The 121,896-nt window shown below is 46.3% G+C and overlaps 7 protein-coding genes and 1 long non-coding RNA gene across 17 annotated transcripts in view; 4 read left to right on the top strand and 4 right to left on the bottom strand.

The window, feature by feature from the left end:
• Positions 1-1,075: 1,075 nt before the first annotated feature.
• Positions 1,076-14,323, top strand: Vps4a (vacuolar protein sorting 4 homolog A). The gene is made up of 11 exons (XM_021170811.3): positions 1,076-1,330; positions 6,508-6,619; positions 6,712-6,859; positions 7,603-7,664; positions 7,765-7,884; positions 9,494-9,650; positions 10,771-10,919; positions 11,193-11,274; positions 11,485-11,704; positions 13,025-13,165; positions 13,611-14,323. The coding sequence occupies exons 1-11, from the start codon at positions 1,091-1,093 to the stop codon at positions 13,710-13,712; spliced, it is 1,533 nt and encodes a 510-aa protein (XP_021026470.1). The 5' UTR covers positions 1,076-1,090; the 3' UTR covers positions 13,713-14,323.
• Positions 14,324-14,837: 514 nt separating this feature from the next.
• Pdf (peptide deformylase, mitochondrial) lies at positions 14,838-17,421 on the bottom strand. The gene is made up of 2 exons (XM_021170815.3): positions 16,636-17,421; positions 14,838-15,832 (listed from the first exon to the last, which is right to left on the bottom strand). Exons 1-2 carry the CDS (start codon positions 17,273-17,275, stop codon positions 15,675-15,677), a joined length of 798 nt encoding a protein of 265 aa, XP_021026474.1. The 5' UTR covers positions 17,276-17,421; the 3' UTR covers positions 14,838-15,674.
• Positions 14,838-25,254, bottom strand: Cog8 (component of oligomeric golgi complex 8). Of its 2 annotated transcripts, none has more exons than XM_021170813.3 (6): positions 24,815-25,254; positions 22,394-22,601; positions 20,588-21,415; positions 18,734-18,902; positions 17,374-17,721; positions 14,838-15,832 (listed from the first exon to the last, which is right to left on the bottom strand). In XM_021170813.3, the coding sequence occupies exons 1-5, from the start codon at positions 25,207-25,209 to the stop codon at positions 17,399-17,401; spliced, it is 1,923 nt and encodes a 640-aa protein (XP_021026472.1). In that variant the 5' UTR covers positions 25,210-25,254; the 3' UTR covers positions 14,838-15,832; positions 17,374-17,398. The 2 variants fall into 2 exon arrangements, with proteins under 2 accessions (XP_021026472.1, XP_021026473.1); XM_021170814.3 differs by having other exon boundaries at positions 15,699-15,832; positions 17,397-17,721.
• Positions 19,470-27,190, top strand: Nip7 (nucleolar pre-rRNA processing protein NIP7). The gene is made up of 6 exons (XM_021170817.3): positions 19,470-19,502; positions 25,454-25,544; positions 25,650-25,736; positions 25,829-25,967; positions 26,440-26,580; positions 26,765-27,190. The coding sequence occupies exons 2-6, from the start codon at positions 25,489-25,491 to the stop codon at positions 26,882-26,884; spliced, it is 543 nt and encodes a 180-aa protein (XP_021026476.1). The 5' UTR covers positions 19,470-19,502; positions 25,454-25,488; the 3' UTR covers positions 26,885-27,190.
• A 1,765-nt stretch (positions 27,191-28,955) lies between these two features.
• Tmed6 (transmembrane p24 trafficking protein 6) lies at positions 28,956-33,278 on the bottom strand. 2 transcript variants are annotated; one of them, XM_085843605.1, is made up of 4 exons: positions 32,919-33,278; positions 31,608-31,734; positions 31,038-31,186; positions 28,956-29,284 (listed from the first exon to the last, which is right to left on the bottom strand). In XM_085843605.1, the coding sequence occupies exons 1-4, from the start codon at positions 33,129-33,131 to the stop codon at positions 29,054-29,056; spliced, it is 720 nt and encodes a 239-aa protein (XP_085699731.1). In that variant the 5' UTR covers positions 33,132-33,278; the 3' UTR covers positions 28,956-29,053. The 2 variants fall into 2 exon arrangements, with proteins under 2 accessions (XP_085699731.1, XP_085699732.1); XM_085843606.1 differs by having other exon boundaries at positions 31,608-31,728.
• Positions 33,279-35,211: 1,933 nt separating this feature from the next.
• Terf2 (telomeric repeat binding factor 2) lies at positions 35,212-60,415 on the bottom strand. Of its 7 annotated transcripts, XM_021169695.3 has the most exons (11): positions 60,016-60,415; positions 59,823-59,918; positions 58,724-58,854; positions 48,364-48,450; positions 46,411-46,557; positions 44,549-44,649; positions 42,064-42,181; positions 37,863-37,939; positions 37,694-37,779; positions 37,036-37,076; positions 35,212-35,737 (listed from the first exon to the last, which is right to left on the bottom strand). In XM_021169695.3, the coding sequence occupies exons 1-11, from the start codon at positions 60,392-60,394 to the stop codon at positions 35,579-35,581; spliced, it is 1,422 nt and encodes a 473-aa protein (XP_021025354.1). In that variant the 5' UTR covers positions 60,395-60,415; the 3' UTR covers positions 35,212-35,578. The 7 variants fall into 7 exon arrangements, with proteins under 7 accessions (XP_021025354.1, XP_021025348.1, XP_021025350.1 ...); XM_021169689.3 differs by lacking the exon at positions 37,863-37,939 and having other exon boundaries at positions 37,036-37,079; positions 41,795-42,184; XM_021169691.3 differs by lacking the exon at positions 37,863-37,939 and having other exon boundaries at positions 41,795-42,184.
• Positions 60,416-105,220: 44,805 nt separating this feature from the next.
• LOC110300698 (uncharacterized) lies at positions 105,221-108,449 on the top strand. The gene is made up of 3 exons (XR_002378600.3): positions 105,221-105,665; positions 107,195-107,375; positions 107,846-108,449. It is a non-coding gene; the product is annotated as an uncharacterized LOC110300698 (long non-coding RNA).
• Positions 108,450-114,843: 6,394 nt separating this feature from the next.
• Cyb5b (cytochrome b5 type B) overlaps positions 114,844-121,896 on the top strand; it is a 37,379-nt gene continuing 30,326 nt past the window's right edge. Inside the window, exon 1 of one of the 2 annotated variants that reach the window (XM_029480491.2) lies at positions 114,844-115,100. In XM_029480491.2, the coding sequence (XP_029336351.1) occupies positions 114,939-115,100 (162 nt within the window). In that variant the 5' untranslated portion in view covers positions 114,844-114,938. The remainder of the gene's footprint in view (positions 115,101-121,896) is intronic. The other variant, XM_021169543.3, reaches the window with a different exon arrangement.

Here is a 121,896-nt window from a genome sequence, read left to right as displayed (position 1 = left end):
GAAAAAAAGAAATATCTGGGCATGGTAACCCAAAACTTTAATCCCAGCAAAGGCAGGCAGATCTTTGGGTGGGCAGGAATGTGGCAATCAGAGGACAACTATAAGAAGTCGGCTCTCTTCTTCCACCCGGCAGGAACTGGGGATATTAGCTCATTTGTCTTGTGCACAAGTGCTTTTACCTGCTGAGCCATCTCGCTGGCCTAGAAAAGTTAACATTTAAAAACTAGCACAAACTTGGTGGTGGTACAAGCCTTTAATCTCAGCACTCAGACCACAGAGGCAGGTGGATCTCTGAGATCGAGGTCAGCCTGGTCGACAGCCTGAGTTCCAAGACAGCCAAGGCAACACAGTGAAAGCCTGTCTTGAAAAAAATAAAAATAAAAAAACATCACAAAACAGGCTTTAGAATCATTCTCTCATTAACAGTTACCTGGGATTGAACTCACAGTGTGGTATTCACTATGTATACACTAGCTCATTCATTGTCCCCTAAGACAGGCAAGGTAAATACTAATTAACATAACCTATTAAATAACAGGAAAACACAGCTGGAGTTTACTTTTTTTTTTTTTTTTTTTTTTGGTTTTTCGAGACAGGGTTTCTCTGTGTAGCCCTGGCTGTCCTGGCACTCACTTTGTAGACCAGGCTGGCCTCGAACTCAGAAATCCGCCTGCCTCTGCCTCCCGAGTGCTGGGATTAAAGGCGTGCGCCACCACGCCCGGCTTGGAGTTTACTTTTTATGGTTAGGTTAACTCAAGTGGGGTACAGATTCTACTTGTTCCCTTCGCCCCGCCCCTCACTCTCTCACAAGACACACCCTTGGTCGGCCTGGCCCACCTGAGCTCCCAACTCCGCCCAGAATCCCCATCTTTGTCCACGTCCAGCCCCGCCCCTCACTCAGGTTTCCAGCCCCGCCCCTCTCCCGGATCTACCAGGCCCCTCCCCCGTTGGCCCCACCCCTCACTCGTCGGCTCCGCCCCTCACTCCGGTTTTACCGGCCTTCGGGCTGGCCCTTCACCGGGATCCCACCAGACCCCGCCCCCGACAGGCCCCGCCCCTCTTCGATGAGCGATGCCTGCAGTTGCGGGCTATGGCCACAGGGCGGCAGCCGCGTGACTCGGGCTGGGCCGCTCTGGGCCGCGCTCCTCGTTCACCCTCGGACTCCGCTCCGACTGCTAGTGGCAGCTCTGCCCGCGCCGAGAGCCGACCTGCACGGCTCCTAAGCGGCGGACCCACCACCTCGGCTCCTTCGAGCCGGACCGAGGCCGCAAGCAGCACCGCGGGGTGTGGGGCGGACCCAGGATATGAAATGACAACGTCAACCCTCCAGGTACTTGGGTGCGGCGCGCCCGCGGAGGCCCAAGGCGGCAGGGCCTGCGGGCCGCGGAGCGGACGGGCGGTGGCCTCCTCGGAGCCCGGCCTGGCGGTCCCTGTCAGGCTGCCTCGTCCCACCCGCGCTGCAGCCTCTCCCGCGCTCGGAGCCTGAAGGACGTCTCCACTGAGCCCCGGCCCAAGCCGAACCGGCGGGCCGGAGCCCAGGACGCGCAGCCGGGGTTGAACTGCCGCCTTGCAGCGGCGCCGCCTCCCCGAGCGCGCCCGGGTCCCGCAGGTCGCTCCGGGAGCGGCGTTCACCCGCTCCTGCCAGGCGCCCTGGCAGCCCCCTGAGCTGCTTCCAACGAGCCCCGGGTTTCTCGGCCAGCCACCCTTCATTCATTCCCTACGTTCTGCAGGGTGATGCTGGGGTGGCGCCGCCCGGATGAAGGAAGGGCTCGTTCTAGAGCTGTCAGAAAGCATAAACACTGTCAGGCCTCAGGCTTGTGTTTAAATCCCAGCCCTGCCACTCACCAGTGTGTCTAGGTTTTGGATGTTGGAATGTTGAATTTCCTCATCGCTAAAAAGGGCAGTGCCCTTGTAGGGTGATTGTCAGACGACCTGAGACAATAATTCAGGGAAAGCAATTATAACATAGGTTCAGCATACCATGTACTCGGTAAGCCTTTGCTAATAAAGTAAGCGTTTGGGTGGAACCAAGTAAGACTTCATGAAGGAAGGGACTTTAGCCAGAGCATCAAAGAGTGAGTGGTATTCGCATACCTGGTGGTGGTGGTGGGGATGGCTGCTCCAAATTTACAGGAGTAAATTTCTGTTCTAGGCTTGAAATTAGATGGAATTCAGAGCTAGAACCTACCATTCACTGCAGAAACTGTTCTGTTTGTTCTAAGGGTTAAACCAACTTCGGCCTGATCCCACCTGCCTGGCCAGAGTTAGCACTACCCGTGAACCAAGAATATTATCCAACGTTTAGGAAACAGTTTTATGAAGAGCTAGCACTCGTGCTATAACGGTCACATATTTAAACTGTACCATCCAAGGCTTTTAGAGGTTGAATCATCACCAAAGAAACTCTATGCCTTTAACCACTGCTCCTCAGCCCTTCTGTCCCATGTAGCATACTCTGTGGCATCGTACGTTGTTGCGTTTGCGTGCATATGCATGTATGGTGTGCATGTGTCTGGGTATGACAGTGCCCGCATACGCATTCCCATGCCCTGTCTGTGTGGGGAGGTCCGAGGATAACATGCACGCATCGGTTCTCTTCTGGATGTTCAACTCAGGCTGTCAGACTCCGGTAGGAAGCGGATTTCTTTTTTCCTGGGATTTCCTTTATTTTTTGACGTTTCATACATGTCAACAATGATTCTGGGTCTTGTGTACTTCCAGCTCCTACCCCACACCCCTCAGGCACAGCCAGTACACCCCCTACTCCTATGTCCCCCCTCTCAGTAACCCGCTGTGCCCAGTTAGTGCTTCTTAAATTCTTTTTTTTTTTGGTTTTTCGAGACAGGGTTTCTCTGTGTAGCTCTAGCTATCCTGGAACTCACTTTGTAGACCAGGCTGGCCTCGAACTCAGAAATCCGCCTGCCTCTGCCTCTGCCTCCCAAGTGCTGGGATTAAAGGCGTGCGCCACCACGCCCGGCTGCTTCTTAAATTCTGATTGGTCTTAGTGAGCTCATCTTGTGCAGGTAAGCTGCATTTCACAGCATCCTCTGGCTCTTTCCTCCCCTCACCCTCCATCCTCTGGCTCTTTCCTCCCCTCTTCCAGTTTTTTTCTTGTACCTTGGGGACATAGGGTGATAACACTCTCAGTTAGGGCTGAGCCCTCCCTCAATAGACACTTACTCTCAGTTAGGAGTCTGCATTGACTGCTAATCATCTAACTAACTTACCATCACTGAGAGGAGCAACTTCTCTGGCCTAGATTATATCTGTGGAGATAAGTATAAATACTTAGAGGACAGATCAGCATTATGTCATCTAATAAAACAACAGTGTAGATTCTTCTCTAGGCCTGTGGTCCCTAAGCCATGGGCTTCTGACCAGCTTTACAGAGCCAGATCTGAATTCTTCCCTGTACAGCAGGCCTCAGATCCAAGCCAAATATAGTTGAGCGCCCCCATAACTTTTGTGCCACTGTTGGACCAATGGCAGATCAGTACTGTAACATGCATGGTTGGCTTCAGGGATACTGTTGATGTCTTTTCTCCCCTAGAGATTAGCACTATGACAGGCAGCAGGCAGCGGGTCAGTTTCTCCTTGCTTTCCTTTTGGTTTTGGTAGTGGTGGTGGTGGTGTTGTGGGGACAGGGTTTCTCTGTATAGTCCTGGCCATCCTGGCTAGCCAGGCTGGCCTCCAACTCAGAGATCCACCCTCCTCTGCCTCCTGAGTGTTGGGATTAAAGGCATGTGTCACCATCACCTGGCTGAAGTTTTTTTTTGAATGGAGTCATACAATGTGTAGTTCTGTCTGACTTGGCTTAACCTAATATCACTGTCATTTACATTGTTTAAATGACTTGGGGAAAGGGGCTTTCAGGCTTTCATGACATAATTTAAAATTCAGATTTTGATGCCTATAAATAAAGTTTTATTGGATAATATCCTAGCTCATGTCTGTAACTGCATTTGTGCTGCAGAGATTATAAGCTCACAAAAATCTAACATACTTGCTGATTGGGTTTTTACGGAAATTCTGTCAGGTCCCTGTGAGCACACGTTTGTCACACCTTTTCTTCATCTCAGCCTTTGCCATGGGTGTCACTAGAGATGTGGCAGGTCTGGCAGTTTAATTTGTCACTTTACCTCCTGTTACACAAAGCTGTTTCTCTCCTTTGAAACTAAGACCTCCTTAGCAAGTGAAAGACAGCATTGGTTGCCAGAAAAATGTAGTGCACCAGTAGGAGTTCTAATAGTGTTCAGCAGAGATGAGACAGGCCTGCGGTGCTCTGTGGGGGTAGAGGAACCTCAGGTATTGTTCTGAGCCTACACTTTGTTCTTTTATTTTTATGCATGTATTTTGCCTGTTTGTGTATATGCACCTTGCTGCATGCCTGATGCTCTCTGTGTCCAGAAGGAGGTGTCGGACACCCTAGAACTGGAGTCATAGACAGTTCTGAGCCACCATATAGGTCCTGGGAATCAAACAAGGGCTTCAAAAAGAGCAAGTGCAGCCAGGCTTGCTGGCATACGCCTTTGCACCTCTCTGGAGGCTGAGGCCAGCCTCATTTACATTTGGAGTTCCAGGACAATTAGAGCCACTGATTGAGACCCTGTCTCAAAACAAAACAAAAAAGAGCAGCAAGTACCATGAACTGCAGAGTCATCTTCCCAGATTCATATTTCTTTTATTTTGTTGGGGTTGTTTTGCCTGCCTATATGTCTGTGCACCAGGGTTTTTTGTTTTGGTTTTTGTTTTTTTGGGAATGGGGATGCTTTTTCGAGACAGGGGTTCTCTGTGTGGCCTTGGCTGTTGTGAAACTAGCTCCATAGACCAGGCTGGTGTCTGACCTGACTCTGCCACCCAAGTGCTAGTATTAAGGTATGTGTCATGTCACCACCAGGCTATCTATCTATCTGTTTTCTGTTCCTACTTATTTGCTAGGTGTCTGGGAAGAGTTGAAGGGGCATCTGATCCCCTAGCTGGGATTCAAACCAGATTTCTCTACAAGAGCAACAACTCTTGTAACTGCTGAACTATCTTTTTTTTTGCCTATTTTTTTACATTTTATAATCATTTATTTATGTGTGTTGAGGCCAGAGGACAACTTTCAGGAGCAGTAGGTTTTCCTTGAGTGTGGGACCTCCTCAGGAATTAGGTGTCTCCTTCCTCTGTGTGTTCTAGGAATTTAACTCGGAGCTCCAGGTTTGCAGTCAGTGACTTTACCACTGAGCCATCTCAGCAGCCCTCTGACCCTTCCCACTATACTCCATTTTAAAGGGGCAGACCTAGAGTTCAAAGAACTGAATTGTTAATTGTAGAGAAAAGAGGCCACACCAGGACAAGGTCTTGTCTCCGTGGTTTATAAAAACCCAGGGGGGGGGGGACGGATGGACAGATGGATGGACAGGCAGATGGACGGACAGACACAAGTACGCTCACCTGCAGGATGGGTCAGGTGGCCATGCTACATGTGTGTAAGCAGCAGGGATCAAAGCATGACAGTCGTCCACATTCTCACTTTTCCTGTCTCCTCATTGTAGTGAGTTCCTCTCATGTATCCTGCCTCCTCACCCAGACTGGCAGTCTTACAGAGCTGTCTGTGTGCCTTTCTTACAGATGAGATGGCTAACAAATGGCCTGGCCCTGCCAAGAGCTGGTCAGGAGGTTGTTGTCTGCAGTGGCTAGAGTGGGGTCTGCAGTGGGATCTGCCTGCCAGGCGGCTAGTGCCACACCAGATGGAAGAGAATTCTAGCCAGGCTTTGTGAATTTAAGAAGCTGCAGTTTTTTAAGCTGGCTTGTATGGGGCCTCCGGTTCAGCTCAGAGTGTGGACCTGCAGAGACTTTGGAGTCTCTCAAAGGCATCACTCAAGAGTTCTTAGAGAGCCAGCAGGCAGTTTCCTCCACGGGCACTTATGTTCCTGGAGCTACTGGTTTATAATGTGGTTGAGCCTCCCTTCCCAGATCTCAGCTTTAGGCAGTTCAAGAAAACTCTTCTCTTCTGCCCCTAGAGTGGCCTAGGCATAGAGAGGACTAGAGGTGTCTTTGAATCTTTCTGTTGGATTGAAACTATCAGGTCCATGAAGGGCTTTAACTGGCTACTTTTTTTTTGGGGGGGGGGGTGGGTAGGGACAGGGATTCTAGACCAAGTATGGTTTCTGGCTTTGCTGAGCAAGTCCATCTTTCCCTTGGAGCATTGAAATAGACTCAGACTTGTTCCGTGGGCCTGCTTTTGGAGCCCCAGCCCCAGACATTAATGTCAGTTTCCATTAACCAAGCTCCAGAACAGGATGGAGGAAGGGGTGGCCCCTGACAGCTGAGCTCCCTAAGAGGGCTGCTGTCTTTTCAAGCCCTTCTTGTTGGTGGCAGGAAAGTAGGGCAACGTAATGGCCTGCAACCAATAAACCCACAGGCCTGGCACTAACTCCCATCTTATCTCACCCTGCTGCTTGTGACTCCAAAAGCTTTTTGGATCCCTTGGGGAGCTTTGAGATATATGCCTTGCCTTTCCAGAAAGCCATCGATCTGGTGACAAAAGCCACAGAAGAGGATAAAGCCAAGAACTACGAGGAGGCACTCCGTCTCTATCAGCATGCTGTGGAGTATTTCCTCCACGCCATCAAATGTGAGTCACTCTTGGGGTCACCTGGCTGCAGTGCCCTGGAAGGGGAGGGCAGGCACATGAGGCTCAGGGAGGCCACTGGGTTTCTCCTGCAGATGAAGCACACAGTGACAAGGCTAAGGAGAGCATCCGAGCCAAGTGCATGCAGTACCTAGACAGAGCGGAGAAGCTGAAGGATTACTTACGGAACAAAGAGAAGCATGGCAAGAAGCCAGTCAGAGAGAACCAGAGTGAAGGCAAGGGGTGAGTGAGTGTGCTGGGGTGTGCATCAGGGGGCCAGAGTTCCCAGGCACATTCCTGTGTCACGGAAAGCTGCCTTGGATTTCTGTTGCACCCTTCTTATGGGGTATCTAGCTCCTCCAGGTAAAAACACCAGCAGCTGCTTTCAGTAAGCAGAAAACAGGGTCTGACTTCCCAGAATGAAGACAGATTGAGAAAGGGACAGGAAACGGGAAGCGGGAGGGTTTGAGGATGGGAAAGCGAAGGCTGGGCAGCAGCTGGCTGTTGGCATGAGAGCGTCCCCCTTTAACAGTTTTGTTTGTGTTGTTTTAAGACAAAGTTTGATTATTTAGTTTTACATTTATTAACTGTGACTTTATTTAATTTTAAACTTCATGTCTTTTTTGCCCTTTGAATTCTCTGGAGTGGCAACTCCACGTTGTTTGTTTTTGAGTTCATCTGAAAAATCTCTGACAATTATACTGGCTTGACTTGGTGTTAAGTTCAGCTGAAGCACATTGCCCTCATTAGCCCGTAGGAAAAAGCAGCTGTCAGTCTCCTTATTCCTTTAATGAAGAATTGAGAATAGGTTATGAATGTTTCCTCTGAGGGATTGTGGCACTCACATTTAGGTATCTTTTTGCTTGTCCCTCACCAGCAACACATGCACATGGATAAGTATGTGTGCTACTAGAGCTGGCTTCACTCACAGAGCCTCCTTGCTCCCCGAATGGAGGGCCAACTTGATCTTCTGTTTCCTTTCTTAGTAGTGACAGTGACAGCGAAGGGGATAATCCAGAGAAAAAGAAGTTACAAGAACAATTGATGGGTAAGAGGCCTGAGGCCATGCTGGTAGAAGGGGTGTGCCATGGGTTCTTTTTCTGGTCTACTTGTGCTCATTGGTCAGTTTGGGGTCCTCCTTTTTGCAGGTGCTGTTGTGATGGAGAAGCCGAACATACGGTGGAATGATGTAGCTGGACTGGAGGGGGCTAAAGAGGCTCTCAAAGAAGCTGTGATTTTGCCAATTAAATTCCCACACTTATTCACAGGTAAGAATGTAGCATAATGCATATCTTTGATTCCAACATTTAAAAGGCAGAGGCAGATGGACCTCAAGTTCAAGACCAGCCTGGTCTACAGAGTAAGCTCTACAATAGTCAGTGCTATCCAGAGAAACCCTGACTTAAAAAAAATAAAAGTAAGCTGGGCGTGGTGGCGCACGCCAGCACTCTGGAGGCAGAGGCCGGCAGATTTCCAGAGTGAGTTCCAGGACAGCCAGGGCTACACAGAGAAACCCTGTCTCGAAAAACCAAAAAAAAAAAAGTAAATAGAATGTAGTCACTAGCTTAGGTATAAAACTACCATCATGAGGAATCTAGCTTGGGGTTCTGCCCTCAGAACAGATGGTAGGTAGCCTTATGCCCTCAGGACACAGCTCGCAGAGGGTAGATTCTGGTCTTGCTGCCTGTTGTGTCTGCCCTGCTCACCACAGCCATCTACCATGTGACTTGTTGGTTTGTTTGTTTGTTTGCTTTTGCTGGGATGGAAAATTGGGACCTAGGCAAGCACTATAGCCCTGAATCTGACCCTGTTTTTGTGAGCTGGGAATACTTGAATGGCAGTTCTTCTACCATGTGTAAAGTCCTGGGTTTGGTTCTCAGCATCACAGAAATTGGATGTGGTGTATCGCACTGTCTGTCACTCAGCACTTAGGAGGCAGGATGATTGCACGACTGGGGCCATTCTTGGCTAAATTATGAGCCTGTAGGCCAGGGCTAGAGAGATGGCTCAGCGGTTAAGAGCACTGACTGCTCTTCTAGAGGTCCTGAGTTCAAATCCCAGCAACCACATGGTGGCTCACATCTATCTGTAATTAGCTGTAGGCCAGCCTGAGATGCTTAAGACTTGAACTTGGAGTAGACCATCTCAATGAGGAAGTAGAGTCAGGAACCAGAGCTGGCCAATTCCCTTGTCAAGGACATGGGGCCATTAGTAAGATGAGGTAACTTTGTTTTGAGATTTGTTTTTAAGTATATTGGTGTTTTGCCTGCATGGTATGTCTGTGTACCATATTTGTGCAGTTGCTGGAAGGCCAGAAGAGGGCTGGATCCCCTGAAACTAGAATTACAGTTATGATCTGCCTTGTGGGTGCTGGGATCAAACCCAGGTCTATTGGAAGAGTATTCAGTACTATTAACAAGCCATTTCTCCAACCCCACAACTTGATTGTGTATGTGTGGCATATTCATGCATAATTATATATGTGTTCCCATATGTGGGGATGCATGTATGTGTACATGTATATGGAGGTCAGAGGATGATGTTAGGTGTCTTTCGCAGTTGCTGTTTATCATATGACAGATGAGGGTTACGGGGGAGGCAGGGCCAATACTTAACCCCAGAACTCGATGATTCAGCTCGTCCAGCCAGCATACTCTAGGGATCCCCTAGCTCTGCTTTCCAAACCCTGGGCTTACAGGCAGGCCATCACTCTTGCATGGTATTCTCCTAGGTGCCGGGGAGCTGTACTTTAGTAGTCAAGCTTGTAGGACAAGCATTCTGCCTCCTGAGCAGGCAACTCCCTGCCTTCAACTTTCCTTTGTTCCTCTTTTGCCATCAGGAAACAGCTGAGTCCTGTTCATTCATTCTTTATTACAGGCAAACGCACTCCTTGGCGAGGTATACTCCTCTTTGGGCCCCCAGGCACAGGCAAGTCCTACCTGGCCAAAGCCGTGGCAACAGAAGCCAACAACTCCACCTTCTTCTCTGTGTCCTCCTCGGATCTGATGTCTAAGTGGTTGGGGGAAAGCGAGAAGTAAGTTGGCCATCAGCTATGCTACAGCAGCCTTGGCAGCTGCGTGTAGTTCAGCTTCCTGGCCCCTTGGAAATCACTTCCCAGAGGAGCTGCTGTGGGATGTCTGGAATAGTAGTCAGAACAAGCTCTCACTTCTTTTTTTTTTCGGTTTTTCGAGAAAGGGTTTCTCTGTGTAGCCCTGGCTGTCCTGGAACTCACTTTGTAGACCAGACTGGCCCCGAACTCAGAAATCCTCCTGCCTCTGCCTCTCCAGTGCTGGGATTAAAGGCGTGCGCCACCACGCCCTGCTCAAGCTCTTCTTGAGACGCTGTCCTGATACGCAGGGTTAGGGTTAGGAAAAGACGAGGCACCCCTGTAATCCTAGCACTCAGGATGCAGAGGCAGAAGGATTACAAGTTCAAGGTCAGCCTGCCCTGTGTAATTAGACCTTGTTTCAAAGCAAATTAAAAAAGGAGCTAGAGAGATGGCTCAGGGGTTCAAAGGACCCGGATTTAACTCTCAGCACCCACTACAGCCAGTTCACAATTGTCTGTAATTCCAACACAGACATACATACAGGCAGAACACCAATGTAAGTAAAATAAAAACAGGGAAATGAACCAATTGTAAATACGTATCATCTGTTTGTTTTCTATTTGGTTTTATGAGTCAGAATCTCATAAAACTGGTTACAATCTCCATCAGTAGCAGAGGCTGCCCTTGGACTTCTGATTGTCTTAGCACTACCTCCTCAGTGTTGGGGTAATACACATATGTCACATCTGTAGTCAGTTGTATATCCTCTTTGGGGGCATTTCACGGGGTTTAGCTTATTCCTCAAGATGACCTCCATTCTTTGATACGAATCTGAGGCTCAGAGAAAGGGAAAGGATTCTTCCCAAGCCCAGAGCTAATGAATGGGGCTCCCCTCTGATACCACAGCAAGTTCTTGATTCATTAGTGTTTGAGGACTTGTCTGCCCTGGTTTTCCTGTTGCTATTTTTTTTTTTTTTCGTTGTGTTTTGGTTTTGTTTTTTTTCCTTCCTGTGGGAGAGGCACCAGGTCTAACTAATGACTGTGTCTCAGGGTGGGCATGTTTGGATGGCGTGTCCCAGTCTTGACCCCTTTCTCACTCTCACAGGCTAGTCAAGAACCTGTTTGAGCTGGCCAGGCAGCATAAACCTTCCATCATCTTCATTGATGAGGTGGATTCCCTCTGTGGGTCACGGAATGAAAATGAGAGTGAAGCTGCCCGTAGGATCAAAACAGAGTTCTTGGTCCAGATGCAAGGTGTGTGCTTGTGCCTTGTCACTCTTTGGCTGTCTTCTACCTAAAGGCAACCCAGGACTCCATTATGGAGCTGCACTGGGTACAATGGAGGAGAGTCACTTCTGATGCCTCAGGCTGGCAGCAAACAGAGTGCTCTGAGGCCTTTGTTGTGTCACCTTCCCATCCCTCAGAACAAGTGGTGCTATAGGGAAGCCCCAAAACATGGTTTAGTTTTCCATGGGGCCTGGCTGCTCCTGCAGGCATCTTCAGTCACTTGTCTCCCATTCTTCACAGGAGTGGGGAATAATAATGATGGGACTCTTGTTCTTGGTGCCACAAACATCCCCTGGGTGTTGGATTCAGCCATCAGGAGGAGGTGAGTCTCCCCCAGAAGGAGTTATCTTTGTCTAGCTATGGTCAGTTTGTGACTAGCCATCTGCCTCTATTTCTTTAGATTCTTCCCAAGTCTGCATGTGGAGCAGAGCCCTGTGTAAAGCTGGGTCCTGGATCACTCATTTCAACATGCAGGCTGCCCTTGCCCTTCCTACCATCATCAGCTTTCATTTCATGTCATGCATCTTTCCAGGTTTGAAAAGCGAATTTATATCCCATTGCCAGAGGAAGCGGCCCGAGCCCAGATGTTTCGGTTACATCTGGGAAGCACACCTCACAACCTCACAGATGCTAACATTCACGAGCTGGCCCGCAAGACAGAAGGCTACTCAGGAGCAGATATCAGCATCATTGTGCGGGACTCCCTCATGCAGCCAGTCAGAAAAGTACAGTCAGCAACACACTTCAAGAAGGTAAGCGGCGGCAGTGGCTTAGGCAGTGTTGCCAGTGAGGTGTTGGTAGCCTCTTCAACAACTTTCTGGCTCCTCAAGGGACATTCTCTGTGAGAGAACCAAAGGTAGGTATTAAGTACCCTTTGCTCTAGAACTGGAGCAGTGCCATGCATCCTGCCTGCAGTTACTGCTGGAGTAAACTGCTCTTCAGCTATAGGAAACAGAAGATAGGCCGACAGCATCATGCGGGAGGGCAGGGTGCCTGACACAGTAAGTGGAAGAGGGACTTGCCCACTCATTCAGGCACATCTTTGCTGAGTGTCTGCTGTAGGTTGTGCTGTGTGCCAGCCCTGTCCTGGGTGTATGAAAGGCAGTAATGGAGACAACCAGTGAGAGAAATGCTAATTCCCCTTAAACAGTGAGTACCTGTCAGAGCAGAGTGGAGTCATCAGGAGTTTCACAAGTTTGGAGAGGTGAGCAGTTTGCTCTATTAGAAGACAAACCACACTGGAGTAACCTGAGCCAATTCCTGAGGATTCGGTTTGCTTAGGGTTTCCCCATTGCAGGAGACTTCAGTGAGAGGGACTTTTTTGCAGCAAGTACATTTATGGGATGAGTCTTGGTAGCATTATAGGGGAAGATGAAGCATTTGGGGCTACAGGAAGATCTGGAGGCCAGCAGCTGGAAGATCATACGGTCCATGCACCTCTGAAACCAGATCAACCCTCCTGGACCTTTCAGCCTTTGTTTATTGGTTGTTTTGTTGTTGTGTGTGTGCACGTGTACACAGAGGTCATAAGTTCTCTGCTACTATGTGGATCTGGGAGACCCAACTCAGGCCATCAGGCTTGGCTACAGTTGCCTTTACCTGCTAAGCCATCTCACTAGCCCATGTACATTTGTTTTTTTAAGGTGGTTCTATTAGTCCAGGACAATCTCAAACTCATCCTATAGTTGAAGATGACCTTGAACTCATATATCCTGTACTTCCTAAGTGCTGAGATTACAGGTGTTTGCCACCAGGTTTATTGTTTGACTTGTTTTAAATGCTGTGGGGGCAGGGAGGGCAGTTTATGAAGATGCCACCGTGTGTTTTGGAGGTAAGAGGACAACTTTGTGGTGTTGGCTCTCTTTTACAGATGGAACTCAGGTCACCAGGTTTGCATGCCAGGTGCCTTTAAGCACTGCCTGAGTCATCTTTCAGACCCTCAGACTATTTTAAAAGGCGCTTTTTCCTCCTCCAACTTTGATGACTAGAACCTCTGTACTCCCTTCAGCCATCCTTAGGTCCTGATGTACACATTACTAACAGCCAGCCTCACAGTCTCTGCTTGGTTTCAGGTGTGTGGCCCTTCTCGAACCAACCCTAGCGTTATGATTGATGATCTTCTGACCCCATGTTCTCCGGGAGATCCAGGGGCCATAGAGATGACTTGGATGGATGTCCCTGGTGATAAACTCTTAGAGCCTGTGGTTTGCATGGTGAGTTACCCATTGGAAGAAAACCAGAAAGTCCAAAACAAAAAGTACCTTCCTACTGTCCTGGCTCACAGCCCTTCCGGAGCCTTTGGGGTGGAAGGACCTTTTGAGGTCCTTGCTGAGGTCCTGAGGGTCTTTAAGAAGAAAAGCCAACACACTCATTCCAAGGCCTGGCTTTTTGGTCCAGAAGGAAACCAGTGAAAATCTTTTTCACATGGCTCTTACCTGAACAGTATAGACCTCTCCTAATTTTGTCAGCTGTCTGCACTGTGGGGTGAATTCAGTAACGGAACTAGTGCTGGGATGGGATGAGAGCTGCGGGGTGAAGGGTGAAGTAATCTTTCAGAAGGCAGGCAGGCAGGCCTCTTGTCAGTCTAGACAGCATGACAAATGGAGAGTGCTGAGGACCTGGGGTCAGCCTTTCTCAGCTACATGCTTGTCTCTGCAGTCGGACATGCTCCGGTCTTTGGCCACTACCCGGCCCACAGTGAATGCAGACGACCTCCTGAAAGTAAAGAAATTCTCTGAGGACTTTGGACAGGAGAGTTAAAGCTTCATGTGATAATGAAATTGAGAGTCTGACTGGAGAAAATTCATGGGACTTCCTACACCAGTGGTCAGGCAGGACCTGAAGTCGTGAAGACAATAGTATTTCCTCTACTGCCTGGCTGTCAACCTAGTAGGATGAAGAAGGGGCCTCCGCAGCTGCAGAGATGCTTCACCATGTAGGACACTTGACACTGGCTCTGCATACTTCACTACTGGATGCTCACACTCCTTGCCCTGATCTGTTTTGTCTAACTTTTGTTCCCCTAAATTAATGCCGCTTTGATTTCTGTCTTGTTTATAAAGAGAAAAGTCATCTGGAAATGTTAAGGAGTGGGAGCTGCTAGGCCCCTGCTCTCACTCCTTTCCTCTTAACTTTGGCTACTTGTGAGCTGACTGTGGTAAAGTAGGAAAAGCCATCCCACCCTCCTAAGCTTGCATCTGGAGCTTCAGGTCCTCCTTGCAGGAGCTGACAGCTTCTGTGAACACGATGCTGTTTCCATCAGGAGAGACGGCAGACAGGCAGGTCTTTATCGCTGCCTTCACCTGAGAACTGAGCCCAGCCTCTGCTGGTCCTGTCCTGGAGATGTCTAATAAACCCTTTTCCCTTATTGAGCTACTGGCATCGTCTCATTTTTGATTCTAGTATGAGTTGAGAGTAAAGCTTACTTCTGGTAAGGCCCTCTGGATTGCTCTCTGCTTTCCTTAGCAGGGCAGGAAGCAGCAGTGCTCGTAAGGCCTGCAGACCCTAAGGCTCAGGCAGACCCTGAACTTCTGATCCTCTTGCTTCCAGCTCCGAAAGGCTGGAATTGTAGGAATGGTAATGTTCCCATGAGATAACCTAGTATCTGCTACTGAATAGATGCCACCCAGTTTAGAAGGTCCCCAGATAAGGTAGCTCTGGAAATGCTGTGTGACACAGACTTCAGTCCTCCAATAGCTGGTATTATTCTGTATTTTACTTCTTGATGTTAGGAATCAAACCCAGGTCCCTCCACTTTAAGTACTGTTCTCCCAGAGCTATATATGCTCCAGCTGTAAGTTGCAAACGAAAGAACTGAATCTGTAGTCAAGATTATGTTGGCCTTTCACTGTCTGCTTTGCTCTGATTGAAAGTGGCTACCAGTAGAAGCTTTGTTCTTTAGATTTTATTTTAATTATGTTTCTGTGAAAGTTTATACACAAAACAATACCTGCAGAGGCCAGGAGGCGGCACTCAATTCCCGGGAGCTGGAGGTATAGATGTAGTGAGTTGTCTGATGTAAATGCTCAGAACTGAACTCTAGTGTTGTGAAAAAGAAAGCACTCTTTAACCTAACTGCCTAGCCATCACCCCAGATTTGAGCTTTTTTTTCTTTTAAGAGAATCTCACTATGTTCCTTTGATGGCTTTAAACATTAGCCTACGATTGCCAGCAGAGTGCTGGAATTAAAGGTGTGCCACCACACTCAGACTTTTAAGACCCTGCATTTTAAGACAACTTTCAAGTCCAGCAGTAGTGTGATGCACCTTCAGTCCCAACGCTCAGGAGTACAGAGGCAGGTATATCTCTTTAAGTTCGAGGCCAGCCTGGTCTACAGAGTGAGTTCCAGGACAGCCAAGGCTACACAGAGAAACCCTGTCTCAAAAAACAAATCTTTTGGATATCTGGATTACCTTATCAATCAAGCGTAGGCTGTGGGGGTAGAATGTGTCTCATTTGTACAGAGGATGTTTACCGCCTACTCCTCTCCATGGGAAATTGTCAGGAAATAGCCACTCCTTTAATGGTATATTTGTAGTCCTGCTGTAATCGTATTCTGTCAGATCTGATTTCAGGGCAAGCATTTCTATCATCTTCATCTCAGAGCAGCACACACAGCAGCCCACTGTTTACTGTCAGACTGGAACCAATTCCAGGCTGAGCACAGATGTGACCATCTTAGTCTGCATGCTGCATTTCCAGACCCTCAATCTAAGGCGAGTGTTAGTCATTCACCTCCATCCAGTGGAGATTGGTAAATGTCCCACTGTCCATTTTGTCGATGAACAAGCAGCCCTGCAAGTGATCCATCTCATGCTGGATGATTCGAGCTGTCCAACCACTTGCTGACCACACCACTGGCTCTCCTTTTGGGTCCAGTCCTGCAAAGGAAGTTACAGGCTCGATGAGGTGAGGCTTTGCTGAATTCATGCTCAACCTCCTGTCCCTACTTTCTGTCTCCTGCCTTGGCCATGCCTATTTATATCCTATCTACAGAGGCAACATCCAAGAGTGAATGTGAATAACAGCTCTTATCCCTCCTAGAAAGGATACTCCAACTTTGACCAGTGCCGACGTTTTACTCAGCGTGATTCCCAGCACTACTACAGGGCAAGGATAAGAAATCAAAACTTTTCAAGTGCTGTTTATCAAAGGTATTTCATGCCAGGCGTGGTGGTGCACACCTTTAATCCCAGCACTCGGGAGGCAGAGGCAGAGGCAGGCGGATTTCTGAGTTCGAGGCCAGCCTGGTCTACAAAGTGAGTTCCAGGACAGCCAAGGCTATACAGAGAAACTCTGTCTCAAACCCCCCCCCCAAAAAAAAAAGGTATTTCAGCTTGGCACTGTAGCAAATAACCATATTCCATAAAACAATGTGAGCTTAGGCATGGAATGGTTTGTTGCCCTAGTCTGGGTAAATCTGGGTCCCACTTTCTTACCCAAGCCCCACCACGATAAACTGGGAAAATCGTGTGTGCAATACAGACACACTTACATGGAAATCTATACACCTACCCATGAGAAAGGGGAAAGACAGGCTCCGTATCTAAGGAATCACCCTGCAACCCATCGATGCGGGCCTGCCCTGCCCTTCAGGAGTTCAGTCGGCTCCCGAGTGCCGCTGTGTCTGCACTGTCTCCAGCCAAGGAGAGCAAGACCACCCCGCTGCCCACGTCCCCAGCACCTGAGATCTGCACGGCTTGGAAGCGAGGCACACACGCCAGAAAGCCGGCGACACTCTCGCAGCCCTCGGGGAAGGTGACCAAGCGGCTGTCCAACACCCTCAGGCTGGGGTTCACCAGCACCCGAAGTGGGAAGGGTTCCATCTGACGCAGTTCGCGCAGGCGCGGTGAGAAGGCTCGGAGGAGCGTGTCCGGGAACTCGAGCGCCAGCACTTGCAGCGGCACCCCCAGCTGCGGCGCACTAAGGCCCACACAGCCGCGCCGTCGCATTACCTGCACCATCCGCCCCACCAGCCGCTGCAGCTCCGGCCCCGCTAGCTGCTCGGGTTCCACCGGGGCCGCCACGACGCGCAGCACCGGGTCCCCGACCTGGCACACGCGCGCGTACGGCGGCTGCGGCGCGCCCCATACAAGGCGCCTGAGGTACCGCCAGTAGGAGCGCGTGCGCGCCGGGCCCTCCAAGGCGGCCGAGGAGCTGCAGCTCTGCGCCGGGCTCCGCGGGACCCACGCCGGCCGCGGCAGCCTGCCCAGCAGCAACATGGCGCGGGGAGACGCCGCGGCCCTTCCTTCCTTCCTTCCGCTAGCGCCACAGACGCCGGGAAGCCGGGAAGCGTAGTTCCCCCGTAACTTCCGGACGCCCATCGTCCGGAACAGCAGGCGAGTGGCGACAGTCGTCGGTTTTATTAAGGCTGCAAGTACCACAGGGCCCGCGCTATCCTGGGCAAAGCAACTGCACACACCTTCCCGCTGCAGAAGCGCGTACCCTCAGGGCTGCTCCCCAGGCTGCGGGCAGGGGACACTGCCTATGGCTCCTCCCTCACTCGGTGGCTCGGCTGGCAGCGGCTCCCCCTCCACGGGCTCCTGAGGCAGCGGCTCCCCTGGTTCCCTCTTCTCTGTAACAGGCTCCGGGCTGCGCTGCTCCGCAGGGAGCTCTGGAGCTGGGGCCACGAGGTCCGGCCCCAGCTCCTGTTCATCTAAACAGAAAACTGTCTCTCTCTTAGGCAAAATAAAGGCGAGAGGTTCCTGGATGGCGCTGATGTTCACGTGTCCAAGGTTTCCGTGCTTGGAGAGCTGGGTGGGTGAAATGCCTGATCCAGATGGTAGGGAAAAAGAAATGAAAAAGAAAAAAAAAGTTATTAAATTCAATGCAGAGATCTCAGGGATGGTGTGGGGCAGGGGAGGGGACACTCAGAGTAAAGATTTGACACAATTACATATTCCAATACAAGAAGAACATCTTTTGGGGTTTTTTGTTTTTTTGAGACCTGGCTATGCTGGAACTCTATAGACCAGGCTGGTCTCTTATCTCACAGAGATTGTCCTGCCTCTGCCTCCCAAATGCTGGTACTAAAGTTGTGCCAGGCTAAGGGCATCTCTGTAATAGAGAAAGACAGTTATATTGGAGCCCCATTGTGAGGGTGGATGGAGCCTGAGTCAGGAGACACTCAGTAAACACTGGAGTCCAGGCACAGATCCCAGCTATTTGGGAGGCAGAGGCAGGAGGATCTCTGAGTTCAAGGCCAGTTGGGTATACCATGTTAGTTCCAGGGTAGTCAGGGCTATATACTGAGATCCTGTCTAGTGTCAAACCAAAAACAAGGGCTACAGACATGGCTCAGTGGTTAAGTGCTCTTCCAGAGGTCCTGAGTTCAATCCCCAGCAACCACACGGTGGCTCACAACCATCTGTAATGGGATCTGACACCCTCTTCTGACATACAAGCAGGTGTACATTCAGATAGAGCACTCACATACATAAAATCTTTAAAAAGACAAAATGAAAACAAAAATGATAAAAGCCAGGCCGTGGTGATGAACACCTTTAATCTCAGCACTCAGGAGATTTATTTACAGAGTTCCAGGACAGTCAGAGTTTCACAGAGGAACCCCTGAAGAAAAATCCCATATCAAAAAACCAAACAAACAAACAAAATTTTTTAAAAAAATCTTTCCTTTTATCCTAGCACTTGGTAAGCAGAGGCAGTCGGATTTCTGAGTTCAAGGCCAGTCTGGTCTACAAAGTGAGTTCCAGGACAAGTCAGAGCTACACAGAGAAACCCTATCTTGAAAAACAAAACAAAACAACTTTCCTTTTTCTTACCTAAAGTCTGGGCTATCTGAGCTGGTGGGAAAAGGACTTGAAGACAGCGGTTCAAATAAGGAACAAGGTCTTCCAGGAAGGCAGTGCAGAACTGGACAAAGATCTCATGCTCCCCACTGCTGAACACAGCCTCTTCTGCTCGATGGAATGCCAGGATTGTTTTGGTTACCTACAGGACAATGTCAAAATCAACCACAGAGGAAGTCTACTGCTGCTGACTATGTGGACAAGCACAAACTTGCAGCATAGAGAGAGTTCATTCACAACAGGGGTGGCAGGGGGCTCCTTTAAGCCCAGCCCTTAGAGGCAGAGACAGGCAGAGCTTTGTGAGCTCCAGGCCAACCTGGTCTACAGTCCAAGTTCCAGGACAACTGGGGATACAACCAAGACACACAAATCCTGTCTTGAAAAACCAAAAACAGGTAAGAAAAAAAAAGAAAAAGAAAATTAATTCCAAACAATGCGTTTCATTGCTATCTTGTTGAAATTCAGCACTGTGGTCAATAGACACAATTGTGTCATTTGACTGGTGGATTTATGACTCAATGCTTTGTGTTCTGGTAGATGGGGTATGATGAAATAATTCAGGAGAGATGCTCTCCTGCTGGCCTTGAGGGAGAAAAGCCATGTTGTGAGCTGCCTGTGGCAGATGGCCTCTAGGAGCTGAGGGCATCAGTTCTGCAATTTTCCAATGGCACAGAATGGCACCTGACAACTGGAATGAGCCTCTAAGGGAACAGATGACACCTTGAATACAGCTTGTGAGACCGTGAGCACAGAACCCAGACACTGTACCTGTATTCCTAGCTCATAGACAGTAGCTGATTTTATATATATATATGTGTGTGTGTGTGTATATACATATATATGTATATATGTGTGTGTATATATGTATATGCAAGGGATTTTAATCCAGCAACATGGCTATTCTGGCTGGAATACAAACATGCCCTCAGTCCACACCTTTAATCCCAAACATGAAGGTAAAGTTAGTTTATAGAAGGAAGCACTCATGTTTGAAAGTGATGTCTAATTGATTAGAGGCAGACGAAGTGACAAATCAGAGAAAGATTTGACAGAACAGGATATGCCAAACTCTCACAAGAACAAAGAAAGGCTACTTAAGAGAGAGCAGCAGCTCCAAGAGGGGAGGGGGGAAAGAGAGTGAAAGAGGGCAGTTTTACAGAGACAGACAGGTTTCAAAGCGAGAACAAGCTAGACAAAGGTGAAGACAGAACAAGACAGAGAACAAGGAGCCAGATTAGAACACATTGCCAAAGTTAGTATGGGGACAAGCAGAGCAATTCAGTTAGAAGCTGAGAGAAGCCAGTTTGAATCAGTCAATGTGAAGAGGAGTTTTGAGTAGAACAGCTGAGATGACCAGCCAGTCAGAGTTCAGAAAGAGCTAGAAAGGGTAAGCTTATTCAGCCGTAAGTCCAGAGGCTGAAAATATTCTAGATCTAGGTAAGAGTATACAGCTACTAGAAGCTTCCAGGACTAGGCCTAGGTTAGCAGATGTAGACAGTAAGCCTCAGAGAGGACAATTGCATCAGGCAAATAAAAGATACTTTTACAGATATATGGAAGTGTTCTAAGCTGCTGAATTCCTGGGAGTTTGGTATCAAGCAGTGGACTGTGCATGCTGAGTGGCTGCCACAGGTTCTCTATCATAGCTTCTTCTAGGATCTCCCCACAAAGGGTGATCTAGCATCAAAGGTGCTCTACCAGAAGAACCTTGAAGAGCACGGTAAACCTCTCAACATTGGCAGGCACCATGATTATGTGGACTGGTGCTGTACAACAGCTTGACTGGCTGTTACCAAGGGCAGCCCAAGATAGCAGAAAATTACTCACCTTGGTAAGGGCATTTTCCAAGGTCCCAGTCACATCCTGTGCTAGAGCCACAGGGCAACAGAGACGTAAATCATTGAAAGCAACCAAAATGTTGTTGAGGAAGCAGGCAAGAGGTGGGAAGTCTAAGAGCGCCATCGGTGGCTGCAGCGTCCCTGGTTGTGTGGCTGGTACTGTAGCAGGCATGTTACTGCTGCCCAGGATGGCTGCAGTTGAGAGGAGGGTGTATGAGGTCATCTCATCCTGGAATTTCTCCACTGCTTCCTCAACTGCTTTCTGGAAAGTGCTGATTGCCACCCTCTGGAAAACAGGAGCCAACTGGCCGCGGAAATCAGCCCCCACCCGGCTAAAGGACAGCCCAAAGTACATGCACTGGCCAAGCAGAGAGTCCAAGCGGCCTCCTATACCCCGGTAAAGGTCAGTCTCTAGCACCTGCAGGAACTGTGAGATTTTCTGTAGCACCCATCCATGGAAGATGGCACCCTCATTCACAGTGTACTCGCCCATGGCAGGTGGCAGCAGGGGGTCCTCATCTGAGAAGATAGCACGGTACTGGGTGATGATATCAAAGAGATGGACCCGGCAAGCCTCAATGGTTTTTGTGATATGGAAGTAAGGATCATCATTAGGGATGGCAGTCAGGATGGAGCGGAGCCAAGCATCCCGGGCCTGAAGAAATTTCACCCTCAACTCAGCCTCAGTGAAGACATCCATGCGTCGAAGATAGCCTATGACACGGAGGCAGGCTGGGAGCTGGATGTTGGTCCTCAGTTGTTGGATCAGCTGGCTTAGCATCAGCTGCATGGACTGGCGCACTTCATTCACAATGCCCTGACAATAAACAGAGTCGTAACACTCTGAGAAAAATACTTTGGAACCCATCCTATTAACTCTGGACACTGGAAGCTAACATTCTTGTGGCTTTCCTGACATATAACGTGGATTTCTGCAGGTTTACAGAGATCTGCTGACATAACTAGTTCTCCTGCTCAAAAATCCTCCTAGGGTTTCCCATCACAATCAACAAACTACCAACTATTCGTCATGATCTCCAGGCCCTACCTGATTCTCCAGCTTCATCTGCTTCCTAATGCCCCAGACTTTCCTACTACAGTCCAATAACAGAGGCTGCTTTGGAACCCCTGAAACACGCCAATTTCCCACCTTACCCTGTTTTGTTTCTCCTACTTCTTGCTTTGCTGTCTCTCCAGACCTTCAAGTCCTGGTGCTTTCTCATCACTAAGGTCTTGGAAAGACCTTTCTGACAATGTCAGTGACTCAGCACTCTAGAAACCCTTGCTAGCTCTCTACCCTAGTCCCTGGTTCTGTTGTGTTTGTTTCTGAGATAGAATCTCATATAGCTCAGCAACCTTGCCTCAAACTAAGCAACTAAGGATGGCCTTGAACTCCTGAGCCTTCTGTCTCTTCCTTCCAAGTGCTGAGTTTACATACATACCCCACCATGCCTGCCTGGCTTTCTCTGCCTATTTCTTCAGACATTTACCAATCTCTGCAATATTGTTATTTACCAATTACCATCTGTATTTATCAGCATATCAATTAGAATAGAAGCTTCACTGAGAACCATGGCCTTGAATATTTTCTTCACAAGGTATTCCTAGTACCTAAGTCAGTATCTGGCACATGAGTAATAGGATCTTTGAATGAATGTACCAATATCGTCTGTTCAGCTTACCTGGCTGGCAGAAACATATGAACTATGCAAAGGTTTCTACGTGTAAGTGTAGTCACAATCACAGAATTAACTATCAGATCATCAGCTTGAGGCACTCTGGGCAAGGTGGCTACCTGGATCACAGGGATGGAGGAGTACTTCCTTTCCAGCCGCCGTACATAGGCGGCAAGCTCCAGCGCCTCTTCATAATAGCTGTTTCGGACACACGTGTCCATAAGCTGGGGAATCTCTAAAATCTCCAGGATTTCTGTGTGCCGGTTTAGAGTCAGGGTGTTCATGCGGCGGTTGGAGCTGATCTCCTCAGCTTCCTTCACAAAGTTCCTAGAGCCAATCAGGAAAGTGTATTTCCTTATTATCCTGCACAACAGTTTGTTACCAAGCACTTCCTGGACACGGGCTAGATGGTTTACCTAACTTATTTAAAATCTTCCCGCTGGGCAGTGGTGGCGCACGCCTTTAATCCCAGCACTCAGGAGGCAGAGGCAGGTGGATTTCTGAGTTCAAGGCCAGCCTGGTCTACAGAGTGAGTTCCAGGACAGCCAGAGCTATACAGAGAAACCCTGTCTAGAAAAAAACCAACCCCCCCCCCCAAAAAAAAATCTTTCCACAAGGCTGGCTTTGGTGGGGCACACCCATGATCCCAACCCTCCAGAAGTTTAGGCAGACCAGCCAGGGATAGATACATAGTGCAACCCTATCTCAAACAAAATCCTCACACCAAATCTACAATTCCTATTACACTTGAAAGAACTTTTAACTCAAGGTTTAAGAAACTTTTCACTAATTGATTGCTTGCATGGAGTCGTCACGATGGCTCAGTGGGTACAGTGCCTACTGCCTGTCAACAAGCCTGCTGACCTAAGTGTGATCTCCTCACTGGAGAGAGAACCCACCCTACAATCTGTCCTCTGATTTCCACATCAACATGGTGATACCCCTCCCTACATGTCATTTTAAAATGCCTTGTAGATTTGGATTGGCTGCACAGACTGTCAACATTTGGGACTGAACTGCTAGGTCTCATGAAGGAGGACTATGTTATGGCAAGGTACTTGGCTTCTCTGGACCTGTCTTTTCATTGGTGTGAATGTTAGAGACAGGCAAGATGGCATGTACGTAAGACCTTACACAAAGTACTGTATGGAAAGCATCTACAAATCCCTTACTAGCTGGACTTAAGGCTGGAGAGGTGGCTCTGTGATCACTGCTCTTGCAGGCGACCCCAGCTTAGGTCCCAACACATATACCTAGTGGCTCACAACCACCTATAATTCTAGTCCCAGGGTATCTGACACCCTCTTCTGGCCTCCTTGGGCACATATGGTGCACAGACATACACGCAGGTGAGATACACATTTTAAAGTAGCTACTAATACTTTTCTAATTGAGCACTAACCACTCTATAAGCCACACTCTTGCCCTAAGATTCTTCAGGTCTTCATGGTATGTGCTGCTATGTATCTTTTGCTCACCCACTTAAACTTTCTCCACTTTTCTATAGTAATTCCAGAAACTAGCTTTATGCAGTCCTGAATCTCTTTTCAGATATATGGGGTACACAACCTGTTTTTTGTTTGTTTTTTTGGTTTTTCGAGACAGGGTTTCTCTGTGTAGCCCTGGCTGTCCTGGCACTCACTTTGTAGACCAGGCTGGCCTCGAACTCAGAAATCCGCCTGCCTCTGCCTCCCGAGTGCTGGGACTAAAGGCGTGCGCCACCACGCCCGGCTACAACCTGTTTTTAATATCCAAGCTTCCAAAGAAAAACTGACCTGCTGGATAGCAGAATTAAGTGTATTAGACTGAGGACCTAGAAATGTAACATAGCTTAAAAAGGAAATGCTTTCCCACAACCTACAATGACAAATAGGATCTGTCAGTTTCCTATCGATGGACATTTTGAAGCAGAGCGCCTCCAGCCCACATTTATATAGGGTTAACTATGTCAGGCTCAATGAACTGCCTTGCATAATTTTATTTATTATTTATTTTTTGGATTTTCGAGACAAGGTTTCTCTGTATAGCTCTGGTTGACCTGGAACTCACTCTGTAGACCATGCTGGCCTCGAACTCAGAAATCCGCCTGCCTCTGCCTCCCAAGTGCTGGGATTAAAGGCGTGCGCCACCACCACCGGACTGCATAAATTTTTTTTGTTTGTTTGAATGTCTCCTGTAGCTCAGGCTGTCCATGAATTCAATACTCAGACTAGGATGATGACTTTGCGACTCGGATACTGGGATCACAAGTGTCAACAAGACTGGCTGAATGTTTATTATTTAATACAACAGCCTATGAGGGAGTAGTGGACTTCTGGCTTCCAATTCTTGGAAACTTACTAGCTGTGTTCTTGGACAAGTCACTTCACTTCGACTTCCTCGTCTGTAAAATAATGACGCTACCTACCTAGGTGGCTGCTGTGAAGTTTAAGTGGATTAACAAGGCAATCAGGAGAGAGCCCTGTGCACTACGCTTGGGTCATGACGCTAGCGTCCTGGCAGATACAATGACGCGCCCGTCGCCATCAGGCCAGCCGCACCTGCAGCTCTGCTGGAAGCCCGGCAGACGGTCGAGCAGGCGCCCGAGGGACGCCTCCACGTCGCCGAAGAGCCGGTGGATGCGCTCGGTGCACTCGGCCCCGCGAATGAACGTCTTGTAGTTGGCGAAAGCCAGGTCGCGCGTCTGCTGCAGCCGCTGGGCCCGCTCCTCCGCCAAGCGCTCGGGTTCGCGCCGCAGCCGGTCCAGCCCGGAGCCGCTCAGCTCCCGGAGGTAGCGGCCCACGTCCGGCTTCTCACGCCACTGAGCCTCGGGGAAGCGGTCCCGGAATAGCGACGCCAGGAGGCCCTCATCTTCCACCTCCCCCAGCGCGGCGGCCGTGGCTGTCGTCGTGGCCGAAGCGGCCGTGGAGGGCTGGAGAGGGAGAGCGGCCGCCATCTCTCAAGCACAGAACCGTCACTTCCTCTCCAGCGCCGGTTTCGCTCCTGGGAAACGGAAACGATTGGGGAAAACATTTCCCGTCTCTATGGTTTCTCATCTAGTCGGCTTTCGGTCCCCGGAAGTCCGCCACGGTAGGCGGTGACTGCGCAAAGATCACGGAGAATTAGACTAGAGAGGCACGCGTTCGTGGACCCCGTGAAGTGGGCGGGTGAGAAAGTGACTTCCGCTTCCGGCTCTCCAGGCACGAGGATTCCCGGGAGCCAAGCAAGCGGCAAGATGAGGCCCTTGACTGAAGAAGAGACCCGGGTCATGTTTGAAAAGATCGCGAAGTAGTAAGAACCAGAGAGGCGGATGAGGGACAGGCGTGCGGGGAGTGGGGATGCGGCACCGGAGCGGGACGGTCCCGGCTCAGCTGGTGGTTTTCTTGTTGCCCTCAGCATCGGAGAGAACCTGCAACTCCTGGTGGACAGACCCGACGGCACGTACTGTTTCCGGCTGCACAACGACCGAGTTTACTATGTGAGGTGAGGTGCGGCGTGCTGCCCACTGCGTGGCGGGCTGGAGGCCTGCATCCATCCCTGGTCGTCACTGGGTACCTTCCTTCCCGCCCCTGTAGTGAGATGATGCTGAAGCTGGCCGCCAACATCTCTGGAGACAAGCTCGTGTCGCTGGGGACGTGTTTTGGGAAGTTTACCAAGACCCACAAGTTCCGCTTGCACGTGACAGCTCTGGATTACCTGGCCCCCTATGCCAAGGTACGTGGTGGGGGCCTGGTCTCCAGGTTGCCATCGGGGATGAAGTCCCAGGTGACGGCGGCCAGGTCAGAGCACAGATTCTTTCCACCGGGTTTCTGGACAGGGTCAGAAAAAAAAAAAAAAAAATTGCTTATTATATGAGCGTTTCGATGTAAGATTGAGGAACTCCATGGTGAAAGATCAAAAATTGGGGTTCACTGGGCGTGGTTGCGCACACCTTTAATCCCAGCACTTGGGAGGCAGGGGCAGGTGGCTAGTTCGAGGCCAGCCTGGTCTACAGAGTGAGTTCCAGGACAGCCAGGGCTACACAGAGAAACACTGTCTCCAAAAAAACGAAAAAAAGGGGAGGGGGGGTTCCAAACAACTTAAAGGTTCCCCACCTCTCCTTAAACACGGAAGCAGCTGCTAATCCGCGTACAGTACAGGGATATAGCCCAACATCCTTGTCTCTTGGCTTTTAACTCTCTTTCAGTATAAAGTGTGGGTGAAGCCAGGAGCAGAACAGTCCTTCTTGTATGGAAACCATGTGTTGAAATCCGGTCTGGGTCGAATTACTGAGAACACGTCTCAGTACCAGGGAGTGGTGGTCTATTCCATGGCGGACATTCCTCTGGTGAGTAGCCACGGTAGCCATCCATCGCAGCAAATGCCAGGTACCTACTGGAAAGGATGAAGTTTCAGTCAGCACCTTGGAGACTGACTTCTTGGCTCCTTTCACAGTTCTCAAAGATACAACTGTTTCAATATAGTTTTTGCTTTGTTTTGTTTTAAGTGAATGCCTGTTCTTTCAATTCCAGGGTTTTGGGGTGGCAGCAAAGTCTACCCAAGACTGCCGAAAAGTGGACCCCATGGCAATTGTGGTGTTCCACCAAGCAGACATTGGGGAGTATGTACGCCATGAAGAGACACTGACTTAGGACGGTCATCCCAAGAACATTTTGCTGTGTGAGAGGACTTAGCTTTGTTTCCTGTGTGCGGCCATCAGATTAAATCTGGACAACACTGAGATACGCAACTTGGGTTCTTATCAACAGAAATGGCTCGAAAATAGGGTCTCTGGCCCTCTAGAGTCAAAAGCAGGTGGATCACAAGTATAAGGCCAGCTCAGGCTACTTGGCGAGTTCAAAGCTAGCATGGGCTACATAGTGAGCCTTGTCTCAAAAATCTAAAACAGGCAAACCAGAACCTGAGAGTGTTTTGTGTGAGTAAATAGAGTGTTTCTATTTTGTGTCTGCGTCGTCTTTGTTTGGATCAGAATTCTTGTTCTGAGTGAAGGTTTCTAAGTTACCTCACTGAGGACAGGAGTAATCTTACTGTTATCTGTGATAACACTGTTTTCCAGGCTCATGATAGCACAGTGGACTTTCTATTGTTTGTTAATGTTGGTAGAAACGGCCATATGAGCCTCTGGTTTTACATATGGAATTTAATAAATTTTAATGGTTTTATATTTGTTATTTCATATGTGTGAGTGTTTTGTTGGCATGTATGTATGTGCACTGCTTATGTGCCTGGTGCCTAAGGAAGTCAAGATGGCTTCAGATCTGGACCTAGAGTTACTGGTTGTGAGCCACCATATAGGTGCCAGAAATTAAACTCAGGTCCTGTACAAGAACAGCAGTGGTCTTAACCATTAAGCTATCTCTGCTAATAAATGTAATAGGTGCGTGTTGGCTCTTTTTCTTGGTGGTAAGTGGGGTACAGTGTGGAAGAGTCTGTATTCAAACCTCAGTTCTGCCCCTTGCCAGCTGTGGTGTGGACAACTCTGCTGAGAAAGCTTCATTTTCTTCCTTGGTTAAGAGAAAAAACCCGTGACCCTGCCTTGTGGTGGTTCACATCTTTAATTCCAGCACGGGGCTTGAGGGTGAGGCAAAGGCAGATGGAGCTCTGTAGGTTCAAGACCAGCCTGGTCTACATAAGGAGATCCTGGCCAGTCTTAAACCCAAAACCCACAAACTGAAAAAACACCTCCAGTCATCAGTGTAACTGATATTCAGAATTAAATATAGCAGTTGTAAAGCATCCGGCATGGGATAGTAGAGATACCCTGTCTCAAAACAGGAAATTGTGTGTGTCTGTGTGAGTATAACCTGCTTGGGTAACGGTATCCTCAGAGGGCAGAAAACACTTGGGATTCCTTGGAACCTGAGGGTAAGGACAGTTGTGAGCTGGCAATTGTTGGTGTTGGGAACCAAACTTCAGTCCTCTAAAAGAGAATATTCTTTCTGAACTGCTGAGCCATCTTCCCTGTCTGTGTTAAAATGGTTTTGTTACTTTTTTTTTAAATTGAAACAAGTTCTGACTATGTATCTCTGCTTAGAATGTGCCCAGGCTGGCCTCAAACTCAAGGATCCATTGGTTCTGAAGTGCTGAGATTAAATGGGTGTACTACCATACCAGGCTCAATTCCCCCACCTCCCTTTTTTTTTTTTTTTTTTTTTTGTTCTTTTGAGACAGGATTTCTCTGTAGCCCTGACTGTCCTGGAACTCATTCTGTAGACCAGGCTGGCCTTGAACTCAGAGATCTATTTGCCTCCAAAATGCTGGCCTTAAAAAATGTGCCCCACCATACCTAACTTCAGAACAATTTCTTCTTTTTTGTTTGTTTGTTTGTTTTGAGACAGGGTTTCTCTGTGTAGCCCTGGCTGTCCTGGAACTCACTCTGTAGACCAGGCTGGCCTCAAACTCAGAAATCCGCCTGCCTCTGCCTCCCGAGTGCTGGGATTAAAGGCGTGCATCAGTGAAGGCTGAGGGACAGCTGGATAAAGATCAGTTTTTAGGCTGAGGATTGGTGTTACACACCTTGCCAGCAGTGGGGATGCAGAATCTCTTTAGTTTGAGGTGAGTTGGGTCTACCCCAGCAAGTTCTAGTAGCCAAGGCTACATATTGAAACCCTGCCTCAGAAAAACTACTTTTAACTTTTAGCACTTAATTCGTATTTTGGAATAATCAGCATCAGAACTCACTTTTTGTTAAACATTTGCCTTTATTGGTGGACACAAGAGAAAGGAGACATAAAATGATTTTTCCCCCCAATAACTTTCCAAAGCCCATTTGATCAAAGCTTTGACAAATAGGCTATATGTTAGCATCTTGGCTTCTTTGTGTCAGCAGTTGAAGCAGTAAAAAGTCTTTTCAAGAAATAGAGCTGGAGGGCCCCGGAAAGAACAATAGCAAGGCTCTGAGCCGTGGACCACCAGTTCACATAGGTGTAGTTAGACTGCAGGAGGAAGAAGTCAGCCACCTTCCTCATCCTGGCAGAGTTGTAGAAGCGCCACATGTGGAAAACTTGGTTCTCCACCCTTTGTGTGCTGTCCTGTGGGAAGAAGGAAAGCCACTCTGGCTGCTGTCTGGGTCTCACCTGCCCCGATCTAAGTGGCCTGTGACTCAGGAGTCTGAGAAACAGGGCTACAGCAGTTGGTAATACATGGTACTTTGACTTTGAGAAAAATTGGTGGAGTAGTTTTAAAGTTAGGAGGCATAGTTGGGGCTTGGGATGTACCCCAGTGGTAAGGAGGATTGCCTAGTATCCACAAAACTCCCTACATCCTAAACACAGCAGCCTTGAACATTCAAGGTAAGCACTTGGGCTACTTCTCACACTTCTCACGTAGCCCAAGCTGGCCTCAAACTCAGTGTGTGGCTAAGGGTGACTTTGAATTCTGATCTCCTACTCTGTTGAGGCTACTTGTATAAGCCACTATCAACTGAGATGCGTGTTCAACATGCCGTCACCTTCCTAACTGATACCTTGTCCCTGCAGACCTTTAGGTTTATGCAACCACCAATACTTTAGGATGGATAGAAATCAGAATCTTGCCGGGCGTGGTGGCACACGTCTTTAATCCCAGCACTTGGGAGGCAGAGGCAGGCAGATTTCTGAGTTCGAGGCCAACCTGGTCTACAGAGTGAGTTCCAGGACAGCCAGGGCTACACAGAGAAACCCTGTCTCAGAAAAAAGAAAGAAAGAAAGAAAGAAAGAAAGAAAGAAAGAAAGAAAGAAAGAAAGAAAGAAAGAAAGAAATCAGAATCTTCATAGCTGGCGGGTAGTTCATACAAAACTAAGCAGTTTAAATCATGCCCAGAAAGTCCCCTTGTAGGTACATTAAAAGAAAACACAAAAGCTTGTTTGTACACATTATCACCAGCACTGTGAGAGCCAAGAGGTAGAAACTCACATGTAGTCAGCTGGTGAGTGGAGAGTCAGGGACAAAGCTGTCCTTACACAGCAGGATGTTCAGTGCTAAGAAGGGCCACGGACCAGCCAAGCATACTATGTAAATTAGGTGTGACAGCTTGGGTCTATAATCTTTGCACTCAAGCTGAGGCAGGAGGATTGCTGCAAATTCAAGGCCAGTAATAATAATAATAATAATAATTCCAGGCGGTGGTGGTGCATACTTTTAATTCCAGAATTCAGGGGGCTGAGGCAGGTGGCTCTCTGAGTTTGAGGCCAGCCTGGTCTACAGAGCAAGCTCCAGGACAGCCAGAGCTACACAGAGAAACTGTCTCAAAAAAAAAAAAAAAAAAAAAGAATCAGACTGGCCATGGTGGTGAATGCTTTTAATCTTAGCACTCAAGAGGAAAGTGGATCTCTGTGAGTTCAAGGCCAGCCTGGTCTACAAAATGAGTTCAATTCAGGTCGGCCAAGACTACATAGTAAGACCTTATCTCAAACAAACAAAAGCCGTGCTTTGTGAAAGAAGGGACCATATAAATCCACTTGCATGCTTCTGTTTACAGAAAACCTATAGGAACAGTCCAACAGTGCTTTTAGGGTTAGGAGATTCTAGAGGGTATGGGGCAGTGAGGACCGTGGAGAGTTTCTCGCAGGGACAAGAGAGATTGTTCTGCTGTAAGTACTAGGGTAGCTGCACAGGTCTGTGAATGCGTATTACAAACAGGCAGCGGACTAGACAGGTCTGTTAGTCACTGTTTGCCCAGGCCTTGGTACCAGAGGCGCGCCCATGCGGCATAATGAGCTGAAGGGTTCAGCTCTTTTTGCCCATTTGGTTTTTATTGAGTCCTCCTTGTTCAGGCCACATCCCCAAGAACGCCCGTCCCATTACCTCAATCGCATCCAGAGTATCGTTCAGCTGCTTCCTTTGACTCTGCTTGTGATCCACCTCGGGCCCCTCATAGAAGACTCCGAAGTTGAGATACACTTGAATAGAACTGAAGCGATTCTGCTCATTTTTTAGACAAAGCTGATAGAAGCCTGTGGGAATTCCTAGATCTCATTACCAGGTCTTTAGTGCCCCACCCTGTCTTACATTCTCTGTTTAAGAGTCCTGTCTGTGAAGCACTCTGTAGACCAGACTGGCCATGAACTGACCAAGATCTGCCTGCCACTCCCTCCCAAGTGCTGGGATTAAAGGTATGCGCCACCACTGCCCAACCCTTATTTATTTCTCTCTTTTTTTTTTTTTTTTTTTTTTTTTTTTTTTCGAGACAGGGTTTCTCTGTGTAGTCCTGGCTGTCCTGGAACTCTGTAGACCAGGCTGGCCTCGAACTCAGAAATCCGCTTGCCTCTGCCTCCCAAGTGCTGGGATTAAAGACGTGCGCCACCACGCCCGGCTTATTTCTCAATTTCATAGAAATGTTTGACTATTATTGTAGCTTTGGAGATGAATACATACCTGTTTCTTGTGTAGCAAAGTTAATCTGGCCCCTTACATCCTGGGAAGTATCAATAAGGAAACCCTGTGGGGTATGTGCCGTGGCAACAATGTGGCGGTCATGTGACATTCCGAGAATGCGCTGAACCTTCCATCACCATTAAAAGAGAGAGAGAGAGAGAGAGAGAGAGAGAGAGAGAGAGAGAGAGAGGAGAGGAGAGAGAGAAATCCTTACTACATCACTCAAAAACCAGCAAGGTGCCAGGCAGTGGTGGCACACACCTTTAATCCCATAATTCCAGCCCTTGAGAGGCAGAGGTGGCAGGAGGATTTCTGAGTTTGAGACCAGCCTGGTCTACAGAAAAAACAAATAAAACAATGCAGCAAGGCGGTAAGACTGATTTGAGGCCAGTGCCTGGGCTACATGAGATCCTGTCTTCCCAAGAGCCCCCACAACCTAAAAACAAAAAAACCAAACAAAGTTACCTCTAAATTTAATATTAAGGTCCTTGGGTGGCCTAAGCCCTTTTGGGTGTACTTGCCCAAGGGATAGGCACCTTCCAAAGAGGAACGGAATTGTCTGGGTGCATAGACAAACTTTGAGCCGGTTATTCTACAGGTTGTTAGGATTAACACATGCAGGAGGTCTGACCTTGTTCTCACCCCATTAACTCAAGTGATTTCATTTAAAATCTATTATGGGACCCTTACTTTTCAGTCTCTCTCTCATTTCTTCTTTCTTTTTCTTTTTTCTGTTTTTTTTTTTTTCTTTCAAGACAGGGTTTCTCTGTATAGCCCTGGCTGTCCTGGAACTCACTTTGTAGACCAGGCTGGCCTCGAACTCAGAAATCTGCCTGCCTCTGCCTCCCGAGTGCTGGGACTAAAGGCATGCGCCACCATGTCCGGCCTCGTTTCTTCTTTATTGACAAGTTTCTCTGTGTAGCCCTGACTGTCCTGGAACTCACTCTGTAGACCAAGCTGACCTTGAATTTAGAGATCCCCCTGCCTCTGCTTCCTGAGTTCTGGGATTAAAGGTGTGTGCCCCACAATTATGTGACTATTTTAGCACGTGTTGTCTTTCCTCATATCTGAGGAAAGCTAAAGGTCACCTCTCTTGTTCATTGGATTGGAACACACTTGTGTAGCTTCTAGTTCTAGACCAAGCCGTATGCTTTAGCTCCCGTTGCTGGCTGTTCAAGTCTCTCTCACCCAGAATTGCTCTCTAACTGAAGATTCACAAGTGGCAGCCACAGCCTTATAGAGAACCAGACCTTGGCTTCATCAAAAGCCTGGCTCACTTTATAAAAGGTATGGCCAGAGGCCTCCACGCACCTCGTAGCTGAAGTAGAGGTATCCCATCTGGTCAGCAAATTGCCAGAAACATTCGATTGCTCCTGGAGGGACCACGATGGCAAAGTCATTCCGATCAGCTCCTCGGAAGAGTGGCTGGTCCTTGGAGCCGTGTAGGGGATCTGTCTCCTGGCTCTTAACAGAAGTCACGAGGCTCAGCACTACCAGCTCGGCCACGAGGAGCAAAGAGAACATGCTGCCTTCTGTGGATTCTTCTGCAGGTGAGCTGCTCACAGTCCCGTGGAAAGGAAGTCAGCCAAGCCGCCAGCTAATCATTAACCCCACACGCCACACTCAGGACCGGTTTCAGAGCCATTGTAGATCTTCTGTAATAGAGGTGCCATGCACAAGCCCCCCACCCCCTGTTGGCTCACAGAGGAATTTTGCTTTCATCTCAAGAAAGTAGCTTGCCAGATCTACATTATGGGTGTTAGAAAAGTATTTAACCACAAGAGAGCTTTCCATCCATCTGTCCGTCTGTCTATCCATCCATCCATCCTTGGAGCTGTTCTCTCAGTTCTCGCTTCCTGTAGATTAAATATGTGGCAAGTTTATTTACAGCCATTATGCATAGTGACAAAAGCTAGCTGGGATGAAGTCTCTCTTACAGCAAATGGCTAGGGTGCTGCTGACAGTCTATTCAACACCAGGGTAGCATCTAGCCAACACATTCCCTGGCCTAGAGCAAAGCTCAGAGCATACATGGAGATTTTCTCACTTTTGGGGGGTAAGGTGCAGTGCAGAGTCTCCTATGTAACCACACTGTTCTTTAAATATTTCATGTATACTGGTGCTTTGTCTGTGCATACACCTGCATGCCAGAAGAGGGCATACGATCCCATGGGACTACAGTTATAGAGGGTTGTGAGGTGCCATGTGGGTTCAATTCCCAGCACCCAGGACCTCCAGAAGAGCAGCCAGTGCTCTTAACCACTGAGCCTCTCTCCAGGCTGGTCTTAAACTCAGAAATCTGCCTGCCTCTGGGTGCTGAGATCAAAGACATTGGCCACCACACCCAGCTAAATAAACATTTTAATGTACGAAGAAGTAGTGCCAGATGCATCCATAGTTTGACAGAAAGGAGCCCTGCATAAACACACTTAAGTCCTGTGGAAACATGACACATGCTAACTAGGGTATTTGGCCTCTTTAATTCATCAGCCTTACCCATCTCCCGGGAAGAGCCCTCTAATGATGAGATTGAGGGGAAGAAAGCAGGATTCTAGTCAGGGTTGGAGGAGGCCACCACTGGTGACAGCTACACGGAGCCTCGAGCAGCTCTGGGTCTCACTCCCTGTGGCTTCTCGTGGTGGCTGCTAAGACAGCAGGAGTATCAAATGGCAGCTATGGCTGACAGGGGCTAAACTGCACTCTCCACATGTCAATCAAGTTAAAGACAAAATGGAAGCTCTGGCACATCTCTAACTTTGCCATTCTCTCACTCAGCAGACAGAAAGTCAGGATTCTTTAGTCCCTAGATAAAGTGATACCTGGAGGTACGGGAAAAGCCTACAGCATGTGTGGCCACATCCAAGGGTAGCAAAGTGGCTCCATACCAACTCAGCGGCACTGCACGGCAGCCCGCGAATGCAAGCTGCACTGCCAAGAACCAGCTATAGAAACTTGAGAGAAGCAAGACTTTAATGAAGACCGTTACAAGTAGGAACAACTCATTCTCAGATTTAAAAAAAGATTACAGAAAACAATTGACTCAATTTTTTTTTCTGTTGTTTTTGTTTTTGCTAAAAAGACAGTCTGTAAGGGTGTCTGAGAGACAGCAAGCACAACACCGTACAAAAGGAGAAGGGGAGAGCAGAGTTTGGGGCAAGACATGAACAAAGCAAGACCAGGGAGGTGGGAGAGCAACTGTATCACAGAGGGGGAGTTAGGCATGATACTCAACAAATGATTTTTACGCTTTAAAAGTCCAGCATAAGGAAGGGCTCTGAGAAAGGGGTGGGTGGAGGAGGGAAGGGGCGGCTAAGCTTATCTACAATCACCATTTAACCAAATACCACTTGTCCCACCCCGACCCCGTGAGAAGTGTGGTGGATGAACCCGCCATGTAGCCTAGCATTCATCAATGTGGGGCTGAGGCAGGCAGGTCCAGGGGTGGTCACAAGTAGCTGAACAGTTTTTTTTTTCTTTCTTTTTTTTTTTTTTAAAGAATCTGATTCCACAGGGACTGAAAAAATCTCTCATCTGGGCTCAACGCACAGAGCTCCTTTGTACTGAAACTCAACGAGGATTAAATTCATTCCCGGAAACGTTCACATTTCTGGTTTTTAACAGGTCATGAGATCGTATGTGCTCCTAATGGATTCTATCATTTCTTAGAAGATTTTATGGATTACTAGGGATTCAAATTGAAGCAAAGCACTAAAGGGAAACACTAATGATCTTCTGGCACTGTCCCAGCCTTGGGCCTGCCTGTCGCCTCGGCTGTGGTCACGGCTAGTCCTGGCTTTGCTTTTTAGCTCCATGATCTCCAGCAACAGTGACGGGAGGGTCCCAGGACCTCCCACTCGGGAGGAGGATGCCACAATTCTCATCTCAGTCTTGCTTCTGAAACAGACGTCACAGCACAGGGGCTACTGTTGAGAACCGTGCTCTAGTGAGTCCTGTGGCTAGGAAACCCTTTCTCAGTTCATGCCCAGTTTTTTCATGGTCCGCCAGCGGTCTTTAATCATCACAGCTGTTCGGTTGACAAAGGGGTAACTTTTAGAAATGGCAGCCCAGTTTCCTTCACCGTATTTTCGCACTCCATCCTTCACCCACTCGCTTTCTTCTATGGTCCACTTCTGCAATAGGAAACCAAACGACTTGTCAAAATGTGTTGCCACTCACCTCATTCCCAACATACTGATCAAATCAAACTCAACAATCCTGAGCATGCTCTGAATCCAACAGCAGGGTTAACGATGAGCTACAAGCCGAGTGTGGCGCCTGCCACAGCATGGGGAGGCAGAGGCAGCTGCATCTCTGTTTCAAGGACAGCCAGAGCTACAGGGAGACACTGTCTAAAACTATACTACAAAGAGCAAGTCAACACTGAGAGTCTGGACAGTTAGCAATGATCGATGTCCTGACTTATCGTCCTTCACTGATAATCATGCTATGAGGCTGGACAGAGGCTCCACGGTCAGAAGCACTCGATGATCTTGGAGAAGACCCTGGTTTAGTTTCCTGTACTTGCACGGTGGATCACAGCCATCTGTAAACTCTAGTTTAAGGAGATCTGGCTTCCTGAGGCACTGTATACACGTGGTACACAGACATACATGCAGGCAAAACACTCACATACAGAAAAAAATTCCCCAAAACTAAACACATAAACACATATACATACACACAAACACAAAAAAATTCTGAAACCAATGAAACTTACAAGTAAGAAAGAAGCAAAAGGAGCAGGGTACAGCTTAGTGCACAGTGCTGGCCAAGCGTGTGTGAGCTCTGGGTTTACCTCTTTTTTTTTTTTTTTTTTTTTTGGTTTTTCGAGACAGGGTTTCTCTGTGTAGCCCTGGCTGTCCTGGAACTCACTCTGTAGACCAGGCTGGCCTCGAACTCAGAAATTCACCTGCCTCTGCCTCCCAAGTGCTGGGATTAAAGGTGTGAGCCACCACACCCAGCTTGGGTTTACCTCTTGTACCAAAAAGCAAAACAACAAAATTCAGCGTTTGAACCTATCTTGAATTACCTTGAGAGGCATTTTTGCTAGGTGCATGGGTAAACTGTGCCCGAGAAGGGGACTTGCTTTACTGGATCTTGTAAAAACTCGTATCAGAGAAGAGTCAAGGGCCGCTGCTGAGGCGGTAGTTAGGAGTGTGCCCTGGTCGTCTTTCCAGGGAACCTGGTCCCAGCATCCACGGGGCAGCTCACAACTGTCTCTGGCCTCTCAGACATCAGGTACACACGTGGTACACAGACATACCAGTTTTGGCTCCCAATCACCTGGACCTGCAGCTTTGGAGGACCTGACATTGTTCTGGAGTCTGTGGGCACTGCAGTCACAAGCCCGGCCCCCACCCCCACACACACAATTAAAAACAAAGTCTTAAGTGTAGGCGAAGGACCCATACATCAAGTATTAAATTACCTGCTTTCTTGTTAAACTGGATGACCTGTCTTCACCTGGTGCTGCTGGAAAACATGAAACGAATATGCAGTTTAGAGTTTACATGGGGATATGAAAACAAGTCGCCCTGACTCCTACATGCATACATGCTACCTCTACACCCTAATCAATCAATCAATCAATCAATCAAATGTAATTTTAATTTTTTTAAAAGGAGACCTAGCACTCAGGAGACAGACAAGGGAGTTCAAGGCCTGGTCTATATAGTGCTTCAGGCCAACCAGGGCTATGTACCCCAAGAGGCCCTGTCTCCAAAACAAATAAATAAAAAGGAAAAAATAGGTGTGATGGTGGATGCTTCCAGTTCCAAGCTTAGGAAGCAGGGGCAAGACTGGACTATACGAAATCCTGTCTTCCCACCTAGAAAACAAAAGAGGAAAGAGAAACTCGGGGAGGCGAATGTGATTCCATGCCCGTGATCCCCGAACCTGGGAGGCTGAGATAGGAAGATGCTAAAATGAAGACTAGCCTGGGCTAGAAAGATCCTGTGTGCAAACGAAACCAAGCAATCTGATTCCAAATGAGATCAGGTGGAGTGGCGGTCTAACTAGGGGGCAGAGGCTTGAACCTGACAGTTACCATGCGTCACCTTTCAGCAAACATCTGCAGGAGGGCTTACCCTGAATTTCAAACAGCTGGTCCTCTTCCAACCAAACTTCCTTTTCTTCAAGCCCGTTAGGGCTGTTCCACTTGTCTTTGGATGCTCTAGGGGAAAACAATCAAAGTGAGCCAGGAAACACTCCCTGCCCCCACCCCGACACTCAACTGGGCTCCCTTTCAGAACATACTTGGGGTTCACTACACAATGTTCAAACTCGCTGTCATTTTTCCAGGCATCTTCATGCATGAACATACACGTCCCAGCCTGCAGGGCCAAGCGTCAAATTGGGTACTGAGTAAAGTCCCTCTCCCTCAAAACTGTAATTTTCTTATTTGCTTAGTGCTTCATTTTGTTTTTAGATAGGGTGACACTCTGAGCTCTCAACCCTCCTGCCTCACCCTTCTGAATGTTGGGATTCTCAACAGGTATTCATCAACATAGCCAGTCTTTTGGGCTCCTTTAAAGATCTCAGTACGTTTCTGACGTCAAAGGTTCAGGCTCCTCCCTCTCCTTGCAGCACCATTCTCCTGTATTTACCCTGACTTTGGTACCCTCCTTGTTCCTGGATTAAGCTCAAGATGACTTTCATCAGTATTACACCAGCCTTTTCTCCCCACTAAGGCGACATCACAAAAGCGTATCAACTAGGCACAGTGCTCCGTACATGTCGTGAGGGTACTTGGGAGACTACGATGGGGAAATCGCAGTTCAAAGCTGGCCTGAAATGCAGATGATCGACAACAGAACCAGCACACTCCTCCTCTATGCCCTATGAGACCAGGCCATTCCCTACCTTGGCTACACCACATGTTACACCTACAGCAGTGATGCTCAACCTTCCTCATGCTGTGGCCCTTTAATACCGTCCCTCCTGTTGTGGTGACCCACACCATAAAATTTTCATTGTTACTTCATGACTCTAATTTTGCTACTGTGATGAATTGTGACTATCTAATATAGGACCCCTGTGAAAAGGGTCGTTTGACACCCCCCACCACCCCTGAGTTGAGACGCACAGGATGAGAAGTGCTGACCTACAGCAGCCCAGACTGCTTAGCCTCTGTGCGTTACTACTCCACCTACAAGCCTCTTCCTGGCTCAGCAAACTTAAATCAATTTCTCCTTTTTTTCCTTTGTGACAAGGTTCAGTTGCCCACGCTGGCCTTGAATGCACTATATCATCAAAGACGACCTTAATTTACCAATCTTCTAACCTCCACCAAGGGCTCGAATTACGAGGGTGGAATACCAGGACTTTTGTGGCTGAGGACCAAACCAAGGGCTTCATGCATGCCAGACAAGCACTCTACCAACTGAGCTACACCCCCAGCCTAAAACTACTGATCCCAATGCAGAGAGCCTCTGCTCCTTCCTATCTGTCAGTCTGAGGCCACATAGAGCTGGTTACACCCTGGCTTAAAATAACAAAGCTAGTCAGCCCCCCCCCCCCCCATTCCTCTTTTGTGGTTTTCCTAAATTATCAAACCAAGTAGACAATGTATACCATGCTTAATTTGGGTTAAATTTTGAGAACAATTTATGTGAAACAAAGTGACAGACATTTTACAAGCCTCTTTCTTTTCAGTTTTACTCTGGATTATTATTGACAGACAGACAGGTAACTGTCCTCTACTCTCCAACCCTCACCGGGAGTCAGCTTTAACCTTGGTTCCCTGCCAGCCACCATTTCCCTGGAACTGCTGTTCTGTCCTCTCTGCAGACTTCAGAGGCAGGCTGTTAGGAACCTGTCCTTCTCCAGCTCTCAGAACTGCCTGTGGCACACACATTTTAATAGGGACTGCCTGGAGGCTCCGCACCCATGTAACATGCCCTGGTCACTGCAGCTGTTCATGGCTCCTGTGTGCAGGGGACTGAGAATAGCATCCTTCTAGCTGTCAGGTGGCTGTGTGGCTCAGGAAAAGCCAGGCCATTTCTGGATCCTTATGTTCCTCAGTTCCTCGTTGTTTAAATTTCATGAACACTGGTCTAGCAGGGACTTGTGAACTAGCCTGTGGCTGCTGGGTTTTGTTGAGGCTTTGTCCCCTCCCCTCTTCCAAATGAACAAACCCTAACCCTCCACTGGTTTCCAGACATCTGGGGGATGATAACCCTTACATACAAGGTCTAAGAATCCCTTCTACTTGATCAGTAAGCCCCAAGCAAATATCTACCATGTACAAGGTGCTAACCCCTCGGTGTTCTGGCGTGGCCTTTCAGGCAGTGTCTCCTAGCTGCCTTTCCTTACTGAGTCTTCCTGTCCCTGGCTACCCCAGGTTTTCCCTGCTTACCCGCAGCTGTCACCAGCTTCCCACCCTCCCCTCAGTGATGCCTCACAGGCCTGGGGACATATACCCTAAAAAAAAGTCTGCAACTGTGACCCTCAGTTTAAGAAGCTGCCTGCCTGCCTGGCTCTGATGCCCTCAAGATCTGGCCGGATAGCCCATCCCTGTCTCTCTCTGTGCTGCCTTCTCCCAACACTCACTAACACCAGGGTTTCCATGTCCATGTACAAGCAGGAGTACTGCCAGGATTGTTCTTCACAACACACCTGGTACTTTCCTACTCCCTCAAGGCCAGCCTCACATTGGTCCACAGGCTGTAGTCCACCCGAGACTTGTGTGAGCAGGCACGGGAACCCCCCCAAGCTCCTAGGGTACCTCACGTTTCCTCAGGAGGGGCTCACGGGACAGTGTTTTCAGCTCTGCAAGCCTCACCGTGTCTGTCACCACTCCCTGTTTCACAGCCAGAGTACCGTGGGAGCAACATACAAGTCCTACCTGCTGGACGTGGCTATGTCCTGTCAAACTCTATTGACAGGAACAAGTGACTGGTGGGTTTCTGTCAACCTTTACCACCGTGTACCCGTCATACTTCATGCCTGGGCATAGAACAGCTCTGGGTATGCCTACAACCTTCACAGACTCCTACTTACAACCCTGCCGGCACCCTGCACGCTCATGTTTCTCCATCTACTCACGGGGGGCAGCACCCACACCTCACGGGGTCCTGTGAGGTATAAATGGATCATGGACCACATAGGACAAGGTGTAAAGAACTTGTGCCAGTGACTTGTTTCTGAATGTAAGAGTGCGCCCAGCGCAAGGAAGCCATGTCATCACACGCCACGGCCTTTCACAGCGCAGGGCAGGATAGGGTCTCCAAACAATCACAATACACAACAGTGTGCAGAGATGGCAATGGCCTTGGGAGGCAGGGACAGCTATACAAGGGTTCATGGGGAAGGGGGAGTTTCAGGAGAGGAACTGTATACGTGGCCTCAGCTGCTGTCCAGCATCATGCAGCTTAAGACCCCAGACACCCAGGCTTGCTCCTTTCGGCTGAGTGACATCAGGTGAGCTAGTAACTTTTCTGAGCCTTCCTCATCTATACAATAGGGCTACCACCATCGCACGGAGCGAGCACCGCAGACTCCGTAAGCTAGTATAGAAGTGCGCACACCTAGGTTCCTCTCCCCTTGGAAGCACCAATGGAGGGGTGGCAGGCCATGGGGGACTGAGAGGAGGTAAGTGCACAGTGGGAGAAACAAACAGTATGTTCTGAGAGCACAAGCAAACCAGTGCCTGGAGCGGGGTCCACACGGGGCACAAAGGGCAGCGGGACTCAAAACCCAGGCTGGGAGTCGTGATGGCGATAAACTTAATTGACATATTCTAACCACTGTCCAACAGCAGCTAGCAGAACATAGAAGACTGGGAAATCTTTGCTGAATTTGCTGGGTCTCAAATGCTCATCAAAGGTATAAAACTAAGTACTCACTGGTCTTTCATAAATATCAAGTATAATGAGGCCCAACTTCAGACAAATTGTACAAATAAGGCTGATATTTCGTCCTTGAGGCACTCAGACCAACAGGCAGACGGGTCAGAACCCTTTCCTGCTTACTCATGCCCTAGGGCAGTGCCCTGCAGCCTACAGCAGCCTCGGGAGCTGGCAGGGACTGCCACATTGTCACTCCCTGCTCCAGTCTCATCCTAGCAGTCTGAGCAAGCCTTGGTGGAGAGTAGCTTAGCTGAAGATTACGTCATTCATGGAAGTAAAACCAGGCCCAACCAGGCCCGCCAACCAGCCCCCAAACTCCTACAAAGAAGGTCTTCATACTTGGGCTTCTTCTCCCCCGGGTGGGGTTGGTTGAGAACTCTGGGCTTGGATGCTGACATGGCCTCTTGGGAGGAGTTGAGGCCTGGGCTGGGCTCAGTACTCTGGCTGTCCTCCTCCAACAGCAATCTGCTTATTGTCATGGGACTGTTCCTGGGCTGTCGGTCTGAGCCTCCCTCACCCTCAGCAGGAGCTGCGCTTTCATGTTCATCTTTCCTGGGTCTCTTGTGTTTGTGGGCTGGTGATGATGGGGATGCCAGATTAGCAAGTACCAGATCTTTCTGGTCCAGTTTTGCAAAAGCGGCCTCTGAGTCTTGTGCAGTAGACAGAGCTTTGAAAGCTGCCTTCAGAGTCCTGATCCCGATGGTGGCTGGAGGGTTCTGAGGCTGTCTGCTGATAAAGCACACACAGGATAGTCAGCATCCCCAGTGCAAACAAACCTAAGTAGGCAGGACTATTATAGTGAAATAGAAGGCTTCAGAGGCCTCTTCAAGACTGCCCACCAAAATAAGAACAAGCCAAGACAAAAAACATGGGGGGGGGGGAGGGGGGAGACAGGCTGCTTTCTTTCAACAGCTGTTGTTTATAAAAAAAACCCTTCACTTAATGAGCACAATTTAAGTTGTATCAAGTTTCAACTCCAAACAGGAGAACCTTGCAGGAACCAAGAGCACCCTAGTCTGTGTGCTGACAACCCTTTTAGTCTGCAAGATCAAAGCAATGCTTTCCATCATGTAAGAGCTCTGGGCAGCACCTGCTAACCTCACATCTACCTGGGCAACCAACTGACAATGCTACAGTCTCACTCCAGACCTCATATGAGAAGCAACTAGTGGGCTAGATCCACAGTACATTTAGAATCCATTTCCTGAGAAAGTGGTGTGTGTGCCACCACTTGGTCTAAGAGCAATGTGACTAAGTTTTGCAAACATTTTATTGATCCCTAGTAAGTTTACAGAAAAGTCTGTCAGGAAAAGGCAAACTGACAGCCCGAAGGCTGGCCGATCTTCACTGACAAGCATGTTACACTGTCTCACACACGCAAAGTTGTTTTTGGTTTTTTTAGATATTTTATTTGCATTTCAAATGTTACCCCCTTTCCTGGTTTCCCCTCCTGAAAACCCCCTATCCCACCCCTCCTGCCCCTGCTCACCAACCCACCCACTCCTACTTCCTGGTTCTGGCATTCCCTACACTGTGGCTTTGAGCCTTCACAGGACCAATGGTCTCTCCTCCCACGGATGCCCGACTAGGCCATCCTCTGCTACATATGTGGCTGGAGCCATGGGTCCCTCCACGTGCACTCCTTGGTTGGTGGTTTAGTTCCTGCAAGTGCAGAGCTGTTTTTTAAACCAACATTCAAAAGCTGGGGACTCAGCTCTAGCTACTCTTGCAGGACCCAAACTCAGCCCCAGCACCTGCAGCAGGCGGCTCGTCCTCAGCTGTGTCTAAATCCAGCTCCAGCGACTCAAACCTCTCTTCTGGACTCCACAGGACCCACATTTACCACACACACACATGCACACAAGTAAAATAAAAAAAATGTCAAAAATTGGAGAAGTCTAACCATAAAAAAAGGACATCTCACTCATTGTGGATGCTTAGACACGCTTCACAAAGTAGCAACTGAATAAACAGAAAACCCTGTCTTTTCTTGTTAGTGTCCTGCTGTGGAACGTTTTATTTTAGGACCCATGTGGCCCTCTGTACTTCACACCAGGGTGCTATGATTTAGATATGGTCTCGGTGAGTCACATGTTGACATTTAACTCCTGGTTTGAAGACAGAGTCCCAGCAAATAACTAGGATTGGAGAAGGCCATCAGGGCAGAGCCCCTAGGTGAACCACCAGTGTACTCATACCAGGGGAGGCAGACGCACATACTCCTCCCTCACCATCAGCTGGCATGCCAACAAGAAGGCAATCACTACATATGGACCCTCATACCTCTACAATTGTGGTTATATAAAAATGTGCCAGTGCTGGAGAGATGGCTCACCCGTTAAAGGTTAAAAGCTCACAACCAAAAATATAAAAATATACCTCCCACTCTCTGCAGGAGATCTACCCCACGGTTTTCATGTCAAACCACCAGACTTGAGATTTAGACTTGTCTTCCTTCCTTTTCTTTGTCATCTGCAACCAGGTCTTTTCATTTGTTTTTAAGACAGGGTCTCACTATATATAGTTCAGGCTGGCCTCTAACTCAGAGCCTCTTGCCTGTCTCCTAAGTGCTGGAATTAAAAGCTATGCACTACCAGAGGCAGGCAGATCTGAGTTCGAGGCCAGCCTGGTCTACAGAATGAGTTCCAAGACAGTCAGGGCTACACAGAGAAACCCTGTCTTGAATGCACCCTTCCCCCATCACTCCCCTCCCCCCAAAAAAGCTATGTGCCACCATGCCCAGCTCTGATTCATTTATCTAAACACTGCTTCATGAGTGAATTAAATCATCAGTTATCTATCCAGGTACTTGGCTTGCTCTGAAGTCCTAACACATGAGAAGCTGAAGGAGTACTGCTGAGTTCCTGGCCAGCCTGGGTTACAAAGTCAGAAGGGGTGGGGGTGGGGGGGCTGATCCACAAGTTATAGGTGAGACAGAGAGGTAAAACCAGAAGCCTTGGGGGAGTGCCAACTGGGATCTTCATAGACCCAGGCAGCTGAGGCCAAGTTCTCTGTCTCGCAAAGTGTGATATGCCAATAACCTGGTAATGTCAGCAAAATGTCTCCCCCACAACCACAAAAGGGCATCCTCACCTTGGAGGCTCTCTAAGTGGTTTTTCCACTGGCTCTGGGTGCTTTTCCTCCCTCATTGTACTTGAAGCAGCTGATTCAGATTTCAAAGCTTTTTTAGCCATCTAGGAAAGGAAGGGGTCATTAGGAAGAGGAAGCCACGAAAGTTCACTTAGCGTCTGCTTCTTTCACCAAGATCATACTCAACACATAAGCGACCCATTTACAAATCCAACCCAGGCAGTGAATGCTCTTAACCCCTGAGCCATCTCTCCAGGGCCCTCCTGGTTTGTTTTTTGATTTTTTGAGACAAGGTCTCAGCATTCAGTTCTGGATGGCCCAGTACTCACAAGATAGACCAGGTTGGCCTTGGACTTGCTGTGACTTTCCTGCTTGTTTCCCGGGTGCTGGCATTATAAGGATGTGGCACACAATGCCTGGTTAAGATACCTTACAGGTAGGAATAACTTTTAGTTTGTGTATATAATTTTATTAACTATATTCCCACAAATATGTTTTTTTTTTTTTGGTTTTTCGAGGCAGGGTTTCTCTGTGTAGCCTTGGCTGTCCTGGAACTCACTTTGTAGACCAGGCTGGCCTCGAACTCAGAAATCCGCCTGCCTCTGCCTCCCGAGTGCTGGGATTAAAGGCGTGCGCCACCACGCCCGGCCATCCCACAAATATGTTTTGTCTTACAGACAGCTATTTGAAAATCATTACCAATACTACACAGTAAGCTCTAGGCAGAACATTCTTGCCCTAACACTGCTCATCTGTCTTCCTCCTACTCTAAGCGCTAGACTGTTCCATTCATTTCAGATACAATTCTATCCTCAGGCAAGCAAAGTATGCCCCAGGCATCCCAAGTGTAAAGGAATGCATTTAGTCTGGGTGGCAGCTGGCGTCCAGACATTTCCTGCAACTATGCCAACTGCCTGCCTTACAAGTGATGTCCCCTCAGATCCACCATTACAACAGGCAATTTCTAACATTAGCAAAATCCTGGGTCCCCTACTTCACTCTCTCTTTTTTGGGGGGTGCTGAGGAGATCTTCTTACATAACTGCCTTACTGTACAGAATAGTGTTGTGCTTCACCACGCAATCTCTTGAGTTCAGAGACTGTCTTCATAAGACCAGGACAGCATGGGGGCCCCCACCTTTCATCCTAGCACTCGGGAGGCACCATCACAGAGACAGGTGGATGTGTGTGTGTACAAGGCCAGCCTGGGTCACAGTTTTCCAGGCAGGCAAGGGGTACATGGCAAGACTCTTATCTTGGGGGGTACGGGGCGGGGGGGACACACGGACAGTTAAGAGTGCTGGAGGCTCCTGTAGAAGACCCAAATCTGATATTCAGCACCCATACAGAGGGGGCTCACAACAATCACTCCAGCAGCCCCAGGGATCTGACACCTGCTGCCTCTATGAGCACCACATAAATGTGTGCTCAAGCATCCGTACAAGCAAAATAAAAAAAAGGAGGGGCATCCCCTCCATCCAGCCCGAGGGGACTGTGTCACAGGCATAGCCTCTCCTTCCTTCCCTCCCTCGCACCCTCACATACCATCTCCAATCACTGTGCATCTGCCTCTCGGCTCAGACTTCCCTGCTGTGGAACCACGTGGATTAGAGGAGAATGCACTGCTCTAACTACAATACTGGCCCCATGTCAAAGAATATAAATGCAGGTAAGAGAAACCAGCGAAGGTCCACCCGCCACAGGCAGGAGCTAGCTCATCTTAGGCATCTCACAAGCATTCAGAAGGGTCGTGATATACCCCAGTCTCTGTCACACACTCTTTTCACTTCAAAATTTCCACTTTCACTCATGCTTAAGGACCCAAACATGGCTGTGGGAACTGAGGCAAGGCCGAGCGAGGCACACCGTGAGGAGGTAGGGCTCCGTGTCATCCAGGTGGCTCTCTAGGAAACGCAACATCTTCTGCTGGAAGACCTCATAGGAAAAGTTCTGGATAACAGGGTGGGCCAAGTTCTTTTCCCGGATAATGTTCAGGAGATCAGTTCTCAGCTTCTACATGGAAGATTGACAATTGCAACAGGAGAAAGGAAGAGAATGATAAAACATCAGGGCTGAGCTGAGACAGAATACCAGCAAAACGTCTGTAAAGCTGTCCGGCAACTCACAGGACTGGGTGATTAGCCATGGTTCGGCCATACTGGGTTACTACGCAGCTAGTGATAAAAAGGGGAAGAGCAGCTTTATTGTATGTCAGTACAAAATTCATTGCTACAATATCAAGAGAACGAAGTCTGAGCGTTCAAATCAGCGTAGACTCTGTGTCCTGTGTGCAGATGGAGGACACAGTAGGTTTATGTGCACACACAGCAGACTTGCTGGTAGATGCCATCTCTGAAAGGGTAAGACTAAAAATGGCTGCCTCTGAGAGCAGCGACAGGTAAATGCCAGACAAAGCAAGTCTCACGCAGCTTTGTCACTCCTGGATTTCTTGCAACTTAAGTCTATCACATGTTTACTGTGTGTGCGTGCATTGTGTGTGCGCGCATTGTGTGTTTGTCTTGGGGATGGAGCTCAGGCTCCCAGGCTCGGCACCCAGCAACTTTCCCCAGCTTTACAGGCTCTGAGAATGAAGTCCTTTGGATTTTGTACTATGTACTAGCTCTTCAAAAATCCAGGGGCTCTTGCCAGGCATGATGGTACTTGAGAGGTAGCAGCAGGCAATATCTGTTAGTGTGAGGGTAGCCTGGTCTACTTAGTTCAGTAATAGCCACAGCTACATAGAGAAGCCTTGCTTCAAAACAACAAAAAGGGATAAAGTGGGCTGTGTACATGTTTGCTGCCAGGGTTCACACCCAGACATGTTAGACAAATGCCCTACCATTGAGCTACATTCCCTAGCCTAAAATTGACATTTATAAAATATTACAAGTTGTGGGAAGGGAACCCAACTAAGGATGTAGCTCAAAACGACTCCACCCTTTTGACAGGAAATGGAGATATTAAGTCCTTCCCAAAGTAGCCTTCCAAGCCTACAGGGCTAGCGTTTATATAGACAGGGCTGGAAGTCCCATACTTTTTGTTGAGTATCTGATATCAATTACTTAAATGTTCTAACACAAAGCCAACAGAACAAGGAAGATAAGTAGCTTAAGAAAACTAAATCTTGAAAAGCCAGTCTCAGATACTGAAGCTAGAGTTGGAATTACCTGAAATATAAAAACCAAGGTGTGAAACCTGGTCAAGCACTGTGTGGCGTAAGCTAGCCTTGAACTAGCTATAGCTCAAGGTAGTCCCCAGCCTTGCAGTCCTCCCACCTCCCTGAGTGACAGAAGAGGAAGGAGAGAGAAGCACAGCAGGGTGTACGCAAGGTGGGACGGAGCAGTGGGCAGAGCAGTAAGAGCCATGCGGAAGGACCAGCGACAGAGAAGTCAGGTTGAGCTAGAAAACTAGCTGAGAGACTGCCCAAGCAAACTGGCCAACAGCCTTAGACTATGCAGTTGTGTCTGTGTAGTTATTATCAGAACCTTAAGCAGGACTCCCAAAAGCCGCGAAAGCAGAAGCTCTGAGAGGCTGGGAGCTGACACGATGTTGGGTATTTAAAGGTGAACACTTAGATGACTATTTTTTCCTGAGACAAAGTCTCACTCTGTAGTTTCCTGGCTGGCCGACCGCACTATGTAGACCAGGCTGGCCTTGCAAAGATCTGCCTGCATCTACCTCGCCAAGCGCTGGAGTTAATGGTGTGTCTTACCACATTTGGGACAGATGGCATTGCTAACAAAGAACCTTTTTCATTACTGCTCCAAAAAAACCAGTGAGAAGGATTAAGTCACAGGAATAAAAATATGTCAAATTTACCTGAGTTGTGGGGTCCTTGGACATGTATTTTTTCAAAATCTTTGAAGCCTTTTCAAATTCTTTGTTTTTGATACAAATAATGACAGCCTATAAAAGGGAGAAAAAATGTAAAAGTTCTGTAATGACAATTGTCATTAAAATATCAAATAGCAAAGCACACTTTGCAGGAGCATTAACTCCTTAACTAGCTCTGACTGTCTTCACACTGTATCACATGCCGTGCTTAAAGACCGTATTATTGCTCAAGCACCAGGAGGAACCATTCGTGTAGGTTTTTTTTTTTTTTTTGGTTTTTTGAGACAGGGTTTCTCTGTGTAGCCCTGGCTGTCCTGGAACTCACTTTGTAGACCAGGCTGGCCTCGAACTCAGAAATCCGCCTGCCTCTGCCTCCCAAGTGCTGGGATTAAAGGCGTGAGCCACCACGCCCGGCTTTGTTTTTAATGCCTGAGAGCAGAACTGGATCCCCTAGACTCCTAGCTGAGCTGAGCCAGGCTGACTAAGGATAGACAAACCAGATAGGAGTCACAGCAGGGCCTCGGAATTTCAGGTCTACAGAACAATTGATCCCAATCTTTTGGGGGAACAAGAGCTTTGATGTAGGGTGACACTCAGTGAGAGAGGACAGAATGTGAGGGTGACCTGCTGACCAGTGTTCTAATTCTATCCAGAAAAGGGCTAGGCCTATTCTGTACAACAAGAAGCACACCTCATATACTACAAGTGCCAGCTAGCTACTCTAGTTAGAGTGTGTGTGGAATTACTGAGATTGGCAAATAGCTCACCCACAACAGAAAATGAAAACAACCAAGAGCCAGGTAGGAGCAGAGGCTCCCATCAGAAGAAGAAAGAGACCCTGAGAGAGGGTTTCTCTGTGTAGTCCTGCCTGTCCTGGAACTCACTCTGTAGACCAGGCTGGCCTCAAACTCAGAAATCCACCTGCCTCTGCTTCCCAAGTGCTGGGATTAAAGGCGTGCGCCACCACTGCCTGGCTATGAGAGGACACTTTTACATGCTAGTATGTACAGCCATGCAGGGCAGATAGAACTGCTGTCAAATGTCCTTCAATAAGCAGGCATGACCACAAATTCTTAGAAGAGGCAAAATTAACCATCTTTCCAGATGACCATGCTTAGGTACATATCATTTCAGCAGAAATATTATTATACTTACTTTCTTAACACAGCTTCTATCTTTTATAAACCATAACGGTTCTATTAGGTTTATGTGCAATTAACTTCTACACGGAAAAACTGGTTAGGACATATGGCATGGAATGTTAACACACCCAGACTTCTGTATCTGCAAGAATACAAAACTAATATCCTCCTCAACGCCCACTTCCTAAACCCTTCGTTTTGCTATTTTGTGTCTTTTAGTGTATAAGTGGCACTATTTCTTGCTTTTTTAGGTTTTATCATCACATAAAACTCAAATCCTCCTGCCTCAGCCTCCCAGAACTGAGGTCACAGACACTCGCCAGCAGGTGGCGCCCTAGCATCAGCTGTGTTCTGGATGCTTCTTTCAGGCCGCACGATGCGAGATCATTGAGTCCTGTGCTGCAGGGTTCCATTTTCTTGCTGCGGAGCACTACTGTATTGTTTGGGATATATTACAGTTTATTCATTTAGCCACTCAAGAACATTTGGTAGGTCACGGTTTTTGAGTCATTATGAACAGAGATGATAAAACAAGTTTTTGTGTGACCAACTCCTCAACTCTGCCGCAAATATGCAGGAGCAAGATTCTCGGAGCACGCTTGTTTAATAGGGTACCAGCAGTCAAACTGTTACAGCACTATTTAGCATTTCCATCAGCAGTGTGCAGCTGCTTCAGTCATCCTGTCCTCCCTAACACTGTTAACGCCAGCCCCACAGGGGCTCCCCGTTCCTAGAGGTACAAGCGGACCAGCTTGGTGGATGGGGGGATGGCCTATCACTGAGCTCCAGAACTGCACTCAACATATTGTTCTTGGATAGAGGAGAAAATGTCAGATATTAAATTGTTAACAACAGATACTTGAGCCAAGTGGTGGTAGTGTACACCATTAATCCCAACACTAAGTAGGCAGAAGCAGGTAGATCTCAGAGTTCTAGGCTAGCCTGGTTTACAGAGTGAGATCTAAGACAGCCAGGGCTATACAGAGAAACCCTGACTCAAAAAACCCAACACCCCATCTCACCCCTACTTCCCCCAAAAGAAAAGAAAAATAAACTTTAGAGGCCGGAGAGATGGCTCAGTGGTTAAGAGTGCTTGCTACTTTGCAGAGGACCAGTGTTGCAGTCCCAGCACTCAGGACACCAAGCTCACAATGGCTCATAACACAAACTCCAGATCAAAGCCCCTTTCTGGCTTCTGTGGGTACCAGGCACACAGTATATACTCACGTACGCATTTTGTTTCATTCAGTAATTCATAGGGTGGTTTTTTTTTGGGGGGGGGGGAGTGGGAGCAGCTATTTATTTAGAGATAGGATTTCTTTGTGTAGCCCTGGCTGTCCTGGAACTCACTTTGAAGACCAAGCTGTCCTGAGGATCTACCTGCTTCTGCCCTCTGAGTTCTGTGTGATCAAAGGCATGCACCACCGCTGCCTGGCTTAGATTTTTTTAAATTAATTAATTTATTTATTCTATGTAAGTACACTGTAGCTGTCTTCACACACTCCAGAAGAAGGCATCAGATCTCATTACGGATGGTTGTGAGCCACCATGTGGTTGCTGGGATTTGAACTCAGGACCTTCAGAAGAGCAGTCAGTGCTCTTAACCGCTAAGCCATCTCACCAGTCTCCTGGCTTAGATTTTTAATTAAAGTGTTTTAACTTTTAATTGTGTCTCTGTGTGTGTTTTCCTACATATATGTATGTGCCCTGTGGAGACCAAAAAAGGATGTTGTTGGATCATCTAGGACTGGAGCTATAATGGCAGCTGAACTCAGAACCTCTGCAAGAGCAACAACTGCTCATAAGCACCGAGCCTCCTTTCCAGCCCCCACAGTAAAACAACAAAACATAGATTAGCCATATGGGAAGTGGAAGGAGGAGGACTGGTGGTTCAAGGGCCATCTCTCAGCTACTTATCAGCACAACAAAAAGCATAGGCTATAGAATATCCTACAGCGAAACAAGATAATAAAGTTTCACTGTTTAAAATGTTACTAAATCCTAGGGCTAGAAGATAGCTCAGTGGGTGCTGCTTTTGCAGAGAACCCAGGTTCAATTCACAACACCCACATGGAGTTCACAGCTCTAACTCCAGGTCCAGGGGATCTAATGATCTTCTCACCTTGGTGGAAACCAGGCATGCACATGGTTCATAAGACATACAAGCAAGCAAAACACTGATACACATAAAAATGAAATAATCTCAGGGCTGAAGGGTTAAAAGTACTAGTTATTCTTCCAGAGGACCTGGGTTCAGTTCCCAGCACCCACAGGGCTCCTCACAACCATCTGTAACTCCAGTGCCAGGGGATCTGATGCCCTCACATAGATATATGTGTAATCAAAACATGAGTGCACAATCGCATTCTCTCTCTCTCTCTCTCTCTTACACACACACACACACACACACACACACACACACACACACACACACCCTAAACTTAAAAACTTGACCAATCCCCAAATGAATATGATTAGCCAAACATGGTAGCCTTGGATCATAGCAGGTGGATCTCTGGGTTCAAGGTCTATCTAGTAAGTTCCAGGCCAGGGCCTCAATAGTTTCAAACAACCACAACAACTAACCAACCAGCCAACCAAGACAACCAACAAAAGCACTTTAGCTCAGTGTGATAGCTCACACTGTAACCTCAGTGCATGGGCTACAGAATGAGACTATTGTCTCAGGGGAGAGGGAGGTGCACAGGTTTGGACAAACATACACATTACATACATAATACATACATGCATACATAGTTCTTTATGTATCATAGCTACAAGTCTCTTGTCAGATATGACTTGCAAATATTTTATTCCAGTTCTGTTTATCCTTCTATGTAGTGTTTCCCTCAGAACAAAAATAGCTTGGTTGTTTGTTTCTCAAGACAGGGTTTCTCTGTGTGGCCCTGGACATGCTATAATTTGCTTTGTAGCCCAGGCTGGCCATGAACTCAGAGATCTGCCTGCCTTGGCCTCTGGAGTACTGGGATTAAAAGTGTACCCCACAGCCAGGCAGTGGTGGCACATGCCTAATCCCAGCACTTGGGAGGCAGAGGCAGGCAGATTTCTGAGTTCGAGGCCAGCCTGGTCTATAGAGTGAGTTCCAGGACAGCCAGGGCTACAGAGAAACCCTGTCTTAAAAACCCAAGTGTGCCCACCATGCCTGGCTAGAAGAAACTATTTTTTTTCGAGACAGGATTTCTCTATGTAGCCCTGGCTGTCCTGGAACTCAGAAATACGCCCGCCTCTGCCTCCCAAGTGCTGGGATTAAAGGCATGCGCCACCACCGCCTGGCGAGGATTTTTTTAAAAGCTCATTTATTTTTATTCATGTGCATGAATGTTTTGCCTGTATGTAAGAATGTACGACATGTGTGTGCCTGGTGCCCATGTTAGTCAGAAGAGGGAATAGGACCTCAGAGTTATAGGTGGTTGTGAATAGCCATGTGCTATGTGAATAGCCATGTACTGAACCAAACCAGGGTCTTCTGCAAGAACAAGTGCTTTTAACTAAGCCATCTCTCCAGCATCCCCCCCCCCCCATCTCTTGTCCAGGTAAGACTCCCTTGCAATGCAGAAGGCCCTAAACTCCTCTTCTTCCTGCCTCTCCCAAGTGCCGGGAAACCAGACAAACAACGCTGAACTGAACTGACCTGCTAGCTAAACCCAGCTTCTTTTATGCTTTCTTCAAGTGAGCCCATGGTTTAAGCTGGGTGTGGTGCTGAATGCCTTTAATCTCAGCACTTGGGAGGCAGAGGCAGGTGTTTGAGGCCAGTCTACACAGGGAGGTCCAAGACAGCTAAGGCTGTAGTCACCCAGTCTCAAAACAAGGAAAAAAATCACTAAGTTTCATGGCTATACATTTTATAATTTCTTTGTGATCTATTTTGGTTTATTTTTTTGGTATGAAACACACTTATGGTCACGATTCATTTTCTGCATAATAACATCCCATTGTTTCAACAGCAACTGCTGAAGACTGTCCTTTTTCATTTAATATATTTAGTGATTGAAATGCTGTCATATGTGTGGCCAGGGCTTCACACACACACACACACACAAGCACACAGGTGTTCAGGCTGCCTGGCTGGAGTCCATTCTGGATAACACAAGAAGAAAATGGTAACGACTCCACACTAGTCTTGGCAAAACTTCAAATTCTCGTCTTTTTCTCCTGCCTCACTATTTAATATCTGAATCCTCAACAGCTATGACTCTACCCTGTGGGCTCTGTGCTTTACCTGCCCCGAATTGGAACACAGGCCACCCATAACTTAATTTGTGAGACAGGACAGGAAATGTGAATACTTTCCAAACCGAAGTTTCTGCTGTGAGCTTGACTTTCTATGTTAATTTCCTGCAGCTTTCCGGAAAAAGCCTAACTCCTTCTCTCTTGTATTTATTACGATTCTTAGGCTGTAACCCTCTGAATGGTCTCTGGCTAATTTAGCCATATAGGACATTACAAGCAGACTTTCAAAACTGGTAAGATGGGTTTATAATGGGAAGAAATGCCAAACAACTAAAGCTGACAGAAATAAGAAACCAGAAAGCAGCAGGAAAAAAACCAGTGGAGCACCACTCAGCACTGGGAATGGTGGACCATCACTCAGCACTGGGGATGGTGGACCACCACTCAGCACTGGGAATGGTAGAGCACCACTCAACACTGGGAATGGTAGAGCACCACTCATCACTGGGAGGCAGAGGCATGCGGGTCTCTGAGGTCAGCCTGGTCTACAGAGGATTTCCTCTTTCCTGCCTTCTTTTTCATTTTATTCCTATTTTTTAAAGACAGAGTCTCTTTATACCCTGGCATTCACTAGGCAGACTAGGCTGGCCTGTGGAACTCATGTCAATCCTCCTGCCTCAGCCTTCTGATTGCTGGAGTTAGAGGTCTGAGTGCCTTCATGGGAAGACTGTTCTAACAGTGTTGGCAGCTACTCGTCCTTGACTTCAGCCTTCTCCTCGGGCGTTGGCACTGGGGATTCACGTGGATGTGGCAGCGAAGTGCTCTGCTGTGGAACTATACCATCATGGCCCTTAGTTTTCAATATTCTTTCATCATTTATTGTGTGTCCATGGATGTGGAGTGGCGTCTGTGCCATGGGGCTCTTGTGGAGGTCAAGACGACATGTTCTAGTTGTTTCTCCCCTTCTGCCATGTTGCACTAGACTGGGGTGTAAGGTGTAAGTTCTGGCTGTCAGGCTTGGCAGCAGGTGCCCTTACCTGCTGAGCCAGCTCTCTCTTTTTTTAGATAGCATCTCATTAAGTTTACCATGCTGGCCCTGAACTTGTCCAGCCGCCTAAAGAGCTAGGCTTACAAGCCCTCATTACATGATGTCCTGCTCTTACATCAAACTTTAAGAAGCAAATTCTCGTTGTTTTTTTTTTTTTTTTTTTAATTAAAAAAAAAAAAAAGCTTTATTTTGTTCCCAGCACTCCGGAGGCAGATCTCGAGTCCAAGGCTAGCCTAGTCCACAGAGCAAGTTCCAGGATATAGCCCTGGAAAACAGCCAGGGCTATATAGAGAAATCCTGTCTCAAACCCCATCCCCCAGAATTATTTTAAGCGTGGGTGTTTTGCTTGTATTTATGTCTGTGCTCCAGGTGTGTGCAGAGCCTGAGAAGTCCAGGAGGAAGCATCAGACCCCCTGGGAGCGGAGCTACCGTGGACTGTGAAGCACCAGTGGATACCAGGGTCCTTTGGAGGAAAAGCCAGTGCTCCTAACTACTATACCACTCTTCCCTGACCAAAAGCAAACTCCCACTCCAAACAGCCTCAATATGTAGAAGAGGCTGGCCCCTGCCCCTGCCATGCGAGTGCTGGGATTAAGTAAGTGCACTACCACGCCTGGCTCAGTGGGTAAAGGAGTTTCTCATAAGAACTGAAGACTTCAGTTCAGTCACTATACCCCATGTAAAGGTAAGAGAGAAAAAGACAGCCGGGCGTGGTAGCGCACGCCTTTAATCCCAGCACTCGGGAGGCAGAGGCAGGCGGATTTCTGAGTTCGAGGCCAGCCTGGTCTACAAAGTGAGTTCCAGGACAGCCAGGGCTACACAGAGAAACCCTGTCTCGAAAAACCTTAAAAAAAAAAAAAAAAGAGAGAGAAAAAGACTTTACAAAGCAGTCCTCTGGTCATCCACAAATCATCCATGTGCATGCACACAGACAGACTTATTAATAAAAACTTTTTTAAAAGGAGCTGGCCATTTTTTAGAAATTGAATGTCCTTTGAAAGAGCCTCAGAGACCTCCAGAACTCTCTGAACATTATTGAGAAGTTCTAACTTAGTTTACTTGATTAAACTTTTTCTTTTTGAATTACCCTCAACCTTTCTTCCACCTTACTGAGGCAGGGTCACTCAATCAAACCCAGAGCTCTCAGATAGGGCTGGCCTCCTTGGCTACCTTGTCCTGGAGCTCTTAGCTCCTCCTCCTGAGGCTGGGTCATCGCACCACCATGCTCTCCCAGCACTGGCACTGGGGATCTGAACTCTAGTCAGTGCTCAACCAACAAACCACATCGCAGACCCTATCTTAATACTTCATTTTTGAGACAGGGTTTCTCTGTGTAGCCCTGGCTGTCCTAGAACTCACTTTGTAGACCAGGCTGGCCTCGAACTCAGAAATCCTCCCGCCTCTGCCTCCCAAGTGCCTTGACTAAAGGTGCGTGGTGCTACCACCCAGCATATTTTAGAATATTTATTGTGCCCACTGTGATAATGAATGTCTTAAATCCCAATACTTGGGAGGCTCAGAGGTGAGAGGCAGATCTCTGAGTTCCAGACCAACCTGGTCTAAATAGCAAGTTCTAGATCAGCCCAGGCTACATAGTGAGACCCTGTCTCAGAAACAAAATAATAAATTACTATAACAATTTACATAGCTTAAATGAATCTAGGCACCCCATAGTATTTTCTAAGATGCCCACTAAGCGACTCTAGGACACTAAATAAGAAACTCAGAAATTTCAGAAAATTTTCAGGAAAAAAAAAAAATCAGTCATTTTGTAAGGAGGTCATCAAAGCTGCTATGACCCAGGCTATAAAATAGTCCTCTGTGAGCCTCACCTCCTGCACAACCCCACTGTACGGTACCACACAGCTGTCTACAGTGTGACACAGTCCCATGTGTGCACTACCCTACAGCTGATCCACAGTGTGAGTCCTGCTATTAGCCACATCAGGTGTGGATCAGATCTTTCAGCCCCTAGACAGGATGTTCTGACCTCCTGAGGCTTGCTTGCCACTCAGGATCCTCCTGCCTAAGCCTCCCAAGGGCTGGGATTTCAAATAAGCATCAACATTCCCAGCACCATCTGAGTCTCGAAATGACTATAATCATGTTTATTATTTCTGTAGTGCTAAGGACTTTCACTAAGAATCTAGGGTCTTTCACATGTGAGAGACACAGACTACCATCAAGCCACTAGTAACTCCAGCTGACAGTTTAACTATTACTTTATTTAAGAAATCCTGAGCCAGAACCACTCAGGTGGACCATGAGTTTCCTGGCCTTTGGCAACTAAAGGCTAATAGTCACTGGTTCAAGCTGCTACATCTTTTGTTTGTTTGTTTTTTGAGACAGGGTTTCTCTGTGTAGCCCTGGCTGTCCTGGAACTCACTCTGTAGACCATGCTGGTCTTGAACTCAGAAATCTGCATGCCTCTGCCTCCCAAGAGCTGGGATTAAAGGTGTGCGCCCACCACTGCCCGGCAAGTTGCTACATCTTAGAGTACTTTGTTATACTGGAGTGACAGTTACAGTAGTTTGTTAGTTGCGACTACTACTACAGTAGAATCACTGTTGTGAGCCACAATGTAGGTAGTGGGAACAGAACCTGGGTTCTCTGAAGGAGCAGCCAGTGCTCTTAACCACTGAGCCATCTCTCTAGCCCCAGGGAGTTTAAGTTTCACTGACAGACATTGCAAACAAACATTTAGAACATGAATGCAGTGACTTAGCTGGTTGTGTGGTATATGCCAGCCCTGAGGAGGCTGAGGCAGGAACATGGAGGTGGAGGCCACTCTGTATACAGTAAGATCCCATCTCATAACAACCTCCCCAAATATACAACAGAAAGACCCCAAGTGCTTAGGTAATAAAATTATAATGTGTACATGACAACAAAGATTCCTCTACAAGACAGGCCAGATGACAAACCTACAGTCCTTAGTTCTATAAGGGTTGTACAAATTACTATGCCCAGTCATATTCTTCCATTCAGAGCAATCTGAGCTATTCTCAGAGTAACTCCCGGGCTTCTACTGCATCACTGAGGACTTTTCTGACACTTCCCCCTCATCCATACTAAAAACCTACAATGGATTATTCCTCCTTGAAGTAAACAACAATTACCCAAGCATTCTTTGCAAGACTAAACAGTAGTGCCTGCTCCAGGGCCTTAACTGAACAGATATCTGGGTTTTGTTTTTGTTTAAAAAAAACAAAAACAAAAACAAAACAAAACAAAAAAAACCCAGGGTATTTGAGTACCCTGTATAGAGCTAATGGCTTCCTTGTGAAACAGGGGTTCCTCCCTCTACCTCTAAGACCTCGCCCTTTGCAGGAGTTCTCTTCTGTTAGCCTTAACTTTCCTGCTATTCTTCCACCCCCAGTGATGCACACACTTCCACACCCTCAGCTTGGCTCCTGGAGAAAAAAAACCTGCAGCCACTTGTTTTGTTTAAAGAGTTTTTCTTGAAGCCACCAGAACCTGAACACTCCTTCCTAGACACTCCTCAGCTAGCTCTGTCACTCTGGAGCTGTATCTGTCTGTGCTGTATCTCTTCTCTGGTTGACTCTGACTCTAGTCTAGTGCAGGAATGATTCCTTAAGTCCTCCTTTCAGCAGTCAAAAAACTCAAGTCCCACATTTCCCAAGGACCTAACCATTCCTTTTGGCTTATTACAGACAATGGGAACCAAACCCAGGACCACAGATACTTGGGGGCCTCAGTGCTCCTCAAAGGTACAAACTTCCAAAACACAGTCTTCAACGTCAACCACTTCCCAAGGCCACAAAAACAACCCAAACCACAGAGCTATCCTCTCCACACCTGGGGGCTTGCTACTTATTCTTCTCTCTCTCCCTCCACCTGCTCTTCCCTCTACCCATGCAGAAAAGATTCCACAAGGAGTCGAAAAGATCCCTGACTTCTGCTAGACAATAAAATGAAATAAAATAGTAAAAATGTGTCTTACAGCCTCCTTGACCAGTTTTCTGCTGGATTCAACCATAGAGTCTGTCAGTGTGAACTCTGTTTTAATCATCTCCAGCACATTGATAGCTGATTCCAGGGGTGTGAGCTCAGCCTCCATATCAAAGGAACAGTCTAGGACAAAACACAGTTTCCACTTTAAGCTCTTTGCTAAGCAGGAGCAAACATGTCCAAAAAGTTTACATAGCTATTTATGAAAGCATGCAAATACCGCAAGACTCATTTGTACAAAGAACCATGCAAACCAAGCATTTAATCTCCTCACTCAGGAGGCAGAGGGCAGAGGCCTACCTGGTCTACACAGTGAGTTCAACAGCTATGGCTATGTAGAAAGACTCTGTCATTAAAAAAACAAACTAATAATATAAAAGGACCATACAAACCCAGTAAAGTTTATATTTATTTGTTTATGTCCTTGATATATGGTTCAAATTCCAATCAACATATTTCTTTTTTGTTTTTCAAGACAGGGTTTCTCTGTGTAGCCCTGGCTGTCCTGAAACTCGCTCTGTAGCCCAGGCTGGCCTGGAACTCAGAAATCCGCCTGCCTCTGCCTCCCAAGTACTGAGATTAAAGGCATGCGCTACCACTGCCCGGCTGGCTTCAACGTATTTTAAGTGACTATCTTTCAATACTTTTTAATACAGCTCAATTATAACATATATGTTTGCCTCCAAAATCCAGAATAACACATCTTCCTCAGATACAAGGGGCCAACAATGAAGAGAGTTTGTTAAGTAGCTGCCTAAGTTCAACTTGTGTGTGGTTGGGAGGGTGTTCCCACTTTACTATTTGGAGAAAGAGGGAGCAAGATGTATCCTTATTGACGTAACTTACTTGTAGCAATAAAAATGGGTGTGCAATTAACAGGTGGGAGAAAACAAAACAAAAGACAGCCAAGAAACTTTAACTGGAGAAAACCAGAATTAGAGAATTCAACCACTGTTGAATGAAAAAGCCCTCCGCGGTGGAAACAGTAGTGCACCTTAACCCGGAATCTTTCAGTTCCGGATGTTAAGTTTGAAAATAACAAAACCCTACGTAAGTAAGCCCAGAAAAGAACACACAAAAAATAGCCATACCTAAATTTTCTCCTTCTTCAATGCGCGACAGACACTGCATAACCCGCAGCAACCGGGACACCGTATGCTCCTTCCCCAAGGGCCTGACAAGCAACGCTGGGAAAGAAGACATGGTTGGCTCCGCGAGCCCCGGACCCCAAGTCATGCCCCCCAAAACCATGTCCTCCTCCCCGCGGCCCGAGCCGGCTCTCACCCTGCATGATGTCCCGGATCTGCCTGAAGTCCCGGTACCGGCTACTCCGAAAGGCCCGCAGCGCCTCGTGGAAATAGAACTTGAGCACCCAGCGGTTGACCGCCTCCTCCAGCCGAGCTTCCCCGGCGCCCCGCTCGGCCGCGCCTCCCAACCCAGGCTCGTGCCGCCCCCGTCGAGCCCGCCCGCCGCTGCGCGATGCCCGTCGGCTCGCCGCCCGCCCGCTGCTATCGCTGCTCCCGCCTCCTCCCGCCATCGTGTTCGACCGCCGCTCGCCCTCCCCGCCCTCCCGGCTGGGCCGTTTCCTTGGCTGTGACGCCATCGGGTCACGCACAACGCCCGGGCCGGAAGCAGGGCCCGCTGTCCCGGCTCCCGCAGCCATGATACCGACGGGGTTCCGAGCCGCCCGCGGGCTTCTGGGAGGGAAAGGACCGAGGCGGCGGGGGTCCACCCACCTCCTCGGTATCCGTAGTTCCTCTTGTGTCTGCTGCAATGCTTGCTGGGGATTGGAGTCCGCACAGCCCAGCCAGGCGCGCTATTTTGAAGACGACGCTGCAGACTTGGAACACTGTAAAGAATATGAAAAATAAGCGCGTGCATAATGTTAGACATTTCACAAATTGTGAAAAGCATTACAGTAGAAAGAAATTACTTTCTTTTGACACAGGGTCTCACTGTGTATCCCTGGTTGGCTTGGAACTCAAGACATAGAACTCTGCCTCTGCGTTGCAGTGCTGAGATAGTGCCAACATGGCCAGCCTTTATTTATTTATTTATTTATTTATTTATTTATTTATTTTTACTTTTTTTCTTTTTAAAACATAGGTTTGTTTTGAGAATCAACGGAGGTCCTCGCCATTCTAAAGCAAGCACTTCATCAACCGTGCACTGTCCCCAGCCACCTAGTAAAAATGTATTCTAAGACAGGCCCTGCAAAGTTACCCAGGCTAGTTTTGAACTCATGTCAGAGCCCATCCACAACAAGGCTTTGGAGCCACTCTCTAAAGCAATCCTAGCTATGGTAATCCAAGCTGCTTGGTGATCCCAGCCCGTTTGCCTTACTTAACAGGAGCTAAACTATCTGCCTTGATATCCTTATCCTAACAGATCTGCTTCTTATTATGTAAACCTTGAACAAGTTACTTCTCCATTTGTGTACCTGTGCCCCTTTCTGTCAAGTAGACATGATAGAGGTACATCGTGGTGAAAGAAAATGAGATTTTGTAACTTGTGATTCATGTAAAAGAGTTGTCTATGAGCCTGTGGCCTGGGGCCCGAGAACAAAGCAGAACAGACAGGGCTGTTGTTAAGACATTCCTAAGAACAGCTTGACTGTAAAAATGAAAAAAAGCAAGGACAAGCAGGGCTATCTTGTCTGGGTCAACACCACCTGGCCGGAACCTCCCCTCTGTCTACTGCCCCTTGACCCCGGATAAAGTCATACATCAACTGATTGCTATGTGAACAAAGATAAGCCCCCAGCCCACAGGAAAAAAGTCCTGATGCCCTTTTGCTGACATGTAATCTTTCTGTTAATGTTTGAATAAGCCAATAGTGTGTCGCTATGCTGAATTTCACACCCCTAAGCCCCTTACCCCATAAAACCCCCTAGCTTTCGAGCCTCGTGGCCGACATCCGTTATTTTCTGTGTGGGATGCATGTCGGTCCGTAGCTCCGTAATTAAACATCCTCATGCATTTACATCAAGATGGTCCTTCGTGATTTTTTTGGGTGCACGCTGAATTGGGAATTGGGTGGGGGTTTCCCCACTAGGTCTAACAGTGGGGATTTTATTAAAATGAGCTGAGTTACTATTTCTGGTTCCTGTAGCTCAGGGTTCAACAAATTGTGTGTGTGTGTGTGTGTGTGTGTGTGTGTGTGTAGATCCAAGGATAACTTTTAGAAGTTGGTTTTTGCCTTTCATTATGTGGATCCTAGGGACTGAAAGCCAGGTCATCTGGCTTAGTCTCTGGCAAGCATCTTTATCCACTGAACCATCAATCTTGTTGCTCCTGGACTCCAATTGCTTTTCATGAACTCATCCAGAGCATGCTTGGACAATCTATTTTTGTTTACAAAAAAAAAAAAAATCTGATTTTTAAGTTTGGTGCAGTGGTCCATTTCTTTACCCCCAGTATAAAAGTTATAGCACTGAGGGGAGAGTATCTTGGCAGTCAAGAGCCGAGGAATATCACAAAGTCACACTATACAAGATTTATTTATTTTACTTATATGAATACACTGTAGCTGTCTTTAGACACACCAGAAGATGGTGCCAGATCCCATTACAAGATGGTTGTGAGCCACCATGGGGTTGCTGGGAATTGAACTCAGGACCTCTGGACAAGCAGTCAGTGCTCTTAACCTCTGAGCCATCTCTCCAGCCCTCACACACAAGAAATTTACTGGGAAGGAAGACTCAGGCTCAGGCGAGAGGCAGCTGGATACTGAGTAGTAGGCAGGGTTTATGTGGATTTTTTTTTTGGGTGAGGGTGGAGCGTTCCAGGGCAAGTTTTCAAGTCCAGAGCTTGAGTTTTTTTACTCTGTAGGGTGGGGGCTGGCTGGGTCCAGCCATTAGAGTGGTTAGAGTGTTCTGTGGATGGAACTGGCGGTTGGAGCTCCTCAGGGGTGAGGCCTGGCAAGGGAAGGTTTCTCTCTAAAAAGTATTACATCTGTGCTTCAGCAAGGGGGAGGTTGCCACAGTTGAAGGTGTTACACCTCTGTTCTGGGAGGTATCCTGTCAATCAGGGGACAAAGAACTCCACAAAATCACACTGTACAACAAATCTCACACAAGAGATGTATTTGGGAGGGAAGACCCCAAAAGTTTACTCTGCTTGGGTAAAAAGCAGCAGTGAACTGAAGGAAGACTTTATATAGGGTTTCTTAGGGGGTGGGAGGTGGGGCTTCCTGGGGTGGACAGTTCCAGAATGGGGATTGGTGGGGTTTCAAGGAAGTGTGGCACTGTGAAGGCAGGGTTTTGAGATTTTTTTTTTTTTAGATTTATTTATTGATTATATGTTAGTACACTGTAGCTGTCTTCAGACACTCCAGAAGAGGGAGTCAGATCCCGTTACGGATGGTTGTGAGCCACCATGTGGTTGCTGGGATTTGAACTCTGGACCTTCGGAAGAGCAGTCGGGTGCTTTACCCACTGAGCCATCTCACCAGTGTGGGTTTTGAGATCTTAAATGCTCAAGTTACACCCAATATGAAACACATCCAGTTTCCTTCTTGCAGATCAAGATGTAGAATTCTCAGCTCCTTCTCCAGCACTATCTCCAGCACTGTCTGTCTGGATGCTGCCACACTTCCCACCATGATGGAAATGGGCTATACCTCTTAAGCTGTAAACCAGACCCAAATTAAATGTTTTCTTTTATAAGAGATGCCTTGGGGGCTGGAGAGATGGCTCAGAGGTTAAGAGCACTGACTGCTCGTCCAGAGGTCCTGAGTTCAATTCCCAGCAACCCCATGGTGGCTCACAACCATCTTGTAATGGGATCTGGCACCATCTTCTGGTGTGTCTAAAGACAGCTACAGTGTATTCATATAAGTAAAATAAATAAATCTTTAAAAAAAAAAAAAAGAGCTGCCTTGGGCTGGGTGTGGTGGCGCACGCCTTTAATCCCAGCACTTGAGAGTCAGAGGCAGGTGAATCTCTGATTTCGAGGCCAGTCTGGTCTACAGAGTGAGTTCCAGGACAGCCAGGCCTACACAGAGAAACCCTGTCTGAAAAAACAAAACAAAACAAAACAAAACAAAACAAAACAAACAAACAAGCAACAACAACAAAAGAGTTACCTTGGTCACGTCAATAAAACTCTAAGACAAACTCTAAAACTCTAAGATATATGTACAAATTTAGGAAGCCTCAGTATCAGGATCCCATGTGGGCCCTCTAATGGCCCGCATGTCAGTTGTTCCTCCCTAGAGTCCCTCCTCTACCATCCTGCTCTCCACTTAATCCTCCCACTCCAGTCTCCCCCCTCTCTCCATAACAACACACTCTATATTCCCTTCCTTGCAAAATCCCCCTCCCCAAGTCCTTTATTAGGTATCTAACCCCTGTGGTTACATGGACTCTAACACTCATAAGGAAGGCTTAAAAGCTACCCACCACATAAAAAAGAAATCGTCCACATTTGTCATTCAGAGCCTGGGTTATGTTACACGGATGATTTTTTTTTCTTTCTAGCCCCATCATTCACTTGTGAATTTCATAATTTTCTTTTTTTTTTTTTTTTTTGCTTTTTCGAGACAGGGTTTCTCTGTATAGCCCTGGCTGTCCTGGAACTCACTTTGTAGACTAGGCTGGCCTCGAACTCAGAAATCTGCCTGCCTCTGCCTCTCGAGTGCTGGGATTAAAGGCATGCGCCACCACGACATCCAGCAAGTTTCATAATTTTTAACAACTGAATAATATCCCGTTGTGTAAATGTACCAGATTTTCTTTATTCAGTCAACTGTTGATGGATCTCTAGGCTGTTTCTAATTTCTGGCTGTCATGAATAGAGCAACAACAAATTCTCATCAGTGTCTCCGTTGAGGGATGTACAGTCGTTTGGGAATTTGCTCAAGAGTGGCATAGCTGGATCCAGAGGTAGATCTATATTCCCAGCTTCCTGAGAAACCACCACACTGGTTTCCGTAGTAGCTATACAAGTTCACACTCCTACCAACAATGAAAAAATGGCGTCCTCACCAGCAAAAGCTCTCATTTGTTTTATTGATCATGGCCATTCTGACAGATGTAAGATTAAAACCTCAAAGGTCATTTTAATTTTAGTTTCTTGGATGGCTGAGGATATTAAACACTTCTTTTTAAGAATTTCTCTGCCATTTGTGTACGTCTTTTGAGAAGTTCCTGATTAGTTCTGTTCCAATTTTTTTTAAAGAAGGCTTATTTATTTTATATAAGTAAACTGTATCTATCTTCAGACACACCAGAAGGTGGCATCAGATCTCATTACAGATGGTTGTGAGCCACCATGTGGTTGCTGGGATTTGAACTCAGGACCTCTGGAAGAGCAGTCAGTGCTCTTAACCACTGAGTCATCTCTCCAGCCCTATCTTTTTCTTTCTTATCTAGTGTTAGGGGGTTGAAAGGGAGGAAAAGGGATGGAGAAGGTGGAAGAAAGAAGAACCCACAAAGTAGCAAAAGACCAGCTACAGAGATCAGCAAGAACTAAGGATTAAAGGCACATGGCTCCACCGCCAGCAGTCTGTTTTCTTGATGTTCTGTTTTTGTTTGTTTGTTTAGTCCTTTATATAGTTTAGATATTAAGTCCCTGTCAGATGTGTAGTCAGTAGCGATCTCTTCCCACGCCGCAGCCTGCCACTTTGCCTATGTGATGATGTCTTCTTCCACACAGAAGCTTCTCAACTGCCTGAGATTCCACTCAGTACCGAGCACCCTTCTTCCTCTCTCTTCCTCTTCTTCCTCCTCCTCCCTGAGACACGGTTTCTTTGCGTAACAGCCCTGGCTGTTCTGGAACTTGATTTGTAGATCAGGGCTGGCCTTGAATTCACAGATGTCTTAGTCAGCATTCTCTAGAGTCACAGAACCTATGGGATGTCTCTCTTTGTATTAAGGAAAATTATTGGAATGACTTACAGTCTGCAGTCCAACTAACTCAACAGTGGGCAGCTGTGAATGGGAAATCCAAGAATCTAGTAGTTGCTCAATCCCTGCGTGTTTCACCTGGTCTTCGGTAGAAGCTGGATTCCTGTAGAAGTAGGTTCCAACACATATGCTGGCAAATAAGTGCAAGCAGGCAAAGAACAAAGCCTTCCTTCTTCCAGAAGGTATGGTCTAGATTAAAAGTGGGCAACACCAATCTGAACTTAAACTGTGCTTCACTTGGAACTTGCTCTGTCCCAGGCTAGCCTTGAACTCGGAGATCTGCCTGCTTCTATCTCCTGGATTAAATGGGTATACCAATTTGCCTGGGCATAAGCTTTTCATGGCCACTAGGCCTCAAAGTCTGGATCAAAAGTTTGTGTTTTCCTTCCTCAAGATCTAGATCACAGGTATGTCCTCCATTTCTGGATTGTAGTTCATACCAGATACAGTTGAGTTGACAACTGGAAATAACCATCACAATCCAACCCTTGTCAAGTTGAAACAAATCATATTTCATGTCCAAATGGAAACAATAACCAGGTCACAAATACTCCTAACATGACAGACAGAACTATCCCACATATAACTGAAAACACATTGTAAATTTATGATAGGTCAATGTCCCTTGGGAAACATCCTTTTCGTAACAAAATAAAACAGAAGCACTCATGTCACTTATAATCCTTGTTTTTGCAACTGGTCTCATGGCCTTAGATGGTATTTATAACTACCTATTCTGTATTTCCTTTACCATCTGCAAGCACCTCAGCAGGTCTTGGCTCTTTTCCTGGAGGAGTGACCCATACCTTTATTTCTGATGGGTCTGTGTCCTTTGTCATCCTGCTTGGATTAGGCTGTTGTAGTTTCCCATTGACTTTAATCACAGGACATGGTAGTACTAAAAGGCGCCCTAAGGGATCTCCTACATTCCAGACATCATCCTGCCTACCTCCATTGTGAAGAGGTAATCTAATTTCCCCATGGTAATCTGGATCTATCACCCCTCCTAACACTGTTATTCCTTTTTTAGCCTGTTGGTTTAAGGGCATTAGAAGCCCAAAATGACCAGGGGGAAGTCTGAGCTTCCACTTCAACAAAATGTTTGTTGTGGCTCCTGGCAGGAGCACTACTCCCTCTGGAACTAAAACTTGTAGGCCTGCAGAACTCAAGGTTGCAGGAACAGGTAGCAAGAACTCTCCTAGTGGGTCACTAGGATGACAGTGAGTGGAGCTATTCCCTTTCCACCCCTTGATTCCTGGACCTATGGATTCTAACTATGGGAGGAACTGTACCATATATTGGACTTTGATTCAAAGCATATTCTGCCTTTTGGAGAATTCTGTCACAGCCCTCCAGGTTCCTGCTACCTAATTGGCACTGTAACTGTCTTCAAAAGACCACTCCATCTTTCTATCAGGCCAGCTGCTTCAGGATAGTGAGGAACATGGTTCCATGATTGTGGGCCCACTGTCGCACTTCTCTGGCAGTGACATGATTCATTGGTCAGAAGCAATACTGTGTGGAATACCATGCTGGTAGATAAGGCATTCTGTAAGTCCATGGATGGTGGTTTTGGCAGAAACATTTTGTGCAGGAAAGGCAGACCCAAAACCAAAATAAGTATCTACTCCAGTAAGAACAAAATGTTGTCCTTTCCTTGGAGGAAGCGGTCGGATGTAGGCAAACTGCCACCAGGTTGCTGGCTGGTCACCTGGTGCCATATCTGGGGCTCAGTGTTGGTCTCTGCTATTGGCAGATCTGGTGTTCAGCAGCAGCTGTAGCCAGGTCAGCCTTGGTGAGTGGAAGTCCGTGTTGCTGAGCCCAAGCATAACCTCCATCTCGGCCACCATGGCCACCTTGTTCAGGGATGGCTGGGTGTGGGACTGTGAAAGGCAGCCTGTTTTCTGGTCGAGCTCGGTTTAAACCCCAGAGATCCAGGAGATTAATCTTCAAGGGATGAAAGGAAGTTTGCTGCATCCTCCCAGACACTAGGCTCCGGACACATCCCCACGCTCCTTTCTCAGCTCTCCCGAGACATACAGCAGCATCTAGGTTTGTCTGAGAGCCTGAGAACCTATTGTCCTAGGCCTCTGCGCAGGCCCAGGGACCCTGAGACAATTCTGACAGGTCTGAGGGGACCTCAGACTAGACTTCCCCACCCCTGGAGCAGGGTCCTGCGGCTTCTCACAGCCTGTGCACAGTCAAACTTCCCTCGTCCTGCTTCACCCAGAGGCCTGAGGCCTGGGTGAATCTTACTGACTGTCCACAGAACGGGTCATCTTATCCACTTGGTTATGGAACCCCTCCTCAGCTGAAGTCACCTTCTGATGAGTATTTACATGGGACTCTTCATATCCTTTTTCCGTTATAATAACTACTTAAGATCACCTTGCCTCTGGCAATTCAGTGCTGCCACCTGGCCTCTGCTACCTTGGGGCCCAATTAAACCCACTGCATTTAATTCATCCAATTGAGCGGCAGCATCTCCAACCCTAAGGTCTGGCACAAGGAAAAGGACAACAACAAAACTCTGCAAAGTGTGCTGGTGCCTCATCTCACCAGTTTGCGTCTTATTGGATTCATGAAGGGCATAGCTTCTGGGCCTTCTCATTATGAAGGATTATGTTTTACACAGCGTCCCCACTCTAAAACTGCCATTTCCCGGAGCCCGAAAAAAAAAATCCCTCCATCAACACTAAGCCAAAAAATATCCGGCATCTTCAACTCCTTTTCAGGAGGCCACCTTTTGATAGACTCTTCAGCCAACCAACCAAACTTCTGACACCTTTTTAAATTGTGAGTGTTTCTATATTAAACCCAGAATCTAGCCCAGGCTGGCCTCAAACCCCTGAGTTCCCATGCTTTTATTGCTGAGTGCTGATATTCCAGAGCACCTGGAGCTGTTCTAACTTTTTAAAAGTCCCAGTGTCATATGGCTGAACCAATGTCCTCTAGCTACTATAAAAGTGATTTTTTAATGGCCTGTTATAATTGTCATCTCTGCGGCTTACTACCTCAGTCTGCTACCCTAAGCCAAGCCCTAGACACTTCTAGCTTCCGTACAGTCCTATCTAGGCCTAGAATATTTTCAGCCTCTGGGATTTGCTGCTGAATAATTTCACTCTTTCTATTTTTTTTTTTTTTTTGTCCTGAGACAGGGTTTCTCTGTTTAGCCCTGGCTGTCCTGGAACTCACTTTGTAGACCAGGCTGGCCTCGAACTCAGAAATCCGCCTGCCTCTGCCACCACCGTGAGGCTCTTTCTAACTCTTTATGAGCTCTGACTGGCTGGTTCAACTCAGCTGTTCTGCTCAAAACCCTTCTCCAAGCTGACTGATTCAATCTGGCCTCTCTCTCTCTCTCTCTCTCTCTCTCTCTCTCTGCCTCTTCTGAATTGCTCTGCTTGGCCTCATACGAACTTTGGCAATCTGTTCTAATCTTCTGGTTCCTTCTCATTCTCTGGCTCATTCTGTCTTCACCTATGTCTAGCTTGTTCTCTCTCTGCAAACTGTCTCTGTACCACTGTCTCAGTAAAACTGCCTTCTCCCTTTTTCTCTGCCCTGTCTCTCTTAAGTAGCTTCCCTTTCCTCTCTTCTCCAGAGAGTTGGGCGTGTGCTATTCTGTAAAATCTTCTCTGATTTTCTGCCACTCAGACTTCACTTTGAAACATGAGTGCTTCTTTCTACAAACTAATTTTACCTTCGTTGTTTGGGATTAAAGATGTGTGATGAGGGCTGAGGCACACACAACTAGAAACATGTTTTTCCAGCAAACAACACAATCTGGAGGTTAACAGGGTGATCAAACGTTCTGCAACAATCTCCCACAAATACCCAGAAAAGTCTAGGGGAACGGCTTTGTGGAATTCGGTTGCTTCATGAGCTCCAGTGTTCTCCAGCAGGGGGCAGAGTGGTGTAGGGGAAAGGCCACCATCGCTGGGTGAAGAACAGGCAGGCCTTAGACCTCTGCTTTACTGACTTGGGTAAAAATTTAAGTTTTGGGAGTCAAAAATTTCCCCCGTCTACTTGAGAGGCCAGTCTACCAAACAGACAACGTATACAGCTTTAAGTAGGATGTGAACATGAAATAATGCCTGCAAATACTACTGAATTCCAGAGCAATCAACAATGAATGCTTCTTTTTGGCTTTGCTGACATGTGAATGTAAATGTGTGTATGTGTATTTGTGTATGTGCAGATATGTATGTGCCATGTGTGCACAGTGTGTGGGTAAGCCTGAGTTTGGCATAGGAGTCTTTATTTTACTTTACTTTATTTGCTGTTTTTGTTTTGGAGACAGGATCTCACTATATAGGCCGGCTGACCTGGAACTCTCTATGTAGAGCAGGTTGTATTTGAACTCACAGAGACCTGCTTGCCTCTGCTTCTCAAGGGCTGGGATTAGAGGTGTGGCGTGGTAACCTGGCCCCAGCACAGTTCTAAAAGTTAGTAATACCCATTGTCAGGGAAGGCGCCTTCAGCGCTATTGATGGTGGGAGCGGCAATCCATACAACCTTTAAAGACACAAACTCAGAAAAGGAACAAGCCATCATTAGCTATACAAATTCTGACTTTAGAAATTATTCCTGGAGGAGGGATCATAAATGGGTACCACAGTTTGAGGATTTTTCATCAGGGATCACTTATAATTTAGAAAAATTAAATTATGGTATGGATCATATTTAGGAATCGTATTCTGTGATTTTAAAAAACGGCATCCTTGTCAAACTAACTAACTACCTAACTACCTACCTAACTAAGTGCCCAACAGCTATTTAATGCTCAGTATATAAAGGAAAAAGAATAGAGCAATAGAAATATTTAATATATAAAATATTTCTGGATCATGGGCTACTGGTGCCTGCCTGTAACCTCAGCTGAGGCTGAGGCAGGAGGATCTCAAGTTCTAGGCCTGTTTGGCTACAGAGCTGGTTCATCTTGAGCCTGAGCAACTTAGTAAGACTTTCTGTCAAAATAAAAGTAAAAAATCAAACATCAACACTAACAAAAAAGGAGAGGGAAGGACAGAAAGATGGCTCAGGGTGTGTGTGTGTGTGTGTGTGTGTGTGTGTGTGTGTGTGTGGGCAGCTCTGATGGCAGCAATTCAATTTCTGGATCTCTCAGAGGAACAGGAGAGAAGCTACTTGAGATCTGTCCTCTCCTCGGACTTTACACACACACACACACACTCACACACACACACATACTCACACACACACATACACATAGACATATACACACACACATACACAGGGGTGGGGAAGGTAGGAGGGAAGGAGAGAGAGAAGTGGGGACTAGGAGTGGGATATGACACCACATGCCTGTAATTCCAGCACTTGGGAGTCCTAACTGTCATAGCCTGGTCTGTACATCAGGTTTTAGGCTGGCCAGGCACACACAGTAAAACTGCATCAAGAAGACAAAACAAACAAAAAACCAAAACAGTGGAGTTGGAGAGATGGCTCTCTGAGTGTAGAATGTTCTTTCAGAGGATTTACGCTCATTTTCTAGTACCTCCATCTGTACAAATGTCCAATAACCTCTCTGGCCTCCTCTGGCTTTGTGCACATCCTACACATTTAGACATCCACACATACAGATAAATTTATGAGTAAATAAAACTTCTCTTAAAAGCCAAATAAATAAATGAGTCGCTGGGCAGCAGTACTTTAATCCCAGCACTCAGGAAGCAGAGGAAGGTGGATCTCTGCGTTCAAGGCCAACCTGGTTTACAGAGTGAGTTCCAGGACAGCCAGGGCTACAGAGAGAAACCCTGTCTGGAAAAACAACAACAGAGGACCAAGCCATAGCTGTTTACCAAGCAGAGGATGGGTAAGCCCTTAGGTCTAACCCCCAGTACTGTGAAACTAAAGTAATAAAATAAAATACCTGTGACTATTTGTTATTTATATCAGCCTGTGCTAGGTCAATGCTTTACAACCTGTGTTTCATTTTGCCTACACTAAAAATCAATAAAGGAGTATTTTTGTTCCAGATTTATAGATGGAAGACAGGATTCAGGGAGTTAAGTGACTTGCCTAAGACCATTACAAATATCTATATGAATAGGATATTTTATTTCTTTACTTTAGATAGGGTCCCATGCATTTCCAGGCTGGCCTCAAACTCACTGTGCTGCTAACCTCGACCTTCAGATCCTCCTGACTCTACCTTTTGAATTCAGGGATTACGCCTTGAGCCATGATGTCTGTGTATTTCAAAGAAGTTCCAGAAAGAAGCAGCCTGGGGTGGTTACACATACATAGATAGAGGGCTGCTTTGAGTCCTTGACCAGCTAGGAACTGTTACAGGACTGTCATAGATAAATAAATAAATAAATAAATAAATAAAGGAAGGAAGGAAGGAGGAAGAAAAAAGTTATGACTATATATAGTATCAACCTATTATATATAAAAAGTCTAAGTACATTCATAACATATACATATATTTACTATGGGAAAAGATTATGGAAGAATGTTTAAATTTTTTAAAAGAAATGTTAAAAATGTTTCAGTATATTTTTATTGAGTATTTGGGAACTTCACACAACACTCCCTACTACACTCACTTTCCAGTCCTTCCAGGCCTCCCCTGATTCCTTTGTGCTCCCCCCCCTTACCCCGCCCAAGAAAGTAGAAAAAAAAAAACCCTCAAGTTCAATTTGTGTTGCTCATATACGCACTAGAGCATGGTCAAACTCTGGCCATCCCCTTAAAGAAAATGGAGTCCTTCTCCACCCATCCCTTGCCGGAAGCCATCAGTCATGGAGAGCTACACTTCAGGATCTTTATCACCATTTTTAAGTATTATTCTCTTCAATGGCTTCCTGTCTAGGCTGTTCCTTTTGGGGGGGGGGTAGTTAGGGGTAGGAGCTGTGTCAGAAGCCTCCTATGACTCTCTTTCTCCAAAGTGCGTCTTAAGTCATCAATACCGCCGCAAAAGTAGTTTCCTTGACCTTTTACAGTCAATGGAAGCACAAAGGACGGACACCCACATGACCTCGGGCATCAGCCGGTCTCCTTCAGGTGGCAATACAGACCACAACACGACTCCACTTTTGGTGGTAACATAGGCAGGCCGTGGACACCAGCACAGCCTTTAGCTGCAGTAGGACCACAGACACCAACATGGTCTCTGGCGCCTGGTGGCTGCACAGACCACGGACATCAACGTGGCTTCTGCCAGCAACCAGAACCACGGACCCTAACATGGCTCCTGTGATAGCAGACTATGAACATCCATCCCACCTGGCCTTCCATGGTAGCATGGTCCTCTGCTGGGTTACCTTACTCAAACTGTGTGGTGTTTCTCTGTATTTTCTTTCTTTTTAAATTTATTCATTATATGTAAGTACACTGTAGCTGTCCCCAGACACTCCAGAAGAGGGAGTGTCAGATCTCATTACGGATGGCTGTGAGCCACCACGTGGTTGCTGGGATGTGAACTCAGGACCTTTGGAAGAGCAGTCAGTGCTCTTAACCGCTGAGCCATCTCTCCAGTATTTTCAATTGTTAATTCTGTACAGGCAGAGAATTAAACGCTGATTGGTTGTAATAAAGATCTGACCGCCAAAGCCGGGCGTGGTGGCACACACGCCTTCAATCTCAGCACTCGGTAGGCAGAGGCAGGTGGATTTCTGAGTTTGAGGCCAGCCTGATCTACAAAGTGAGTTTCAGGACAGCCAGGGTTATACAGAGAAACCCTGTCTCAAAAAACCATTAAAAAAAAAAAAATCTGACCGCCAATAGCTGGAGCAGGAAGTGGAGGTCAGAACTTCCGGGCAGACAGAATGTCACAGGGGAAGAAAGCAGAAATGAGAGGTTTGGAAAGTGGACACGGAGGGAAAGGAACAGACACGACCTCAATGGAGCAGAGAAAGACATAGAGCTGATCACGTGGCGGGTTAGGTTAGATGAGCTAGCTGGGAGACTGCCCTAGTAAAGGCCTGAGCCTTGAGCTATTAGAAGCCCCCGTGTCATTATTAATGCTGTTGGCCGGTAGAGAAAGTCCTTGTTATAGGCATCGGACATGGGCATGGACTCCAGTGGCAGCCTAGACCACAAACATCAATATGAATGCCATCATGCTTCAACACTGCTTGGAGCAGCGACAGGGACCTCAGACACCAACATGGCGTCTAAGAACAGCACCGACCATGGAGACCCTTCAAGGAGGTCCAGTTCAGAAAATGAATCATTCGTCATCTCGGGCAAGGGTGATCGTGCAGCTGGGCAGTGTGCTCCCGGGCTGAGTCTGTGCAAGCTCCAGGCTGCTGCAAACCACCTTTCTGACCCTAGTAAACAATGACGTGTTCCCTGTCTGCAGTAGCCCGAAGCCCTCTCTCACCGGTTACCAACAGTGAGATCTAGTTCCATCTCTCTCCTCCAGGCCCGCACCAGTTCACTCCTCTGTCTTTCCCACCTCTCCATAACAGCATTGGATCCTGCTGTTGCCCTGAATCAAGGTGAAGATCTTGACGCTAGCCAGGGCATCCGGGACGGGTTTTGGATAAGCTCCCGGATGCTGCACATCTTCCTGCCGCCTGGTGTCTGCAGCCCTGAGGCTCAGCTGGACTGAACCTTTGTGCTAGTAACCTGTGCTAGTAACCTGCCGGTAGCACCTCTGCTGCTAATGTGTCCTCCATCTCCCAGCAGGTAAGGCAGCTCAGGCTAAAGCCCCAGGCCAGGTCCCCCAAGGTCTAGCCAGCCCCTGCCAGAGTCAGCCGGTCCCAGCTGTATCCTGTAATGAGCTTGCACCTCCTTCTTGTGCTCCAGAATCTCATAGATGGAGTAGATGTTGGGGTGGACTGGCTCAAAACGCTGAATCTGGGCTGAGATGAAAACCAAATTGGTCACCCCAGTGAAAAGTTAAAAAAGGAGGTGGCACAAGTCTTTAATCTCAGCACTCAGGAGGCAAAGACTGGCAGACTTCTGTAAATTTGATGCTAGCCTGGTCTACAGAGTGAGTTCCAGAATAGCCAAGGCTATATTAAAAAACAAAAAGCAAAAACAAAAAGCAAAAACAAAAAAACAAAACCAAAAACTATTACAATGGGTGATGGAGAGATAGCTCAGCCATTAAGAACACTGGCTCCTCCCTCTGTCCCTAGGACCCACATGATAACATGGTTACCGTTAGTAACTCCAGTTCTAGAGGGTCCAAAGACCTCTGGGGCTCTGCATGCACATAGTGCAGTCACACATGTAGGAATCACAGACAGACACACACACACACACACACACACACGCAAATAATTTTTTTTTAAAGGCTGGAATTATTTTTAGCTCATTTGTTAGGGTGCTTGCATAGTATTCATGAGTACCAGGATTGCAGAAAACTAGACATGGTAGCACTCGGTTTAAATCTTTTATCTATTTTAAAATCCAAATTCAATGTAACTATTAAGAGACAAAAATCTTACTACACAGCCTTTGTTTTGGGGCTCCGGGATTAGAACCCTGGACCTTGAACATGCTAAGCATAATCTCTACCAACAAGTCACATTTCCCCCACTCTAAATATGATTTTAAATTCAAACCTGCTTGGTAGCAGTAAGCTAGGATGACAAGGGATTTGATTTGTGTCCCCTGTTCTTGAAGTTCACATAAACAAAATCTCACATTGAGCACAGTCTTCGATCTGGCTTCTTTTGCACACTGTCTTTGAGATCAAACCACGTCACTCCTTTTTATAGCTGAGTATTGTGTTTCATTGTGTGAAAGCCCACAATTTACCCATCCATTCTCTTGTTGATAGACACTTGGATTCTTGCCCGTTTTGGACAATTAGGAAAAAGACTGCTGTGAAGATGCTAATTCGAGTTTAAAGGAAAGAAATGCACACATCAAACTTTTAGATGTTAACTGTAGACTGCTCAAGGAGAGGGATGCAGTCATTTTAGGTGGCAGTTTCTTTTCTTTATTGGGGAAAAATGAAAAAACAAGGCCAGATTCATCTCCTCAATCCTTACACCAGCCTACACTTGTCTTTCTCCTTTAAGTCAGCCTAGTGGCAGTGTGATGGGAATACACTTGCGGATGTTGAAAGCATCTTCCATCTGGGTCTAGACCGTTAAGAGCAGCCAGTGCTCTTAATCAGGTTCGGTTCCCAGCACCCACATGGCAGCTCACAATCGGCTGTCACTCCAGCTCCAGGAGATCCGACACCCTCACACAGACAGACATACATGCAGGCAAAACACCATTCCTAAGACAAAAGTAAATAAATACATCACTTAATTACTTTTAACAAAAGAAAGAAAAAGATTTCTATCAACCCCTCTGTGGTTTATCTCCAAAACTTTAAACATTTTTAAAAATTGTGTTTGTGGGTGTGTGCTTCCCTTGTAAGTAGAGCTGGCTGTGGAGGTCAGGAGAGGATGTTGGCTTTCCCTGGAGCTGTGGCGACAGCTTCCCAGTGAGTCCTCTGCAAGAGTAGTCTGTGCTCTTTAACTGTTGGGCGTCTTGCCAGGCCTTCTGAGTATTATATTTTATTCTCTTTTTAAAAATAAGTTTGTTGTGGCTTAGCAGGTAGTGACAGGAAGCTTACTAGAAGTTCAAGATCTCAGCCTGGACTACATAGTAGGACTGTCTCAAAACAACAACAACAACAACAACAACAACAAGAACAAGAACAACAAGAAGCATGGCCCAGAGGTTAGGAGCACCTGTCTCCTGTTGCTCTGGCAGAGCACCCGAGTGACCTCAGAACACCCACACAGTAGGTCTCAAACATCCCTAACTTCAGTTCCAGCAGATCCAGCATCTTCTAATGACCTCCAAGAGTATCAGGCAAAACCACTCATATATACATATGTATATGGTTTACATGTATACACACAGGCAAAAACACTCATACCCACAAAAATATAATAATTATAATTATTAAAATGATAATAAAATGTAAATGGGGTCAGGTGTGGTAGCATATGCCTTTTTAGAATTCTTTTCTCATTAAAATTTTTTTCACACAACGTATTTTGATCATTTTTTTCCTTCTCTCAATCCCTCAATCCCAGATCTTTCCCACCCTTCTTGCCTTTATTTTTCTGTTCTCTCTCTTTCTTTTTTAGAAACAAACAAAAACCCAAAGAAACAAGAACAAAACTCCTCACAGAACACACACACACACACACACACACACACACACACACACACACAAAATGAAAATCAAAATAAATAGGAAGACCAATAAGACAAAAAAAAAAAAAAAAAGAAAGAAAGAAAGAAAAAGAAAAAAAAAGAAAAGCTAAAACAAAGTAAAATGAAACAAAAAGTTCACAAAAATACTCCAAGGCTTATTTCTCCAAGGCTTGGGACTGCTCTGGAGTAGGGCTGATATATAAAATAAAGCTCCATTGGAGAACACTGGTTCCCCCTTACCAGAGGGTGTCAATTACAGAGAGTTTACAGATCCTGTCCACTTTCTTCTTTCAGTATTGAGACCCTGGGTGGCTTGTATAGACCTACACCATTAATCCCAGCTCTCTGGAAAGAGACGCAAGCAGATCTCTGAGCTGGAGGCTAGGACAGCCTGGTCTACAGAGAGAGGACTGGTTTCAAATCACCAACCAACCAACAACAATAAATAGGGGGCTGGAGAGATGGCTCAGTGTTTAAGAGCCCTTGCTGCTTAGTTCAAATCCTAGCACCCTCTGTGGGAGGTTTGCATCTGGCTGGAACTCCAGCCCCTGGGGATCAGAAACAGCCTCTCCTCTGGCTTCCATGGTCATCTCCATGGTGCCGTGGTCACGTGCACATACCCACACGAAGATGTATATCTACATACACATAATTAAAAGTAATAAAAATATTTCAAAATATGTGTGTGTGTGTGTGTGTGTGTGAGAGAGAGAGAGAGAGAGAGAGAGTATGTGTGCATACAGGTATGTGTGGAGGCCAGAGGACAATCCCAGAAGCCAAAAGGCTCTCTCGCTGGCCTGGAGCTCACTAACTAGGCCAGGCTGTGAGCAGCAAGAATCCACCTCTTACTGCTTTCTCAGCACCTGGATTGCAGTCACACCCAGCTTTTTACAAGGGTTTTGGGGATCTAATTCAAGGCTTTGAATCTGCAAGGCGAGCACTTTACTAACTGTTGCCATAGCAACAGTCTTAAAAAAAAAAAAAAAAAGACTGAGGCTGAGAGAGAGGCTGACTGGGTAGCATGCCCGTGGTGTGTGTCAGAGGACAACTTTCAGGCGTCAGTTCTCGCCTTCCACCACGAGGTTTCAGGGATGGAAAGTCAGATCGGTAGGCTTGTGGGAAAGGTGCTTTTACCATCTGAACTGTCTCTCTCTCCCTCACCTGCCCCATCCTCATGACTCAAGATGTGGCCATGCTTGGCCAGAAACTCAACGGATCGACAGGCTGAACTCAGAGATCTGTCTGCCTCTGCCTCAAAGGAAAGGCTCAAAGTGGCCTTGCTTGTAGCCAAGGACAGTGTCAGAGTTCCTGATCCTCCTGTGTCCAAGTAAGTCCTCATGGGTGGGATCACAGGCAGGCATCACCACATTGGTTTTCTGCGGTGGTGGTCTGGAACCCAAGCATTCAACCTGCCGTGATACAGCCTCAGTCCCATGTGTAACCTTTTATTGAATCTAACTCTGATGTTTGAGAATGGCGTACAACAGGGCTCAGGTGCATTTTATTTTTCTATGAGTATCGGATTCATTGACCTTCTTTAAGAAAATCCCCTTCGGGGCTAACAGACCCATGGCTCAGAGTTTTAGAACGCACACTGTTCTTTTTTTTTTTTTTTTGGTTTTTCGAGACAGGGTTTCTCTGTGTAGCCTTGGCTGTCCTGGAACTCACTTTGTAGACCAGGCTGGCCTCGAACTCAGAAATCCACCTGCCTCTGCCTCCCGAGTGCTGGGATTAAAGGCGTGCGCCACCACGCCCGGCTAGTGCACACTGTTCTTGACGGTGCCTCACAACTGCCAGCAAATCCAGTTTCAGACGATATGATACTTTTTGGTCTCCATGGATACCCGCACACATGTGATACATACCAACTCACCGTAAAAAACATACACATAAAAAACCAAAAGCAAAACCCTTCATTTCCGAAGTGCTACTTTTGTAACGGATCAAGAGGCCCGGGTATAGGTCTGTTTCTAGGGCTACAGAAATTAGAAAGCTAATTGAGTACGTAAGGGGGGAAAAAAAAAGTGAAGACCACGTGACTAAACAGCCCGTGGGCCTTTAATTCCCTGGGACCCCTGGACTGGTGGGAGATCAAACGGGAAAGCAGCTAGATATTCTGACCCAGGAAACCTCAGGCAGCAGTAGTAATATTTTTTTTTCCTTTTGTTGTTCGATTTCAAGTGTCGGGGAGTACAATGGAAAGAACATCCACTTGGGGCAGGAAATGCCAGGGAAAGAGCCCAGAGGACGTGACATTTGGGTGGGTCATGAGTGACGTTGAAATCTGTCATCTCTTTTTATGACTGTAATCTGCTGTCTACCTTGCGTTTCCCACCCCGCGTTTCGTCTGCATTATGTCTTATCTGATTTAGAAGGGCCCAGAGGGAACTGTGTCCCGCCCCCTCCCAACCCCTCGCCCCAGAAGATCTGAATGCTGGGGCTGGCTCTGGGTTTGTCAAACTCAGCTGTACTTCGTAAAGGCCTGGGCCTGGCCTTTAAATTTTTTTTCTGTAACTGTAGTGCCACAGGATTCCTGAGTTTCACCCACACACAGGCTCCCTCCCCGAGCCCCAGCTGGCTGCCAACACCCACACTAACCGACTAACCCCCAGCAACACCGCCTTGGCTGTGTCGAAATTCACACCACACCATACCTCCCCGGGTCAATCTTTGCCCTGGAAGAAGAGCACAGGGTCTTGGTGCTGTGCAGACACCCTGATAAGGCTCTGGTGAATAACCCGTGAGTAACAGGAGATCAGGAAACAGGAGCTGCCCCTGTAGCAAGAAAGGGAGGGTGGATAGCTGTTCGCACAGTGGTCTGTACATCGGCACCGTGGACGCGCCCTTCAGTATCGAGATTCCAGTTTCCTTCCCTGACTGGGGGATGAGAATGGAGTTCACAGAAGGCAGCTGTGGATTTCCAATGAAACTCCCTGGGACATTCTGATCTCGATGTCCCAGCAGGTTTGGAAATGGTAGTATTACTAAACACCTGGACCCATTCTTCATTAAAAAGATTAAATTGAGTCAGGTGTGGGAACCGGTGCCTGTAATGTTGGTACGTGGAGGATGTGGCGCGAGGATGGGTGACTTTGAGGCAATCCAGAGCTACATATAAAAACTTTCTAAAAAAATGTGTGTGTGTTCACACGCGCAAAGAGTGTGCGCATTCCTGCGTACACAGGCACTTATAGCTCACATTCACACACACACAAAGAAAAAAAGGATTATTAATGATAATTAGCAGAGGAAAGTGGAACAGATACAGGGAAGAGTTTCTTGTGCCTTTATATCTTTCCATGGTGTTAAAAATTTAGCCTTAGTGAGTTCCAGGGCAGCCTGGTCTACAAAGTGAGTTCCAGGACAGCCAGGGCTACACAGAAAAACCCTGTCTCAAAAAACAAACAAACAAACAAACAAACAAACCAACCTCAGAAATTGCTACTTTTTTATGGCTGGGGGTGGCATATGTCTTTAATCCCAGCTTTCGGCAGGGCAGATCTCTTTGAGTTCAAGGCCAGCCTGGTCTACAGAGTGAGTAAGGGTTACACGGAGAAAACCTGTATCAAACAAAACAAAACAAAAAACAAACAAAAAAAAAAAAAGGAAGAAAAAAGAAAGAAAAGAAAAAAGAAAAAAAGAGCCATGACAAGCTAAGGACGTAGCTCAGTTGGCAGAAGATTTACCTAAAGTGCATGGGTTCCGTCATCAGAACCAGAGAACCCAGGCATGGCAGCATAGCCCTGTAATGCCACCCTTTAGAGATGGAGGCAGAAGAACCAGACGTGAAAAGCAATCCTTGGCTTCGAGTGAGTTTGAGGCTAGTGGCCGTCCAGAGTCACAGGAGACTTTGTCTAAAACAAAACATATACACTTAAACCTTGAGGAAAATTCAATACCTCTCCGGAGCCTGTGAACGGTTTTCCTTCCAGCAGGGGGCAGCAATGATTCTCAAATATCCCTGACATCAGCACTAACCTGCGGGTTGGCGTCCACGGGTTTCCAGTTCCAGGCCCGAATACCATCCAACAGATCATAAGGGAAACGAAAGACAATCACCACAGAAAGCTTTAGATGCCGGAGGAATTGTTAAATAAAACGGGTTCCGGGTTCTTTTATTGATCCTGAAAACCTGTGTTTGCCCTGAAGCTCAGTTTTCCCATCTGATAAATTAATTCTATAGATTTGCTGAAATCACTTTAAAGAGCTCTTTCTGCATCTGTTAAGAAAGCAAAGAACAACAAATCAAACCAAACCCATTTTTAGCTGGACGTGGTGGCGCACGCCTTTAATTTCAGTACAAAAGGCAGAGGCAGGCAGAGTTCCAGGCCAGCTTGGTCTACAGAGCAAGTTCCAGGACAGCCAGGGCTACACAGAAAAATCATGTCTCTAAAACCCCAAACAAACAAACAAACAAACAAACAAATAAAGTAAAACTTTAGCTGGGTGTGGTGCACACGCCTTGCTGTGTTCAAAGGGCATCAGATTTCTCTATGAGTTCGAGGTTAGTCTGGTCTAACAGTAAGTTCCAGGCCAGCCAGTACAACATAGTGATAATCCTACTTAAAGAAAAACAAAAGCGGGGCTGGTGAGATGGCTCAGTGGGTAAGAGCACCCGACTGCTCTTCTGAAGATCTGACTCCCTCTTCTGGAGTGTCTGAAGACAGCTACAGTGTACTTACATATAATAAATAAGTAAATAAATAAATCTTTAAAAAAAAAAAACAACAAAAAAAACCAAAAGCAAACCCAGAAATCTTTTACAAATCCAAATCAGCATTAGGAAGAAACAAGCCCCAGTGCCCTCTGAAATTAATTGGATTATCAAATTATCTGTTCGACAGCCCTCAGCTGATCAGGATGACTTATTGGGAGTTTATCTTTAGAATACTAATTTTTGGGGGTGGGGTGGGGAGATTGGCATTTACTCAGATCACTGATGGAGAAAAAGAGCCCTTCCAATTTATAAATGTTTAGCATGTGTGCAAAGGTCGTGGATCTAGTGTTCAGGAGTCACACCCAGACTTACAAAAGGATCTTGAGTAGACTGGCCAAATTAAACAGCACAAGCACTTGTAGAGAAATAAACACAAGTTAAAATGTAACCACAGCTATTTGTTCTTGCCGCTCTGTTCTCCTCCGTGGGAGGGGCTGAGAGGGTGAGATGGAGCTCTGGTCACTCTAGCAGGAACCTGAGCCTTGCTGCCAAACTCTTCTCTTCTCTTCTCTTCTCTTCTCTTCTCTTCTCTTCTCTTCTCTTCTCTTCTCTTCTCTTCTCTTCTCTTCTCTTCTCTTCTCTTTTTTCTCTTTCTTTCTTTCTTTCTTTCTTTCTTTCTTTCTTTCTTTCTTTCTTTCTTCCAAACTCTCTTTCTTTTCTTTTCTTTTCTTTTCTTTTCTTTTCTTTTCTTTTCTTTTCTTTTCTTTTCTTTTCTTTTCTCTTCTCTTCTCTTCTCTTCTCTTCTTTTCTTCTCTTTCTCTCTTTCTCTCTTTCCCCGAGACACGGTTTCTCTGTGTAGCCCTGGCTGTCCTGGAACTCACTTTGTAGACCAGGCTGGCCTCGAACTCAGAAATCCGCCTGCCTCTGCCTCCCGAGTGCTGGAATTAAAGGCGTGCGCCACCACGCCCGGCCAGGAAACACTTTCTGTATAAGCATGTGCATTATGCACTATATGTCTTTACATACGCATGGCGTTTGTACTTCTCCAGCTTCCTTCATGCTTCAACAGCAATGTTGTTTTTACAGATGGCTAAAAAAAAAAAAATCCCAATACTATCTGTGTGTATATACGTGCATGTATGTGTATGTTTTTGTGTGCAAGTGTGTGTGAGTGTGTGTATGTATGTATGTGCATGTGTGTGCACATGTATGGGTGTATGTGTGTATATGTTTGTATGTGCAAGTGTGTGCCAGTGTGTGTGTGCATATATGTGGGTGTATATGTGCAAGTGTTTGTGTGTGTGTGTGCATGTGTATGTGTGTGTATGAACTGTACTAGGAACAGAACTCAGGGTCTATTACATGCGAGGCTCTATTATTAAACTACATCCCCAGCTCTTTTTATTTATATTTTCTATTTTTTTTCTTGAGATAAGATATCACCGAGCCGGGCGTGGTGGCGCACGCCTTTAATCCCAGCACTCGGGAGGCAGAGGCAGGCGGATTTCTGAGTTCGAGGCCAGCCTGGTCTACAAAGTGAGTGCCAGGACAGCCAGGGCTACACAGAGAAACCCTGTCTCGAAAAACCAAAAAAAAAAAAAAAAAAAAAAAAAAAGATATCACTAAGCTATCTGGACAGGGAGGGGAGGGCCGGGGGGCTTGAACTCTCTATACCTAGGCAGGCCTTGAACTTGTGACCATCCTGCCTCAGCTTACTGAGTGCTAGGGACATAGGCATATAACACCACAGCCACACAGCCCTGTATCTATAATTTGATTCTACTGGGATGTCTTCAGGAAGGAGAGCCCCAGTTTCCAAGGTCTCCTCCCTCTCTGGGAGGGAGCCTTAAGCACCCAGAATGGTCCCCAAGATGAGATAATCAAGGCACGCCTAAGAAATATCTGGGATACGTGTACACCCGCCATTGCTGTGGTCTGTTCTCTGAGATCTCATGCTGGTCCAACATGAATTTCATTATACACTGTACTCATTAAAAAAAAAAAAGAGAGAAAGAGGTTTGTTTTTGTTTCTGAGTATATACATGTGTTTGTATGAGTGTATACCATGTATGTACGTGAGTGTAGGACCAGAAGAGGGTATCAACTCTGGAGTGACTCATGCCTGTCAACTGCCAGAACTGTAGAATTGTAGGGCCTGGGAACGGAACACTGATCCTCTGCAAGAGTGATCTTAACTGCCAGTCCACTTGACTGCAGACTGATTTTTTTTTCCTTAATTCTTTGCTCCAGGGTGTGAGCTCTTGAGCTCGGGCGTCAGCCTAGCTGGCTTTCTGGCTTTCAGGGACCCCTGTGTTCTTCACCTGCATATCGCTGTAGGAGTTCCCAGAGGGGCACTACTTCACCCGGCTTTACCTGGCTTCCTGGGCAAACTGTTTCATCCACTGAGGTATCTATCTCCTCAGCTCTGAGCTAAAACCGTCATAAAACTTTAACCACAGGAGGGGCCACATGTGACCTTATTCTGCAAGCATTTCCTGTTCCTGCCAGCTTGTTTACTGTTTTCTCCCAAACACTGGCTCCCCTCCTTTATTCTCAGTCAAGGGCATTGCTTTGAAATGTTACAGTGTCCGGTGCCCTTCAGTTTCAGGCTTGGCATGAGGGCCTGTGAATTCTTTCATCTGAAACCCTCTTTGGTCTGCCAAGCATACACAAGCCGGACAGTCCATCTCTATTCTAGAACCTGCTGCAAGCTCACCTCCCTTGGAAGCCTTCCCTGACGACCTTTCACCCTTTTGCTTTCTGTTCTGTGCTACAGATGCAAAGAGGTAGTGGAGATAGAACCTGGGAGGGACCCTTACAACTGTGTTGAGTGGATGTTAATGCTGCTTCTTTCCGTTTGGGGCAGTATGGCTTTATGAAGCAAGCAGGGGCTCTGGACTCTGTCTGTCATGCACGCTCGGGAGATCTTGACTTCATTCCCCTGTCCCCTGTCACCTTGGAAATAATTCTTCCTTCTTGCCAGCTCTTGTCTTCCACCTCGGCTTCTCCAAGAGTGGAAGAACAGGTTTCTTTTACCTTTCCCAAGCACAATAAAACCCAAACCACCATCCCATTGTGTTCTTGGCGCTCTCATCTGTCAGGGGAGGATAATTATAGTCCCCTTCTCCTTGTAGTCTTGTAGGGATGAAATAAGATCAGGTAGGCTTCCAGAATTGGCACCTGGCAGGTTGCTTTATGCCGGGTTGCTCAAAACCTATTCCGACTACAATTCCTTGGTAGCTGTCTCCTAGGGCTGCAGAGGCCACCTTTTCCATAACTCTCGAAGTGATGGCTGAATTTATGTTTCTCTTCTGCGCGTAGAGGGAGAAGGAGGGAGGGAAGCACCTGTTTCGCTGGCGCTGATGGAGGCAGAAGCAATGGTATTCTGGGATCAGGAGCTCTGACCACAGCTTAGCAGTTCTGAAGTTTCTGGATGGAGGCGACGCTGTCATTTGCTCATTGGCTGGTGCCACAGTGTGTTGGGAGTCATTCTCAGCTAGTTAGTGCAGAGTCTCATTCTTCACCTTTTCATCATAAATCAGCAGGAGGAAAAAAAAATATCTGTCAACTGCAACTGAGGAAAAAAAAACCACAAATCAATTGTTATTTTAAAACTTTGTTGAGGATGAATGAGATAGGTTTGGGGTAAAGGTCCCTGCCACCAAGCCTGAGGACCTGAGTTTGACCCCCCAAACTCTCAGAGAATCAGGAATCAACTCTCAGAAGCTGTCCTCTGACCTTCATACCGCTGACACACACAATCACACACATAGAGAAAAATATTTTAAAAAAATATTTGTTGAAGGCTCAGTGATTACAAAAATAATCATATTTCAGAAAAGAAAAAAATGTATTTGCATTTATTTACTTGTATCTGCACGTGCCATGACAACCTCCAGGAGTGAGATCTGAGATCTTTCTTTCTTCCATGTGTGTAATAGGGCTCGGGCCCAGATGTTTAGTCTGGTTGTGCCCCCTAACTACTGAGCCATCTCACCAGCCCTTCATGAAAGAAAAATTTAAATTGGCTACTAGATAGGGTCATGCTAAGTAATTTCTAGATTATTAGTGGCTCATAAAACTTTCTTCCTTTCTTCCTTCCTTTCTTTCTTTCGTTCTTTCTTCCTTTTGGTGTTTTGAGGCAGGGACTCACTATGTAGCCCTGGCTGTCTAGACCTGACTGGCCCCAAACTCACAGAGATCCACCTGTCTCTGCCTCCAGCTCAAGTGCTGGGATTAAAGGCATGCACCACCACCACAGCCCAGCTACCATCCCTGGCTCTTAATGGTAGTTTTTCTGTGTATTTATTCATTTATTTTAGTTAATGTGTATGGTTGCTTCACCTGTGTTTGTGCACCACATGCATGCAATAACTGCAGAGGCCAGAAGGGGGTGTCAGATCCCCTGGAACTGGAGTTACAGATAGTGGTCAGCCAGCCAATGTGGGTTCTGGCTCAACCCTGGTTCTCTGGTAGAGAGCAGTCAGTGCTCTTTAACAGCTGAGCCATCTCTCCAGCCTCTTAATGCTGAGTTTTCAATACTGTACTGTCCTAGCTAATGAAAGAAACAGTAAAAGGAAGTATATGGTATACAGATGAAGAAGAAAGAAACCAAACTGTGTTACAGATGGCATAATTGTCTATGCATAACATTGGGAAGAACTGAAAACAAGCTACTCCAAGTAGTAATTATGGTAAGATCACAGGAGGGGTTCCATGTTCCTGGGTAGGAAGACTCGACATTGAGCCGGAGCTGATGCTCAGAGACAGGGTACCTATCTAGTGTGCCACGATCCTAGGATTCAACTTAGAAAAAAGAATTAAAAAGACTTCTGGAGGGTTCTGCCCAATGTGTTTAATCAAATACCAACAGAAGTTATTTTGGAGGTATTGACACGCTGACTCTCTTGTTTTGTTTTTGAGAGACTTTTTTTTTTATTGCCTACTTTATTTTACTACTATTATTGTTTGGTTTTATTTTGTCAAGACAGGGTTTCTTTGTGTAGCCTTGGGTGGCCTAGAACTAACTCTTTAGACCAAGCTGGTCTGGAACTCACAGAGATCAGCCTGCCTCTGTCTCCTGAGTGCTGGGATTAAAGGGTGTGTGTACCACCTCCCAGATGTTTATTTTTGAGATAGGGTCTCACGTAGCATCAGTTCTCCTTAAACTCTATATGCAGGTAAGGCTAGCTTTGAACTTCTGATCTTTCTCCTTTCACCTCAGTACAGTGAGCTGCAGCTCCCAGCTGGGATTAAAGAAGTGAGTGCATCACCACATCTCACCACAAGTCCGGTTTTATCCAATCCAGCAATTGCTCTCCATAGCAGTTACCCCAAATCTACCCATGAACATTTAGAACACTTCTACTCAAAATTCTCGGAACAACCCAGGTTTCTTTCAGGAGGTTAAGCAGACAAATAAACTGTGCTGTGTAGTGGTTGTTGTCTAAACTGCTTTGGCTCCGAGCCAAACACTTCAGTTAATTTTTGACATGGGGTGACTGGCTCAAAGGCTGGGTACTCCTAAACCTTCCCCTGCTAGCAAACACTCCCCTCCCATACTCCTGAGACTCCTTAATCTTCCCTAGCTACCCCAGGTCCAATTGGGGAGGTAGCCAGTAGCCACGTCCCTGAGTTCTCGGTTGGTTGGTTGGCTTTCTCTCCTGCAGTTCTTATGTCCCATCCTTCTCCTCTGAGTCATGGTGATCTTCTTTCTTCCTTTCTCCCAGTTCCCAGTCCATAGAAATCCAGAGGTCCTGCTTCAGTCTACCTGCCCAGCTATTAGCCATTGGCTCTTTACTGATTGATCAAAAACCAACTGGGAAGAAGGACTTGGTGTTTGAGCAAGCAGATTCCCAATTTGGGGGTCTGGGATTAATTCAAAGCATTGGAACCAATCCCCAATAGTGATGTATCCAGACCCTGGATCAGTGCTAAAAAGAAACACATGCATCGCGAACCGCAAATGCATAGTACCAAGAGAAACGGGCCAATCTGAAAGATCCGTATACCACCTAATTCCAACTGGATGGCATTATATGAAAGGTAAAAAGATCAGTGACAAAGGTGAGAAAGATGAAGACACACGGGAGATTTTTGAAGCCATGAAACTTTACTTACTGTATAACATTCTCCAAAGGGTGGCTGCATACCATCGTATGCATGTCAAAATCCACAGCGAGTGTACCAGCAAGCCAGGCATGATCACGCATGCTTGTAGTCCTCAACTTGGGAGTTGAAGACAAGAGGACTAGGAATTCAAGGTCAGCCTTGGCTAGCTCTCAAGTGCTATGCTAGTCTGGGTTACATGAATCCTTATCTCAAAAGACAAAAGCAAAAATAGAAACAAAAAAATGGAGCGGACCACTGGGAATGACTCTAACAGAAACTATGGTGTCTGGGTGAAAATGGTTTGTAAGTCTAGGCTCGCTAGTTGTAGCACACATACTACTCCAATGTCAGAGCTTTACTCTCTGCTTAGTTTGATAGCTTTATGGCCAGGTACCAGCCCAATGTGTGAAGCTTCAAGTTCAAACCAAGTACCAAAAGCCAAGTCTTCTTAAAAGACAAAAAATTGTTTGTGTAAATTGCTTTCTTCTCTGAGCGCTGCTAAAACGATTCTGGAGAAAAAAAAAAACCGTTTAAAAAGAGAGGACCAAACAACGAAGCCTGTGATGTGCTAATTGCTTCTTAGTGGTTCTGAGGGCAAAAGGGTGCTGGTAACTGTTTAACACATGGCTCTCAGAAATCGCAGTGGAGAACTGCATTAGCCGGTTAATACGGCCTAAATACATCCACCGCAAATGACTGTTCAACACAGACCCGAGAAAAACCGGCTCTTCAAGGCCTAAAATTATCTACTTGAGGCTGGTCAGATCTCTATACAAACAAAAACTTTGATGTCTGGTCTCTGGGAATCAATCGAGCTCTGCCTGTGGCCCACCCTGCTTAGGGGTGACTAGCTGGAGCTAGCGGAGGAGGAGAAACAATACTACTGAGATGCCCTTAATAGCTTCTGACTCAGGCAGCCCAAAGGGAAAAAAAGCATTCCAGAGGCAAAGCAAAAGCGGGGTTGTGCATATTAATGAGGATCTGGACCACTGAAAGAGAGCAGGAGGGATGAATAGTTCAGAAGTTTAAAGGTCTAGCTAGGTGTGGTGGCACATGCATATCATTCCAGCACTTGGAAGATGGAGGAGAGAGGATCAGGAATTTGAGGCCAGCCTGGGCTACACGAGAGCCTGTCTCGAAACAAAAACAAAACAAAATCTACGTGTGGTGGTACGGAGAGACAGAGGTAGCAGGATAGCTACAAATTCAAGACCAGTCTGGTTTACCCAGCAAGTTCTAAACCAGCCGGTCAGAAATACAGAGTGAGACCCTGCCTCGAAAAACAAAAAAAAATAAAAATAAAAATCAATGTAAAAGAAAGAACTAGCTGAATGGTGCACACCTTTAGTTCCAGCACTCAGGAGGCAGAGGCAGGTGGATCTTCTAAGTTCAAAGCCAGGCTTGTTTACATAGTGAATGCCAGGCCAGCCAGAGCTACATATTGATCCCCATCCCACCCCTACCCCTACCCCGAAAAGCAGGCAGGTACAAGCTCTGAGCTCAAATTCCTGGCTGGGTGAGCCTTTGGACTTATCTGCATCTCCGTTCATCATCTGCATAAGGAAACAACATTATGAAATATAGTGCGACAAGAGGGTATCCTTGGCCCGCCAGAGACAAGGTGCACCCCTGCGAAATTATGAGAAAACCTCTTAACAGATCTGGTGTAAAAGGGGTTTAATGGGGGGGGGGGAGGGAGAGGAATAAAGACCTGGGGAAGGGTCAGAGGGGATGGATGGACACGCAAACAGGCAGACTGATAGAAGCAGAGCCACGAGGACAGGAAAAAGGGGGCGGGGCAGAGAGGAAACAAGAGAGGGTATGTTCAGAGAACACATAGAGAGAGAACACTGGGGACAGAGAGATCTGGAATGGCGGGGGGGACACTTTTATCTCTGCACACACCTGACACAACTGGTGGTGGACTGCAGGTCATGACGTTTAAGCATCTGCTAGGTCCCTGAGGGCAGGTCAGCCCAATCGCCTGTACGCTAGCTAATAGGCACTGGATAAGCTTCGATATAAGGTTTACAAAGCGACTGGACATGTCTAGCACATAGTAGGTATACTGGTTAATCTCCATTATCAACTTGACTGAATTTGTAGTTGCCTAGGAGATACTCCTTGAGGAGATATCTATGACGACATTTCAGAGGGGATTCGCTGGGAGGGGAAAAATTCACCCTGAGTGTCCGTAGCACCACCCCGAGGGCTGGGACCCTGGGCTTACTCAAAGGCACCCAAGTACAAAGCTAGCTGAGGCCCAGAATTCAACCTGACTGTAGAGACAACATAACCAGCCATAACCATATGCTCTCAATGCCGTGCCTGGCTTGCTATCATGAGCTGTATCCCTTCAAAGCACGAGTTAAGGACTCCTTTTCTCCCTTACGCTGCTTTTGTTCGGCATTGTGTAGCTAACACGGGAGGTCATCCATTGACATGACATTTGTTATTGTTCCTCATGAACCTAAACACCGGATCATCTCTGTAACCACCACAAAATCCTGACGGGTCTCTCCGTGTAGCCCTGGCTGTCCTGGAACTTGAGATGTAGACCAGGCTGGCCTCGAACTCACACCTCCTGCCTCTGCCTCCCCTGTGCTGGGATTAAAGGAGTGTGTCACCACCGCCTGGCAGGGACACTCTTCTTTGAGTTTTGTTTTTTATTTTTTCATGATAAATAATACAGAGTTCAGGAAATTTACATGTCATTTGAATTTGGTGCCATTTGTGTAATCAGTAGGATTATTTATTTATTTATTTGTTTTGTCTGTTCCCAAAGGGGATTGATTTCAAGACTACGAAGAGACTATAACCAATGGATCCTCAAGTCTCATAAGCTGGCAGGGGATGGGCACAAAATGTGCACACATCTTCCAGTGTACCTCCTTCTTGAAAGGGAGAGAGAAACTGGCATTGTGAGTAAAGAGACTCAAACCTTTGTCTGCAACCCTTTCGTCTTCAGAGAAGTCCATTCCTTTGTGAACCACTAATTACATCAATAGTAACACAAGAAAAATAATGGCAGGCTTTTACAGAGGGCGATTTATCATGAAACAATAAAGTGATTAGAAGTTTGTTATATAACAAACTTGTTTTTTTTTTTTTTTTTTTTTTTTGCTTTTTTTTTGCTTTGCTTTGCTGTGTGTTTGACTTGAGACCACAAGGAGACCTTAACCCTAGAGCTGTATCTCACAGCTCTGGGAACCTTCTGGAACACAAACACAGAGAGTGCAGGTTGCAGGCAAGCTCCTCTTCCACCATGTGCCACTTTCATGAGGTGACAGGAATAAATCAAAATGAGGAATCACAGACCTTCCTTCCTGAATAGTCCACCAATGGGCAGCAGAAAGGAAGCTGGGAGAAAAGGCAGAGGTGTCCAGGTTCAGCTCTCTTCTGGACCTTGTCTTCCCTTCTGCCCCCACACAGATGTCCCCTGTGAATGAACTTGGCTCCGTTGCCAGCAGACCAGAATAGGATGGTCCAAAGTGGCTTGAAAAGAGGAACTCATATTTTCTGAAGTGATTCTTGCTTGACAAGAGTTCAAATTTCGGAAAGAACTGTCTAGCCTTTGATGAATTACCAAGATGCATATGTGACTCAAAGACTGAGCTGACTTCCTTCTGTCCTCTTTTATCTCCATAGGCATGCCTGACTTGGGTTCCAGGTCGCTCTGCATGGCATCTGGGGGTGTGTCCTTTCTTCCTGTCCAGATTCACAAACGACAGGGTCTTTCCCGTAACCTGACGTCCCAGGTGCTTGGAAATATTGCCAAATACTTTTTCCAGTTTCTGTTTTTTAAAAGTTGTAATTGTATCTACTAATTTCGGATTAGAGCGTGTACTCACACAATTTGAAATTTCAGAAAATCCAGAGCATAAAATGAAGTTTGTTCCCCCATCTTTGTGGGTTAGTTCCCTTCCCCAGATCTGCTAGTTTCTAGGATGTCTTCTGAGTTAGAGATTTTACACACACTTAAAATAACACATTCTAAGTAAAAGGAAAAAAAAAAAAAAAGCTCTTCAAGGTAAGGTATTGCTGTCAGAACCTGATCACCTGAGTTTGATCACTGAGGCCCACTTGGTGAAAGGTGACAATCAACTCCTATAAATTGTCCTCTGACCACATGTGCACTGTGACACATGGTCACCCACAAAATAAACAAATGCAATAAATAAAAAAACCATTTATGTCTTTTTCTACCTCTTTTTTTTCGGTGTGTGTGTGTGTGTGTGTGTGTGTGTGTGTGTGGCAGGTTCTCTCTATTTAGTCCTGATTGTCTTGGAGCTCAATCTGTAGACCAGGCTGGCTTTGAACTAGCAGAGATCTGCCTGCCTCTGCCTCCCAAGTGTTGGGATTTAAAAGTATACACTACCGTACCTGTTCTTTCTCTACCTCTTATCCTTTTCCCCCTACATTAATAATACTGTATTATAAGGAAACAGTTTTCATTTTCTCTCTCTCTCCTTCCATTATAACGAAGGTTCCATGAAGAAAATATGTTTTAGTGAGTAGGGGGCTTGTCTTAAGACCTAGGGAATGCTTAGTACTAAGTGCTTCTGGACCCTTCTCAGAATCCCTGTTTTGCTACTTGTCTGTGTAGGGCTGGGATTGGTTGTTCCCTTCATTCTCCCAGTTGGACTTGGGCTTAAAATGAAACAATCAACAACTCTTCTAGGGACAGGAGAGATGGCTCCGAGGTTAAGGTCGCTCGCTTCCTGATCTTCCCTAGCACTCAAACTGGGTAGCTCACAGCTGTTGTGTGACAAACCTTTTTTGGGGGAGACCTGAGGCACATGTCTACTCACCACAGACCAAAGTCCAACTTTGTGAATCCTGAGTTTTATTGGGGTTACTTACAGAAACATGAGCGAGGAGCTACTTATAGGAGCAGAAATGACTCAAAGACAGTTGCATCACCAAAATCCATCCCCTACATTGGTGACAGTTCACTGAATTGAGAAGCTGGCGCACACTGCATAGCCTGACAAGTGAGTGACTCAGGCCTAAACTTCCAGGCAGCTCTTCCTATCTTAGCTTGTCTGAGTACAACTCTCAGCAGCTGCTTTTGCTTACGCTGATGGGGAAGTGAATCTTGTCAGTTTCAGGAACTTCCTGAAGCTATTTTAAGTTGTGTACCTGATAGGTTATTTCTTCAATGGTGAAATGAGCCAATTCAAGCCAGGCTAGATTATATTAACGGCAGGTTTGTTGGGAAGTTTCTCTTGGGTGAGTTCACTGGCCCCAAGGATTGAGGCCAGGGGAGTCTCTACAGGCAGGTGGAGTAGAAAGGGCACGCAGAGAGAAAAGAGAAGGAGAAGGAGAGAGAGAGAGAGATTGAGAGACTCTAAATGTCTAGATTATATAGGGAGGAGTTTCTGGGGGAAATGCAGCCCAGTCCCTTGGGCTGGAAAGTTCAGGGTTGGGGGCAGGGTATATCAGGTAGGGACTGAGGGATGCTGGGAGAACCTGGAGGCCAGGTCTGCTTTGATTATGTAAAGTATGCACTTCAGTCCCTTGTCCTGAGTCTGAAACCAAACATTATGCTCCTGCTTAAGACGTTTACTCTCAGGATAGAATGTTTCCATCTGGGATGCAACAGGTACAATAATAATACAACTGCAAACTTCAGCTCCAGGGCATCTGATCCCTGCAGATGCCTAAATAATGTGCTCATACATACACATGTGCTTAGACACCAGCACACACACATATACATAAATAAGAATAAGGTCAATCTTGAAAAAGTTTTACAATTTAGGGCTGGAGAAATGGCTCAGCTGTTAAGAAAAATGCACTTTTGAGCAGGAACATAAGGCATGGTGGCCCAGGGTTATAATTCCAACACTCAGGAGGCAGAGGTAGGCAGATCTCTGTGAGTTCAAGGCATGGTCTACATTAGTGAGTTCCAGGACAGCCAGAGCTTCAAAGTGAGACCCTGTCTCAAGGTAAAAAAAAGAAGAAGGAGGAGGAGGAAGAAGAGGAAGAAGAGGAGGAAGAAGGAGAGAGGAGGAGGGAGGGGGAAGGGGGAAGGGGGAAGGGGAAGGAAGGAAGAGGGAGGGGGAGGAGGGAAGAGGGAGGGGGAGGAGGGAAGAGGGAGGGGGAGGAGGGAAGAGGGAGGAGGGAGGAGGGAGGGGGAAGGGGAGGGGGAAGGGGAAGAAGAAGAAGAAGAAGAAGAAGAAGAAGAAGAAGAAGAAGAAGAAGAAGAAGAAGAAGCCGCCACCGACGCTGCTGCCGCTGCGCCGCAGCATGCCCCTTTTTGATCATGACCTAAGTTGGGTTCTCAGCCCTGACCCCACGCCAGGTGGCTTACAACTGCCTGTAACTCCAGATCTAGTGATGTCTAATCATCCCCGATCAGGTCCTCTGTGCCTGAGTACAGATGTTCATAGAGGAGCACTACATATAACTAGAAATAATAATTAATCTTTAAAAAGAATAAAGACAACTCTTCAGGTGAAGTTGGTGGCCACAGAGTTGGGGGACTTGGGGGTGCTTTGGTAAAATCCTGAGTCAAATCCGGCCTCCACTCACACTAATAACAAAGAATAAAAGCCCGAGGAGGAGGGGACTTGAGGATGAAGGAGAAAGATGAATTTTTTCCCCTCCAGCTTCTAACAGAGTTTTGCAAACAATCGAAGTAATTAAAAGTTCTCAGAAGTGGCCGCTGGTGCCCTTTCGCAGAGGGAATGTGGGCCAAGCATGATATATTAAAAGAGAGGGAGCTACTCCATTGAAGTTAAAAATAATCTTCTGTCACATGGCTAATTTGTTGGAATGCAGCAATAAAGGGCTGTGGGCAGAGGGAGAGCGGGATGCAGCTGGGTAGCTTGCATCAGGCACAGTGCACATCCTGGGGACTGTGTTTGTCTTTGCAGAAAGAAAAACCAAAAAATAAAACAAAAAAAAGCCAACACTATCTTAGCTGACCACACACACACACACACACACACACACACACACACAAAGGAGGCAGGAAGCAGGGAAAGTGAGTTCAAGTTCAGAGCTGTGACCTTTGGGCTTATCAGTTGAGTGGGTGAGAACCGGTCACCTGTGCTGGCTGGACATTGATTCACTAAAGGAAGGCCTTCTAGTTTCTCTGCCTTTGAATCTATTTCAAAGGAACAATTGGCCCCAAGGAAACCTTTGATGCTGAATTCCTGGGAAAACCAACCTCTAGTGTCCTGAGAGAATAAGAGCTCAGCCCTTACAAATCACGCTTTGCCATGTTGGAGATTTCAAGTTTGTTTTTGAGCCCTAGGGCCTGAACCTTGGCCACCCTGCCACTGAGCCACAGCCTCAGCTCTCGTTTTATTTATTTATTTTCATTCTGACACAGAGTCTTGAAAGATTGCCCAACCGACCTTGAAATCACTCTAGCCAAGACTGGCCTCAAACTTTACAATCCTCCTGTCTCTGCCCCCTAAATAAAAAGTGTTCACACAGTAGAACAGAGAGGGAAAATGTTCTTAGCATGGCTTCTGAATTTTTTTTCTTGTGATGGTAATAGGATTAGAGAAGTTGGCTTGCTCAAAGTCATTCAACTAGCAAATGACAGCACTATAGTCAAAGTCAGAGCTTTGTCTAACCAGGAAAGGTATAATGGTTAGTGGTGTAAGATTCACAAAGCTCTTGTGTTAAATCTTGGCACTAGAAACTAGAGGGCCCTTAGGCAAGGTGCTAACATTTCCCAATTTGAATTGACTATCAATAAAATGATTGGAGAAACAGGGGGTGTGATAGAGCTAAGTCGGCAGAGTGCTTCCTTGCCCAATGTCTTAGTTAGGATTTCTGTGGCTGCCATGAAACACCAGGGCCTAAAAGCAAGCTGGGGAGGAAAGGGTTTATTCGGCTGACACTTCCGGATCACTGTCCATCCTTGGAGGAAGTCAGGACAGGAGCTCAAGTGGCATTGAAACCTGGAGGCAGGAGCTCATGCAGAGGGCATGGAGATGTGCTGCCTGCTGTCTCACTAAACATGGCTTCTCAGCCTGCTTTCTTATAGAACCCAGGGCCAACAGCCTGGGATGGCCCCGCCCACAATGGGGTGGGCCCTCTGATCACTAATTGAGAAAACGCCTTACAGCTGGATCTCATGGAGGCATTTCCTCAACTGAGGCTCCTTCCTCTCTGACGACAAATTGACACACAAAACCAGCCAGTACACCAGTAAGTGCAAAATTCTGGTTTCATTTCCAACACTTCATAAACTTGGTGTGGTGGGCATTCCAGCAGAAGGATGAGAAATTCAAGGTTATCTATCCTTGGCTACAGCATGAGCTTGAGGCCAGCCTGGGGTACATGAAAACTTGTTTTGTTTCATGTATGTATGTATGTATGTATGTATGTATGTATATGTATATGTATATGTATATGTATATGTATATGTATATGTATATGTATATGTATATGTATATGTATATGTATATGTATATGTGTGTATGTATGGCTTTTCAAGACAAGGCTTCTCTGTGTGATAGCCCTGGCTGTCCTGGTTCTCGATTTGTAGATTAGACTGACCTTGAACTCACAGAATTCCACCTGTCTCTGCCTCCTGAGTGCTGAGATTAAAAGGCGTGGACCACCGTGCCAGCTTTTTTCTTTTCTTTTTTTTTGTTTTAAAGATTTTATTAATTTTATATATATATATATATATGAGTACAGTGTAGCTGCCTTCAGACATTCAGAAAAGGGCATCTGATCCCATTTCAAATGGTTGTGAGCCACCATCTGGTTGCTGAGAATTGAACTCAAGACCTCTGGAAGAGCAGTTAGTGTTCTCAGTTGCTGAGCCATCTCTCCACCCCTCCCCCTTTTTATACAACAAACAGACAAAAACAGGACCATCGGGTCGAACTGTAGCTGTACCCAATTCATGTTACCCAGAAGATCCTGCCTCGGCTGCACACTCCTGCTCCCTGCCCAATGCTTTATATCCTTGAATGACAGACACACATACAGTCTTTAATTTTTGATGTGCCTAAAACAGCTCAATGGCTGGGCCACTTCCTAACCTCCATGTGGCTAATTTACCTTCCAATACTCCCAATTCATCACTTACTAAAAATCTATATTCCATCTTTGCTGCGCTGGACCCAGTCGGACAGCCCTCCTGGGGACACGCTTCCCTGGCCCCTATCTGGCACCTATGCTCTCTGTCCTGTACCTTCTCAGATGTGGCGTCTTGGTTCTCCTTCTCTGACATGGTGGCTTTCTCCTTCCTCCTTCTGTGGCCCCTTGCCCAGGAATCCTAGAAGTCCTGCCTCTGTCTTCCTGCCTAGCCATTGGCCGAGGGCAACTTTATTTACCAATCAAGACCAACTGGGGACAGGGTTCCCTCAGTGTCCTAAGGACATGTGGAGTCTCATATAACTTTAGAGACTCAAATTAACATAATACAAACATTAGGCCAAACCCACAACATAGAATGGCTAAAATGTTTGTAAAATTCTTACCGTAATAGCCAACCGAAAATAAATTCTTATTGGAAGGCTAATGAAGGCTGGTAAAAAGGCTCACGAGATAAAGACACTTGCCACCAGGCCCAAAGACTTGGGTTTGATCCCTAGAACCCATTTGGTTAAAGAGGAAAACAAACTTCTGCAAGTTATCCTTTGGCCTCCAAACATAAGCCTTGGTGCAGGGGGGTGTGGTGGCACACTCCTTTAATCCCAGCACTCAGGAGGCAGAGGCAGGTGAATTTCTGAGTTCGAGGCCAGCCTGGTCTACAGAGTGAGTTCCAGGACAGCCAGGGATACGCAGAGAAACCCTGTCTCGAAAAAACCAAACCAAACCAAACCAACCAAACAAAAAAAGCACCTTGGTGCAAATGGGTGAACACACTGTCTCTGTCTCTGTCTCTGTCTCTGTTTCTCTCTCTCTCTCTCTCTCTCTCTCTCTCTCTCTCTCACACACACACACACACACACACACACGAATGTAATTAATTAGAATAAATAAAAGGTTTGTAGCTACTGTCTTACACATAGTTCTGCACCATCTGGCATCAAATTTGTAGTCTTTCTGTTTTGTTTTGTTTTGTTTCGAAGATTAATTTGCTAAAAATCCTATTTAGTTTGAGTGGGATTCTGTCTCCCCCTCTCACCTCCAACAATGGCCCCTTCTATATAAAGGAGGAGGCTGGGAAGTTAGGATAGGCTCTCTGTTCTCAGGGAGCACAGACACCTTCTCCAACATTTTCTGCATTCTACTCGTGTGTCTGGTTTTCCCTCCAGCCATGTGCCCTCTGGCCTGCGTTTCCCAAGCCACCGACAAGCAGAGACAGGGCCAACATGAAGAAGCCCGCTCTGCTGCTTCAGTTTGGCAGCCGGATCTGCTCGAATCTTCTAGAATACCTGATCCACTTCCAAGCCTATAATGGACACCACTGAAAAGGGGACTCAATATCTAATGGGAATTGGGGTTCGTAATCTGAGCCCCCTCTGGGAAGGGGAGGTTAAGTCCTCTGTGTGGGCATAGTGTGCTAAGAGCAGAAACCACACATGTGGTAGTAGCTCGTGGAAAACTGAAACCGACACTTTTTCTGACACTAGACCAGCTTTCACATCTGACCAGATGCAGCGTCCACCAAGGTCCTGAAGGACACCCTTTTTACTTTCTTAGCCTTCTGCTCCTCCAGTTATACTATTTGCCCACTGGGTTCCTCTGTCAGAAAGCCATGCAGCAGGTGGAAAGCCTCACGATGGCCCTGCTGTAGAGAGCCCTGTGCGTCCAGAACAGTCTGGAAGGGCATGGCGTCCTAGTAAAGGGAGTGGGTAGCCTGGCCCCCATTCCCAGCCTTGCCGAGAGCATCCTCTGGACAGACGGAGGATGCTTCTTTTCACTCCGTGTGTCCTGGTGTGGGGTGGGTCCCCAGCTAACACCATTCAGTGTTCTTCTACACGTAGGGAAGGGAGGGCATCAGGAGAAACTGGGTCCGTGCTGTTCAGTGTTTGCCTTTTCCTGAGGTTTGAGGAGTAAGAGGTTGAGAAGGGGATGCAGGAGGGTAACCCAGTGGCAGAGGCAGAGGGCTTACTTATACACAAGACTTTCACACTGAAAGGGCTGAGAAGGCTGCTGAAGGTGAAGGAGGGATACAATGTTTTCCCTTCACTCTGATCCACTAATCCTCAGAACCTCTGGTTAAAAAAAAAAAAGTTTAATTAGGATATAAGATGCCTTCTTGGCCATACACTGAACCATGTTCTCTAAACTGTAGCCTTTATCAGATAAACATCTACTCTTTCTCAACGGACTCTGGGTCTGCTAGGTCCTTAAAGCTGTACTGACAACAGGCTGGCCCCAAACTTGTGACAATCCTCTTGCCTCCACCTCTCCAGCGCGGGGATTGCAGGTGACTGCCACCGTTCCCAGTCTTGACGCCTGTCGTTTATTAAATGCTTTCTGAAAGTGACCCAGGAGCACAACCCAGGAGCACTCCAAGGTCCTACAGCCTCACCCTCTCTTCCTTCCCCTGTGAGTCCCTAGTGCTAGCAGCAAGGAGCGCTTTGCTTTGGGAATAAGAGACAAACTGGAGGATTACAGCAGGCTCTGAGGGAAGCCATGAAGGAGGCAAGAAGGCCATATTTACTCACAGCAGCAGGTAAGAGAGCTGGGTTATTTCAGGAGGAGGGGACCAGAAAACAAAGGAGAGAGCCACGTGGAGGGTGTGGCATCCCTGGTATTTTTCCACAGCTTTGCTCTGACTGGATCAGAGACACGGTTGTCCCCCACCTCTCCTGTTCCACTTTTACATCTGCCACTGGGAGAGGAAATTTGTTCCACTTGTGCCGAAATGTGCAGGAGGCTGGGCATGCAAACCAACCTAAAGATATTTAATAGGAAAAGTTTGGAAAGAGATGAAAATACGCAGAAAAGTATAAAGATGAAGGTTAAAACCAAACAGAAGCTCTCTGCTCTGGGATAGCTACTGTTAACTTTCTTTACTTTCTTTAAAGATTTATTTTTATTTTATGTGTGGGAGTGTTTTGCCTGTATGTATGTTTGTGTGTATATGTGTATGTGTGTATGTATATTTGTATGTATGTATGTGTATATGTATATGTGTGTATGTATGTATGTATGTGTATATGTATATGTGTGTATATGTATGCATGTGTATATGTATGTATGTGTATATATATGTATGCATGCATGTGCGTGTGTGTGTGTGTGTATGTATGTATGTATGTCATAGGCTTGCCTGGGGACACTGGAGGCCAAAGGTGGGTGTAGGATTCTTGAGACCCTCCAGCCCATTCCACATGGTTGTAAGCTACAGTGTGGGTACTGGGAACTGAACTCAGGCATTGTACAAGAACAATAAATGCTTTCATCCCCTGAGCCACCTCTGCAGCCCCTATTTTATTTTACCTTTTTGAGACAGGGTATCATATAATAGATTCACTATGCAGTAGAAGATGTCTGTGAACTCCCAACCTTTCTGTCTTTCCCTCTCTAGTGTAGGATTACAAGTGTTGGAGCACCACGGCCAATCAATATTCTGATTGATTGCTATCTTTTTTTATTCTCTCTCTCTCTCTCTCTCTCTCTCTCTCTATATATATATATATATATATATATATATATATATATATATATATTTCCCCCCCCCCCCCACACACAGGGTTTCTCTGTATAGCCCTGGCTGTCCTGGAACTCACTTTGTAGACCAGGCTGGCCTCGAACTCAGAAATCTGCCTGCCTCTGCCTCCCAAGTGCTGGGATTAAAGGCATGCGCCACCACGCTTGGCTTATTCTATATATTTTCAAATTTTGGATTATTCCTACATAGGCAAGTTGTCCAGATAATAGGAAACTATAAATAATGTAGAAGATGAACATGGCATATTCCAAAATCTCTTCTTCTCTCTTCTTTTTAAAAACAGGATCTCGCCGGGCGTGGTGGCGCACACCTTTAATCCCAGCACTCGGGAGGCAGAGGCAGGTGGATTTCTGAGTTCGAGGCCAGCCTGGTCTACAAAGTGAGTGCCAGGACAGCCAGGGCTACACAGAGAAACCCTGTCTCGAAAAACCAAAAAAAAAAAAAAAAAAAAAAAAACAGGATCTCATTATGTAGCCTAGACTAGCCTCGAACTTCCTTCAGTCTCCTGCATGCTGGATTATAGGCCCATATATACCCACAGTCTGCCATTTCTCTTAATATTATCACGTATGTGTTCTATGAAAAATATTTTTAAAGCTTTCTTTTGTTTTTCAGGCTTTAAAAATATTTGAAATCCATTTGAGAAGAAGGGGCTAGCTTTCTGATAGGATTGTTGGAGATAAAGAACTAAGGTTTCACTGGGCATGGTGTTGCATGCCTGTCATTCCAGCACTTGAGAGGCAGATGTGAGTTTGAGGCCTTGAAGCCAGCCTCTTCTACATAGCAAGCAGGAGAGCCACGGCTGGGGATGGAGGCAGGCTCTTCTTCAAATAATACCAAAGAAGGATTGAGGTTCCCAGAGGTTACCCTTAGCCATATTTGACCCCTGTTTGTGTGGCCAGACCCTGGGAATAGGACCCCTTGGGAATAGGAATCATTTTTTAACTTAGCAGACAGCTGTGTGAAGAAAAGGTAGAGAGAGAAGTAACAAAGACCAGGACTCTATGATGTCTCTCTACCCATCACATCCACGCTTCCCAGGGCCTCTCTGGCTTCAGGAATCCCATCATGGGAACTCCTGAGTGAACAAAGAGTTGAAGAAAATTCCTTATCAGCGGGAGAGTTACTTGATTCAATGTGTTTCCTAATGCGAGTTGGGACAATAGGGGGAAAGAAAGAAAAGAAATAAAAGGTCATTTTCTTTGGCCGCTTTTAATGAATCACCCCCCCCCCCCCATTGTCATTACCCATCCCTAGTCAGGAAAAGCTTGAGTTTTTTCATGCCAAGAAAAACAGCAGGCAGGAAGAAACAAATTATGACCTTGTTTGTGTTTTGTGTCCTAACTATTTGATTTATAGGCTTGATCCAGTGATTATGGATGAGAGAAAATATTTCAGTGCCCCAACCATAACCTGAACTTAACCAGGGGTGGCTCTCATGTCCACGGCTAAAAAGTTACGAGGTTGAAATGCTTTGAGAATAAAGGATCAAAGTTCGGGGCCGTCTGGAGGCAATTTTTAAGCTACTCACAAGGTCAAATTCTTTTCTCACACTCCATCATCACAAAATCCCTCTTTAGACAGTTTGCTGCCTTCCAAAACCTGCTCATTTACAGACCTAGTAAGTAATTAAGCACCTACTGTGTACCAAGCACCGACTGAGACACTGAGGATCCACATCAAGTCAGAAGAAGATATCATGTGGTCAGGGGCACCGGGGGTGGGGTGGGGTGGGGGGGGTGGGGATGGGGGTGGGGACAGAAGGATATATTAAAGACAGGAGAGCTACTGAGAGGAGGTGGCAAGTCGTGGCTTCATTTAGGTGTTGACATTGGACCTGAGACAGAAGAAATGTATGTGAGGTTGGGGTAAGGTAGGTGGCTATCCTCTAAAATTGGTTCCTGAGCCAGGCCTAATGGTATAGATGATGGTATAGATCCAGGGCCTTGGGTAACTAAGGCTTATCACTGCCTGGAATACACAGCAAGACCTTATTGCAAAAACAGACAGACAGACAGACAAACACACAAACTCTACATGAAAATCCTGTATCATGGAGCTATGCCCTCAGCTCTATCGAAACATTCTAAGCTAAGTCATTAAGTAAAACAAAACAAAACAAACAAACAAAAAACCATGGCATAGATTGTATGTTTCTCATTATGCTTTTCTAACAAAAAGTCATAAAATGAGCGTATTTGTGTTTTCTAGCATTTGCATTAAGCTTAGAAAAGAAACACACAAAACTGATATGCCTTAATATTCACTTACAAATTTTTAAAATGTAAGATTAGGGTAACTCAAAAACATTAGTATTCTGTGTGCCAGGCTGTGCGAACTTGCTTAAACACACTGTCACTAAGGGCTTCATTTTGGTGATTGCTAACACAGCAAATGCTTTTGACCCAGAGGATTTATTTCTTTTTGTACATTGCATAATGATGTAAGATCAAGGTCACTAACTTCAGTCTCGTTCGTGCTTGCAAAAGACTGGAAGCAACCCAAATGACTACCAGTAGGATATAAATTAGGGAAGATTTACAAGGACGAGGAGCACTAGAATCATGCAACGCTGCGCTTCTGTGTCAATGAACCAGGCATTGTCTCTGCATCAGCAGGGAAGCACTTGGGTGTGCATGTTGGGCCAGGAATTCATACCTCATGCGTGCTAGACATATATGCTCTATGATGGAGCTATACCCTCAGCTCTATCGAAACATTTCTAAGGTAAGGAAAAAAAACAAAAAAACAAAACCAAAAACACCATCCAGACTGTGCAATGTTCACTGTCTTTCCTAACTAAAGGTCCTAAAGTAAGCATTCTTGTATTTACTTTCATTGCATTAAGAAGCTTAGGAAAGAAACACAGAGCCATGTATGACAGTCTGGACCGGGTGCGTGGAAAGGGAAACTGGGTAAAAGGTGACAAACTTCACTGTATGGCTTTCAATTTTTCTTTTCTTTTTCTTTTCTTCTTCCTTTTTCTGGCTTTGGAACTAACTTAATTACAATTCCTAAGATCAACGTTCTGCTATAAACAGATAAAAATGATGCCTGGTTCTTTATGTACAATAATAAAGTTCTCTTATGATTTATTTATTTATTATGCACTGGTGTTTTTCCTCCCTGTGTCTGTGTGAGGGTATCAGATCCCCTGGAATGGGAGCTACAGACGGTTGTAAACTGCCATGTGGGTGCCGGGAATTGAACCTGGGGCCTCCGGAAGAACAGTCAGTGTTCTTAACCACTGAGCCATCTTTCCTGTCCTCCAAATAAGGTTTCCTCAAGTATTGATTCGCACTTCGTGTTTATAAAGACAAAGCTCTTGGTTTTTCTCCTTCTACTAAATAAGACATTTCAAGCCTGTGATTACATTTCCCTGAATGCTGTCCCCTATGCTTCCCTGTTGGATAATACCTTCGCTTGCTAGCGACTGTCTGAATAGTAAAAATAAGATTCAAATGTTTAAAAAGCTTGTTACGAATATTTATTCATACTTGGGACATTCCTGTAAAACTACACAGTCATCATGGACCGTATTTTACTGGACAAAAAGTTAGATCTACTTAAAATTTGTCCATTCTAAAACATTTTATCATGTCTGTGATCTCTAGTACTTTAGACCAATAATTAAATAAACATCTATCACTAATACACTTCATGTAAGCTTCTAAAAAGTAAAGACTGGGGCTGGTGAGATGGCTCAGTGGGTAAGAGCACCCGACTGCTCTTCCGAAGGTCCAGAGTTCAAATCCCAGCAACCACATGGTGGCTCACAACCATCCGCAACGAGACCTGGCGTCCTCTTCTGGAGTGTCTGAAGACAGCTACAGTGTACTTAATATAATAAATAAATCTGGGCTGGTGAGATGGCTCAGTGGGTAAGAGCACCCGACTGCTCTTCCGAAGGTCTGGAGTTCAAATCCCAGCAACCACATGGTGGCTCACAACCATCCGTAATGAGATCTGACTCCCTCTTCTGGAGTGTCTGAAGACAGCTACAGTGTACTTACATATAATAAATAAATCTTTAATTTAAAAAAAAATAAATAAATCTTTAAAAAAAAAAAAGTAAAGACAATCAGGTGATTTCATTAATGAAAAACTAAACCCAAAAACCCTCAGCCTCAAAAGAAAAATTGTACTTTTATATTTCTTTTCTTTGATATTTTTGACCCTGTCTCACTATGTTACCCTAACTTCAATGGAACTCACTGTATAGACCAGGCTGGCCTTGAATTCTCAGAGCTGTGCAGTGCCACTGGAGGCCCACTTTTATATTTCTTTTTTTCTCCTCTCCCCTCCCCTCCCCTCCCCTCCCCTACCCTCCCCTCCCCTCCCCTCCCCTCCCCTCCCCTCCCCTCCCCTCCCCTCCCCTCCCCCCTCCCCTCCTCTCCCCCCTCCCCTCCCCTCCCCTCCCCATCCCCTCTCTCTCCAGGGTTTCTCTGTGCATCCCTGGTTGTCCTGGAATTCACTCTGTAGACCAGGCTGGACTTGAACTCAAAGATCCGCCTGCCTCTGACTCCCAAGAGCTAGGACACCATGTGTGCCACCATGGCCTGGCTCTTTGCTCCTAAAAACATCCAATGTCTTTGATAATTTTGATATCAAATGTAATGCTTCTATGCTATGCCTGTGTTAGAACTTCAATAGCGACTGTGTTGTGGGAACTTCAGCAGTGAGCATAGAGAGCTAAAATGTTGCAGGTCCAAACCCAGAGTTATCTGGAACTAGCTTAGTCTTTTAAAAGCCAACCAGTCGCCTTCCTGTTTATGAGATTTAACACTCTTATGATCAAAACTCAGAAACAACTTAGAAGGATCGACCATAAGGAAATCGGTGGCACCCGGTGAGGGCTTGCCTGACTTTGCTTTCAGAGACGACCTTCTCTATCATAAAATCCTCAGACTTTGTAGGTCCCTGCTCCTCTTTGGCTTGTCCCAGCGTTGACTCTTCTATTTACACTCGAGAGGCTTAGAGCTGCTGAGTCACAGCCCTTACAGCCTCTGCCCGCCCTCAAGGACTCTATTGCAGCCTTCTGCCAACAGCCTTGGGCTTTGTTCTACAGATGGGGCTCTCTCTCGTTTCTCTCTGTTCTCTCTCTCTGTTCTCTCTCTTTCTCTGTTCTCTCTCTGCTCTATTCTCTCTCTCTCTCTCTTTTCCCCCTCTCTCTTCCTTCATTAAGTTACTCCCTCTCACCCCCTCCCCTCAACCCCCCTCCTGCCCTCCTCCTTTCTCCTCAGAAAAGGGGAGGCCTCTCATGGATATCAATCGACCTTGGCATATCAAGTTGAAGGAAGACTAGGCACATCTTTTTCTATTGAGGCTAGACAAAGCAGCCCAGTTAGAGGGAAAGGGATCCAAAGATAGACGACGTAGTCAGAGACAGCTGCTCCTCCCCCTTCAGGAGTCCCACACGAAGAACCAGCTTCACAACTGTTACATATGGGTAGAAGGCCTGGGTCCATTCCACGCATGCTCCCTGGTTGGCAGTCCAGTCCCTATGGGCTCAGGTTAGTTGATTCTGTATGTTTTCTCCTAGAGCCCTGGACCCCTCTGGCCCCTTCAATCCCCGCCACCCCTTCCATAGGATTCCCCAAGCTCCGCTCAATGTTTGGCTGTGCATCTCTGCATCAGTTTCTATCCACTGCTGGGTGAAGTCTCTCTGATGACGGTTATGCTAGGCGCCTGCCTACAAGTGAATTGATAGTGTGTCGGGGATGGGGGTGGGGGTTGGGGGCCCTCCGTCTCCTGGCACAGGTCTCAAACTGGACCGGATGTTGGTTGGCCTACCCTCCACCCAGGGTTCTGTCCCCTCTTTTGTGGCTTCTAGTTTGGAACTCTGTCCCTCCTCCCTTTCCCCCTGATAAAGCTCTTCGTTTTCGGAGAACCCTGTTCCCTGTCCTGTGATTTCAGAACTGGGTTGGGTGTTCCTCCAGGCTTGGAACTTGTCTCGATCTCTTGTCTCAATCCACTGATTTCCTAAGATGCTAGGATCTCAGCTGTGAGTTTGGGCACAAAGACGTGTCTACATTCTCTCTCTTTTCCCAGACCCGTTTGCTTTACTAACATCTCCTCCCTAGGGGTTGATGTTCCTGCTGGTTACACAGCTTTTCTTCCTCTTCCCTGTGACCTGTGTTTCTCTGGCTGAGATAGAGAACATTCTTCTCCCCACTTTGACGCTCCTTTCTGGCTACATGGGGTTTGTTTGTTTGTTTGTTTGTTTTGTCTGCTTTTGCTGAGTGTTCTGAACCCAGTCTGATGTCATTAGGCTCAACAGTAAGTTCCCAAGGAGGTTGGTAAATGTAACTGTTGGTAAATGTAAATGCTACTATGTCTCATAATATTAAAAATAAAATAAAGGACAAGGAAAAGCAAGGGAGAAAAGAGACAGTTAGAAGTCTAGAGGATGAAAGCATCTTTAGTGGGAGATGGAGACATGGCTCAGTGGCTGAATGACCTTACTCAGGACCCGAGGTTGGGTCCCAGCACCTATGCTGGGTGGCTCACAACCACTTGTAACTCTGGTGTGAGGGGCTCTGACACCTTCATCTGGTCTCCAGTGACACCCACACACATGTTCACATCCTCACACATCCATGTTAATAAAAAAAATCCTTAAAAGAGATATTTTTAATAAAGGAGGAGTTCTGTATAAGACTTTGTCCAAAGTTAAGGTGGCTGGGTGTTTCCAGAATAGAAAAAAAAAGTTAAGAAAGCTTAAACAAGGTACAAAAGTCCTAAATTACATGAGATGTGTAAAAGATAAGACCACAGGATATATGTATAATAATTAAGGGTTATTAAGAATGTCTAAGGTCAAAGTTCAACTTAAATCAATAGAATTCCCTTGTTATTGATTTTTTTCTTAGTAGCATTTGTGAGTACAATCTTAAAAAATAAGAATATATATCTTATCCACATTTATTTAAATGTGTTTAGATTTTGCATGAGCTTTTACATATCTGATAATCATATGTGAAGGCCTGTATCTGTATGGACAGAAAGGCTAAAAGGGACACAATTTAACCCTTGTTCTTAGGTCCCAGAGGACTACAAGACATATCTTAAAAGATGCCAAAGCTCTGATAAGTCACCTGTCTTCCTGTTCGGAGATGCCTTGGGACTCCTCCAAACTGGATGCTAACCATTGTACATTCTGCTAAGAGGAGAGTCAACAAAAAAGGAAATGCCCTCTGTGCTCGCAAGGAGAGCCTCAGTCAGTAAGGCCTTGACTCATTCTCAACTGAAGACACAATTAGTTAAAAAAAAAAAAAAAGGCTTATGAGGGTTCTTAGCTCAGTGGCTAAGAACACTTGTTGCTCTTGCAAAGGACCTGGGTTCTGTTCCTAGCACCCACAAGGTAGTTCGTACTACCCATAACTCTGAGGTTCTGAGAAACTCACACATTCAGGCAAAATACCAATATCCATAAAATAAAAATAAAGAAATTATTTAAAAAAATATACAACAGCTACAAAACTAAAGTATCCTTTAAAGGAGATGAAGGATTGGGCCCTTGAGGTTCTCCCCACTAAATCAACCTTGATTGTGTGTTACTGATGAACCGGGTGGAGAATCGAAGCCTCCCCAGCTGTAATTAGAGGAGAAGGCTCATGCTTTTCCTAACTGTAAATGAAATATTGTTTGCATAATCCTTATAATTCTGTTAATATCTCTTTTGCTTTACAAGGTCTACAAGAAGAGACCAAAACCACATCAAACACCCTCACCCTGTTGATGGACAGCTTTGGGATTAAATCTCTGCATCTTGCAGTACAGGGTGGATTATATCCTTTAGACTCTCGATAGTGACCAGATTAATCTTTGGACCTTGTGTTTTTGGCTTCTCTGTTACAATCTCACCGGTGGGACTATTAATCTTTGGACTTTGTGTACTCAGCTGGTTTTTAATTTTATTTACTCTTGCTGACAGCCAATCCACATTTAGCTGATCGTGTGGCAATCTAACTCTGCCCATCTGGGTCCCCTAGGTTGTCCTTTAATGCCCGGAAGTCAGCGACAGTGGACACCCTAAATCCTTATGTGTCCCAGTTTCAGCAAGAAGTTTCCAGATTGACTTAAGGTCCATCTGCTGAGTGGTTTTAGGGTCTCAACTCTTTAGGGGAAATGTTACATAGGAAGATGGATATTGGTACGCATGGGTGGGGGCTTCTCTGACATTTGGACTGTTTCAGAGTCTGAAGCTCCTCTGCCTTCTGTCTGCTCTGTGGCTGCTCGCTGACCTTCATTACTGAAACTGCCTGTGTCTTAATTTAAAAAAGCATGGTTTCCTACTCTTGTCTTTTTAACTTTTGTGTCTTAGAGAACATCACTAGAAGTCATGTTGACAACATCCTTTCCCAGAATTGCTGATACTGGAGACAGTCGTCCCCCCTGCTCCCATGAAGATGCTACCCTTGTCCATTAGGAAAGAGCAACAAGGCCGGGCGGTGGTGGCATACGCCTTTAATCCCAGCACTTGAGAGGCAGAGGCAGGTGGATTTCTGAGTTCAAGGCCAGCCTGGTCTACAGAGTGAGTTCCAGGACAGCCAGGGCTACACAGAGAAACCCTGTCTCGAAGAAACCAACCCCCCACCCCCCCCCCCAAAAAAAAAAAAAAAAAAGGACGAGACCCAGGACTGTGAGCCAAGGCATTTTGTAATGTCCCTCTATTTGGGTGAAATGGAGGTCATTTACATTTTTAGGACTAACCTGTTTCTCTAGATTCTTTGAGGTTCAGCTTTATTAACCTCCAGTAACAGCCAGTAACAGGGAAAGATGTTTATCAATCACCTAGAGCTCTTTAACTGCTTCCCCACCGCCAGCCCAGGGAACTTTTCTAGCTCTTTGCCACCCCTTTTGTTATGAAATTGTAAGCTGTGCCTGCCACTCTGCCATGTGGTCTGGACGCTGTGAGCCCTGGCCACGCTGATGCCCACCTGTCTCTCTATGGCGTTAGTAACTCTTCTAATACCCTAAAAGGACAGTCTGTCTCAGAGCCTCCTTTTTCATCTGAAACCCCAAACCCTTTCCTGGGAATCAAATCAAGAGCTTTGTCCATGCTTGGTAAGCATTCTACTACTGAGCTATATTCCCAGCCTGCTTTTGGTCAATTTTTCTTATAGACTTATTTTTATTATTTTAATTGTGTGTAGGAGGAGGGGGTGTCTGTGCACACAAATGCAAGTGCCCACAGAGGTCAGAGCTGTCGGATGTCCTGGGTTAGAGGCAGTTGTGAGCCACCTGATGTGGATGTTAGGGATGGAACTCAGGTCCTCAGGAAGAGCCATATATGCTCTTAACCACTGACCCATCTCTTCAGCCCATATTGGTCAGTTTGAGATTTAAATCTATTGGGCAAGTAAGATGGTTCATGGCTACGGTAAAAGCGCTCGCCGCCAAGCCCGATGGCCTGAGTTGGATTCCCATATGGCAGAAGCCCAGAACCAGCTCCTGCTTGTAATTACTTACATTTATTCGGTGTGTGTGTTAATGATGAGTGTGAGTGAGCGCAGGTGCATGTCTGTTCCAGATGATGACACAGGCAGTTGATTCTCCTGCTACCATAGCGCTGGGGACCAAACTCAGGAACTCAGGTTTGTGTAGCAAGCACTTTTACCTGCGGATCCAGCTCTCCCTCCTGGTTATTGATCTTCTGTAGAATAGTGAGAAGTCTTTACAGAGTCTATAAGTACTTTACATTAGATATATGGCTTCCCAACATCCCCCCCCCTTTTCTTTCCTTTTGTTTTTGTTTTTCTGTATAGTCTTGGATCTCACTCTGTACACCAGTCTACCGTAGAATTCACAGAGATCCTCCTGCCTCTGCTTCCTGGGTGCTGGGATTAAAGGCGTGTGCCACCACAGCCTGGCTATGAGCTGTTTTCTTGAGAATATTCTTTGAAGAACTTCTTTTAAAAAAAAAATTGACTGGGCTCAGTAATTAAGAGCACTGATTGCTCTTCCAGAGGTCCTGAGTTCAACTCCCAGCAACTACATGGTGGCTCACAACCTACTGGTGTGTCTGGGGACAGTGGACAGCGACAGACGTAAAATAATAATTCTTAAATAATTTTGACCGTGTTGGGTCTATGAGATGGTCTAGCAGATAAAAGTGCTTGTGGCACAGTCCTGATCTCTAGACCCCCATGGTGTAAGGCAGGAACTAGCTCAGCATACACCGAACGCCCACACCCGTATGCACGTAGCACACATCACTCTCACACAAAAATAATAATAAACAAAGAAAGTGTACTATTGACGAGGCTCAAGTTATTTGTTACTCTTGCTTTTTTTTTTTTTTTTTTTTTGGTTTTTCAAGACAGGGTTTCTCAGTGCAGTCCTGGCTGTCCTGGAACTCACTTTGTAGACCAGGCTGGCCTCGAACTCAGAAATCCGCCTGCCTCTGCCTCCCGAATCCTGGGATTATAGGCCTGCACCACCACGCCCGACCCTATTTTTTTTTTTTTTTTTTTTTTTTGCTCTTGCTTTTAATTGTTACTGTCATTTTGAGAGAGGGAGAGAGAGAGATTAATCAACTCTTTATTTGCTCATGGAAGATTGAGATTAATGTTAGGTGTCCTCTGTTTTTCCCGACCTTATTTATTGAGACAGGGTCTCTCATTTACCCTGGGGCTTGTTGTGTAGATTAGAATGGCTGGCCAGTGAGCACCTAGCATCTGTCTGTCTCCTCTTCCTCAGTGCTGGAATGATAGTGGGTGTTCTCACGGGGTCTGTCCTTTGACGTGAGTTCTGAACTCAGGTCCTCATGCCTGGATAGCCAGAGCTCTATCCACAGAGCCATCTCCCCAGCCTGTTTCCCTGTTTCCAAACTTTGAGTTAACACAGTTGTGTTTACTTTTTCTTGTACTATACTTAAGTCTTTGGTTATGTTTGGATTTTAGCTTTATTGATGTCTTGGAAAAACTCGTAGCAAAATGTCTAATTATTAGTTTGTCCAGACACCATAGAAGGTCACCTTTCCTCATTACTGTTTCCATGTCTGATTTGAAGACATTGCCATCCCACCATCTGTTCTAGTCTAGTTCTTTTCAGTGCTGAGGAAGACCCAAGGCTTCACCATTGATAGTTAAAGAGCTCTATTGTTAAGCTATAGTCTCAGCTCTCTCTCTCTCTCTCTCTCTCTCTCTCTCTATATATATATATATATATTTAAAGTTGGGAACTGGAGACTTGGATCTCAAGAATCCACATGATAGGAGGGAAGAAACAACTCCCATCAGTTGTCATGTGACTTTCACACATGGGCAGTGGCATGTGTGTGACCATATGTGTGCCTATAAATGTGCATACATACGCAGAGAGATACATGCTTAAGAATTAAACAAATACTGTGAGACAGGATACTATCACTTGGATGTGAGTTGTTCCCCACAGGTTCATCATTGGAGAACTTGGGCCCAGCCAGTGGTGCAATTTAGGAAAGTTGTGAAATCTTCAAGAAGTGGAGCATGAATAAGGAAGTAGGCTACCAGATTATGAAACAAGGCATTCCAGGGACCTGGGATTTCTCCCAGGAATTCCATGCACTGAGAAGAAAAAGACTGAAGCCTTCCCACAGGCAATAGGGAAAACTTGTGTGCTGGCTTGTTGTATGTCAATTTGACATAAGTCATCTGGGAGGAGGGAGCCTCCATTGAGAAAATGCCTCTGTAAGATTGGCTTCGGGCAAACCTGTAGAGCATTTTCTTTTTCCTTTTTTTTTAAAGATTTATTTATTTATTATATAAGTACACTGTAGCTGTCTTCAGACACACCAGAAGAGGATATCAGATCTCATTACAGATGGTTATGAGCCACCATGTGGTTGCTGGGAATTGAATTCAGGACCTCTGGAAGAGCTCTTAACCACTGAGCCATCTCTCCAGCCCCCGAGCATTTTCTTAATTAGAGATTGATGGGGGAGAGCCCGGCCTACTGTAGATGGTACCAGTCTTGAGCTAATGGTTCTGGATTCTGTAGAAAAGTAGACAGGACAAGCTATGAGGAGGAAGCCAGTAAGCAGCACGCCTCCATGGCCTCTGCATCAGCTTCAGGCGTGCACCACCAATGCCTGGATTACTTTTCTAATGTTCTTTACCAGTCAAAATGAGGTCATGACTCTCTGGGTTGAAAGGCTCCCCGCCCCCCCCCCCAAAAAAAAAACCCAAAAAGCTCATCCCTGAAGGGTAATTTTGCATCAGCTCCTGTCCAGAAGCACCCCACTCACTGCCTTTTTTCTAACAGAAGGAGAATGCATCCTGTATTGGCTAGTTTTGTGTCAACTTGACACAGCTGGAGTTATCACAGAGAAAGGAGCTTCAGTTGGGGAAATGCCTCCATGAGATACAACTGTCAGGCATTTTCTCAATTAGTGATCAAGGGGGAAAGGCCCCTTGTGGGTGGGACCATCCCTGGGCTGGTAGTCGTGGTTCTATAAGAGAGCAGGCTGAGCAAGCCAGGGGAAGCAGGCCAATAAAGAACATTCCTCCATGGCCTCTGTATCAGCTCCTGCTTCCTAACCTGCTTGAGTTCCAGTCCTGACTTCCTTTGATGATGAACAGCAATGTGGGAAGTGTAAGCTAAATAAACCCTTTTCCTCCCCAACTTGCTTCTCGGTCATGATGTTTGTGCAGGAATAGAAACCCTGACTAAGACAATGGCTTATAACCTGCAAGCATAATAAACCGTCTATTTCTCCAGCTGGTTTTGGTCAGTATTTTATGACAGCCATTAGAGCAAACTACAGCACATAGTTTGTGTAATTAGGAACATAGGATATGGAAAGTAGACATGGTGGTGCACTTTTAAGCCAGCACTTGGGAGGCAGAGGCCTCTGAGTTCCAGGACAACCAGGCTTACATACTGACACATTTCTAAACAAACAAACAAACAAACAAACAATAAAATATTAGTGAAAGAGGTTGCAAATAGTTCACAGAGTCATGAGTGCTAGGCTGTGAAGTAACACCGTGAAACATTTTTTTTTTCTAACTACTCTTTATTCAGAGTATTTTTTTTTTGAGAGAAAGACAATTTTTATTAATATTCTTTTTTTTTTGTGGAAGTACAGCATGAATCCCTTTATTTTGTTTTTTTTTGATTTTTAATATTTTTATTACATATTTTCCTCAATTACATTTCCAATGCTATCCCAAAAGTCCCCCATAGCGCCCCCCACTTCCCTACCCACCCATTCCCATTCTTTTGGCCCTGGCATTCCCCTATATTGGGGCATATAAAGTTTGCAAGTCCAATGGGCCTCTCTTTCCATTGATGGCCGACTAGGCCCTCTTTCGATACATATGCAGCTAGAGACAAGAGCTCCGGGGTTCTGGTTAGTACATCATGTTGTTCCAACAATAGGGTTGCAGATCCCTTTAGCTCCTTGGGTACTTTCTCTAGCTTCTCCATTGGGAGCCCTGTGATACATCCAATAGCTGACTGTGAACATCCACTCCTGTGTTTGCTAGGCCCCGGCATCGTCTCACAAGAGACAGCTATATTTGGGTCCTTTCAGCAAAATCTTGCTAGTGTATGCAATGGTGTCAGCGTTTGGAAGCTGATTATGGGATGGATCCCTGGATATGGCAGTCTCTAGATGGTCCATCCTTTTGTCTCAGCTCCAAACTTTGTCTCTGTAACTCCTTCCATGGGTGTTTTGTTCCCAATTCTAAGAAGGGGCACAGTGTCCACACTTTGGTCTTCATTCTTCTTGAGTTTCATGCGTTTAGCAAATTGTATCTTATATCTTGGGTATCCTAAGTTTTGGGCTAATATCCACTTATCAGTGAATACATATTGTGTGAGTTCTTTTGTGATTGTGCTATTTCACTCAAGATGATGCCCTCCAGGTCCATCCATTTGGCTAGGAATTTCATAAATTCATTCTTTTTAATAGCTGAGTAGTACTCCATTGTGTAAATGTACCATAATTTCTGTATCCAGTGAAACATTTTAGGATGATCAGCCTCTTAGATTTCACCGCAATGAAAGAGAAAGGCTCGCAACCTTGCACATTAACTTAGAATTCCAAATTCCCTAGACTGTTAGCAAGGGTCATTTGAAGTAAATCCTATTTTAGGCCATTTAGAAACTAAAACAGTGTAGATGAGCCCTGATCACTGAAGAATTCAGTTAGAGATTGTTTTGTCAGTAGTGGAAGAAACTTGGGACATCTACCCTTGCCCCAACTGCTGTCCTAAGGCCTTGTACCTAAGATCCATGGAGTCCAACGCCAGTTGTGATTTACACAGTGGCTTGCTGGGCTCACGCCTCTCTTAACACACTCTCATTAACACACATCCCAAACCTCTGGGCAAGGAAGGTAGAAGTCCCACGCCTATTTTAATTGTTGAGCCTTTTGGAGCCTTAAAGGGAACCAGTCTTGGGGACAGCAAAGCTTGTAACCCCGGGGGCTGCAATTCTGGATGGGAAGATCGAGGGAAAATGCGGGCCCGGTCATTCGGGAACCCAGGGTGGCAGGAAGGGAAAAGAGACGCCGGAAACCGGCTCTTTTCTTTTAGGGCCCTGCCTGCCCATGGGCGGAGCAGAGAGAATGCTCTCCTGTGGTGACACCTGTCACCCGGCCACGTTTAGGCGCCGGTCCAAAATCACGCTATCTGATTGGCAAGGTTGGAGGGGCTGGTCGACGCCGATTGGCCAGTCGGACGTCGGACCAGGTTTACCCGGTTACGGAAGCCGAGGAGGACCCGGCGCGGGCCGGCGAGTCAAGGAAGTTAGCGGTAGAAGCCAAGATAGCGGCGGAGAGGGCTTCGGATCCCATGGCGACCCCGGAGGCCAGCGGCAGCGGCGAGAAGGTCGAGGGCTCCGAGCCCTCCGTCACCTACTACCGGCTGGAGGAGGTGGCGAAGCGAAACTCGGCGGAGGAGACGTGGATGGTGATCCACGGGCGAGTCTACGATATCACCCGCTTCCTCAGCGAGGTGCGGGCCGGGGAGGCGGGAGGCCTCCGTGCGCTGCCGGGGTGGGGGTGGGAGGAGAGGTCACGCGTGGCTGTCCGGTGCCCGGAAAGGACCGTGACCCTCGGAGGGAATGCAGTCTCAGCCTCAAGTGACAACGTGCGTTTCTCAATGCTTGGAGCACTTGCAGGATGCTAGATCACACGCCAGGCCATCAACCCGTTTCCCATAAAGAGAAACTGAGGCTCACGGAGGCCCAGAGCTCTCTAGGGCACACACTTAACGACCTAATCCACTCGAGCCCGGTTCAGAACTGCTCCTTCCTTTCCAGGAAGTATGCCTTAGAAAGCAGTGCTTTGGGGGCTTTTATTTTCTAGAGGAGAAGGCAGTTTTTTTAAAAAGTAAAAACAAATTATGTGCGCGCGCGGGGGTGGGGGCATCTGCATCTGCGTTTGGTGCCAGAGGTCAGAACGGCAGGAGCTGGAGTAAGAGGAGGTTGTGAGCCTCCTGATGTGGGTGTTGGGTACTGGATCTTCCGAGAGAACAGAACATGTGCACATGTGCACTTATCCAGTGAGCTGAGATTCCTCCCACCCCTGTTCCTGGTTAGGCAGTAGAGTGTGGGGTGTGTGTGTGTGTGTGTGTGTGTGTGTGAGAGAGAGTGTCCGTGGAACTTTTGAGAGAGAGAGTGTGTGTGTGTGTCCGTGGAACTTTTATGTAGACCAGGCTGGCTTCGAACTCAGGGATCCTTCTGCCTCTGCCTTCTGAACGCTGGGTCACCAACACCTGGCTTTCAACCCTTTTGCTAGTGCTTCAAATCAAATCTTATTACTCAAGATGTCTTTGAGACTGTTGGGCCACAGATCATTTTCCTCTTTGTGACAGGGTGTTTTTCAGCTTATTACATAGTCTCTGTAGACCTTGAACTTCTAATCTTCCTGTCTATGCCTTTCTAGGGATCGGATCCCTCATGCTTATTAGGCAAACACTGTCAACTGTATTACACCTCTAGCTGGGGTTTGACAAGTGTATTTGGCCATGTAATCACTTCAGTAAGGAAATAGAACATTTTACCCCCCTAAGATGTACTCTCTTGTTCTTTGCTGACTGTCAATCTTTTTTTTTTTTCCAAGACAGGGTTTCTCTGTGTAGCCCTACCTGTCCTGGAACTCACTCTGAAGACCAGGCTGGCCTCAAACTCAGAAATCTGCCTGCCTCTGCCTCCCAAGTGCTGGGATTAAAGGCGTGTGCCATCACTGCCCAGCCTAAAGATTCTTTTTTTTTTTTTTTTTTAAGATTTATTCATTTACTTATTATATGTAAGTACACTGTAGCTGTTTTCAGACACTCCAGAAGAGAGCATCTGATGTGAGCCACCATGTGGTTGCTGGGATTTGAACTCAGGACCTTTGGAAGAGCAGTCAGTACTCTTAACCACTGAGCCATCTCTCCAGCTCTTGTTTTTCCTCTATTTTTTTCTTTTTTTTTTTTTTGGTTTTTCGAGACAGGATTTCTCTGTATAGCCCAGGCTGTCCTGGAACTCACTTTGTAGACCAGGCTGGCCTCGAACTCAGAAATCCGCCTGCCTTCTCCTCCCAAGTGCTGGGATTAAAGGGGTGCGCCACCATGCCTGGCTTTTTCCTCCTTTCAAAACAATGTTTTTTTGGCTTGAACCCAGGGCCTTAGATGAGTACAGGGCAAACACTGAACCAAACCCTTTATCCCCCCCCCCCCCCAGCCTAGCTGTTTGCTGTATCAGTTGTTATTTTGAGATAGGATCTTATATAACCTAGAACTGATTCTTCTTCCTCTACCTCCCAAGCACTGGAATTATGGCTGTGTAATGTCAATCTGGGGCCAACATTTTGTTGTCGTTGTTGTTTGTTTGTTTGTTTGTTTGACACAGGGTCTTTCTACACAGCCCTGACTATCCTGGAACTCACGATGTAGACTAGACTGGCCTCGAACTCACAGAGATCTGCCTGCCACTGCCGCTTGAGTGCTGAGATTAAAGGTGGCCCAGCTTCATTTTTAAATAACTGGTTGAGAGCAACATAGATAGACATAGCTATTATATTAATATGGATACCAGAAGCAGTTTCTGTGACATTCTGATCATATATAATTGTCTGATTAGTGATGGAGCCTAGCTTAGAAGATCCCTTGATTTCTTTTGTCCACATATTATTACTTCAAAATACTAGTCTTAACTCTTGTTTTCTGGTTTTTGTCTTTTAATACATTTTCTGTTAAAGCATAGTATATAGACAGTCCATGTCTCAGAATTGATTGATTGATTGAGCATAGATAATGGGCTCGGAAGGACCCAGATAAGGGGACATTGCCAGCCTATTTCACCATGTTCTGATAAAGCTAGAGATATCTTGTAGGCAAGGCTTTCCTTAAGTTTGAGATACAGATCTTTATCTGTGTTTAGCTATTTCTTTTATTATTGTCCTTATTATTTAGACATGGTCTTACCTGTATTCTAGGCCACCTCTTTGGTGCCCAGTCTGAGCCTGCATTTGTGGCAATCCTCCTGTGTCACCTTCCTCAGTGCTCAGAGGACACACTTGAACCACCACGCTGAGCTTGCAGCCACCTGTTCCAAGTTAACTTGTTCCATTGTCTTTCACCCCGTCCAAGCTTACTCATCCATCTGCTTACTCGAATATCAAATCACGGCTTGGTACCAGCTACTGTTTTAGGTACTAAGGATACAGTAGTCAGTAAATACCTGTGCCATCTAGAGCAGGGAGCAGACAGTAAACAGCAAGTGAATGGATTGTATCCCCCGGTTAGAGGGTAGATGGGTGCTAAGAGGATGGTGTAATCTGTGTATGTGGTGAGATCATGAAGAAGGGGTTGACATTTTTTTTTTTTTAATGAAGGCCAGAGAGAGTGTCATGGTGATGCCTTAAGGCCAGGAGTAAAGTGAAGGAGCTATCCACGTGGGTGTCCATGTGAATTCTGGGGAATGGCAAGGGAAGTCTTGAGGTAGCAACATGGTATGTTTGAGACAGTCGGTGGTCGGATAGTGGCACATGATGAGATCAGAACTGTCAGAGGGACGATCTCGTCTTAGGATGAACTTTTTTTTAGGATGATTTTTTGTTCTCAGATGGATAAATTGCTGGAGACAGTCATGAGGTACTGTGATTTAATGATTAATTGAGTTCTGGCAGCACCATTGAGAAAGCAACAATGGAGGACTAAAGTGGAATTGAAGAGCTCAGTTAAGGAAGACGTAACTAAGGCAAGAAAGAGTGGCTCGGGCCAGAATGGCATCAATGTGGGCAATAAGAATTGCTGCCTGTGTGTGCACTGATGTTCTATGATGCAGTGGATTCCAGATGTGAAAGAAGACGCTGCTGAGGATGATCCAGGGTTCTGGGCTCTCGGGACTCAGCAGGCAGGAAGGCTGCTCTTCGATGAGATGAGAAAGACCTGCGTCTGTCTCCATCCAGTCTGAAATCACTTGGGGATTAGTGAGGGCCTCTTGATCTGACTGTCTTGAATCTATAGGTTTGCCATTTTATTTTGTTACTGACTGGTTAGATTAGGATAGGACTAGAGTGTGTGATAGTTTAGAATTGATAATATCTATCTCCTACCAGATTACTTTTGCCTGAAAAGAAAATCACTGCTATTGGTTTTATGTATTAAAATTTAAAAATGAAAATTAGTGCATATCATTGCTTGGTGGGTTTATGTGCGCATGTGTGTGTCTGTGTGTGTCTGTCTGTCTGTGTGTATGTTTTGATTTGAAACAAGGTGTCATGTATACTAGACAGGCCTTAAATCCCTACGTTGATGAAGATGACCTCTGAACTTGTGAACCTCTGGCCTTCACATCCTAAGTGTTGAGACTGTAGGTTGTCTACTTCCACACATGGTTTGTGGGATGCTATGCACTGACCAGGGTTTGTGCATGTTAGGCAAACGCTCTGCTACCAACCTACATCCTTACCCCATATCAGTTGGTGCTTTTTTTTCCCTTTTTCACTATTTAGTAGTTTAGAAAACTAATCATAGGAAAAAAGTAGTAAAAATATTTATTATATAACTTTGGCCTGAAAATATCAAAGTAGATCTCTATTATCCAGTGTCTGTTTTTTTCTGAAGCTACATTTGGCTAATTATACGTAATATTACATATAGTGTTTATATATATGGTGTTTATTAGATTGTAATGTGAAATTATTTTCTTCCTGTGTGTCATAAGTGAAAACACTTGGGCCAGTGAGATAGCTCAGTGGGTAAATGTATTTGCTATGCAAGCCTGACGGCCTGAGGTCCATCCCCAGAACCCATGGAAGGGGAGAACAGAGGCTGTAATATCATCTCTACATGCACGCTGTGGCACATACATGACCCCTACATGAACCCCACCTAGTAAGGAAAATAATTATTAAAAAAATGAAGTGAAAAAACTTAGATAAGCTGGTGTGTGTGTGAGAGTGGTTTGTGTTGAGTGGCTTTCTCAGAAGAGTGGTTTAAGCTGGGCAGTGATTCACTGCAGTCTACATCCTGCCCTCTTGAAGTTTCTATTCTAGGAAAGACAAAAGGAAACAAAACCAAATGAAAGGATTTTAATTTCTGTCTCTGTCTATGAAGGATACATAGAAGAAGTCAGGCCAGGCAATATTGGTCGTTGGTGAGGCACTTAACAGTGTGTACAAGGCTTTAAATTCAGCCTCCAGTAACTCTGGGACAAACCGCTCTGGAAGAACCTTCATGAGACGATGACTCCTTTGGCCAGAGAACTATGCAGAGGCCATGATGTCTGGCTTGGTAGATAACTCATGCTAGGTGCTTGTGGAGGCTAGGTGTTAGAGCCTCTTAAACTAGAGAGTTTCAGGCAGTAATGAGTACCTGATGTAGGTGCTGGGAGCCAAACTCTGTAAGCACTTTTAATCACTGAGCCATCTCTTCAGCCCCTGCATTGCTTTTTTGTTTTGTTTGTTTTTTGTTTTTTGGTTTTTTTTTTTAAACAGGTTTTCACCATGAAGACTTGGCTGGTCTGGAACCCTCTATGTAGACAAGGCTGGCCTTGAAGTCACAGAAATTCCCTTTTCTCTGCCTCCCTAATGCTGGGATTAAAGGTGTATACCATCAGCCTGGCCTCTGCATTTCTTTTTATTTTTCTTTTTTAAAATTTCAAATGCATAGGTGTTCTGTCTGTATGTGTGTCTGCTTGAGAGTGTCAGATCCCCTGGAATTGGAATTACCATGTGAGCTGCCATGTGGGTGCTGGGAATTAAACCAGAGTCCTCTAGAAAAGCAGGCAGTGCTCTCAACCACCGAGCCATCTCTCCAGCCCACCCTTCCTTCCTTCCTTCCTTCCTTCCTTCCTTCCTTCCTTCCTTCCTTCCTTCCTTCCTTCCCCTCTCTTTCTCTCTCTCTCTCTTTCTTTCTTTCTTCTTTTTTTTTTAAACCGGGTATCTGTTTAGTTACTGTTCTATTGCTATGAAAATATACCATGATCAAAGCAACTATAAAAGGAAGCCTTTAACTGGGGGGTTGCTTATAGTTTCAGAGGGTCAGTCTATAAATGTAATGATGGGAAGGAATAGGATCAGTAGCTAATCCACAAGTTGTCAGCAGAGAGAGGAAGAGGGAGACTGAGAACAAGACTAGGGTCTGGTGTGAGCTTTTAAGATCTCAAAACCCTCTCCCATCTCCAACAAGGCTACACCCACTACAACAAGGCCACACCTCCCAATCCTTCCCAAACAGTTCCACTAACTGGGGACCAAGCGTGCAGATATTTGGGAGTGGGTGTAGAGAGAGCATTCTCATTTAAACCACCACAATACCTCAAGGACTGTGTTGTTTCCAGCAACACTTATTTATTAGTGGTAGAGATCAAACCTAGGACTTCACCTATTCCAGTCTTTCGAATGCTGAGTGACTGGTGCTTGGAAACAGTTAAAGGTGAATTAGATGCCTAGGAATAGCATGGAGGGGCTGGCAATAGTTACTGTCATATTAGAAGACAGTAGCTTTGCCTGAAGGAGGGCAGCGAATGCAGGCTCTATGTAGTGTCATCAGTCCCCAGGGATCCCCTGAAATCTTGAATTTGACTCATCACTTATCATTCTTGTTTTTCCAAGGATGATAAAAACAACAACAAAGCAAAAACCAAACACCCCCCAAACCCACAGTCCACTTGTTACCTAGGTGGTAGGTAGACATATATCCAGAAGGCATTCTGTGTTCCCTCAGTGTTCATGTGGGTTGACCTAGAGAAGACTTGAAATAAGGTGAGAAAAAGGTCAGACCCTGGCCCTACGCAGGCAGGGTGGCAGGGTGACTCAATCAGTGGTTTTTTTTTTTCTTCATTTGTTTATTCATTTTGTGTGGTCCTAGGCATGTGTGCCTGCTTGTGTGCATTTACGCACCTATGAGAACAGAGTGAGTGCTCCCAGGCTCCCTATGTCTAAGGTATCATGCTCTGGTCTCAGTCACACAGAAGACAACTGTGGTCCTGTTCCTAAGAGTTTATAGTCTAATGGGAAAGAAAGACATTCAATCAAAACCACAATTGTAGGTTCTAGATGGCTTAGCTGGTAGAGCATTTGTTCAAGTCTGACTCCCTGAATTTGATTCTTGGGACCTACATAAGGGGGAAGGTGAACCTACTTGACAGTGTTGTTCCTGGACCTCCACAGATGTGCTTTGGTATGTGTGGGGTCTGGTGACCTTGCCAGGTTACACCCTTTGACATCAGGCTAGTTTCCTAGGCAACACCCCTGCCTTCCCAGGTTCACTCTTATCCCCAAGCCAAAGGCATCATTTCCTCCTGTGACCCACTAGT

Source organism: Mus caroli, unplaced genomic scaffold (genome assembly GCF_978045245.1).
Source record: "Mus caroli unplaced genomic scaffold, Mus_caroli_1 scaffold_10, whole genome shotgun sequence".
In the NCBI taxonomy this organism is placed as follows: domain Eukaryota; kingdom Metazoa; phylum Chordata; class Mammalia; order Rodentia; family Muridae; genus Mus; species Mus caroli.
The sequence above is the reverse complement of the archived record's forward strand: the minus strand, read 5'-3'. Positions and strand labels throughout refer to the sequence as shown.

Coding starts and splice junctions, on each gene's coding strand:
- Vps4a (XM_021170811.3), top strand. CDS start 1,091: ATGGCCACAGGGCGGCAGCCGCGTGACTCGGGCTGGGCCGCTCTGGGC. Junction 10,920..11,192: donor GTTCTTGGTCCAGATGCAAG/GTGTGTGCTTGT, acceptor CATTCTTCACAG/GAGTGGGGAATAATAATGAT. Junction 11,705..13,024: donor CAGCAACACACTTCAAGAAG/GTAAGCGGCGGC, acceptor GCTTGGTTTCAG/GTGTGTGGCCCTTCTCGAAC.
- Pdf (XM_021170815.3), bottom strand. CDS start 17,275: ATGGGCGTCCGGAAGTTACGGGGGAACTACGCTTCCCGGCTTCCCGGC. Junction 15,833..16,635: donor CCAAGCCGTGCAGATCTCAG/GTGCTGGGGACG, acceptor CTTCCTTTGCAG/GACTGGACCCAAAAGGAGAG.
- Cog8 (XM_021170813.3), bottom strand. CDS start 25,209: ATGGCGGCCGCTCTCCCTCTCCAGCCCTCCACGGCCGCTTCGGCCACG. Junction 21,416..22,393: donor CCTCCATCCCTGTGATCCAG/GTAGCCACCTTG, acceptor GTTTATTGTCAG/GGCATTGTGAATGAAGTGCG. Junction 18,903..20,587: donor TGGAAAATGCCCTTACCAAG/GTGAGTAATTTT, acceptor ATTGTCCTGTAG/GTAACCAAAACAATCCTGGC.
- Nip7 (XM_021170817.3), top strand. CDS start 25,489: ATGAGGCCCTTGACTGAAGAAGAGACCCGGGTCATGTTTGAAAAGATC. Junction 25,737..25,828: donor GACCGAGTTTACTATGTGAG/GTGAGGTGCGGC, acceptor CCGCCCCTGTAG/TGAGATGATGCTGAAGCTGG. Junction 26,581..26,764: donor CCATGGCGGACATTCCTCTG/GTGAGTAGCCAC, acceptor TTTCAATTCCAG/GGTTTTGGGGTGGCAGCAAA.
- Tmed6 (XM_085843605.1), bottom strand. CDS start 33,131: ATGTTCTCTTTGCTCCTCGTGGCCGAGCTGGTAGTGCTGAGCCTCGTG. Junction 31,735..32,918: donor ACCTCTACTTCAGCTACGAG/GTGCGTGGAGGC, acceptor TGGTGATGGAAG/GTTCAGCGCATTCTCGGAAT. Junction 31,187..31,607: donor CTTTGCTACACAAGAAACAG/GTATGTATTCAT, acceptor GAATTCCCACAG/GCTTCTATCAGCTTTGTCTA.
- Terf2 (XM_021169689.3), bottom strand. CDS start 60,394: ATGGCTGCGGGAGCCGGGACAGCGGGCCCTGCTTCCGGCCCGGGCGTT. Junction 58,855..59,822: donor TGAAGAAGGAGAAAATTTAG/GTATGGCTATTT, acceptor GTTTTGTCCTAG/ACTGTTCCTTTGATATGGAG. Junction 37,780..41,794: donor CCGGGGGAGAAGAAGCCCAA/GTATGAAGACCT, acceptor GTTTTCCCCTAG/AGCATCCAAAGACAAGTGGA.